Raw genomic sequence first — 144,179 nt, forward strand, 5'->3', positions numbered from 1 at the left:
GTGGCTGACCTCTTCTCCCGCCCAGCAACAGTGGGGTGTCTTGCTAGTCCCCACCGCAACACGTGCTCTCCATGAAGGAGAACATGCTATCTGGAGAGCCACAGGCTCCCCATCCCTGGTATATTCCAAGACTGGCTGTGACACTATGTCCAGGGATGCTTTGCACAAACACCCTCTTCCCCAAAGCAACTTAGGAACAGCCTCACTGGCTTAGGAAGCTAGTCTTCACTGCGATGACTGAAAATATACAATTGCAGTTTGGTTGGCAGCATATGACATTCCAATTTCACTTTCAGAGGTGTCCATTGGCTCAGCCGGAATTAAGCACGGATGTCTATGTGACTCTGCTGGATTGTGGTCTGAGACTTTTATTTAGCATTATTTTCCATTTAATGTATTCACAATTGCTTAGATAACTTACAATGTGATGCCGCATTTCACATTTTTAAAAAGAAACCTACCTGCGTACTAACTTTTTAAACCATACTTCCAATAATTCATAGTGAAAACCAAAGAGAGGTTAAAGCACGTTGGCAGGAAATTAATCTTGTTAACACTCTTGTTTGATAAACTGCCCAATGCTTTTAGGTGATATTATGGTGAGAGCTGGACCATCAAGAAGGCTGATCGCCGAAGAATTGATGCTTTTGAATTCTGGTGCTGGAGGAGACTCTTGAGAGTCCCATGGACTGGAAGAAGATCAAACCTCTCCATTCTGAAGGAAATCAGCCCTGAGTGCTCACTGGAAGGACAGATCATGAAGCTGAGACTCCAATACTTTGGCCACCTCATGAGAAGAGAAGACTCCCTGGAAAAGACCCTGATGTTGGGAAAGATGGAGGGCACAAGGAGAAGGGGACGACAGAGGACAAGATGGTTGGACAGTGTTCTCGAAGCTACCAGCATGAGTTTGACCAAACTGCGGGAGGCAGTGGAAGACAGGAGTGCCTGGTGTGCTCTGGTCCATGGGGTCACGAAGAGTTGGACACGACTAAACGACTAAACAACAACATGGTTACCTTTTTCTTTTTCTGTTCTGTTCTGCCCTTTTCTCCTCCTCTGCTCACCTGCTACTAGTCTTCTCTTCAGATTTCCACCTCTGTTTTACGTTCAGATGCATTGACCATAGTTGCCACCAATCACTGTTTGCTATATCCTCTCTATAGCATCTGCCTTGAGCACCGTGATGTTCCAGAGCTTTCTGGACTCAGCTGTTTGTTCAAGTCATTCCTGTATGATTTGCTTTCTCCATGCCCTCTGTTCCCCAGGTCCTTTCCTAGTGAATCTAAGCCTTGGGGTAGGGTAGCAGCAATTGTCCTTTTTAAGAAGTTCATCTACTAGAGTGGGCTCTGCTTGCATTGTGGTATCAGGTGGAAACTGGCTGGACTTGGATGAACACACTTCTACACTGAGGTTTGGAACCATTAGGCAACTTCATCTGGCTCCTGGGGTGTCTGAACCAGGGGCATCACCTGAAGGGGGCATAATCTTGCTCCCTTTAGCCCCCTGCTAGTCCATGGGGTCTGGCCTGGGTTGCAGATGTGACTTCCCCACCCACCATTTCTTGAGTGTGGTCATCCTTGATATGTGCAGCTTTGGTTGCTGGTTAACAGTGTTGGTATTTCACGTCTCCGATGCTGCAGATGAGATTGGTGTAAATCACAAGCCTGTCTGGGAAGAGCGTGTGAACGGAAGACAGTCTTATCTCTTCCACTGTATGTACTATTTGTACTGTACTTTTGCTTTTACTTGTCGCTGTTCTTCTCTCGGAGCTGGAGAGAGAGGACGCCATGACTCCTTTGTCTGTACTTAAAAAAAGGTAAAGGTAAAGGTGGGACGCGGGTGGCGCTGTGGGTTAAAGCCTCAGCGCCTAGGGCTTGCCGATCGAAAGGTCGGCGGTTCGAATCCCCGCGGCGGGGTGCGCTCCCGTCGTTTGGTCCCAGCGCCTGCCAACCTAGCAGTTCGAAAGCACCCCCGGGTGCAAGTAGATAAATAGGGACCGCTTACCAGCGGGAAGGTAAACGGCGTTCCGTGTGCTGTGCTGGCTCGCCAGATGCAGCTTGTCACGCTGGCCACGTGACCCGGAAGTGTCTCCGGACAGCGCTGGCCCCCGGCCTCTTGAGTGAGATGGGCGCACAACCCTAGAGTCTGTCAAGACTGGTCCGTACGGGCAGGGGTACCTTTACCTTTTACCTAAAGGTAAAGGTAAAGGGACCCCTGACTGTTCAGTCCAGTCGTGAACAACTCTGGGGTTGCACACTCATCTCGCTTTACTGGCCAAGGGAGCTGGCGTTTGTCCGCAGACAGCTTCCAGGTCATGTGGCCAGCATGACTAAGCTGCTTCTGGCGAACCAGAGCAGCGCACAGAAATGCCGTTTACCTCCCCGTCTTACCTATTTATCTACTTGCACTTTGACGTGCTTTCAAACTGCTAGGTTGTTAGGAGCAGGGAGCAACGGGAGCTCACCCCGTTGTGGGGATTCAAACCGCTGGCCTTCTCATTGGTAAGCCCTAGCTTTGTGGTTTAGACTTTGTCGTACATAGTGTGTAAATAAATACGTAGATTAGCTCTACGATGTCTCACCCTTCTTGCTGTGTTATGCTAGAAGATTAGTGTGCATATATCATTTGATATATGCCACTGAAGCTCACCGGAGAAGAAGGGAAATGCCTTTTCCATAGTTGCACGTACCGGAGGATGCTCGGAGTTTGGGGGCTGCAGGGGCATCCCAGGGCGTTTTCCAACAAACAGTACTGAGAAGGAATTTTACCCATGACCATAATTGACTGAAGGGCCAAGAAGATTTTGTGCCTTCCATATTACAAGGGTCTCTGGGTCTGTTCATTTATGGCTATGTCAGTTCTGTCACAGCTTTTCCATTGGAGGGAGAAGGCATCGTAAAGGATCCATACCTTATGCAACTCCTCCTAGTTACCTAGCTGGTGGGTTGGGAGGTGACATTGGTCAGCTGTCAGCCTGACCCTTGGTGATGCCCAACCAAGGATGTGCCATTTAAAATTGTGGTCATGTTCAACTCTAAACTCTTATCTCTGGCCTGTTATTGTTTCCAGACGCTTGTCCTCTGCAGGTATGCACCTGGTGTGGAAACTATAGATGTTGTGTGGTGTGTGGGAGAAAGGATCCAATTTGTCGTGCTTTAAAGTTGGCCTGTTGAAGAGATTCCATTTGGGGTAGAAAGTTCAAAAAAACAAATACAGCATTTTCTGAGATGAGAGGCAGCTTAACTTAAATCTATCATACTGTATTATCTGGACAACTTTATACAGATACATGCTGAGAGGACATTAGAAGAAGGAGAAAAACCTATTGGGCTCAGTGATGTGTGGAATTTCTGTGTATGTTTTCACTCTTTATGTCTGTTCACCTGGAAAAAGCTAATAGGAAAAGACACAAACAATTGCCTCTGGATATTCACCTGTAGCCTAGCTGGCTTGGGATGTTGAATCACAACATCTGCTGAACGGATTTCGAGTGCAGCTCCTTTGCTCAAAGTAATTATTTGTGTTTTGGTCACCAAGCGGGTAAACGTTTGCCGACTCCCTCTGATGGCAATTATTTCAGATCTCTGTGTTTTAAAACCTGAACTTAACGATCCCGAAGAACTTCTTCCCAATGTAATTAACTAATTAAACAATTTTAAAGAAACAAATATAAAGAGTTATTCATGCTGCAAGATATTGCTGAAGGGGCCTTTGGTGGGAGCCATTAGCATTTGAACAGAATCTATAACTATTAGAACTGCTATTACTCTCACATTCTTAATAATCTCTTCTCAAGATGTGCTGCCGTTCTATGTTGGAAGAGTTTTGTGCGCACACCTTTGACTGCCATATGGAACTCCGTCCCTCCTAGGATTTCACAGACTGAGCCTCTGCCGGTAATTTGCAGTGTGTTGGATTCTAATTAAAGCCAAACCAGATAACCAGAAAAGTTCCAATTTATTCATTCGTTTTCTGCTTCAAACAAGGTTTTTTTGCTCGCAGTATTAACAAGGAACATTCTCTGCATAACAGCAGTTTCCCTCAGAAGGTGCTGGATCCCTTGGAAAGCGGGGGACTCTCCTTCTTTGGAGATTTTAAAGCAGAGTTTGGATGGCCATCGTCATGGATGCTCATGACCGCAATACCTTAAGGACCGCCTCTTCCCATATGAACCTACCCGGTCCCTGAGATCATCTTCTGAGGCCCTCCTTCATGTGCCTCCACCTCAAGAGGCCCGGAGGGTGGCAACACGAGAAGGGGCCTTCTCTGCGGTGGCTCCCCATCTGTGGAATGCTCTCCCCAGGGAAGTTTGCCTGGCACCTTCATTATATACCTTTAGGCACCAGGGAAAACCTTCCTTTTTAACCAGGCCTTTGGTTATTCTTATTGACACCCGATACCCTTTTAGAAGGGACGCGGGTGGCGCTGTGGCTTAAACCACAGAGCCTAGGACTTGCTGATGAGAAGGTTGGCGGTTCGAATCCCCGCGACGGGGTGAGCTCCCGTCGCTCGGTCCCTGCTCCTGCCCACCTAGCAGTTCGAAAGCACATCAAGTGCAAGTAGATAAATAGGTACCGCTCCGGCGGGAAGGTAAACGGCGTTTCCGTGCACTGCTCAGGTTCGCCAGAAGCGGCTTAGTCATGCTGGCCACGTGACCCGGAAGCTGTACGACGGCTCCTTTGGCCAGTAAAGCGAGATGAACACCGCAACCCCAGAGTCGGTCATGACTGGGCCTAATATCCTTTTAGAATGTGGTTTTTTTTGGGGGGGGGGAGTTAATGGGTTATTGCTTTTGGTTTGATTTTATATGTTGTAGTCTTGTTGTGAACCACCCTGAGACCTCTGGGTATAGGGCGGTATATAAGTTGGATAAATAATAAAATAAAATAAAATAAAATAAAATAAAATAAATAATTAAATTAAATTAAATTAAAATTAAAAAAATAATATTTATGTCCCGCCCTCCCCAGCCAAAGTCGGGGAGCCGAATGTATAAGTCGAGATTCCTGCATACATAAAGCAGTACAGGACAGAAACTCAAACTGGCTCATGTAAGAAGTGTTCTAACTTTCATGAAATAATAATAATAATAATAATAATAATAATAATAATAATAATAATAATAATAAGAAGTATTTGTATCCTGCCCTCCCTGGCCAAAGCCAGGCTCAGAGCAGCTAACAACATATAACATCATATAAATAAGACGATACGCATAATACAAGCGATCAATTAAGATACATCCCACAATTAATTCAAACAATTAAAATTAAAATTAAAACTGGACAAGTGGCAATCTTCAGGTTAAAATGGGAAGCGGTTAATACTCGCCAAGACCAACTGTTTCCACTGATATTCTAAGAACGTATGAGCGAGCTGCCCCCCACCCTTATACTTATTCTGCGACTGGGGCGTTAACAAAAGAAAAAAGTGCAAAATAGCTACAGGACCACTTTTATCAGGCATGACCACCCTGCTGTGCTGCATAATAGCTCTAAGGCTTCCTAACTGCAACTTTCTTAATGATCAGGATTGCTACTATACAATGTAGAGTAGCTGCAGGGGCAAGAGTGGGACAGGAGAGCCATTTGGCACAAAGCCTTGAGCTCAAAGGGGGCTTCCACATTAGAAAAAAAAGAAAAAATGTACGGTATATGCACATCGAACCAGAATGGGACACAAGAAGCTGCAATTTTTAAGCAAATAAGAGATGTGAACATGCAAAACACATACAAATATAGATTTTGTCATATTAAAGAGCTTTAAAATTGGGAAAGGAGTATGACAAGGCTGTATATTGTTTCCCTGCTTATTTAACTTATATGCAGAATTCATCATGCGAAAGGCTGGGCTGGATGAATCCCAAGCCAGAATTAAGATTGCTGGAAGAAATATCAACAACCTCAGATATGCAGATGACACAACCTTGATGGCAGAATGCGAGGAGGAATTAAAGAACCTTTTAATGAGGGTGAAAGAGGAGAGCGCAAAATATGGCCTGAAGCTCAACATAAAAAAAAACTAAGATCATGGCCACTGGTCCCATTACCTCCTGGCAAATAGAAGGGGAGGAAATGGAGGCAGTGAGAGATTTTACTTTCTTGGGCTCCATGATCACTGTAGATGGTGACAGCAGTCACGAAATTAAAAGACGCCTGCTTCTTGGGAGAAAAGCAATGACAAACCTAGACAGCATCTTAAAAAGCAGAGACATCACCTTGCCAACAAAGGTCCGTATAGTTAAAGCTATGGTTTTCCCAGTAGTGATGTATGGAAGTGAGAGCTGGACCATAAAGAAGGCTGATCGCCAAAGAATTGATGCTTTTGAATTATGGTGCTGGAGGAGACTCTTGAGAGTCCCATGGACTGCAAGAAGATAAAACCTATCCACTCTGAAGGAAATCAGCCCTGAGTACTCACTGGAAGGACAGATCCTGAAGCTGAGGCTCCAATACTTGGGCCACCTCGTGAGAAGAGAAGACTCCCTGGAAAAGACCCTGATGTTGGGAAAGATGGAGGGCACAAGGAGAAGGGGGCAACAGAGGACGAGATGGTGGGACAGTGTTCTTGAAGATACCAGCATGAGTTTGACCAAACTGCAGGAGGCAGTGAAAGACAGGAGTGCCTGGCGTGCTCTGGTCCATGGGGTCACGAAGAGTCGGACACGACTAAACAACAACAACAACAGTTCATAAACTTTAGTGAAGATATATTGGTTCAGATGGGGCAGGATTCGACAGAGGTGAATGTGCCCTCTCAGCTCAACAGACCACTCCCTCTTTTTGATTTGTTTCTTTGTGCCATCATTTTATTTATTTTTCATTACGGCTAGGGCCCTCAAAAGCTGTAGGTGGCCTGGGCCCTCTCTGGATCTCTGAGAGGGTCTGGGTACCTGAATATCTCTCAAATGCTATGCCAGTCCTGCCCCCCCATCAAGTCTGGTGCATTGGTTCCAAACGTAGCACATTTCCCAAGATCGAAGATTTAAACTGCTAATATTAACCGTTGAGCGCTAAATGGTTATCTTATCTTAAGGACCTTCCCATGATATGAAAGGGGGATTGAAGGCTCTGATCCGTGGCCCACAGGGTTTGGAAGAATGCCTGGGCGGCGCTAATATGGATGTCCTCACATTCTTAAGCATACACAACCAGGTTGCATTCCCTCAGTCACCCTAAACACACAAGCTGTGTAAAGCTTAATTCAAACCCATTTGGGTCCAGTTTTTGTTTGCGTAAACAAGCCACCAGCTGAAGCGAGTTCAGAATTGTTATTCCAGGCTCGGAACCATGAAGGGTTGCCAACTCCCTTTTCCTGGCAGGGCTTCTGTGTCTAACAGCTGGAGAAATTTAGCAGGTGAAATATTCCCCGCTGCATTTCCATGCCAGGAAAAGCTTCCTGCGCCGTGTTTCTGCCCGTCAGGCAATTATTAAAGACACATGAGCCCTGCCAGAAAACGTTGGCAACTGCATAACCATGAGGTGGGTGGGGGCAGCGGCGAGGACACAGAAATCATATGTCTTAACAATGAGGTAACAATATGATTATGCTGAGGAGTCAAAGAAGCTTGTCTTCCTTAGGGGGCATGCCCAAGAGGAAGAACTGTAATGTTTTAAGACCAAATTGAAGTTTATATTTTTGTAAGGCTCGAAGTGAAAGTCTGTGGAGAATAATTATATGAAACACCCTGAATGGAGTGTGAAATGTCTCCAGTGCCAACCCAAGCTATGAGCAGCATTATTAGATATTCATGGCTCACATTTCATGAGGGCTTGTGAAGCAGATGTGAGGCTGGTCCCAGCAATAATTTTAAGTGAGCGGGAACACTTCCTGTCATTTTTATCAATGTCGAACTAGACAGGACATATTAAACTGAAAAATAAAATGGGAGGGAGGCATAATTAATAATCAATTTTCCTTTCATGACAATCTGCTAATATTTCCCCTCAGAGGATTTCAGGTTTCTCGCGAGTATTTTTCTTGGAGACAAATATGGCCCTCAAATAACTTAGACCTTCCTCAGATTGTTCCAGGAGGTCTCTCTGGAGTCCAGTTCTTCCCCTCCCCCCCATTAACATAGTTCTTTCCTGCCAGAAAGTATATATTGTTGCAATAAAAAAAACCCTAAATGATCACTGTTTTAGAGTGTAAGGTGCTGAGGGGCTCTGAAAATATTATGGAATGGCCTCCCCTGCTGAAAAGCTTGAACTAAAAATCCCTTGACACTTCAGTCTTCATGAAGGAACTTTCCCCCCCTCTTTTTGGTCGAATCAGTGCAAGTTGATTAAACTTATTGCAGCCTGACTCACTGTGAAATGGAGTGTCTTAATGTGATTTAGCATTGTAAAACATTTGGTTACATACAAATCGCAGCGACTAAAAATGATTACAGGTCAGGTGCAACATAATGGATCTATTCATGGAAATTTCACAGGGGCCCCCTTGCTCACAAATATGGCATTATTTACGTGGAAAAACTGAGGTCACACATTAAGTGCATAAGTATGCGTCGTTTTGGATTTATGAAACTGCTTTTGCCCACACTTAAGTGTTCTTGTCTCAGTTACATTCCCAGTGGAATACATCTCCCCAGTCAGGGTGGTAAAAGGGAATATTTTGAGCTCTAAACCATAAAATAATAATAATAAATCAAGGTGAAGTAAAACAAGATGAAATTTTTGAAAACCGTTGCTCCCTTGCTTTCAGCATAAATATGATCGCAATGTTTAACTGTGGAGTTTTCTATAGGCTTAATTTGAACTGAGGGCTGCTTCCTATATAGGGTACATGAATTACCCAGATAGTCCTCCAGCTCACAAAAAAAGATGTATCTTTTAAAGTACCTGTCAGATAAAGAATGACGCAAAACAGCAACAATATATACATTTGCTTAAAGTGTTTTATTACACACACACACACACATGCATACACCCACTTTTCAGATAAGGGTTTCAGTATATACAATATGCGTGCCTGGATCAGGCCGCTGCCAGTTCTCCCTGAAAGTGAGGGCTGTATCTGTTGATGTAAAGCAGAGTTCTGTGCCCAGCGGAAGGATGAGGAGTACGTACTACATACTCAATATTGCTTTATTTACAGTTCAAAGCAGATATATTACAGAAAGACATCTTGCCTCTGCCGGAGCAGAAAAAGCATCCTCTCTCCTCAACAGCTTGGAGAGAATCACACAGTGAAAAACAGGAAACCAGTGTACGTCACATCCAGTCTCCCTTTCCCGTGAGAAACTCCAACAGTACAGACTGTGGAATGTAAACACCTGTCTCGTGACAAGCCCTTTCGCTGCACAGTGAAGGAAAGCAGAAACCAACATCCTCCCCCTTTCTGTGAACATCACTGGGCAGCGTGTTTGTACAATATTAGTACAAACCCAACTTCTGCACATAGGTACAGTGTTGATCCCTTGACACAATCTTGGACAATACATCAGCAGGAATTTCATTACCTGGCATATAGGACACCGTTACGAGTCCCTTCTGAATACATTCCCTAGCATGCTGCAACTTTAATTGCAAGTGCTTCGTGCTTTGCTTACAACCTTCAGACTTCAGCAAAGCCAAACATGCTTTGTTGTCCTGGTAAACCTGGATTGGACATTTGACAGGAATTCTCATATCTTTGCACAATTGTAACAACCATTCACAATCCTTAAGTGAATAAGACAGTGCATTCAGTTCGGCTTCACAAGTACTTAAGCTAACTGTTGTTTGCTTTTTGCATGACCAATCAAACAGACCTTGATTGTACATGTAGCAAACTCCAGACGTACTTTTCCTGTCTGTAGTGTCACTTCCAAAACTTGCATCTGCAAATATTTCAAGACCACCAGACTTCTGATTGTTAAATCTCAGTCTGTAATGCATAGTGCCTTTCAAATACCGCGCTATGCGTTTCAGAGCTTTCCAATCCTTGACACTAGGATTGTTGACTTGTCTGCTTAGCAAATTACAGCTAACAGCAATGTCTGGTCTTGAACATCTGGCAATGAAGTTTAGCTTGCCTAGCACACTTCTGTATAGTGTAGTGTCAGAAAATGCTTCTTCAGTGTCATCTACCTGATAACCTGTTGTCATCGGTGTGTCTACAGGGTTAGCATCCATCAGGTTTAGTTTGCTTAACACATCAGCAATTTTCCGTGACTGGTGTACTAGAATGTTACCATCTTGATCTCTCTCTATTTCCAGAGATAGGTAGTTGTTTACCTCACCAAGATCTTTCATGTCAAAGTGCTCTTTCAGTTGAGCTAGGGCGTTATTGTACATTGCGACATCTTTCCAAAAGAATAATAAATCATCAACATAAAACAAACAGTACAGTTTCTTTTGCCCCTCCTCTTTGACAAATACACATGGATCAGCTTTCCCTTGCTGAAAACCTAGAGAAAACAATACTTCAGTGAGTTTTGTGTGCCAACACCGTGCACTTTGTTTGAGACCATAAAGGGATTTCTTCAGAGCACAAACAAATCCCTGTTTTACCTGTACGCCATCAGGTGGAAGCATATAAAGTGATTCATCTAGAGATCCGTACAGAAAAGCTGTATTAATATCATGGTGACTAATGTGTAGATTTTGCTCTGCAGCTAGCTTGAGCATAAGCCTAATGCTTTCATACCTCACTGTGGGTGAGTAGGTCTCGTGATAGTCTTCACCTGGTACCTGTGCAAAACCTCTGGCTACCAATCTGGCTTTGTGTCTGACTATCTTGCCATTTTGATCAGTCTTCGCTTTGAAGACCCATTTGCTTCCAAGCAGTTTCATTCCTGGAACTACTGGAACTAGCTCCCATGTTTTGTTCCTTTCCAAGGAATCAAGCTCAGCCTTCATGGCATTTAACCAAGGCTCAGCTTCCTTTGAATCCAAACCCTGGATTTCTTGGAAACTTGAAGGTTCAAATACCTTCTTGGAGCTTTTAACAGCTGTTACTGCTATCGTAGCAAACTCATCAGCAAATCTCTTTGGAGGTCTGCCTTTTGTGGCTCTCTGTGACCTACGAATTAGCCTTAAGTCTTCAACACTCTCCTCTTCCTTCTTAGGAGAAAAACGTCCTATTGTGAACAATGGTCCCTCCAATTCTTGATCAGAGCTTTCAGAGGGTCGCATAGAGGCTTTCGCACTCTTGAAATCCTCTGAATCACCCGATTCAGTTTCAGATTCAGACTCAGAACCTTCATCAGTGGGTGTGGGTTGTTGTGGTTGCTTTTGACTATCCTCAGTCTCATCACCGTCATCAGGATAACATTGGAAAATTCCCACATTCTCCCCCCACTTTGCATTGTACTCAACACTTCTCGTGAGCTTAATTGTCTTTGAGTCAGTCATCATTATTCTGTAAGACCCTTTCTGATAACCTAGAAAGATACCATGCAATCCACGCTTGTCTAACTTGGAGTTTTGTGGTGAATGAACCCACATGTCAGAACCAAAAATTTTCATGTGTTTGATGTATGGCTTCTTGCCAAACATCTTCTCATAGGGGGTACAACCAATCGCTGAAGATAACCTGCGATTGTAACTGTAAACAAAACACGAGAGAGATTCGGCCCAATAACTCTCTGGTAGATTGGCATCATGCAGCAAGGTTTTTAACCCTTGAAGCAATGTCTGATTTGCCCGTTCCGCAAGTCCATTCTGCCATGGCGAGCGAGGACTAGACAAATCGTGTTGAATTCCTTTCTCAGTCAGAAAAGCTTCAAACTGCTGAGAAGTGAATTCTCCCCCGCGATCACTGAAAAGAGTCTTTATCTTCTTACCATGTACATTTTCCAACCAAGCACAGAATTCCTTGAACCTAGGAAAAGCCTCTGATTTCTGCTTGAGATTGTACACAAAAATATATCTAGAAAATGCGTCAATGAGAACCATGAAGTACCTATTTCCACCCAAAGAGGGCGCTAGTGGTCCAACCAAATCAGTATGAACAATTTGGTATGGTTCCGTAGCTTGCCTACTAGACACCTTACCTTTCGCAGCCATTTTCACCTTGTTTGCTGCGCATGCTTTGCACTTCATGTGGTACCTGCAGGGTTTAATAGTCATACCTTCAACCAAGGTAGGCATTTTAGATACTGCCTCAAAATGCAAATGTCCAAATTTTCGATGAAAATCATGAATACATCCTGCATGCAAACTTTTGTTAGAACCTGCAATGCAACAAGTGTCATCCTGCACAACATCATCATAATACAAAACAAACAAACGATCAACATATTCAGCATGCAATACATAATCATTTTTCTTTGTGATGATGCACTTCTTGTTCTTGAAGGACACGTCAATGTTCCGCTCAATCAGCTGTCCAACGCTGAGCAGATTATGTTTGGCGTCTGGCACGTAAAGGACATTCTGTATCGATAAGTCCAAACTGTGAAGAACAACAGTTCCGTAGCCTTTACTGGGAATAGTGTGGTCATCCGCCTGGTGAATCGCACCTTCCTGCGGTGTAAAAGACACAAATAGTCTCTTATCGTTGCACATGTGGTGGGTCGCCGCCGAATCAACAACGAAGAAAGATCTAGACGTCTTCTGGACCTCTGCAACCTTTGGAGTGAAGCGTGAAACCATAGCCTTGTGCTGCGTTGTCCTAGACACCGGACCTTTGCCTTTGCCTCGGCCTTTTCCACGCGATGAGCTTTCGCTGCGCTGCTCTGTCTTGGCCTTGGGATATCTGCATTCCCTCTTCATATGGCCTAGACGTCCACAAGAGTAGCATTTCACTGCCTTCAAAGCTTTGGCGCCATCTGGTGGTTCCACTGCACTATGGGATGACGTCTGTGAAGACTCCCCCTTGCCCATGCAGCTAGCACCCCGGCGATCTGCTTCATTTAAAACCACGGCAGTAACATAGTCCACTGTCAGCTGAGCTGTTGGCTGCACAGCAATCTGGGTTGCAACAGACTCCCAACCTGAACCCAAAGATTGTAGTATCATGAAAGAATACACAGCCTCTGGAAAGTTGAGTCCTCTCTGTTGCAGCTCATGTCTCAAATTTTGCATCTCCATCAGATGTAAACGCACATCTCCACCTTCAGCAAGAGCCATATTATGCAGCTTGTTAAAGTAAAACATAGTAGATCCAGCTTCTGTCCTTAAGTGAGCCTCTCTCAAAGATTCCCAAATTTCTCTGGCTGAGGTCTTATCACGCAATAGACAGAGCTCTTCTGGGGATACTATCAATGTAAGTGTTCCCCGTGCTTTGGAATCCTTAGCTTTCCATGCATCTGTAACTGGAGCTGGGGGGGTTTCTGTAATCACCTCAAACAAACCCTCTTTCCGCAGAATTGCCTCTGCATACTGAACCCAGTCCGCATAATTTTTCTTGTTGAGCTTAGGAATCCCACAAGCATCCTGAAGGGCCATCATGACTCTGGCATTAGCCTTCAGCGTCATATATGCTGCTTTAAATCTTGCTGCGTCACTGCTGCAGCTGCTTCATTCCAAAAGCGCACTTAAAAGTTACTTTCGATTTCCCCAGCATAGTAACTTGTGCCTGGGAGCCTTTTTGCCTGTTCCCGGCGAAAACGGCTTTAAAAGTTCAAAGTCCAGCCATAAAGCCATTAACTAGAAGCTGGCAGGCTGCCCGGAGCAGTAGTACATACCTCATCAATCATGTTTACGCGCAGAGCAGATTCCAATCCGATCTGTCCCTCTGCATTCCGATCCTTTGCCGGCACTCCGATTCGACTTCTGGGCCCATAACCACGTGTTGATGTAAAGCAGAGTTCTGTGCCCAGCGGAAGGATGAGGAGTACGTACTACATACTCAATATTGCTTTATTTACAGTTCAAAGCAGATATATTACAGAAAGACATCTTGCCTCTGCCGGAGCAGAAAAAGCATCCTCTCTCCTCAACAGCTTGGAGAGAATCACACAGTGAAAAACAGGAAACCAGTGTACGTCACATCCAGTCTCCCTTTCCCGTGAGAAACTCCAACAGTACAGACTGTGGAATGTAAACACCTGTCTCGTGACAAGCCCTTTCGCTGCACAGTGAAGGAAAGCAGAAACCAACAGTATCTAGTGACACAACAGAGCTTCCTCTTCCTCTTTGGCCCCCTCCAGTACCCACATGCCCTCAAAACCAGCCCCAGAGGGTTGGGGGGTCCCTTCAGAGCAGATTTGGGGGACACAGGGTGAGGAAACAAATGTCTCATTGGATATAGCCTTTAGTACACAGTAGGCATGTTCATGAGAAATGGAGGCAGTGAGAGATTTTACTTTCTTGGGCTCCATGATCACTGCAGATGGTGACAGCAGTCACGAAATTAAAAGACATCACCTTGCCATCAAAAGTTTGATATAGTTATCAAAGGTCTGCAGATGGTGATAGCAGTTACGAAATTAAAAGATGCCTGCTTCTTGGGAGAAAAGCAATGACAAACCTAGACAGCATCTTAAAAAGCAGAGACATCACCTTGCCAACAAAGGTCCATATCGTTAAAGCCATGGTTTTCCCAGTAGTGATGTATGGAAGTGAGAGCTGGACCATAAAGATGGCTGATCGCCGAAGAATTGATGCTTTTGAATTATGGTGCTGGAGGAGATTCTTGAGAGTCCCATGGACTGCAAGAAGATCAAACCTATCTATTCACATTTCTTTATCTATTGCACCCTTGAAAAGCAAGGTAAAAAAAGGATACTTGGTTGGAGGTTTCCACCCCACCCTCATCATTTATCGCTGTGGCACCACTAAATGCAGCCTGTATCAAACCCAGATATTGCACTGAATTCCTCCATCAACCACTTTCTAACATAAAATGTTTTCTCTTACCAAACTTTAGGTCTAATTCTGCATGATCCAACTGGGGAGAATTGCAGCTCTTCAGTTCCTGATCAATATGTCTGGTTATTCAGATGTAACTGAAAGAGCTGTTTGTCAATTTTACTTGAAAGACTGTGAGGTCCTTTAGAAGTGGGGTTTTGTTTGGATATCTTGGGTGGTTATTATTGTTGCCCACTGACCTACTGTCACCTCGTTTCACACCACCAGCTGCAGGAAAGGTGTGAATGAAAACCATGACAATGATAACTAAATGTTCTTGCTAAGTACAGGCTTACAGAATTATTCTAAAATCTCTGCAGGCACCCTGTCAGCATCTCATACCCCTTTTTGATTCCCAAGGCTGCATGGCTAGCAGTAGACACGGGGGGGGGGGGACAACAGCATCTAGAGCACATGGGCTAATAAAACACAGAACATTTGTGTAAAGTAGTGATATTCTCAAAACAGGACAATGCAAGCATCAATATGTGAGCACTATTTTCAGGGTGTGCATCAGCCATGTGTATGCCCCAGGTAACAAGGTGAATTGGGATGATTTGGGGTAGTCTTTTATGTCACCCGCGGGGTGACTTGCCGATCGCATGGTCGGCGGTTCGAATCCCCGTGGCGGGGTGCGCTCCCGTCGTTCGGTCCCAGCGCCTGCCAACCTAGCAGTTCGAAAGCACCCCCGGGTGCAAGTAGATAAATAGGGACCGCTTACCAGCGGGAAGGTAAACGGCGTTCTGTGTGCTGCGCTGGCTCACCAGATGCAGCTTGTCACGCTGGCCACATGACCTGGAAGTGTCTGCGGACAGCGCTGGCTCCCGGCCTATAGAGTGAGATGAGCGCACAACCCTAGAGTCTGTCAAGACTGGCCCGTACGGGCAGGGGTACCTTTACCTTTACCTTTATGTCACTCAAGTCAGATCACACCATTAAGGAAGGGCTGGATGCTTCCTTCAACAATGGTGAAATATTTGGGTTGGATCTACAGTTGTGCTCAAAGTCGGGGAAGATGGAACATGACGCTTTGTTGAATGTTCCCCATGGTGCCCAGAAATCTCCCCAACAGTTGGGGATGATTCCAAAAGGTATATTATAAGAGAATTTCTCAGAATGTTATTTTCAGCTGTGTTCTTTCATTTTCTTGTAAGATTTTGCTAATTTTCCATTAGTCACCACAGAATCATTGCCTTAGCCTTGGGGATTCCTCACTTGCCTTTGGTGCTTTGTGGGAAAACACTTGTTTCTGTTTCTGGTTCTTCCAGGCTCACTGGATGTTTTTTTTTAAGTGTATAGAAAATGTGCCAGAATGCTAAGCTTGATTTTAAATGACATGACTCTGAACTTTGCCAGGTAGTTTTGGTGGTGATCCTACAGAAATCTACATTATAATGCACACTTAGAGAAAGAATAATTTGTGGCAGGCACAGGCTGAAGTGAAGAAAGAAATATAAATAACCTCCCATAAGTCGGGTCCTCCATCATGGAGGTGAGATCACCAGAAACTGACTCCCTGTTGTGGGGCGGGACCATTTGGATGGCCACAATGCCCCATTGGTTGCCCATCTGTTGCTGGGGCAGAAATTTGGTCAGTTGGGTTGGCTATTGGCTGCTGAGGGGCTACTTAAGCTGCTGCACGTCGCTGGAGAGTTTCACTTTCTAGCGACGTGCAGCAGATCACCAGCCCTCCTCTCCCTATATTTAGGGTTGTTCTTATGGCCTTGCTAGGCCTGTCTAGGGGTCGTCTGTTTTGGAGCAGGGGCCCGGTAGGGATTTTGCCATTTGGCTGATTGGCTGGTGCCACTTGGTTTTTGCCTACTGTGTAGCAAACCTTCACAACTTTGTAAGGCTGGCTGTTTGGCATTTGGTTCAAGGTTTTGGGGAGGGAACATGGTTGGCTGTACCTGCCCCCCCATTGCGGCTGCTAGGGAATTCCGTTAAAGGAATCCAGGAGCTCGCCTTGCTTTTGTCCGAACCCTGTCAAGGGGCTAGGGCCACGCCAGAGCCCCTGGGAGCATCTGGGGTGAGCTGGGAGATCGAAGGAGTTCTCACTCCCCCAGGATACTTTCCCTTACTGACATACGGTGGTGCCCAGTGTCAGTCCCGTTACTGCCACCACGCATGTTCAGGTGGTCTGGAACCAATGTCTAAGCAACCACTCACATGCTGCCATCAATAAAGTTGTGGCCAAAATTTAATGCCGAACTAAAATCTGTGTCTATTGTGTCTTCATTTGGGGTGGTTTTGGGGGTCTTCACACACAACAAATGTAGAGCTGGATTGTGTAAAGACTGGGTTATTTGGTGTGTGTGTGTGTGTGTGTGTGTGTGTGGGTGTGTGCTTTGCCTATGAAGAGTCAGTAAAGAGTAGGAGAAGCAGAAGACATTGCCATGGATACATCAGGAAGCCCCCTTGTGGCCTTTCAAAGACTAAATATATTGGTAGTTCATGTTGGTGTTCATTTTGTTTCTTTGCAGCAAATACAGAATCTATCTTTGCTGATTTTGATGAAAGCTGGCTTTGTTGGCAGACTGTGCTTGGCACAACTACAAAGCTGTTCATGGGAACCTTGGAGGTTTATTTAGATTCCTTAAATGTTTTGGCTTGCTAGTATCTGAGGTGTTTCAACACTCTTGGAACCTATGAAGTTCCAGCTTACCAAAGGTGCCAAGCAGTCAAACAAAATAAAAATAAAAATAAAAATATAGTGCCATTGTTGTTTTGGGTTTTCGTGTTAGTGAGGTTCCTTGGAGGTGTCATCAACAAGAATGAAGAATTTTTATTGTTATTATTACTTGGCATCACTTTCCTTTTCTGCATAAAAGATGACAGGGAGGAACTCAGTTGAAAAGGAGAACCTAATTCCTCCTCACCCTAATCCTCATGGATTTTCAAAAAACAGCAACACCCCACCTATTTCTGACCAGGCAGAGAAAGCAATCTACACTCCTTTTCAGTAAATACACTCACCCTGTCTCTTCCATGCCTCTTTGGGGAAACAGCAGTAAAAGAGATCCCTGGAATTCCCTGTTGTCATTTAGAATTGAACAGGTGTGAATTATACAGCAAAATCATACAGCAAAAAATAAAAATATGGTAATAATTTTACACACTAGAAACATCTAGTATATTCAAAACTCCTTTTATTCTGGCATGTGTCACTTGTGAATGTTGTTAATGCAAAAAGTGGAATGGACGGCTAAGTAGACTGCACAATGTGCAATTAGAAAGGACTGCTTTAGAGATGGCTGTGATTAAGCAATATACAAGTAGTTGGAATAACATGATTCAGAGATGCTGGCAAAAACATGACAGTTAGCCAATGCTGAGGAATTTCACCAGTTAAAGGGAAGGTCAGCCCTTACCAGATGAAACTACTACTACTACTACTACTACTACTACTACTACTACTAATTTATACCCCACCCATCTGGCTGGGTTTCCCCAGCCACTCTGGGCAGCTTCCAACAAAATATTAAAATACAATAGTCTGTTAAACATTAAACGGTTCCCTAAACAGGGCTGACTTCAGATGTCTACTAAAAGTCTGGTAGTTCTTTTTCTCTTTGACATCTGGTGGGAGGGTCTCCACAGGGCGGGTGCCACTACTGAGAAGGCCCTCTGCCAGGTTCCCTGTATCTTGTCTTCTCGCAATGAGGGAACCACCAGAAGGCCCTCGGCGCTGGACCTCAGTGTCAGGGCAGAATGATGGGGGTGGAGATGCTCCTTCAGGTATCCTGGACAGAGGCTGTAACAAATATCTGGGTTGGTGGACATAAAATGCTTGCCATTCTTATGCTTTTGGTTTATCCTTCGTGTTTGTTTTGCTAATATCCAAATCCTAACAACTGTCGGGAAGGAAGGAAACCGTTCAATAAGATCCAGATGCAATGTGATCACAAACCAAGGTATAATAATCAGCAGTCACAGATACATAGACTCATAGGCTCATAGAACTGTAGAGTTGGGAGGGACCACAAGGGTCACCTAGTCGAACTCCCTGCAATGCGGAAAACTTTTGCCCGATGTGGGGCTGGAACCCACAATCCTGGAATTAAGAGTCTCATGCTCTACCCACTGCAGCTGTCACAGAAAGGGCAAATTAAAATGGCCATTGCTGAAATAAAATCTATTTGTAGTCTTTATTTCTGGGTAGGTAGCCACCTTGCCAACAAAGGTCCATATAGTTAAAGCCATGGTCTTCCCAGTAGTGATGTATAGAAGTGAGAGCTGGACCATAAAGAAGGCTGATCACCGAAGAATGGATGCTTTTGAATTATGGTGCTGGAGGAGACCCTTGAGAGTCCCATGGACTGCAAGAAGATCAAACCTCTCCATTCTTAAAGAAATCAGCCCTGAGTGCTCACTGGAAGGACAGATCGTGAAGCTGAGGCTCCAATACTTTGGCCACCTCATGAGAAGAGAAGACTCCCTGGAGAAGACACTGATGCTGGGAAAGATGGAGGGCACAAGGAAAAGGGGGCGACAGAGGACGAGGTGGTTGGATAGTGTTTTCGAGGTTACCAGCATGAGTTTGACCAAACTGCGGGAGGTAGTGGAGGACAGAGGTGCCTGGCATGCTCTGGTCCATGGGGTCACGAAGAGTCGGACACGACTAAACGACTAAACAACAACAACAACAAGGTAGCCAAAGGGCCTTGGAGCACAGGTGCTTTGTTTCATCACTGCTTGATGTTGAAGGTCTTGGCTCAGGAAGAGAGAGGGAGTCAACCATTGGCTGTGCAGGTGGTGTCCAAGATCAGTAGGTTCAGCTGGAGAGCAAGAGACAGTGTTCCTCTTCCACTCATTGCAGTGCTCTATGTGTGGATTTATGTGTGGTGATTGCGTGCGTGTTGTCCGTATTATGTGTGGTCAGTGTATGTGTGTGGTCTCTCTCTCTCTCTCTGTTCTATGTGCATATTTGGTGGGTATCTGTTTGTGTGTTGTATATGTGGTAAGTGTGCATGTGAGCACGTACCAGTAAGTATGCACTGGTCACACTATGGCTACGTTCACTGCTTCCCTACAGCCCTCAAGTTGAAAAATCACTCTGGGCTACAAGAATCCCTGGACATGAGATCATCTTGTTACTTGGCATTTTGATAGGGCTTTAATTAAAAACTCTAAGCATTTTGTATATCTCGGAATTCCTTATAACAACTCTCAGCTTGGAGAGAGACAGGGCTGTCTTAAGCATATCCGCCGCCGTGGTGCAAAGATCCCTCCGGCGCCCCCCCCCATTTCTAAGAGATGTTGACTTTTTCCCAAGCCTCTGCGGGGATTGCTCTCCTCCCACGGAGGCATAGGAAGGAAGCTGCAGCCCGCCAGCCATATTGTTGACGGGGCACAGCTGGCGGGTGTGCAGGGAAAGGGGAGGCTGCTGGCAAAGCCACACAGCTCCCCCACTTGCTGGGGCATTCCTGAGAAGCCAGCGCCCTGGCGCAATGCACCACTAAGCCCAATAGGAAAGACAGCCCACTGAGTCATACTGACAATGATAGGGCTACTGGGACACGAACTGGGGTCTTTTAGGCTGGAGTCCATGCTCTTGACAACTAAACTATACCAGCTCACATCTCCCCTCGCCATGATGCAGTTTCCTGAGAGCATTGCCTACTCTGGGAATTGAATTTGGGTGATCAGGCACACACTAGGATATACCTCCCACAAGAGTAACACAGTGTGACAGTAATAAATCAGTGAGAGAGCCAGTGAAAGCGTGTTGGCCTTTGATTTAAATGCTCCCTCCCCAGTCAAAATTATTCATGAATTTACTGTTAGACTATGTGCAAATTGCTGTTTCGCAGTATCAGTTTCCTGTTTTGGTAGAATTGAAACAGTGATGGTGGACATAGTGTGAGAGCCTGTGTGATTAGTTTTTTGGGCTGGGATTGTCCATGCTCAGTCCTTGAGCTCTCTCCATGATTTGGGGCTAATCAGTCCCAATGTGTGTAACTAGTTGCGGGTTTGTTGTGAGGATGAAATGGTATAACCTCCTCCTTGATCCGAAATGTGGGATACCAATATGGTAAGGTAAAGGTAAAGGGACCCCTGACCATTAGGTCCAGTCGTGACCGACTCTGGGGTTGCGCGCTCATCTCGCTCTATAGGCCAAGGGAGCCGGCGTTTGTCCGCAGACAGCTTCTGGGTCATGTGGCCAGCATGACTAAGCCGCTTCTGGTGAACCAGAGCAGCACAAAGAAACGCTATTTACCTTCCCGCTGGAGTGGTACCTATTTATCTGCTTGCACTTTGATGTGCTTTCGAACTGCTAGGTTGGCAGGAGCAGGGACCGAACAATGGGAACTCACCCCATTAGGGGATTCGAACTGCTGACCTTCTGATCGGCAAGTCCTAGGCTCTGTGGTTTAACCCACAGCGCCACCCGCGTCCCACCAATATGGTAAGTGTTCAACAAATTGTATAAATATAACATGGAAGTTTGCAAGTTGTATACATAGCACATGAAAGCCACCTTAGTCTTCTATAACAAAGAGAAAGAAATGTATTCAGTGGCACCACGGGACTCACTTTTTAGAAATGTTTAATATGATATTACAGAAGCTTTTGTAGGCACTGATCTGCTTCATCAGAAGCTACGTTCCTGCTCACTATCTGATGACGTTTGTTGTTGCCTGCAAAGGCTTATGCCATTGTAGAATTGAAAAGGCTTCCAAAAAGTGAGTTTCAAGTTGTATAAAGGTTGCAAAGCATTTTGCTCATTACAAAGTATTGTGGGGGTTAATAACAAAGCAGAATAAGTAGCAAAAATACCCCCCTCAAAAGCCCAATTTTAGAGAGAGGGGAGGGAGGGAGGGAGAAGGGCACGATTTTGCTTAAATTTATTTCACGTCAGAGGAACAATGTGTGAGAAATGGACTCTGCACCTTTCGCTCCTCCTGATGTGTTTCATACTAAACCACTTGCCATAGCTCTGCAGAAGGGGTAAAGAATCCCAAACAGACCTTGCCCACTTTGAGTTGTGCTCTTTCAGAGGATAATTTCACCTATTTAATAAGATTGGAGAATGAAGTCAGGCATGCCGCATGAGTTGGAGAAAGGTCACGTCATGCGCTCAGAGGTTTATATTAACTACTGCTGAGGGTGGCATCATCAGCCAACCTCTAGGAAGACAAAAATTAAGCAGCTAAACAGTAAATATTTTAAATTCTATTACACAGAGAGCCTTTTACACTGAACAAAGGCAATGAGAGAGCATTCCACAATAAAGCAGAAATGCTTACAAATTAAAAAAAACCGTATCTTGCCTCCTGGACTTAAAATTGATTCCAGTCAAGGTTAATAGGAAAGAGCTAATGAAGGGACACGATCCAAATCTTTGCCTCATGCCTCATTGTGGCTCCCATCACTAATTAATACTACTAGCGACTGCAACCTGAGCACATTTTTTTCTTAACAGGAACTTTCAATTCAACATGCAATATATATATACATCTAGGCGCTTCCTCTTAATGTTTTATGGCTCCCATGAAGGCTACCCTCAGAACCAATTCCTCCAACTCATTTCCAGGATGGTGATTTGCATCTATCACCATCACCAAAAAGCACTCGGGTTTATGGGGTCTGCTGCTATGCAGCCAGCTTTGATAGATGCAGCAGTGGGCATTTTAAAATAAGATGAGCTTTGAGAGGAGGAAGCCACCCAGTGCCTGCAACTAGAAATGTACCATCACTTGAGAGCACTCTGTGCAAAAGAAGCAATACTACTCAAATCACAGTGTTGTCAAAATTCAGTGTAATGTTTCCATACACACAGTGACCACAGGGGAGGTTGTATTGTAGGGTTGCCATATTTCAAAAAGTGAAAATCCGGAAGTTTTTGGCCATAGTTGTTTACTTTTGCAAAATCTAAAACAAACAAACAAACAAACAACAAACAAACAAACAAACAAACAAACAAACAAACAAATTTTAAGGAAATTCGCCGAAATCTACACTTCCGACATGGGTTGCCATAAGTCTGGATTTCCCAGGACATTCCAGAGATAAGATAAGCTTAACTTTATTCGCATTAGCCAACGGCCATAGCCCCCTAAAGATGGGACGTGGGTGGAGCTGTGGGTTAAACCACAGGGCCTAGGACTTGCCGATCAGAACATCGGCGGTTCGAATCCCCGCGACGGGGTGAGCTCCCGTTGCTCGGTCCCTGTTCCTGCCAACCTAGCAGTTCGAAAGCACCTCCGGGTGCAAGTAGATAAATAGGTACCGCTCTGGCGGGAAGGTAAATGGCGTTTCCGTGCGCTGCTCTGGTTCGCCAGAAGCGGCTTAGTCATGCTGGCCACATGACCCGGAAGCTGTACGCCGGCTCCCTTGACCAATAAAGCGAGATGAGCACTGCAACTCCAGAGTCGGCCACGACTGGACCTAAAGGTCAGGGGTCCCTTTACCTTTACTTTACCTAGGTAAAGGTAAAGGTACCCCTGCCCATACGGGCCAGTCTTGCCAGACTCTAGGGTTGTGCGCCCATCTCACTTAAGAGGCCGGGGGCCAGCGCTGTCCGGAGACACTTCCGGGTCACGTGGCCAGCGTGACAAGCTGCATCTGGCGAGCCGTTTACCTTCCCGCTAGTAAGCCGTCCCTATTTATCTACTTGCACCCGGAGGTGCTTTCGAACTGCTAGGTTGGCAGGCGCTGGGACCGAACAACGGGAGCGCACCCCGCCGCGGGGATTCGAACCGCCGACCTTTCGATCGGCAAGCCCTAGTCACTGAGGCTTTTACCCACAGCGTCACCCGCGTCCCTTACTTTACCTATAGCAACATAAAACAAGCAACATATACAAATAAAAAGATAGCAGTGGGTAAAAAGGGCAATCAAATGACCAAGATTATCATTCAGATAGTGGCCCTTAATCTCATTGCACCCTCGATAAACCTAACAGCCTTTGCTATTGTCTGATCATTCGGAAAGGTTTGCGACAAAAGCTCAGAGAAAAGACATACTGCATTGGAACAGGTCAAGTGCTTTATTCAAAGTCAGCTGGACAATTCAATGAAAACCTTGGATCACATTCCAGAGATTTTCTGGCCAGGTACAGTTTCCAACAGTCAAACCTGGGAAATTTCGGACATATGGCAACCCTATTGCCCACTGTTATCCTTCACACTGAGAGTGGAACACTGTTTAAACTAACTGTGCAATTCTAAATGCACTGAAGTTACTCAGAAGTAAGACTCCCTGAGTTCAATGAGCCCTACTCCTTAGCACTTTGTGGCTAAGTACCTTGGGTTGACATCTAGGAATCAGAGAATCACAGAACTGTAGAGTTGGAAGGGACCTACAATGCAGGAAACTCAGCTAAAGCATGTTTGTTTCCCAATTTGATCCTTTTACATGGTTTTGTATGTTTTGTGGCATTTTATGCATTGTGTTTTGCCGTTATATTTCTTGATTATAGTTTAGTAATTCTTTATTGTAATTGATAAGTGTTTAATTATTATTTGCTTCTATTTAATATTACTGTTTACTATTATATTCTAATGGATTATTGATTTATTTGATGTAAGTTGTTTAATTTAGAGTTATTGTGACTATTTTGTATTGGATCAGATTGTTACTACACGTGTGATCTTTGCTGCCTATTTTGTTGTTTCTTCAGTTTGTAAACCGCCTTGTATACAGTAATATAGAAAGGCGGTATGCAAATTAAAAGTGAAATGGAAAAACAATGAAAATGAAGCATTCCATGCAACCTCTGCTTAAAAACCTCCAAGGACAGAGAGCCCATCACCTCTCACAGGAGTCTGTTAGGGAAAAATATTACGATGAGCCAATGGGAACGGCTGTGGAAAAGAGATATCAAATTTACAGCATGCTACAATTTAAGAGAGAATGTAATGAAAATGCAATACAGATGGTACTTGACCCCGGCCAGATTGGCAAAAATGTACAAAAACTGTAGTGATGTCTGTTGGAGATGCAACAATGGGGAAGGAACCTTTCTGCATATGTGGTGGGAGTGCAAAGAGATAGTGGGATTCTAGGAAAATGTCTATAATGAACTGAAAAAGATGTTTAGATTTTCATTTGAAAACCCCCCAGAATCCTTTCTTCTAGGTATCATGTCAGAGGAAATAAAAAGAACGGTCAGACCAATATTTATGTATGCAACTACGGTGGCAAGGTTATTGATTGCCAAAAATTGGAAAAGCAGCAGCGTCCCAGCTAAAACAGACTGGTTATCTAAACTGATGGAATACTTCCATATTGCCGAACTAACAGGGAGGATAAGAGGAGATATGGTACAAAAAGTGAATAAGGAGTGGGCTATCTTTAAGGAATACATCAAAATTTATGTGGAAAAAGTAGAATTTCTGACAGATACTGAGTGAATCCAGAAAATGATTAGAGTGAAAGGAGAGTAAAGTTAAGATAAAAGAAGAGATAAAAGAAATAATGGAATGCGTTTAAGCTAGTTGGAAAAATAAAATAGCGTAACAAGAACGGCTGGAAGTCAAGTGACTTGGTGGGTGTCCGTGTGGGGTAGGTGTGTAGGTATGATGATATGTATAGTATAGGTAGGTATTATATAGAGTAATGTAGGTATGTTTTATGTTATGAAAATAAGGTAGTGTGTTATGTACGTATATTGTGTAAACGTATATGTAAGTGTGACAGTGACAGCAGCCACGAAATTAAAAGACGCCTCCTTCTTGGGAGAAGGACAATGACAGGCCTAGACAGCATCTTGAGAAGTAGAGACGTCACCTTGCCAACAAAGGTCCGTATAGTTAAAGCCATGGTTTTCCCAGTAGTGATGTATGGAAGTGAGAGCTGGACCATAAAGAAGGCTGATCGCCAAAGAATTGATGCTTTTGAATTATGGTGCTGGAGAAGACTCTTGAGAGTCCCATGGACTGCAAGAAGATCAAACCTATCCATTCTGAAGGAAATCAGCCCTGAGTGCTCACTGGAAGGACAGATCGTGAAGTTGAGGCTCCAGTACTTTGGCCACCTCATGAGAAGAGAAGACTCCCTGGAGAAGACACTGATGCTGGGAAAGATGGAGGGCACAAGGAGAAGGGGGCAACAGAGGACGAGATGGTTGGATAGTGTTTTCGAGGTTACCAGCATGAGTCTGACCAAACTGCGGGAAGTAGTGGAGGACAGAGGTGCCTGGCGTGCTCTGGTCCATGGGGTCACGAAGAGTCGGACACGACTAAATGACTAAACAACAACAACATATGTAAGTAAATTTAAAAAAACAAAAAAAGGAGTCTGTTCAAACATGCATTAAGACAGCTCTTACTGCCACAAAGTTTTTCCGTATGTTTAGTCAGATTCTCCTTTCTTGTAACTTGAAGCCACTGGTTCAAGTCCTACCCTCTAGAGCAGGAGAAACAAGCACGCTCCCTCCTCCATGTGATAGCTCTTGAGATATTTGAAGATGGCTATCCTATCTCCTCTCAGTTTCCTCTTTTCCAGGCTGAACATGCACAGCTCCTTCAAGCGCTCCTCATAAGGCTAGGTTTCCAGACCCTTGATCACCTTGGTTGCCCTCCTCCGCACATGTTCCAGCTTGTCAATATCCTCCTTAAATTGTGGCACCCGGAACTGGACACAATATTCCAAGTGTGATCTGGCCAAGGCAGAATAGAGCAGTGCAATTACCTCCCTTGATCTGGATACCAATCTTCTGTTGATGCAGCCTGGGATAGCATTAGCTGCAACACGTTGACTCATGTTAAGCTTGTGGTCCACTAAGACCTCCAGATCCTTTTCACATGTGCAGTTGGTTCTTCCTGCCTAAGCACAGAACCTTACATTTGTCCCTTTTGAAATTCATTTAGTTAATTTTGGTCCAGTCTGTTAAGGTCATTTTGACTCCCAATTCTGTCGTCCGTGGCGTTAGCTACCCCTCCTAAAAGCATTTCATCAACTTCATTCTTTTACAACTCTCTCTCTCTCTCATCCCTAGGCTGAAGTGTGGCATTGTGAATTCTTTTTTGGGTATGGTATTTAATGTCAAAAGATCACCATTCAAACCAAAACAGAAGACCCAAAGCTAGCCCTTTTATCTATTTCTAAAAGGTAAAATTAGGATTTTGCATGAAAAGATCCATTTATGCGTTGGGATGAGAGGAGATGAGCCAGGAGACAGATTTCCTCATCTTATGATTTTGGACATGAGACTTGAAGAAGTTGAAATAAGGCCTATTTCCATGTGACTCTGCCTCAGTTTGGCTGGGCAGGAAGAAAAACCTGCACAAGCCTCTATATGAGAGTTACCCCCCCCCCCCGGCCAGAGCTGGTCCTCTTATTGGAAGCTAGAACAGTATCCCCCCCCCCCTGTCCTGATTAGCCATGGATGCCCCAGTTCTGGAGGTGAACCTTGTAAACAGAGGCTCAGAGAGCAGGGCAGGGACTGCACCACAGATTTTTTTTTGGGGGGGATTCTAGAATGGGAACATCTTTTGACCAAATTTAAAGCTCAAGCACTGGATTTTACTTGAGGCAGACGGGTCAGGCAAGAACGAGGGACAAATAGCAAAATGCATACCCACCCAGTTCAGTTCTTTGGGCTGAGAAGGATAAAATGAGACAGGGCATCTTGTGTTGGACATAACATTATGTTTGCTGACTGGGAACAGTTGTGGACCACAGGTATGAAATTTACGGCATGCAATGCCTTAAGAGAGAATATTATGAAAATGATTTACAGGTGGTACATGACACCAGTCAAGCTTGCAAAAATCTATCATTTGCCCGATAATAAATGTTGGAAATGTAAAGAAACTGAAGGCACATTCTTTCACCTTTGGTGGACGTGCCCAAAGATTAAGGCTTTCTGGGAGATGATCTATAATGAAATGAAAAAGGTATTTAAATATACCTTCCTGAAGAAACCAGAGGCCTTCCTCTTGGGCATAGTCGGCCAATTGGTGCCAAAGAAGGATAGAACTTTTTTTATGTATGCAACAACAGCAGCAAGAATACTGATTGCAAAGTATTGGAAGACACAAGATTTACCCGCACTGGAAGAGTGGCAGACGAAGGTGATAGACTATATGGAATTGGCAGAAATGACTGGCAGAATCTGAGACCAGGGAGAAGAGTCGGTGGAAGAAGATTGGAAGAAATTTAAAGACTACTTGCAGAAATACTGTAAAATTAATGAATGTTAAAATGATGTTGGATTGAAAATAAGTGGTATTGGCTACAAGATTAATAAGAATATGCAAATACGGATGGATAATGGATGAAAATATATAGTTATAATAAGCTAAGATATAGAGTAAAGATAAATGAAAGAGGGTAAGGATTTGCTGAAATGTTTTTGTAAATGGGAATACAAAAAGGGGCGGTGTGAGGAGGTCAAGGAAACAAGTAAAAGAGCCCAAAGATATAAAAAAATGGATATATTTTCTTTTTATATTTCTTCTTTTCAGCTATTTGTTTTTTGTATTTTGTATCTTTTTTATTCTTTTTTTCTATGTGTGTTTTTTAGTTTGTTAATCTTTGTTATAATTTTCTCTATTCTGTAAACCTATGTTTTCTTTTTGTAAAACCTGAATAAATATCTTTAAAAAAATTTTTTTTTTAAAAAAAGACAGGGCATCTTGCTTTCCCACCCCATTATATTAATAATAATTTATTATTTATACCCCGCCCATCTGGCTGAGTTTCCCCAGCCACTCTGGGCGGCTCCCAATCAAGTGTTAAAAACAGTACAGCATTAAATATTTAAAACTTCCCTGAACAGGGCTGCCTTCAGATGTCTTTTAAAGATAGGATAGCTGCTTATTTCCTTCACATCTGAAGGGAGGGTGTTCCACAGGGTGGGCGCCACCACCGAGAAGGCCCTCTGTCTGGTTCCCTGTAACCTCACTTCTCACAATGAGGGAACCGCCAGAAGGCCCTCTGCGCTGGACCTCAGTGTCTGGGCTGAACGATAGGGGTGGAGACGCTCCTTCAGGTATACAGATAAATTAATATGAGTGTAAATACTGAATAAATTGTGGTCACGCTAGTGTCTGAAGCTTTCCTACTGACTGCCTGGCAAGGGAAAGCAGGGACGAGATGTGGCTTTGTAGATGAAGTGTGTGCTAACTCTCTCCAGTGCTAAAAGTCTGTCTCCATGGAAAGTGACAGGGTGGGACTGAGTAGGCTTTTTTGATGGTGTGGGAGATGTGTCCTCTAGCACACAGCTCAGATTCATTGTGCAATTTCCTTTTAGAATCCAAACAGGAGACACATTCAGACACGATTAAAGCCATTTCATTCCTCCAGCAACTAAAGTTTAGGTTTATTGTGCTGGGCTGAGGCATTCAAAATTACATCGACATCCCAGTTGTTACATTTGGCAAAGAGAGAGTGAGGGATGGCAAGCTCAGGCTCCAAAGGGATTGGAAACTGCAATGGGATTTTAGGGTGAGGAGGAGCAAAGGAGCTGAAATTGTATTTTCTGGGTTGGGGGCAGGAACAGATGGAGAGAGGTTACAGATTGCCAAAGGTAATGTGCCTTTCAAAAATGGCTCCCCGTCATATAAAGCACAGCCTGAAATATTTACAGTGCTGTTTATGACAGCATTAAAAGTCCCGCTATCTTAATAAAGCAAAGTCACACAACTGGGTAGGAGTAAAATAAACCGAAACTTCTGCTGTTTGTTATTTTTTTACCCAGAGAACAGGGAAGCAAGCAGATGAAATTCATTCCAAGGCCTTAAAACATACCCCCTTATAGGCTAAACAATTTGTTGAGGTTCAATATCAATATCAAATGTGTTGGGGTTTTATATTTTAAGCAAATAAACCAAATTATGAAGCAGGCGGTAAAAGCTCTATGCACTCCCCTCTCTTTCCTTCTCTGTCTCTCTCTGTGGAGATGGTGGGGGGGTGGGTGCCCTCAAGTTTTTCTTCTTCTTCTTCCTTGTATTTGTGTCCTTTATGGAGGGTTTTTTTGTATGGCTGAATGCTGGTTCCATGCTTGAGTGATTCAAGTGAGAAATACTCAGAATCTCAAAACGTTCGTTTTATTGAAAACGACGTTTTCCTATACAAATAGTTTAGGAACGTCTACCCTTTTGTAACCAAGCAATGTTTTATTAATTTATTGATATTATTAATTTATTTTTTATTACCTGTGCGTTTTTTTCCTGACTGCTGTATGGAAAAGCACATGAATGTGACATTTGAAGAGTTCTGTAAGTAAACCCTGTTGTATGTTACCAAATGTGTGGTCTGTCTTTGTGCTAGGGAAGTGGGATACTTTGCTATTCACTGGAAAGGGTACATTTTAAAGGTTTTACAGCCTATATTTCCATGCTATTATTTGTTGCATGTTTTGCCATGTTATATCTCTGCTGGGGTTCTCTCGCCAAAGAGAACTTGCCCCAAACTTGGGTCTTGTCTTCCAGTATTTCCAACAATCCTGACCTTTCCCAACAACTGGATAACTACCACATTCCTCGTGTGAGGGGAGGGCAGTCCAATAAAAGGTGGGGATACTTTTCCAGTCCAAGGGCCAGATTCCCTTCTGGGCAATGTTCCAGGGGCCACATACAGTGCTGGGCACGGCTGAAAGCAGACAAAGCAATGATTGTGAATTTTGCCTTTGCGTGGTAGGCTAGTTTTTACACCCCCCCCATCTTTCATTCATCCTAGTAAGAAGCCTTATCAGAGTTTGAGAACACATTCCATACAAGCAAAAACACACAAGGAGGCTGCGAAGGAGTGCTAGTGAGGGATGTGGCCTGGATGGACGGGATGTGGCCTGGATGGACGGGCGGCGAACTAGGGAGAGCCCCAAGGGACAGGAACCTGAGGGCTGCGTTTCCCTCAGTCCAGAAAGAAGTCTAGAAAAGGCCCTGAGAGAAGGCAAAAAGAGATGATTGCAGCTGGCCTCTGTTTTCGGTATTAAAAATATTTCCTCTTACCTAGTAGAGCAGAGGGCTTAAAGTAGGGCATTTGTACACACTGTTCTTTCCACCCAGTGCTCATCATATTGACAGAAATTGCTTCAACTGAACAATTTCATCAATGTGCTCAGGCCTGTTTGTAGGTGGCATCCTCAGGGCAGATTCCACTCTCGTCCAAGACCAGGGCCTTATTCCATTATTGTTTTAGAAACATCTCCCAGGTGCACTCAAATTCCACTTTCCTGGCTGTTGTTTTCGTCTCCCTTCCTCCCCCACCCCAGTCGCTCGTGATTACGTCTTTTGCCTCGTCTTTTGTTTGTCTCCAACAGTGTTTGTTAGAAGGAAAGAGGGGAAGAAACATGAAATGCTGAGGCCAAAGCCTCGCTATCACCCTGGATGAGAAACAGCAGTTTTACAGGGTAAGCCTCTGGCTTCCACCTGCCCTTGTTGTAATGTGGGAGTTTGAAGACACACACAGCAGGGCCAGGGGCTCCAGTGTCAAGTCTGTAGTGCAGCACTGACAGCTGTAGAATTGCACCTATTGATTGTGGTGTAAGGGAGAATGTTTCATCAACCTTTAATTGAGCCAATTTCTAAATGGAATAGGGTCAGAGCTGGCTCGGCTGTGAGGAAAACAAAATAGCTTCTTCAATCCAAAAAAGAAGGCGGTTCTCTGTAAACAAGCCATAGCTCTAATCCTGCCAAATAATTTATGGCATATTGGATTTAGGCCCCAGGCCTGCACACACTTACCTGGGAGTAAGTCCCATTGAACTTAATGTGACTTACGTTTGAGTAGACACGGATAATAGGATTGTGCTGCTAGACTTCTTAACAGTTCCTAGATTCTGCAGGACGTTGTGTGGGAGACAAACAAGTAAACAGGGAGACTACTACTGCATGTTTTCAGGACCATGGCATGTTGACAGCTCCTCATCCTCCATTTGTTGCCCCTGTTTCCATATATTATGTTACTGTACTTATCCAGGTTCTGAATGATTCTGAAAGGACCGTGAAAGGGGCTTGTTTTGTTGTTGTTGAGTCATTTAGTCGTGTCCGACTCTTCGTGACCCCATGGACCAGAGCACACCAGGCACTCCTGTCTTCCACTGCCTCCCGCAGTTTGGTCAAACTCATGCTGGTAGCTTCGAGAACACTGTCCAACTATCTCGTCCTCTGTCGTCCCCTTCTCCTTGTGCCCTCCATCTTTCCCAACATCAGGGTCTTTTCCAGGGAGTCTTCTCTTCTCATGAGGGGGCCAAAGTATTGGAGCCTCAGCTTCACGATCTGTCCTTCCAGTGAGCACTCAGTGAAAGGGGCTAAGGATATCTATCTATATCTATCTATTATCTATCTATCATCTATCATCTATCTATCTATCTATCTATCTATCTATCTATCTATCTAATCTATCTATCTATCATCTATCTATCTATCTATATCTATCTATCTATCTATCATCTATCTATCTATCTATCTATCTATCTATCTATCTATCTATCATCATCTATCTATCTATCTCTATCTATCTATCATCTATCTATCTATCTATCTATCATCTATCTATCTATCTATCTAATCTATCATCTATCTATCTATCTATCTATCTATCTATCTATCTATCTACCTATCATCTATCTATCTATCTATCTATCTATCTATCTATCTATCTATCTGAGATGGTGTTTGGAGAGTGCTGTCATTCATGTCCTATCTCTCTGACTTCTCTGTGCAAGGCTAAACAATTGCTCAGTTTCTTCAGACATTCTTCATGCCATTTGCTTTCCACACCGCTGAGCTTCTCTGCTGTCCTCCTCTGAACCAGCTCCAGTTTGCTTTCATCCTCCTCAAAATGTGGTGTCCACAACTAGAAGGCAATACATATTCCAGGTGACGTATGTCCTTTGCAAGGCTGACCTCTCAGTTCCTGCAAGTTTGGAGAGGGTTCTGCCCCTTGGTGATTACATTACTGCCAGGCCACGTGCCCCAAACCAAGCAACACTATTTTCTGTCGTGGCGGCTTTGTTGTCCACTGTCCAGTGCTGTGAAACCAAATTTTTGCTTAACAAAGGACTTATCTGCACTTCCCCTTGTCCTGCTGCTTTCCCCAGGGAAACCGATCTTTAGCACTCAATCAGAGCAAACAGACTCAAACTACATGGCATTGGAGTTTGATCTCCTATCTTTTTTCATTTCTTTTTTTTAATGGAATTGTACTCTTTGTACAATTACAATAGGGACGCGGGTGGCGCTGTGGGTAAAAGCCTCAGTGCCTAGGGCTTGCCGATCGAAAGGTCGGCGGTTCGAATCCCCACGGCGGGGTGCGCTCCCGTTGTTCGGTCCCAGCGCCTGCCAACCTAGCAGTTCGAAAGCACCCCCAGGTGCAAGTAGATAAATAGGGACCGCTTACTAGCGGGAAGGTAAACGGCGTTTCCGTGTGCTGCGCTGGCTCGCCAGATGCAGCTTCGTCATGCTGGCCACGTGACCCGGAAGTGTCTCCGGACAGCACTGGCCCCTGGCCTCTTAAGTGGGATGGGCGCACAACCCTAGAGTCTGTCAAGACTGGCCCGTACGGGCAGGGGTACCTTTACCTTTACCTTTTACTCTTTGTAGGGTTTAAATGTGGTTGCACTGTGTGTGTGTGTGTGTGTGTGTGTGTGTGTGTGTGTGTGTCTGTTGTTGTTTGATCTATTCTTACCTGTGGAGGAAAAATACAGAAACCAGTGCTTGGAATTGCAGCGCTGCATTCCCACTGAAGACCAATAAATGACACAAGGAGATATGTAGAATCATAAAATCATAGCACAGTAGAATTGGAAGGGACCACAAGGGTCATCTAGTCTAACCCCCTGCAATGCAGGAATCTTTTGCTCAACATGGGGCTCAAACCCACAATCTTGAGATTTAGCCCTACTGAAGAGGCTCCTCATGAGGCCGGAGGAACATCGCCGGCTGTGAGTGTGAAGGACGCTCCCTGCAAGGCCCTAGCTGGAACATCGCCCGGCTATTGTTTTATTGTTTTATTGATTTAATAGTCTGTAAACCTCTTTGAGATTTTTTTTATTAAAAATATAAAGGGGTATAGAAATTTAAATAAATAAATAAATGGAATCCCGTGTTTCAGCATCATGCATAGTTTAAACCTTAGTCGCGAGGCTCAAACCACAAAGAAACTGGGTGAATCCAGTCCAACTGGGAGAGATGAATGAGTTTTCTTTTACATGCTATAAGAAGTGGTAGAAAGGGGAAGAGTGAACCAGACTCATGCATTTAGTGTTTGTCTTTTCTTGTGTTTTGTGAAGAGGCCTAACACACCATATCAAAATATTCCTTTATGTACGTAAGCCTCATTGACTGAATGCTATTGCTCTGAAGTAAGATGGGAGAAGCCGCTGTTAGGGGTTGGGGTATATATTGTGTGGATCTGAGGAAGAGCAATGGTAGTTTTATGTTTTGTAAGCCCTGGTTATACAGCAGAAACGCTCCTCGGATCATTCCTATACTAAATGAAAGGAACCTGCATCAACATGTGCAGAATGATAGCATTATACTAGTTTTGGCCTTTGAAGCCGTAATCCTAAACATTTGTGCCAAAGTATCTTATTGAGATGCCAAAACTGAGATGATGAATTATGTAGTTCTGGCAAAGAGAGACGGATGCCGTATCCTAAGCACTCAATACACTTTTGCAGGAGGTTGAAAACAGGGCTGTTGTTTTAAAAATTGCACTCTATCATACAAACTATCAAAGTCATACAAATCTCTTCAATATAGATTGCGTTCTTTTCTTGGCATCCTAAATATGCATATTTTATATATGTATATGAGCTTCTTTTTTCACTTTGATGATTTACTTCCATCATAACAGCATAATCTCTGTCCCATTTCTGGATATCCTCAGTTCCTTCTTTGAATATAAATAGTTACTGGATTCCACCAGTTCAACACATTTTGCCTTATTTTTCAACATGTTAATTTTATCACTTTCAATTGCTCCGACATTTCCCTAATTATATCTAACCTTCGGTTTCGAAAAGCTCTTCTGTGACTTAGCATACATAACCCTTGCTGACATTAAAAATATGCACTTCTTGGGTCCAACAGTCTGACGGAAGTCTATCCTTCGTAGTATTGTGCAAAAAATGTATCCCATGTTTTTTTTCCTGGCTATTCTCCATAATTTAACAAGAAGAGAAAATGCATTCAAAAATCGTCAAAGGGAAGAGAAAACTCATTGAACTTCTCATAAGTGGGGTGTAGGGTTTTTCCTCATGCATCTGGTCTGGACAAATACTGGATCCTGAACCCAATTGAGTTGATGTGGGGGGACATTAAACATGCAGTTAGGTTGCAAGTAGGGGGAGAGAAGGATATGATGCAGGCAGAGAGTCTAGTCTCTCCTCTACTCACTGCCTGACTGCATGTTTAATTAGGATCTAAAACCCTGATTAACCATGCAGTTGAGCAGCAAGGAGATATTGCTTGCAACATCTCCTTCTCCTGTGCCCCTCTCCTTGCTGACTAACTCTAGGGCTGTGCAGGACCCCTGATTCAGTTCATGGATTGGATTGGGCCCAGGTCATGTAGGGCATGGAGTAATCTGTCCCAAATCAGGGCCCAAACTGAATTGGGAATGCTTTGCACACCCTAATGCTTACCTTATTTTTTGAGGTGGACGATGGCTGTTTGTGAGTGTCCTTTCATTTATAGATCATCTCTCTGGTGATCTGTACAACGCAGCCTTCCTGGTGTTAGGATTCTTGCTCCGTGTTTGCAGTCATGAGATTGTTGTCTATCACATGACGGTGTATGTTTTCATTCCACAGTGCGGGAAGTGACGGAGACAGGATGTTTAGTACCACTGTGTTCCGGAATGTAGGACTATTGTCCTTTGTTTCTCTCTCTTTGCTGTCTGATGAGAAAGAGGAAGGAGCTAAGTCAGAATGCTCCGAGTGTATTATATGTAAATAAAGTAGATTAGCCAAAATGCTGTGCTACTGAGTTCTGTTGTGCTGATGCTTCTTGGTATCAGTCGCTGTGATGTTCGGGTTGGAGAAAGCTTTTGAAGCTCCCAAACAATTGACCAGGAGGGAGAGAACATGACAGTCGGGCATGTGTCTCTGCCAGGGTCCTACACGAGAGTAGGACGATCCTAACACCTGGATGTCAGTGTTTCAGTTAAAGCCTAGTGGAGGATGTTGTGAGGCAACTTCTCCAATGAGGCTTGTTTAGACTAGGAGTGTTGACAACCAGGTAGGGCTGCAGAGTGCTGGGGAAAAAAGTTTACTGAAAATAAAAACACACGTGCTACTTCACAATACTATAGTAAGCTTAAAACTCCTGCCCTCGCTGAAATTCTAAAGAATGAAGCAGAACGAGAATGAGGCAGAAAAATGCGACCCTCTTTCTCAGGGGAAGAATACTTTTTAGGAATTGGAGGACATATTACAGCACATCATGAATTGTTAGCTTAATTTAGCAAACACATCAATGATTTTTCAAAAAAAAATTTATCCAGTCCTCTTCTTTTTCTCCTTGATTCATAAACTACATGGGCTGCTAGGCCCATAAATTTTAGCCAGATTATAATTACCCTGAATAATACTGGTGCATTTTCGCTAAAGCCGGTGATGTTACACTATACTATAACTGACGTTATACAGGTGATGGACCTTCCCTTACAAATGGATGAAAATTTGAGGGTAGCACATTTTATGTGAGGATAGCCTAAAGGAGTGTTATGAGTTTGGGTGGGGTGTGTGTGTGTGTGTGTGTGTGTGTACCAAACCCTTCTAATCCCTGTTGAAATCTAATGAAGCATTCTGATTCTGGGAAATTGCCAAGCTGTCTTTCCCAAAGGAAGCACAAACCTTGAGGAAGTGCCAGGAACCCAAGGCATCTTGCACTGCTCAGAGTTTAGGGTGGCGTGCAACATCAGCAAAGGGTTAAGCTGAATGGTGAATACTTTTCTGCTCCTATGCTGGTGTGGGCTCTCGCAGGCCGTCAGGTGGGTCTCATGAGGGCCTTCTTTGGGAATGTGTACGAATGTCTTGGTAGACTGCCTAACTTGAAACCATTTCTAATCCCAGCCATTTCACCTTGCTTACATTCCTTTCCACTTTGAAAGCCCCTCTTATTGGTAGACAGCAAAGCGCTCTAGCATCTGTGCATTTGTTTTCAGCTGCATTCCCCAGGAGTTCATACTTGCCACGGAGACCTGCACTTTGTCTTTTAAGCAGATAAAAAGAGAGGTCAGTCAGATGTAATTCCCCTACTCCTCGTATAAACAATTTAACTGCTGCGGCAACATACTTGCTTGGAATTACTCCCTCAGATTCAATTCCCTTTTCCTGCTCCACTTGTAAAAATGGTTAGTGTCCTCTATAAACCGCAGCTCACCAAGGTCCAGAGCTTGCTGAGCAGTTGTAGAATAAATGTTAATCTAATACAGGTTACTGGGTCAAACGCAATCACAGGCTTGTGGGAAAAGCTTAATACTGTTCTGCTTCTTCTAACACAGTAAACCTGGATATTATATGATAGGTTAAACACCACTGAACCATGGCAAGAATTTTCTTGAAAGTAGGATTTAGTTCAAAGAGAGCTACACTGGAAGAATGACTGAATCCTGACTTTGTTCTCAAAGAGTGCATTTCTAAGAAACTCGAGCATTCTGCGAAAATTGCCTGCTTTAAAATAAGGAAAGTAATTACAAGTATCTCTAAAGCAGTAATGTTGGGCAGTGCAAGGAACGATGGAAATATTTGAGTGGACATTCAGATTACATTGTGCTCTCTGCTGAAAGAAGCATTTTGTCCATCTCCCTTGCAACAAATCGGATGTATCCAGCTTTCCTTCACGACCTGAAATCCCAATGCACTGCTTTATAAATATGTTTCTGCATTATCATAGCTTTATAACAAGTCAGATAACTGGTCCATCAGTTGTTGTTGTTGTTGTTTAGTTGTTTAGTCGTGTCTGACTCTTCGTGACCCCATGGACCAGAGCATGCCAGGCACCTCTGTCCTCCACTACTTCCTGCAGTTTGGTCAAACTCATGCTGGTAACCTCGAAAACACTATCCAACCATCTCGTCCTCTGTCGCCCCCTTCTCCTTGTGCCCTCCATCTTTCCCAGCATCAGTGTCGTCTCCAGGGAGTCTTCTCTTCTCATGAGGTGGCCAAAGTACTGGAGCCTCAGCTTCAGGATCTGTCCTTCCAGTGAGCACTCAGGGCTGATTTCCTTAAGAATGGATGCGTTTGATCTTCTTGCAGTCCATGGGACTCTCAAGAGTCTTCTCCAGCACCATAATTCAAAAGCATCAATTCTTCGGCGATCAGCCTGAATGCCAATACAGACAGCACATTGCCATTACCAATAATGGAGTGCTGCCATTGCCTAGCCTAGTACATTCTGCAGTCCTGTCATTTAGCATCTAATTGTTTTACTCAACAGTTGTCTAGATATTAGAAGAGCATAGTATCTGCTATCTGTAAAACAAATATTGGTGGGGACACCTGGCACTTTTTATTTGATGAACTGCAGGTATTGAATTATTTTAATAATTGTTTCTCTGCTGTTCTTCTAAGCCTTATCAGTGTTTGGAGGGTTCATCTCTTTACCTGCATGCCTGTCCCTCACCATAATTTCCAACTTTCAGGATATTTACTGTAAACTATAAATGTGGTCTAAACCACAGAGCCTAGGGCTTGCCAATCAGAAGGTCGGCGGTTCGAATCCCCACGAAGGGGTGAGCTCCCATTGCTCGGTCCCTGCTCCTGCCCACCTAGCAGTTCGAAAGCATGTCAAAGTGCAAGTAGATAAATAGGTAACGCTCCGGTGGGAAGGTAAACGGCGTTTCCGTGCGCTGCTCTGGTTCGCCAGAAGCGGCTTAGTCATGCTGGCCACATGACCCGGAAGCTGTACGCCGGCTCCCTCGGCCAGTAAAGCAAGATGAGCGCTGCAACCCCAGAGTCGGTCATGACTGGACCTAACGGTCGGGGTCCCTTTACCTTTTTAAAAATCCTCCATTTTCCACAACCCCACCTCCAATCACGTCACCACTTCGTGGCTCAACTGTCCTCAACATTTTGTGGGCACTAGGATGGGGGTGAGGACCCTGATGCCCTCTCAGTTTAGCTGATCTGCAATTCCTCTGATCCTTGACCTTTGGTCGTGCCAGTCCAACTCCATCTGTGCAGTCTACAGGGCTAGCTTCCCAGTGTCAATATGGTGGGTTTTCCCAGTGGAAACTACCAGCCTTCCTTCAGAACCTTTTCTGAGCTTGCATCCATGGGCTGGCCCTCTGGAGGTGTCCCATCAAAGTTTTATCAGATTTGATCTACGCAAGCAGAGGAATGATTGAATATGGCCGTGTTAGCACTTTCAGCACTTCGTACTGAAAACGGAAGTATAACTTATAGGCTGCTCTTTCATGTATCTCTTTCATGTATGCTCATCAGAATTCACGTACATCAAGTTGTGCACACCTGGAGTGGGAAGCAGGGTGTTCTGAATGTTACTTAAAGGTATGAAAAGTGAAAGCAAAATGACCTTAATCACGGGAAAGTGTCATATGCATATCTCTCCTGCTAGGGAAATTATAGAACACAAACATGGGCATTCATTTTGAATTTGCAGCACAGATGTGCCAGGGCCGATGGCCAATCAGAACCTTCCATCTGCGCCCATCAGAATTCAAAACTCCGTATCACTTCTATTTCTGGCATCATGTTTGCTGGGGAGCTTGTGAAGTGAAAGTTAAGACTGAAAGGTAATGACACTGAAAGGTTTGTAATCAGCATATTTAAGCAGAGGGAGAAAGAGAGCTTTATACAACCAGGCTTTCAGACTTTGGCAAACAATAGCGGAACTTTTGAAAAAAGCGTCTTAAAAAAAATATAGTTTCTGTATTGAGGCCCCCTATTGCACTGGCTAATAATATTAATATTAATTATAATAATTCCTCCAAACTCCCAGTAAACAAACGCCTCTGTTCATTTATAGCATGCTTCAGGGGTCCCAATCAAGATTACTGTATTTTTTGCTCTATAAGACTCACTTTTCCCCTCCTAAAAAGTAAGGGGAAATGTGTGTGCGTCTTATGGAGCAAATGCAGGCTGCACAGCTATCCCAGAAGCCAGAACAGCAAGAGGGATTGCTGCTTTCACTGCGCAGCGATCCCTCTTGCTGTTCTGGCTTCTGAGATTCAGAATATTTCTTTTCTTGTTTTCCTCCTCCAAAAACTAGGTGCGTCTTGTGGTCTGGTGCGTCTTATAGAGCGAAAAATACGGTAATTTCAGACCACAGAAGAACTCTGAATGGGCAACCTGTAGCCCTGAACTCAATTTATGTGGTCCTTGACCACCTGAAGCTACTGTGTTCTTACAGTCCAGCACATCCTTCCTGTTCATTATGTATCTGCCTTTTTCAAAAACTTCACCCATCTGTTCAATGTAATTCCAGAACAGGAAGGGGCAGTACTTCATAAAAATATATTCATGTGTGAGGTTTTTGTTTGTTTTTTGTAATTTTGTTTACTTTTCCTAGTTTTACAATATGGCTTGGGGAAAATAGATTTTTCTTCAGCTTTCTCAGAACAAATTGATAGACTACTGTTGTGCATGTGTGGTGCACTAAAGTCAGAAAAGAATTAATAATAATATAATAATATTTTTTATTTATTTATACCCCGCCCTCCCCAGCCAGGGCTGGGCTCAGGGTGGCTCACACTGAATATAAATTACAATAAAACATCATAGAAAAAAGGGAAAAAACCAGTTAATTAAAATAAGGCTTAAAATGCAGCCTCGTTTTAATAGTAGCCCATAAATCAAGACCAGAAAGGGAGGAAACATCAGATTTTCACCTGAGCCAGCTATCCATACTGGTCCTCTATGGGCAGCAAAAAAGCCAAGGGAAAATTTATATACCAAATCCCATATAAGGGGTCAGAGTGAGTCCAAGCTGAAGGCCAGGCGGAACAGCTCCATCTTGCAGGCCCTGTGGAAAGATGTTAAATCCCGCAGGGCCCTGGTCTCTTGTGAAAGAGCATTCCACCAACTCGGGGCCAGTGCTGAAAAGGCCCTGGCCCTAGTTGAGACCATTCTAACCTCCTTGAGGCTTGGGACCTTGGGACCTTAACTCGCTTTCCAGTGGTCTGTTGTACTTTAAAAAACCCTCTGTAATCTTATCAAATTCAATGTGTCTTCCTTCTGGGAAGACCTCTATAGGACTGGGAATTCTAATCTGAGATAGTAATTGGTGAAAAGTGAAGCAGGGAGGTCGTTATCATGAATTAGTAAAGCTTTGGCTCTGACCACCCTTGGCTCTGTCCCTGCTCTCCACCACCATTTAGCGCCAAACGGATTACCTCCAAGAGAATGTGAGCCCTTCAGGGGGAAAATAACAACACACAGTTGCCCACCCCTGCTCTTGATGGTTTGGAAGCTGTTCTGAAATGAATCTGTGTAGGCAGATCTTCAGAACCTGCAAAGAATCAGGACGATTCTATAATTTTCTAGGATATCTACTGGCTACTCCATCACTTGCAGGGTGATCTGTGGGAAGAGAATTGGATTACAGTGGTACCTCGGGTTAAGTACTTAATTCGTTCCGGAGGTCCGTTCTTAACCTGAAACTGTTCTTAACCTGAAGCACCACTTCAGCTAATGGGGCCTCCCACTGCCGCCACGCCGCCGGAGCATGATTTCTGTTCTCATCCTGAAGCAAAGTTCTTAACCTGAGGTTAGCGGAGTCTGTAACCTGAAGCGTATGTAACCTGAAGCGTCTGCAACCTGAAGTACCACTGTACCAGATATCCAGAATCATGGCAGTGAGGGGCAGGGCAGAAATCAGAGGGGAAATGGCCTTTTAGGAGGAAACAGAAAGAAAAATTGATCATATTTTCTTTTTGAGAAATGCAAACACACCAGGACTTCAGTTTATGTAGGAAAATCAGTAAAGCAAGCAAAAGGGATCCAACTTTTAAAAACGACATTTGCCTTTCTTTTCTTTTTTTAAAAAGCAGATTGTTCCTAGCTACATCCAAAAGGATCATTTGCCACGCTTGAAATTTTGTACATATTTTATTGTGCCCAAATAAAGCTATCAAAGGTGATGCATTAGACATTTGACAGCAATACGGAATCTTGAAGTCATTAATCGTTAATGCATGTTTCATTAATCGTTAATGCGAGATCCCAGTTTAAATGCAAGGGAAGCAATTGAAAGATTTCTTGAGACTGCAGCAAAACATTATGCTAGATTGCATATTGCTTTGATTTGCACAGCGATATAGCATACCAAGAGGAAATATTTCCAGTAGTAGCATAGTAATGTCTAATGCTTGCATCTTTGAAGTTTGACAAAGCCAGCACCGGTCCACAGGTATAGGCATAACTTCTGCACATGTCAGAATCCTTGTGGAATCCTTGTGTTCTGTGGAAAGGGTGTGTGTCTGTTTGTAAGCAATATGAAGATAAGGGATATTCATGCACGATGCCGGGAGTTCCAAAGTTTCGCAACCCTGATCATCGACTCACATTTCAAGAGAAAGAATATGGGGCTATTGCCTCAATGTTTTCCCCTTCAGCATTATTTGCCATTGTCACAGATGCCATTTTATGCACAGTTTACATATTTATTAGTCTGTTTTGGCTCAAGGTTAGCAACTGGCAAGCCCCAGCTGTGCCCTCTCCATCCATCGGCCTGTGCTCCAACGTAAACCAGCGACCCAGACTTCAGAAGCCAGGGCACGCTATTAGCAGAGTGTACTGTGCACACAGAATAGGCGTGAGGCATGTGAAGTCATACTATAGCTACAGATTTATTAATCATAAATCAGAACAAAGAAACATGTCATCTCTCTCTCATGTCGTCTCAGAGAGAACAGCAAAAGCAAAAGCTATACACAAACGGAAGTTCCCAGCATACTGTGCTGGAATGTAAACAGACATGTGACATGCAACAATCCACACGTCTGTTCCTTAAGGTGGAATGGAATTCTCAACAGGTTTATGGCTCAAAGGCCTCCTATTTCTAACCCTGGTTTTAGTATAAGGACTCTCCAAACAATTCCATTAAGAACTGACATACCTTTAACAGTACGTGTGAGGATGACAATGTCAATGATTTTAACATTTCAGGCCCTCCTCTAAGAAAATGTTCAGTAAGCTGCAATATAAAACCAAAGGACACGGCAGACAAACAGCATTTAGAAGAGACTGCCTCGTCGAGTCTCCTTTCTTGGATTATTTTTGTCAGCAGAATCTGAATGGCTACAAGTAGAGGTACTGAAAAACCAGTTCACCTTTAAAGGCAAAGTTGCTGAATTTGCACTTCCTGAAACAATAGAAGCACCACAGCACATCCATCCTCTGGAATTCGCAAATTTCTGAATTTTGCATCGCCTTGCAGTTCTTCAGCCAAGCTGTTTGTACAAAAATGTATTGACTAGTGTGAAAATAAATGCATACATCAGTGAAAATAACACACAAAAAGACATATTATTAGGGGAAATTACATGAAAATGTGTAGATTAAGAGAAAATTGCAATAAAATGCTGGTGGGCCCCCCCCCCCATATTTTTTGCAAACCGCTGTGGAAATGTGGTGAACCAAATTGAAGTCTTGAAAAATGAGAAACGGAATTAGGCATTTTCACTCACCCTGAGTCACAAAAACTGTGGATTTCCTACACTGGCAAGTGGTTGGACAAAGGTACCACCTTTGTGGTAACTTCCAATTGCATAAAGTAGGCTTCAGTTCTATAATTCATCACATCCTCTTAGGAGAGGGAGAAAAATTCTCAGGGATGATTCACACCCCGGCCAGCACCTCTTTAATCTTCTACCCTCGGGCAGGAGATATAGAAGTATAATCAGTCGTACCAACAGGCTAAAAAACAGATTCTATCTGTGGGCTGTTAGGCTGCTGAATGGAAAATAATATAGTGCAACTGACTTTAGGGGTTGGTGTGTTGTGCGACAAGCACACAAAGTGCAATGAGATTGAGTGTTTGCAGGGGGGAGGGAAGCTCGGTTAATTTCATTGTACACAGGTTGTACATTGACAACAAAGGTATCATTATTATTATCCTTGTGATTGACAGGTGAACCTCTTCATTCACCTGTCAAATTTGGCCCAGGAGGTTAGATCCCGATAAGAATTTGGCTCCTAGAGCCAGAAGGGTTTCCCACTCCTGATATGCATAAATGCAACCCATTATATAGAAGGCAACACAATAAATAAAAACAGGAGTTAAACCATTACAAAATTGATGAGAAAAGTGATAACTAGAGTATCTAAAACTTAGCTGGAAATCCTTGCTTGGTGGAAGTGCCTTCTCAAGTAGAAAGGTGTCTCTGGAATAAGGGAAGAGAAGGGGTTGGCTGAGCTGATGTCTCTAGGAAAGGGAAAACCATAAAGTGTGTGTGGAAACATTTGCAGAAGATGCTAACTTTGAATTATTTCCCCCCAAACAAAGTAATGCAAGATCCACCCCCGCAATGGAATAATAAAATATTTTAGAAGTGTGTGCTTCATGTTTGTAGACCTAATGTATTTTTTATTATTAGCTATTTCAAACTGATGTTATCTCCACTGTTAATCAAAGGGAAAGGTTGGGTGAGAAATTAAAAGAAGTTACTGGACACCTAAATTTTCCTGATACCAAAGTGAGATATGGAATATTATCTGAGTCTGGAAAATATTTCGAAGATACCATATGGCCAGTGACACAGCTCTGTGTCCATGGCACATACTTCTGTTACCTACTTAAATGTGAAAATACATGCAAAATGTTTCAGTGTCCTTTGGGATTAGATTCTACGCTGCTACAAAGGAAAACACTTTAACGAGTGGATAACGATCAGATGGGAGTTATATTGAGAGAACAAAGCAAAGTACCTAAATCAGGACACACCATGCTACATAATATCACACTAGAATAGACTTAAAATGGGTTAGTAGTTGAGTCTATATGTGAAGAATGCACTAACTAAACTATCCTTGTTTTAAAGTTGGGAACTGCATTTGACTGGGGGGATAAATTCTTATCTTACCCACCCCACTACCACGGGCCAAGTTTGACAGGTGGGCAAGACCAGTCACCTGTCAATCACTGTCACAGTGCCACCCAGTGACTTGCTATGCACACACCCTTTGCCCGGAACAGAAGTGGGGGACATTCGTGTGTGTCCTTATAAGAAATAGATTCTGATAGATCATGCGATGAGCTGACTGTTTGAAATGTCTGTGAGCGAAGCAAGCTTTTCAGGGACTCATCATATTCTCTGCCTGAGACCAAGCTACCATCTACAGACAGTGTATAGTGCTGAGCAGCTTGGCCAGGTCTCCTACTTGACAGAGGACAGTCCTCTGTCTGACCAGCTGTCAGAAGACGGCCCACTGTTTGAAAGAGTCCTTTGTTTGGAGGGCTGTCTACCCCAACCAGAAGGAAGGGGGAGCAGGAGGGGCCTTGAAGTTGCCCATCAATGCGAAGCACCTGGACAGCAGTCTGAGCAGGCACACAGGCCACCAGACTTCCACAGATGCGTTACTGAAATTTTAGTTAATTACATCTAAATTTGCATCTATACATGGAGATTAGCAAATGCAGATTTCAGGCAAATATGTGTTCTCCCTTTTTGGGGAGGTGTAAACAGCTGAAAACTGCTCCATAGAACCCCGAGAGCTTCATTTAAATGGCAGAGATGGCTAAGGAAGAATTAACTCTGTGGTTCTCCAAGTCACCAGGCATAGAGGGAACTGGCTGACACAAAGAGGGCCCATTCTGAGGACCTAAGTCAGGTCAAGTACCAAAAAAATGTGCATTGTTCTAAAAGAAAGGACAAAGAAAACAGAAATGATAATGTCTGTCTTATACCCTATTTCCACCTTTTAAACCAATTATGTAAAACCTGAAATTCTGTTGTTGTTGTTTAGTTGTTAACTAAACAACTAAACTCTTCGTGTCCGACTCTTCATGACCCCATGGACCAGAGCACGCCAGGCACTCCTGTCTTCCACTGCCTCCCTCAGTTTGGTCAAATGCATGTTGGTAGCTTTGAGAACACTGTCCAACCATCTCATCCTCTGTCATCCCCTTCTCCTTAGAGAATCTTTCCCATCATCAGGGTCTTTTCCAGGGAGTCTTCTCTTCTCATGAGGGGGCCAAAATACTGGAGCCTCAGCTTCAGGATCTGTCCTTCCAGTGAGCACTTAGGGCTGATTTCCTTCAGAATGGAGAGGTTGGATCTTCTTGCAGTCCATGGGACTCTCAAGGGTCTCCTCCAGCACCATAATTCAAAAGCATCCATTCTTTGGCAATCAGCCTTCTTTATGGTCCAGCTCTCACTTCCATACATCACTACTGGGAAAACCATAGCTTTAACTATACGGACTTTTGTTGGCAAGGTGATGTCTCTGCTTTTTAAGATGCTGTCTAGGTTTGTCATCGCTTTCCCCCAAAGCAGGCGTCTTTTAATTTCATGACTGCTTTCACCATCTGCAGTGATCATGGAGCCCAAGAAAGTAAAATCTCTCACTGCCTCCATTTCTTCCCCTTCTATTTGCCAGGAGGTGATGGGACCAGTGGCCATGATCTTTGTCTTCATGGATCACTGCCTTGTCATGGCGAAGGGGCTTGAATAACTAAGAGAAGCTATGAGCTATGCCGTGCAGGGCCACCCAAGACGGACAGGTAATAGTGGAGAGTTCTGACTAAACGTGATCCACCTGGAGCAGGAACCGGCAAGCCACTACAGTATCCCTGCCCAAGAAAACTCCATGGACCTGAAATTTAGTAAATTTTATTTTCTATTTAGAGTCCCCTCATAATCAGAAACCCTTGTTTGATTTTTGTGTAAATCTGGCACTGCTCATAGGTGTGTGTACCAAAACATACTTGGGCCATAATTTTTTCTGGGATTACTCCGACTCCATGTTGGAGCTCCATAACAGTTCCCTTAATTTAGGCAAGAGCATCTAGGCATACCTACAACCTACCAAGCAACATCTGGGAAGGAGGTGGAAGATATTCACACTAACTGGAGCTCAATACATCATTTCATTCATTGATGCTTCTATTGGCTCATGTTGGCTTTTGGAAACAACATAGGGGGCAACTGACAAATCGGCAGTGCTTAATCTTGTGTAAGGAAAATAATAATAATAAATTTTATTTATATCCCACCCTCCCCAGCTGAAGCTGGGCTCAGGGCGGCTAACAACACTAAAACAATGCAACATTATAAAAACATTATAAAAATTAATTAAAATACAAATTGATGGCAACCATAAACTAAAGTTTTGTGAAGATTGCCAAAGGAGGGAGTCAGGCTGTGCCCTGACCAAAGGCCTGGTGGAACAGCTCTGTCTTGCAGGCCCTGCGTAAAGATGTCAAGTCCTGCAGGGCCCTTGTCTCTTGCGACAGAGCGTTCCACCAGGTTGGAGCCGCAACCGAAAAAGCTCTGGCTCTAGCTGAGGCCAGCCTAACCTCTCTGTGGCCTGGGACCTTCAAGATGTTTTTATTTGAAGACCGTAAGTTCCTCTGTGGGGCATACCAGGAGAGGCGGTCCCGTAGGTACGAGGGTCCTAGGCCGTATAGGGCTTTGAAGGTTAAAACCAGCACCTTAAACCAGCACCTTAAACCAAAAAATATTTGTTTAACCTTTTATTGAGTGAAAATGGTGTCTCATATTTTTAATGTCTGCAGATGAGCCTGCCTGCTAGGGCAGTCTCCCTTTTCTTAAGAGAAATGTTGGGATTTCTTCTTACTTCCAGAACATCTACGAGCTTGTCGTAATGTTGTCCATCTTTCCCTGGCTTATGTGACGGTAGGTTCTATCAGATGGGGTGACATAACTATCTGAAGCAAAGAGTTTATAGGAACACTGAAAGACACTGATGTTATCTTTTTAATATTGGAAGGAATAATCCTATTAGAGAAGAAACAAGGGAAACTGTTCTGCCCACAAGGCAGAATTATCTGAAGCCAATTGGTAGAGGTCAGGTTACCCTACAAAGACCAAGCTGTATGCTGGCCTATCGCTCCATCAGGGCTTGGTGAATGAGCATTAATTTGTGGCTCTGCTCATCTCTGTGCTAACTTTGTTCAGTGGAACTAGATACAACTTTGACAAATTAGAGCGGCCTTTTGTTTTTGCCTCACTGTCCCCCCGCCCTTCCAGCACAGCTCTCCAATTGTATCCCTTTCTTTCTGAAGTTTCTGCCATGTCAAGGCCATCAATGGCAGTCCTTCCACAAGACTACACTTTTTAATAAGCCCATCTATCAGCACCACATTCTCCAGGTCTCCCTGCCTCCTCTTAATCCCCCGGACGCAAGCGACCTTCCCTACATTGCAAAGGAGTCGTGCTCTGAAATAAATATCCCCTTTGTTTACAATGTATGCACCGTTAAAATTAACCTTCAGGATTAAGTGCAAAAAAAGATAGCTCACATTTTGTTGTTCTGTAGGAGATCACTAAAGAGAAAACAGCAGGAGAGAGTCTAACAATCCTAGTCCAATCTTCATCATTGCAACACATCAGATACTTTCAGTAAAACCATTTCTGAAAGAAAACCAAGCCCTATTCTTTTCTCAGAGTCTTCATATGACATCAGCATAACGAAAAATTATTCATTGGTAACAATTTCCAGATGAAGCTTTTTTTTTAAGAGAGAGAGAGAGAGAGAGAGAGAGAGAGAGAGAGAGAGAGAGAGGATAGTTCTGCAATAAGGTATAAAATAAAGAAATAATGCTGAAAAACTACTATCAGTACTAGTAGTATTGGCACCGGTAGCAGAAGTATTTTACTCTTAACCACTTCCATCTACCCATTATGGATCGACGTTTATTCATTCAGCTTCACCAATGATAAAACACAAGCTTTATATTTTGCTCACGTTACATGGCCCACACGGTGAGACTTTTCTTCTCCATTCCTTGCTTAGTTCTTCAAGAATTCTTTTATTTCTTTTCAAATTTTATTTATGCTTTTCAGATTTATATATTTCACTGATTTTACCATCATTTCAACATTTCAAAACTTGACTTCCTTCCCCCACTTTCTGCAGTTCCTTAAATTTATTTTTAATATCTTCTGTATATCCAGATTAACTTAATTTGCTCATTTATTCATCTACTTTAAATATATACCCTTATAAAACTGCAGGTTATTACAATAATCCTGCTAGTTTTTCAAGAATTGACCACGGGCTTCACATTTCATCTGCTCAAGCAAACAAATGCTCACAGCAAGGAAAGCTCATCATATAAATGACACATCACATCAGCATTTCATGGACTGCATAGGAACAAAAATTAGCTCAGAAAGCCCCAAAAGTTACCCTCTGAAGTTATTTGGAGAAAAATGCTAAAGGTGGCAAGCAATGGGTTTTACGATAGGTTGGAGATGGTCACAAAGGCTGCGTGGAAATTCAAGTGTTCAAGGCAACGCCAGCGGACAGAAGGGAAGGGGAAATTTCTTTTGTAGGGGATTTCTCTGGGTCTATACCTTGAGGCTCATTCATTTTAAGACAAAGTTCATCACATCTAAGTGAAGCAAATGGTTTTAAAGAATAAAAAGTGGGGGCATCAGTTCCTGTGGTAACTCCTCAAGGCCTAACACATCACCTCTTGTACACTTCAAAGAAGTTTCTCAGACCTTGGACTGGCGGCGTCAAGATTTTTCTTCAATATTCTTCTTTCCAAACTCTCCTATTAAATGCATAATCCTAGATTTCAGTTTCTCCTTCATGTGCTTCCGTGCCTATTTCTCTTGCATTTGTGTTTCTACAAAATGTTTGGCTGTATCATTTTCTATTTATTAAACCCAGCTGATATTAGTCTGAAGAGAAAGCGTCAGTCTATATTGATAATTCCCCATAGAACCATCACAAAATAATGACCACTTCTGACAGCTTAAGAATCTACTTTATATTTTGGAAAGGTGTCTGTCTGTTCACTAAGCATTTCGACACTTCTTATGATATCTTGACCAGATTTTGCATAATGACTTCTGAGATCAAGGAGCAGGTGTTTGTCTAGGCTTGAACACAATCGGCTGCCATTTTGAATCAAGATGGTGGACTGAACCTTTCAAAACCAGTGAATTCCAAACCTTTCAAAGCAGGGTTTCTAACTACTGGTTTAAAAACTGCAGTGATTTTCTTAGAATTCCTGAGCAATGGCAGGTATGAGGTTGCTAGAATTTTTAAAGTTCCATTATCGCTTCTTTTCTGAGCTATTCTGCAGTTAGAACCGCATACTTAAGTTACTAAGGGTGACAGCGTCACATTTTGACGTACTTTATTTAATCAAACAAAGCTCTTTTGACCAAATTGCATATTTTCGTCTGTGTGAAATGTGCAGGATTTGGCTTTTGGCTTTGCAAAATGTTTGTGCTTTGTGCTTAGTAAATGATGCCTCACACACCATAGCAACCCTTTACAAGTACCGAATGTGTAAGGGGATGACAACTCAACTGGGCTATTTCACACACTGAAAAGATAGTGTGAAAGAGAAGCAGCAGATAGAGTCAGGTGTGTGCATTGCTGTCATTTTCAAATGCAATTTCTTCTGCAATACATTCTGCCTGCTCCTTCTAATTAGCTGCCTATTTTGATTTATAATGTGCTGGCCACCCCAGATTTAAAATCCAGTTAGCGAACGTGGAAGAGAGCAGGTACTTAATATGCTCAGAGCCCCTCCTTTCTTGGAGTATTGAACATAAACCAACAACTGCTTTTTTTGCAACGAGAAATTCTTCTAGAAAATAAATAAATAAAAGGAAAGAAATCCAGGACTGCTCGGATTTGTTTAAATTAAAAATTATCCTCAAGGTTGAACTTGCATCCATAACAGATGGCGAGTGAAGAAACAGGAACAAATTTTTCCTGGTGGCGTAAATTGCTGACGTATCTGGAACGGTGCTTGTTTACTCCAGTGAAGGATCTGGCCCACAGTGTTTATATTTGCAAACACAGCCTTACCGTCAGGGCTGTTAATGTTACCGTACTTGGAAGAAATAACCATTACAAACTGCTGATTGTGGGATACACAAAAAAGGCTATTATATATCTCTGATTGCTTTTATACTGTGTAAGCTGAATCGGACGGCTGATGATATGAGTATTGTAATTGTGACAGTGTGTTTGGTGGAAGGTTGTGTGTTGTACCGAAATGACAGGGTAAATATGAATAATTATGGCAAGACCACAGGCTTATGAATGCTTTAAATTAATCATCAAACAAAAATCATTTAAACTCTCCTACCATGCTCTGACTTCCAGTCTCTGACTTTCTGACTCTGTATGGAAGTGAGATCTGAACCATAAAGAAGGCTGATTACCGAAGAATTGATGCTTTTGAATTCTGGTGCTGGAGGAGACTCTTGAGAGTCCCATGGACTGCAAGAAGATCAAACCTATCCATTCTGAAGGAAATCAGCCCTGAGTGCTCACTGGAAGGACAGATTCTGAAGCTGAGGCTCCAGTGCTTTGACCACCTCATGAGAAGAGAAGACTCCCTGGAAAAGACCCTGATGCTGGGAAAGATGGAGGGCACAAGGAGAAGGGGACGACAGAGGACAAGATGGTTGGATAGTGTTCTCGAAGGTACCAGCATGAGTTTGACCAAACTGCGGGAGGCAGTGGAAGACAGAAGTGCCTGGCGTGCTCTGGTCCAGGGGGTCACGAAGAGTCAGAAACGACTAAACGACTAAACAACAACAACAACCATGCTCTGATCCATCTCTTTCCCACTTCTTTCCCATCAATTCCTCCTCACATGTCCAATGAAAACAGCACCAGTCTTTTGTGTTTGTGCTTGAAGCACAAGAGAGGGACGTCATTTGGGGGCAGGGAGATGCATGGCACACCCTCCAGAAACCTGCTCTTCAAACCTGCTCCATGTGGCTTTAGTGTAAGGCTCAGCCTACCTGCAGTGCACACTCACCCCACAAAAAAAATCTTGCTGGCTTGCTTCTTTGGGGTTTTTTCTTCCCTTTTGCATGTTCTCGGGAGAACTACTTTTGATTCATATCTCTCCCTTGCCCTTGATAAGTGCTAGAACTCATGCTTACAGCTTAGTTTAAGGTTGCCCACAACATAACCACGGCAATAAATAACGCAGTTAATCACAGCAATACTATCATTGCATTACAGATCACTTCTCAAGCTCACTCCATATTAATTGTTAGGAGGCATCAGTCTGTTCATGGTTTTGTTCAGAGTCATCACTAGCACAGAACAATAGGTAGACATCCCCAGATCCCAATATTTCCTTCATTGTAAAGCTTTTCTTGGCAGAGAAACATGTGTCACACAAGTTATGTACACTGTAAGTGGAATAATTTCATAACAACTGACAGCTTTTTGCCAGGTGTGGTCCAGTCTGGAAGAAATTATGGAATAAATCAGACACATGCAGCAGATATTTATTGATTCCCTTAATGGGGAGGACTATGATACATTTAGAGTCTTGGCAAATCTAATGTTAAGTGGAATATATACCAGGATTCAAGAGGGGAGTGGGCTGGATTCCATCTGCCACAAATGTCCCAGCTGATGTGTTGTGTTGTGACAAGTCATCTCAGATAGTGTCAATCATATTGCATTATGTTACATTAAGTGACATCTGTAATATGATTGATACAACACGGAATGACACATCATAATGCAAAATATCATCTGGAAAATTGTTTGGAGAAACCACTGAAGGATGGAACCTGAAGATGCTATGTATGCGTTTCCTGTTTTCCAGAGGGAGGTGGCACAAATAATTCAGGGTACGTTGATGCTACCTGGAACAAGACTGTCAGGTGAGTTGTATGACCTGAATTGTTTTCATGGACAATTGGAAGTTATACACCAAAATGCTCAATCCTTTGGAGCTGTTGTGTATCTGTGGGTTTGAACTGAATGCCCCTGACCCATTTGGCACATCATTAATCATTAGTGTATCTCTGCCATCCAAACAGAGCTGCTAGCTATGCACGGCCAGTTTCAGCCCAGAAAAAGCTATTACTTCCCTTTTCTAAAAAATAGACAATTCATTTCCTCGGTTTTGATCCTTCTCTCTCCAACTGTCAGCAAAAAAGGCTGTGGTGTAGTGTGTTGTGGCTCTGATCCTGCACTAACAGTTCTACTGTGTTCTGAGTTACTGGTCACAGTATCCTTTCTACTGGTATATTGTTCTTTACTGGGACTGAATCTTTAGGTCAGTCCTCTGTAATGCAAATCATTGCATTGGAATACTGTTTGTCTCATGTTCTGCGCAGATGATGAGGGATCGTGTCCATTGCAGGAGAATTTCTGTTTTTGGCATGCTGGAATCTTAGAAGCAGTTCAGCAGCCCTCCTGCCCAGATTATGAACAATTTAGAGCTCTGTACAGAAATACCAAGAGATGCAAAGCATGCCTGGAGAAAGAGGAATGGCAGCAAAGTCCACCTCTTGGGTACACCAAGATATAGATGCATCTAGATGGCAACTTTGTTCAGATTGTGGCGTTGGCACCTGTGCACGCAGATAACACCCTCCAAAGTGTGGAGGATGAGCAGGCAGAAAACACAAATTCTCCAGATTTTAGAAACTCCTTCCTTTGCCTGGCCAGGTGAGTTCTTTTTATCTCACTTGATAAAGTTGATAAAAGGGTTGGGGCACAATTCTGCTCTCTTCTGGGTCTTCTCTTTTTTGGAACTGAGATTGGTGGGAATAATGGCACCAACTCTTTAGGACTTCCAATGTAATTATGGACTTTTGACCATATAATTCAAACCTGACTGTTTGAGGGAATTTTCCTTGAGGTCAGTTAGCGAGGTTCATTTTTATATAACTGCTGCTATTCAGCTATGATGTATTTTTCTTGCCTTTTAATTGTTGGGTGTATTTTAAAAGAGGTTTTATTTGAGTTTATTGTACAGCGCTTTGTGCATTTTTAATAGGAAAGCATTTCAGAGAAAACTTTATTACTATTATCTTCCATCAGCAAGTGGATGGCTTCTTCCTCCTTCCATTGAACAATGGCCCTGAAACCAATGTATGTGTATATTTATTTATTTGTTTTGCTTTGCTTGGTCCCCCCAAAGTCTCATGCTCTTCCATGGCCTACTCTAATCTCTGTGTCATTGCTCACTGTGTCACATGGCCTTGAGCGAGCACTGTCAGCTAAGCTATCTGTCACCATTTACAGAACAGAGGAGCCAATTCTTCCTTCCCTTCTTGTCACAGGGAATTATCACTGTGACAGAACTGGGGGATCCCAGCTATAAACACGAAGAGCTTGTCTGCTCTTAATTTAGGCAGGGCATCGAAAGCGTTGGAACAGCTCTTTCCTCTTTGTTGATAGCAAGCAGAACCATATAAACAAAAATCAATATTGCCATGAAATTCTCACTCTTTCCTTAGCAATATCTCCCCCTTCCAGGTATAAAGTTTGATTTATTCTGTTGTGTGTTACTCTGCATCGTTCTACTGCTCAATCAATACACATCTTCATAATAAATATTGATGTTGCTTTAATGTTCTGTAGAACAGTGTCCTCCACGTGAGAATTATTTTAGTTGGGTGGAGCAGTCTGCTATTATGGCCTGTTCTTTGATGATAAAAGGCACGGTTTTTAACCCAGATGGTCTGGAAAAGGTAAACTTATTGACACTATGACTTCACTTGGAGGAACAGTAAATTTGTATGTTGATGGAGGTGCAGTTAGGTAGTTTTGGGCTGTGGTCTTAATGGCATTATAAGGGCTCCCCTTCTTCAGATGGTAGTGTGAGTGACTTCACTTACTTCAAATTTAGGGGACTTCTTGTTCACTCTGCTGAGTGGACTTCTGCCCTGCAGTCCTGCCCTGACTGTGGATCATCTGCAAGGTCATTTCAGCTACGTACTTAGTTATCCCATGGCAGAATTAAAAGCTCTCTGTATTTGAGAAATATGAAATTCACTGCTGTTGAATTTGCACTAGTGATTTCTAAGTGTTTTTTTTAAAGTAGGGGAAGGAACAGAACTAGATTTAAAGTGACTCAGTGCAAACTGAATCTGCTTTCAAGCACATTTCACTGCTGTGGCTTCTCTTGGGAATCTCAGGTTTTTGTAGGTGGACTAGGAGTTTATAACAAAGAACTTTGCAGTCCTCTTGAAGTTGGCAGCAAGGAAGGGGCAAAGGACAAAAGGTATACCCATTCCTGTGTCCCAATCTGGACTGCTATTTACCTTTTAAACAACCATTCATGTAAATGCAAATTGCATGAATGGTATCATGTCAAGTTTGTCTCTGAGGATGAGCAAATTATTCTCTGTTTACCTTAAAAACATTGTGATTGCAAACACATCACACAGAAGTAAGACCTACATAATGTGTTCAGGATGGGCAACATTAGTGTGCACCCTGTTTTTCATTTTTTACTAACAATAGAATTTTACAGTATTAAGGATTTTATTAAGGCATACAGTATTTGCTGGGTTTTGTGCATTTGTGCCGGCATTGCAATAGCATTTTCAAACACTCCTTTTTATATGGTCAGATTCATTGATTAAACAAAATGAGTTTAGACTTTGTCTAGTACAAATGGGAATGTATTTCCATAATGTTTATCCTGATCCTTTTTGATCCTGTACTGTTTTTTTATGTTTTTATTTACCTGAACTATGAATGTATTAGTCTCGTCTAAAAGCAAAGACGAGACTTCTAATTTCATCATGCGTAATACATACAATAACCTCTAATAGACAGACTAGCCTCTAGAGGACAGCTTCCCGGAACACTTCCAATTAAAAGTGATGGAGTTTAAAAGAGCATCCATTATTTTGTAGCATATGCTCACTCCCCTTTAAAACCCTCCATCCTGCTCTTTTTCTAATGCAGCCTGGATAAAAGACTGCAAAACGTTGCTGGAAATTATTGAGTGAACCAGGGAAGTATGTTCTAATCCTTCTATCTGACATTTTGGATATTAGCAGCTGACTCTGTGCCTTTACTCTGATGCTTCGTTAATTTTGTCCAGGACTTAACTGTCCTCAAGTTCTGCTGTTGATATCCTTTTAAAAATACTGATATTTTCCTGAAAATTTTCAGTGAGAAAATACAGTGAAAGAAAAGGAAAAAGACGCAGAAGGAAAAAGAAATATTTGAAATGGTGATGCAATACGAAATATGGGTACAGTGGTACCTCGGGTTAAGTACATTACATAATTTGTTCCGCAGGCCCGTACTTAACCTGAAGCACCACTCTAGCTAATGGGGCCTCCTGCTGCTGATGCGCCGCTGGAGCATGATTTCTGTTCTTATCCTGAAGCAAAGTTCTTAACCTGAAGCACTATTTCTGGGTTAGCGGAGTCTGTAACCTGAAGCGTCTGTAACCTGAAGCGTATGTAACCCAAGGTACCACTGTATATAAATAGTACAATTATTCCAACTAATATAAAAGTATTAACAAAACATCTTATTTTTTATAAATGCATTCCAAATATCATTGTACTTATCCATACACAATTTGTGTGTGAAAGGAGTCCGTTTGTCTGTTGCAAGAGTTGTCATATCTTCTATCTATTGCTCAAAGGGGGCCATTATATTATCTTTCCAATGAATCAGTTTCAGTCTCTTGGCAGAAGTTATGGCATAGGACAGGGGTCTGCAACGTTTAAGACAAAAAGAGCCACTTGGACCCATTTCCGAAGGAGAAAAAAACTGGGAGCCGCAAAACCATTGCGACATTTAAAACAAATATATCTCCGGAGCCGCGATCTGACAGTGGGAAGGTGACGTCGGGACGGTGCGTGACGAACGCACACACCGCCCCCATGCGACGTCACAGCCAGTACAGCGCCCGCCACAGTGGGGAGTGTCGGGGCGCACAATGCGCCTCCTCCCCTCGCTAGTATCCACCCCAGAGCCGCAGCAAAGGTGTAAAAGAGCCACATGCAGCTCCGGAGCCGCGGGTTGCAGACCCCTGGCATAGGGAGTCCCTCTACGTTGACCTGCTGTCAAACCCCATACAGTTGGTATATTGTTTAAAGTAATATTATCATCTGGGAATTTTAATTCCCGCCCAAGTAGTATTTATACATCCTAATATTTCCTCCCCAAAATTCCTAAGCTTCGGACATTGCATAAACATATGCTTCACAGAGGCATTATCCTTGAACAATTTTGTGCCATTCATCCCTTTGGGCTGGTATGATTGCCTTCTACAGGTTGTAAACATAACAAAAGGAAACCATTTTGATTCCATCACCTTCTGACTCCTCCAGAGGTCAGATGCCAGTAGTGGGTGTGCTCCTTAAAGTAGGTACATGCATGCACACAACACACATAAATACCAGAGTGCTCAACAGATGCAACCCATTGATGCCAGCCTCCCCATTCTTCCACCAAATGTGTGGGTGAGCAAGAGAGCCAGTGTGTGATGGCCTGGGATTCCGAGTCTGAGAGCGATCCGGAGGAATCCCAGCCGGCACAGGAGTCCCCGCCTCCAGGGCCGGCTGAACTGGGGCAAGGCCTAGATGCTGAGGAACCTCAAGAGCAGGCACCAGGTGAAACCATTCTGGCCCCAGAGGTGCTGGAAGACTCAGTGGCTACAGGTGAGCCTCCCCCGGGGCCCAGTAACCCTTCGGCCTCTCCTGATCTGCAGAGGCTTAGGGCAGAGAGGCGAAGGGAACTGGTGTCTCCCAGGAGGAGTGCTCGCCTTAAGGCCAAGAGAGGCGGGGCTTCTGGGGGCCGGGACCGCCCCCGGCCTTAGAAGAAGATAAAGGTCAGGCAGCCCGGTCCCAGGTTGCGGGAGCAACGTCGTTGTGGAGTACCTGCTTTACCCAGTCCTAGATCTGCACTCCCAGTGTGCCTGTTCCTCGCCCAGCTTCCTGTTCCTGACTATCCGGTGTTCCTGTTCCTCGCCTGGATTCCTGCTTCTGCCCTACCAGTGTTCCTGTTCCTCGCCTGGACTCCTGCTTCTGCCCTACCAGTGTTCCTGTTCCTCGCCTGGCTTCCTGCTTCTGCCCTACCAGCGTTCCTGTTACCCCGCCCGGCTCCCTGTCTCGGACCTCGCGTCTCATCTAGTGATCGTCTACCCTGCTAGAGACTCTGGACTGATCTTGGGCTACGGTAATAGTACCTTATCCCCCCTGGGACCAGCACACAGTGGAGGGTTCCCTGCCAGCTACTGCCAGTGGAAGGTCCTGGAACAAGGGTCTGCAACCCGCGGCTCCGGAGCCGCATGTGGCTCTTTAACACCTTTGCTGCGGCTCCGGGGCGGATACTAGCGAGGGGAGGAGGCGCATTGTGCGCCCCGACACTCCCCACTGTAGCGGGCGCTGTACTGGCTGTGACGTCGCATGGGGGCGGTGTGTGCGCTAGTCACGCACCATCCCGACGTCACCTTCCCGGTTTTGCGGCTCCCAGTTTTTTCCCCTTCGGAAATGGGTCCAAGTGGCTCTTTTTGTCTTAAAGGTTGCAGACCCCTGTCCTGGAACATGGCATACTGGAGGTGGGAGGAGCTAGGGCTGACTGAGAATGGCATTCATTGGATCTGCAGCCAGTCTCACTGCCGTTACATGACAGCATCAGACCCAATCTAGGCTTGCTAGTGCACCAGATCCAGTTCTAGGCTGGTGCAGCAATATTCCTGCTCCCCACACCTTCCACCCACCACAGCGATGCATCACACCTTGTGGACATGGCAGTGACCCTTGTTCCCCATGGATTTCACCCTCAAAGATCACACCAGTACAGTCATACCTTGGGATAAATACACTTCAGGATAAGTATTTTCGGGTTGCGCTCCACGGCGACCCAGAAGTAACAAAGCGTGTTACTTCTGGGTTTCGCCACTCGCGCGTGCGCAGATGGTCAAAATGACGAAACGTGCATGCTTGGAAGCAGCGAAATGCGACCTGCGCACGCGCAGACGCATCTTAGGTTCTATTCATGATGTGGACGGGGCTCCGGAATGGATCTCGTTCGCATCCCGAGGTACCACTGTACTTAAAATTGGCTCTGGAAAAGTACTAGCAGCCAGTTCATCTGGAACAGACAGAGGCTGTGTAAACATTATCTCCAGCCATTGCACATGTGCAGATGGCTGTTTCAGTGAAAGAGAATTTGCCGAAATCCTTCTCTTTGTTGTGAACAGCAACATCACAAAAAAACTTGAAATCAGCAGGCGGTAGAAACCGTGGTGTGTGTGTGTGTGTGTGTGTGTGTGTGTGTGTGAGAGAGAGAGAGAGAGAGAAAGTGTTTTACATAACCAAAGTTTTACATAACATCAACACCGTCATTTAGGATTCCTTGAATCCCTGACTCTCCTCCGCCCTTCCATCGTTACCATTATCAATATTTTTTCCAACTGCCTCCCTTATTTTCTTAAAAACAACAACAACAAATAACCCATTTTTCCATAGTTCTTTGTATATCACAAGCATTACTCAAATCTTGCCTAAGTTTTTAGTTGTTTACAGTGTTCTCTTAAATACATTGTATCACCCCCCCCCCCATTCCTTCTTAAACTTCTTCTCTTCCTGGTTTCTGATTTTCCCGGTCAATTTTGCCATTTTGGCATATTCTATCATCTTCATCAGCCATACATCTCTGGTTGGAACTTTATCGTCTTTCCAGAAACCGTGTTGTGTTTCAAGCTGCCAATGTGTTCATAACCTTAAGTGTTATATGCTCTAAACGCTTTGCTCCCACAAGCAACTGAGGTGATGCTTCCAAACCATCTTTAAAGGCAGCCCCACATATTGCTTAATCGTAGTCTTGACGTTACCAGAACACGCATAACTGAGAAAAACCTCTGTCTTCTCTAGACAGGATTACCCCTGGAAAATCAGCCCAAAGCTGATAGAAGTTACTCCTGGCAACCCAGACCACATGTGCTTCACTATGGAAGTTCACATATGTTCCAATTTCAGCATTGTGTGTCCACATAGAATACATAGAATTAACAAATTTATCTCTGGGTAATGGGCAATTTTGTCCCGTCCACACAAAGATTTGCTGTAATTAGTGCTTCACGCCCCTAAAAAAATGTTTAGGGGTACTCTCATTTCCCCTCTCATATTGAAATACTATGGGACGCGGGTGGCGCTGTGGGTTAAACCACAGAGCCTACGACTTGCCGATCAGAAGGTCGGCGGTTTGAATCCCCACGACGGGGTGAGCTCCCGTTGCTCGGTCCCTGCTCCTGCCAACCTAGCAGTTCGAAAGCACGTCAAAGTGCAAGTAGATAAATAGGTACCACTCTGGCGGGAAGGTAAACGGTGTTTCCGTGTGCTGCTCTGGTTTGCCAGAAGCCGCTTAGTCATGCTGGCCACATGACCTGGAAGCTGTACGCCGGCTCCCTCGGCCAGTAAAGTGAGATGAGCGCCGCAACCCCAGAGTCAGCCACGAGTGGACTAATAGTCAGGGTTCCCTTTACCTTTACTTTATTGAAATACTGCCCCTCACTGAGGCCAAACTCAGCTTCACAAAATGTTTAGTGGTATGTGTACCCTGCGCACCGCCCAAAAAAAAGCACTGGCTGTAATCATACTTGCAAATAAAGACATTGTGATTCCAGCTGATGGACTGTTCATGCCCTCCTTTGCTCAGTTTCTGCTACAAAGCTCTGCACATTTGTCAAGATATGGAGGAATTCCACCCCCCCTCCAAGAGAAATGAAACTTCATGCATCATTTCTTCTTCCCAACCATCAAAGACCAAGAGCAGTTTAAAAAGAAAAAGAAAAGTTTAGAAAGTCACTTCTCAGCATCAGAAAAGTGCTGACCCAGCTAGGGGCCCTGGGATTCAGAGCTGGGTACCCAAGAGCAGATGGCTTCACATGCTAGTCCATTAATCAAGTAAGCTTCCTGAGTACAATGATTTCTGGTGATCAAGTGCTCTGGATATGAGAAATGCGGCTACCTTCCTTTTCCCTCCCTAAATGCAGCCCTTTTCACATAAAGCTTGCAGATGCTGCTGTATTTCTGTTATTTATGAACTTACTGAACTGAAATGCAACAGATGTTGCAGGTGATTTCAAACTCAATTCTTTAGCAAATAGGCCGAATAAATCGTATATACCTTTGGATACTTGGAAGGAACATTTTCTGAGTGGAAAGAAAGTCGGTTTCAGGTAGCGAAGACAGAACATTTCTCATAGAAGCATAGAATGGTAAAGTTGGAAGGGACCCAAGGATCATCAGGGGACTGAAGCTGCCTTGGTTGCGCTGGTTGATGATCTCCGGCGGGCTAGGGACAAAGGTGAGAGCTGTTTCCTAGTTCTGCTGGGTCTCTCAGTGGCCTTTGATACCATCAACCATCACATCCTTCTGGACCTTCTAGAGGGGCTGGGAGCTGTGGGCACTGTCATACAGTAGTTCTGCTTCTGCCCCCTGGGCCATGTCCAGAAAGTGGTGGTGGAGGAGGATGAGTGTTCAGACCCCTGGGCCCTCACTTGTGGGGTGCCTCAGGGTTCCGTCCTCTCCCCCATGCTTTTTAACATCTACATGAAGCCGCTGGGAGAGATCATCAGGGGGTTTGGGCTGCGTGTTCATTAGTATGCGGATGATAGCCAGCTCTGTTGTTGTTTAGTTGTTTAGTCGTGTCCGACTCTTCGTGACCCCATGGACCAGAGCACGCCACACTCCTGTCTTCCACCGCCTCCCGCAGTTTCGTCAAACTCATGCTGGTAGCTTCGAGAACACTGTCCAACCATCTCGTCCTCTGTCATCCCCTTCTCCTTGTGCCCTCCATCTTTCCCAACATCAGGGTCTTTTCCAGGGAGTCTTCTCTTCTCGTGAGGTGGCCCAAAGTCTTGGAGCCTCATCTTCACGATCTGTCCTTCCAGTGAGCACTCAGCGCTGATTTCCTTAAGAATGGATACGTTTGATCTTCTTGCAGTCCATGGGACTCTCAAGAGTCTCCTCCAGCACCATAATTCAAAAGCATCAATTCTTCGGCGATCTGCCTTCTTGATGGTCCAGCTCTCACTTCCATACATCACTACTGGGAAAACCATGGCTTTAACTATATGGATCTTTGTTGGCAAGGTGATGTCTCTGCTTTTTAAGATGCTGTCTAGGTTTGCCATCGCCTTTCTGCCAAGGAGCAGGCGTCTTTTAATTTCGTGGCTGCTGTCACCATCTGCAGTGATCATGGAGCCCAAAAAAGGAAAATCTCTCACTGCTCCATTTCTTCCCCTTCTATTTGCCAGGAGGTGATGGGTCCAGTGGCCATGATCTTCGTTTTTTTGATGTTGAGCTTCAGACCATATTTTGCGCTCTCCTCTTTCACCCTCATTAAAAGGTTCTTTAATTCCTCCTCACTTTCTGCCATCAAAGTTGTGTCATCTGCATATCTGAGATTGTTGATATTTCTTCCGGCGATCTTAATTCCAGCTTGGGATTCATCCATTCCAGCCTTTCACATGATGAATTCTGCATATAAGTTGAATAACCAGGGAGACAATATACAGCCTTGCCGTACTCCTTTCCCAATTTTGAACCAATCGGTTGTTCCATATCCAGTTCTAACTGTAGCTTCTTGTCCCACATAGAGATTTCTTAGGAGACAGATGAGGTGATCAGGCACTCCCATTTCTTTAAGAACTTGCCATAGTTTGCTATGGTCGACACAGTCAAAGGCTTTTGCATAGTCAATGAAGCAGAAGTAGATGTCTTTCTGGAACTCTCAAGCTTTCTCCATAATCCAGTGCATGTTTGCAATTTGGTCTCTGGTTCCTCTGCCCCTTCGAAATCCAGCTTGCACTTCTGGGAGTTCTTGGTCCACATACTGCTTAAGCCTGCCTTGTAGAATTTTAAGCATAACCTTGCTAGCGTGTGAAATGAGTGCAATTGTGCGGTAGTTGGAGCATTCTTTGGCACTGCCCTTCTTTGGGATTGGGATGTAGACTGATCTTCTCCAATCCTCTGGCCACTGCTGAGTTTTCCAAATTTGCTGGCATATTGAGTGTAGCACCTTGACAGCATCAGCGTTTAAAATTTTAAATAGTTCAGCTGGAATATCATCACTTCCACTGGCCTTGTTATTAGCAATGGTTTCTAAGGCCCATTTGACTTCACTCTCCAGGATGTCTGGCTCAAGGTCAGCAACCACACTACCTGGGGTGTACGAGACATCCATTTCTTTCTGGTATAATTCCTCTGTGTATTCTTGCCACCTCTTCTTGATGTCCTTTCAAGGTCCTTTCCACTTTTGTCTTTTATTATGGTAATCTTTGTACGAAATGTTCCTTTCATATATCCAATTTTCTTGAACAGATCTCTGGTTTTTCCCATTCTGTTGTTTTCCTCTATTTCTTTGCATTGCTCGTTTAAGAAGGCCTTCTTATCTCTCCTTGCTATTTTTTTGGAAATCTGCATTCAATTTCCTGTATCTTTCACTATGTCCCTCACATTTTGCTTGCCTTCTCTCCCCTGCTATTTGTAAGGCCTCGTTGGACAGCTCTACCTCTCTTTTAAATCAGAACCAGTGAAGGCGGTGAAGGTCCTGTGTGATGGCGGCTAACAGATTGAGGTTGAATCCTGACAAGACAGAAGTACTGTTTCTGGGGGACAGAGGGTGGGCAGGTGTGGAGGACTCCCTGGTCCTGAATGGGGTAACTGTGCCCCTGAAGGACCAGGAGTCATTTTGGACTCACAGCTGTCCATGGAGGCGCAGGTCAATTCTGTGTCCAGGGCAGCTGTCTACCAGCTCCATCTGATACGCAGGTTGAGACCCTACTGCCCGTGGACTGTCTTGCCAGAGTGGTGCATGCTCTGGTTATCTCCTGCTTGGACTTCTGCAATGCGCTCTACATGGGGCTACCTTTGAAGGTGACCCAGAAACTACAACTAATACAGAATGCAGCAACTAGATTGGTGACTGGGAATGGCTGCTGAGACCATATAACACCGGTCTTGAAAGACCTACATTGGCTCCCAGTACCTTTCCGGGCACAGTTCAAAGTGTTGGTGCTGACCTTTAAAGCCCTAAACGACCTCGGCTCAGTATACCTGAAAAAGCGTCTCCACCCCCATCGTTCAGCCCGGACACTAAGGTCCAGCGCCGAGGGCCTTCTGGCGGTTGTCTCACTGTGAGAAGCCAAGTTACAGGGAACCAGGCAGAGGGCCTTCTCGGTAGTGGCACCCGCCCTGTGGAATGCCCTCCCATCAGATGTCAAAGAGAAGAACAATTACCATACTTTTAGAAGACATCTGAAGGGAAGCTTTTAATGTTTAACAGACAACTGTATTTTAATATTGTGTTGGAAGCTGCCCAGAGTGGCTGGGGAAACCCAGCCAGATGCGCGGGTACAAATAAATTATTATTATTATTATTATTATTATTATTACCCAACCCTCTGCTATGCAAGAATCTCAACTAAAGCATCCATGACAGATTGCCAGCCAACCTCTGCTTAGAAACCTTCAATAGTTCACAACCTCCCAAGAGAGTGTGTTCCACGGTCGAACAGCTCTTACTGTGAGAAAGTTCTTCTTTATGTTTAGTCAGAATCTCCTTTCTTGTAATTTGAAGCCATTGGTTTGGGTGCTACTGTTTGGAGCAAGCTTTCTCCATCCTCCATGTGACAGCCTTTTGGATATTTGAAGATGGCTATCATATCTTTCAGTCTCTTCTTTTCCAGGCTAAACAGATTTGCTTGTGTTGCCTTTACAAAAAAAGAAAACACCTTTTCACTGCTGCTAGAGACGTAATGGAGTCCCAGAGTCTCTTACTACATGTAAACTAAAATGAATTTCTTTCATTTCTGGTTAAGCTTCTGAATACTTGTATAAATAGTTCAAAAGGGATGAAAGGGGTATAGTAGATGGATCACATTTCTGTTATTCCCTGGGAAAGTCCGTTATAAGGAGTGGGGAAACCCATTCATTCTCACTGGCACGTAGAAAGACGATAAAATAATATCACTCAGAATAAAGAGAATTTCACTGAGTCCTTTATATCTTAAGTCTGCTCACAAGAATGAGTAGACTTAAGATCCATGGGACTCAACAATATTTTTTAAAGCAATCTCACTTTGTACAGTCTAACTTCCCTTTACTACTACCCACGAAAATACTCTGAAAATAAATATTTTATAGAAGAATTTGAGAACAAGCAATGTATCTGAAATATTCACAAATAATAAGAAAGCGTGGGACGCATTCGGTCCTCACACCCAAATGATTTGGCTCCATGGGCACATCCCTAGCTATGTGGCCTGTTAAGGGGGAAATGGCCCATAATAATAATACCAATTCTTTTTATATTGATGGAACATGTATCCCTAAAGTTGACATGTAACAGAAACACACTTTGTGTATATTTTTCTTCCTTTTTTCTGCTTTACTATTTCTTTCCCTATTGTAATTCCTCTTTCTGATTTTGTTTATAAAGCCCGAGTTTAAGAGGAGGGACAGGGAATGGTGGATCCTTTGTTATTTTAAATGGTTTGAGTTTTATCTTTTCCAGTCATTCCTTTTGTACTTACATGTATAGTTGACTATGATAATATATTTCCAACATAAAATAACACAAAACAGAGAACTCATTTTGGCTATTGAATGCCCCAGGTAATAGTTTAGAGTTCAAGGTTGACTAATTTTTATGCTGCGTTATTATTATACAAAATAACATACCGTAGGTGGGTATTTTTATGGACCGATATTGGTAAGCCACCTTAGGGGAAACAGTTTTTCAGGGGTTGGGTATACCATTTATAACAAACAAACAAACAAACAAACAAACAAACAAACAGAGTTCTGCTATCGAACTAAACTAATATGGTCCTAAACTTTCTGAGAAGCCCCACCCTCAGTGGTTTCTTCCTTCCACTTCTTAAACCAATTCCCATTCTGGTAGGCATTCGAGAAATGAGAGAGTTGGTTGTGATGCGCCCCCTTGCAGTCAAAATAAACCGGTTTCAAATTGTTTATTATTTCATGATTTTTAGTATTAAAATGTTTGAGCTGTACACCCTGCACCTGCCTTTTCAGAACAGTTCTTTTTTGAAGGAACTGAATGCACTGTTTGGGTAAGGGAGTGGTGCTGTGTTTTCATTGCCGCTAGGTGTTTTAGGTTCAGAACAACCCTGCATGAGAAGAAGTGTACCTGGCCGTTCTTCACACAAAAGGGAGAGTCAGGGACTGGTTAACAATGAGCTGCAGGCTAAAGGTAAAGGTAAAGGGACCCCTGACCATTAGGTCAAGTCATGGCCGACTCTGGGGTTGCGGCGCTCATCTCGCTTTATTGGTCGAGGGAGCCGGCGTACAGCTTCCTGGTCATGTGGCCAGCATGACAAAGCTGCTTCTGGTGAACCAGAGCAGCGCATGGAAAAGCTGTTTACCTTCCTGCTGGAGTGATAACTATTTATCTATCTACTTGCACTTTGACATGCTTTTGAACTGCTAGGTTGGCAGGAGCAGGGACCGAGCAACGGGAGCTCACTCCTTTGCGGGAATTCGAAACGCCAACCTTCTGATCGGCAAGTCCTAGGCTCTGTGGTTTAACCTACAGCGCCACCCGCGTCCCTTCGAGCTGCAGCCTAGGGTGCAGTTAAATTCAGCATAGAATGGCCTGAACCTTTGGGTTCTGGTATGGCTTCAATTTACCTTTTTAAACTATACTTAATCCATACTTAGGGACGCTGGTGGCGCTGTGGTCTAAACCACAGAGCCTAGGGCTTGCCGATCGGAAGGTCGGCGGTTTGAATCCCTGTGATGGTGTGAGCTCCTGTTGCTCGGTCCCTGCTCCTGCCAACCTAGCAGTTTGAAAGCATGTCAAAGTGCAAGTAGATAAATAGGTACCGCTCCAGTGGGAAGGTAAACGGCGTTTCTGAGCGCTGCTCTGGTTCGCCAGAAGTGGCTTAGTCCTGCTGGCCACATGACCTGGAAAGCTGTCTGTTGACAAATGCCAGCTCCCATGGCCTGTAAAGTGAGATGAGCGCTGCAACCCCAGAGTCGTCCGCGACTGGACTTAACTGTCAGGAGTCCTTTACCTTTTTTTAATCCATACTTGCGATTAAAAAAGGCTGTCCTCATTGAGCACCCTTCCCTTCCTCTGGTTGCCACCATTTCCACAACCTGAGAGGAAGGATTGTTATTGTTGCATCCTGTGATGATGAGCTCTCTGTGTCATATTGGTACTTAAATATTTGAGCATTCATCACGCCGCAAAGGCTTCAGGGTGTCAGGCTGCGCTAGTGATAATTATAGGCAATAAGGCCCATACCAAAGGGGTTAAAAGGAGATGTTGTAAACTCTGACATCCTTGCTTCTGTTTCTGTGGCTTAGATTTATCCTCTGGACTGCTTTACTCTTCCTCCAGAGAGTTCATCGTGTAAGTCAGTATGACAGATTTATCCGTGCTTACAGAGATGGTGGCTGTTTTCTCACTAGGCAGGTGGAAGGGGAACGCAGGCTAAGACAGCTTCCAGCTGAGAGGTCACAACTGAACTCAAGCCATGGAAAGTATATAAATTATACACATTTTTCAAAGAGAAGCAACTTTTGCTCTTACTTTTGTCTTTTATTATCCCCCCAACAGCTCTCTATTTCAGGCATGTCACTATTGCCAAGGCACTACTAGGATTAGGGACGCGGGTGGTGCTGTGGGTTAAACCACAGAGCCTAGGACTTGCTGATCAGAAGGTCGGCGGTTCGAATCCCCACGATGGGGTGAGCTCCCGTTGCTCGGTCCCTGCTCCTGCCAACCTAGCAGTTCGAAAGCATGTCAAAGTGCAAGTAGATAAATAGGTACCGCTCCGGTGGGAAGGTAAACGGTGTTTCCGTGCGCTGCTCTGGTTCTCCAGAAGTGGCTTAGTCATGCTGGCCACATGACCCGGAAGCTGTACGCCGCTCCCTCGGCCGATAAAGCGAGATGAGTGCCGCAACCCCAGAGTCGGCCACGACTGGACCTAATGGTCAGGGGTCCCTTTACCTTTACTACTAGGATTAGTGCCCTTCTTGCTCTTGAGATCTGGTAGAACTGGCAAATAACTTGCAAGTCCTCACAGGAATTAATGTAGCGTTATTAATGCCAGCTGTTATATGCTTGGTGGTGTCATAGCCATTTGTTCCAAGCCCTGTTTTTAGAAAAAAAATGAAATATGGCACTATTTCTTTTGGGTCATCATGACCCGAGCTTTTTGCTCAGTGACTATAACGGGTGCTTCAAACTCAAATGTCTCCCTGGCAGCCCAGTGCTTTCTGTACCCCCAGATACAGGACTTTCTGCTGAAATCCTCTCCGCTGTTCCCCTTCACGTCATAAATTTGTCTGCTTTATATTTATCGTTGAGTGTCTCAGTGAAAGCCCCATCTGCCGATGCTGCAGTCCTCAACACACTAATGTGGAAGTGAGTCTCCTTTGCATCAAAAGGACTTATTTCTATCATATGGCTGCAAATATTATTGGGGGACGGGGGATGGACAGACTGTTTCCTGTTTCCAATCAAAAGCTCCCTGCTTCCCATCGCACTGAAAGCTCCTTTTAAACATGAGATGAAGCTCCACTCTTGACATGACCAATCTGGAATGTATGGGTGGATGGGGGTTCATTGGCTTCGTGTGTGGGTCAAATAATAAGGTGAATCTTGGTGATTCAGGATACTCCCTCATCCCAAGTTGAAGGGTGATACCAATGGCTCTCCTACTTTGTGCTGAATATGCTCTATATCTCTGTAACTCCAGACCCTCCAAGTGTCCCTATTTTCCAGGGACAGTCCTGGATTTACAGAAGCCATTCCAGTATCTAATTTGATACTGGAATGTCCTGCTTTTCTTTAAAGGTAAAGGTACCCCTGACCGTTAGGTCCAGTCATGACCAACTCTGGGTTTGCCGCGCTCATCTTGCTTTATTGGCTGAGGTCATGTGGCCAGCATGACTAAGCCGCTTCTGGCGAACCAGAGCAGCGCACGGAAACGCCGTTTACTTTCCTGCCAGAGCGGTACCTATTTATCTACTTGGACTTTGACATGCTTTTGAACTGCTAGATTGGCAGGAGCAGGGACCAAGCAACGGGAGCTCACCCCATCGCAGGGATTTGAACCACCGACCTGATTGGCAAGCCCTAGGCTCAGTGGTTTAGACCACAGCGCCACCCGCGTCCCATTGCCAATGATACCCTATAGCTAATAGTGCAATCCTTTTACACGAAGCAAGCACCGCTGAGTTAAGAACTTTGCTTCAGGATGAGAACGGAAATTGTGCGGCGGCAGTGGGAGGCCCCATTAGCTAAAGTGGTGCTTCAGGTTAAGAACAGTTTGAGGGTAAGAACGGACCTCCAGACATAGCTGTCAACTTTCACATTTGAAAATAAGGGATCAGCAGCCTCACCTGTCCCGGGGACAGTCTACGGGATATCTAACAATCCGGGATAGCAGCGGGAAGCAGCGGGAAACGGCATGGAATAAGGGAATTTCCCACAAAAAAAGGGAAGGTTGACAGCTATGCCTCCAGAACGAATTAAGTTCTTAACCTGAGGTACCACTGTACACAGTCCAACAGGACTGCCAGCAGAATTTTATTTCAGCAAAGGTGATGGGACAGTATCTGGCACTGTATTTGGGGACAGCAGGTCAGCTTTGAGGTCTCAGGGGGATATGGGTGGCTGCCCTGCCCCATCCCCAACACATGAGGCCTGAGGTCAGTGCTTTCTTTTCTAAAAATAAAATAAAATGTTTAGGGGTACTCTCATTTTCCTACTCATATTGAAATGCTGCACCTCAATGCGGCCAAACTTATATTCACAAAATGTTTAGGGGTATGCGTACCCCTGCGTACACCCAGAAAAAACTGTCTGAGGTGAATGCCTCACCCTTCTTAAAGGAATTCCTGTGCCTTTTCAAGGCACAGACACACTTTCTAAAATACATCTATATGAGGGCACTATGAAAACGGTGAACGGAACTATCGTCTGATAGCAAAGACATACAAGTGAAATTCGAAAAATTTGAATACCGTGGAAAAGTTGATTTATTTCAGTAATTCAACTTAAAAGGTGAAACTAATATATGTGATAGACTCATGACGTGCAGAGGTCCAGTATTGCTCTATTTGCAATCCTTGTTTTGCTGATTTCATTTAGTATTCTAATTTTCTGAGATTGGTAATTTAGGGTTTTCATCAGCTGTACGCCATAATCACCACAATTATAACAAATAAAGGCTTGACATATCTCGCTTTGCATGTCATGAGTCTATCTCATATATTAGTTTCACCTCTTAAGCTGAATTACAGTGGTACCTCGGGTTAAGTACTTAATTCGTTCTGGAGGTCCGTTCTTAACCTGAAACTGTTCTTAACCTGAGGTACCACTTCAGCTAATGGGGCCTCTTGCTGCTGCCGTGCCGCCAGAGCACGATTTCTGTTCTCATCCTGAAGCAAAGTTCTTAACCCGAGGTAATATTTCTGGGTTAGCGGAGTCTGTAACCAGAAGCGTCTCTAACCTGAGGTACCACTGTACTGAAATAAATGAACTTTTCCACGATATTCTAATTTTTCGAGTTTCACCTGTATGCGTTACCGTAGCTAGAAGGAAGGTATTTTCCTCATCTAGGGGAAAACATGACAGTTGATTTCTCAACTTAATGGTATTCGGATGCCGTGCATTTCCTGCTCTTTCAGTGGCCTCTGTGCTGCAGCTGCATTGCTATTGCATCACTTGTGTTAAGAAACCAGGCAAAATGCAGGTCACTACATGCCGCTGAAAAGCTACAGGTAATTCAGGCCTTGCAAGTGTCTGATCCAGGCAAGGCTCTTCACAGTTCTTTACTGAGCAGGTGGACCCAGAGTATATGCTGCAGGTTGAAACAAGAGCTGTAATGAAACATTGCACTTAGCTAAGTGGAAAAAAACCCAACAGTTTGAAGTGTACTTGCAGCCAATACCAAGAGGCCATTTTGCTGAAATAATATCAGATTTCCGCTTGTGCTATGCATAGCTGTCACCCGGTGATACGATAGGCCCATGATTTATTAACCTACTAAAAGCACTGTCACCGACTTGTTATAATAAACTTGGCTTAAAATATTAAAACATAAAACACAGAGCGGGCAGCTCTAGCAGAATCCCCTACAAATGCTTTCTAATTTTGTTATGCTGCATTTCACAAGGAGGAAGAAGATAAACAGTGTAATCTTCTTGGGTTTGTTATGTTAAGAGTATTGTTGGTAACCAGTGAGTGTCCTTTACCAGCTTTGACTGGTATACCGGCTGCATCTGGAGAAGTTGGACGGTGGCTCTGTCGTCCTGGCACTTGTCACATCCAGAATGGCTACAGTCATGGGCTCTACAAAGGGCTGCCTTTGAAAAAGGTTCAGAAACGGCAATTGGCACAAAATATGACCACCCTGTTACTGGTGGGGACCAGGTAGACAGAACATGTTACATCAATTTTATATCAGTAGCACTGATTGCCACTGCTGTATTCTGGGCTATTTATCCTTACCCTTTAAAACAGGGGTAGGCAACCTAAGGCCCAGTGGCCGGATCTGGCCCAATCGCCTTCTCAATCCGGCCCGCGGATGGTCTGGGGATCAGCGTGTTTTTATATGAGTAGAATGTGTCCTTTTATTTAAAATGCATCTCTGGGTTATTTGCAGGGCATAGGAATTCATTCATAATTTTGTCAAAATATAGTCCGGCCAGCCCACGGCTGAAAAAGGTTGCTGACCCCTGTTTTAAGCAGTGGCATAGCATGGATTGCCGGTGCCCAGAGCAGAGCAAGTGTTGTGCCCCCCTGTTGGACTGGGCAGCTGGGGTGGGGACACACGCCAGGGGGCATGAATGGAGCCCGCATCAAAAATGAATTGAACCCGCCTCCAACAAGCTCCTTGCCCACTGTCTCTATCCACTTGCCCACTAGACCAACGCACCTGCCACCACGCCTCAGCTGCCAGGGCTCTGTGCCTGATGTGGGGGTGCCTAATTTTAGCCCCTCAAAAATATGCACCCAGGGCCACGGCCCCCTGCCCCCCATGCTATGCCTCTGCCCCTAAGCACCCCAAAGGCCCCACAGTTACAGCAAAAAATAAAAATACACAGTGTGCTGGGCTGGGTAGAAGGATTTGTGTTTGTGTCGAGTGTGAGAGTGCACATATGACAATGTAACGTGGTGACACCCATCCTTGCACTAGCCTAGCAGCCTTTGTGATGCCTGCCAGAGAACTTTTGTGTCCACTCATTGTATGAATGAAGGGGCAACCATCGTATTCTGAGCTCCGTCCAATTTCAATGGAGCTCAGCACAAGGATCAAGGGGTGGCCTTATTCTGCATAGGAGGAAGACGACAATGACACACAACAAGAGTCCCGATTTGCTGAGGTCTATGGCGTTGTAGGTTAAACCACAGAGCCTAGGACTTGCTGATCAGAAGGTCAGCGGTTCGAATCCCCGTGATGGGGTGAACTCCCGTTTCTCGGTCCCTGCTTCTGCCAACCTAGCAGTTCAAAAGTGCGTCAAAGTGCAAGTAGATACATAGGTACCGCTCCGGCAGGAAGGTAAACAGCATTTCTGTGTGCTGCTCTGGTTCACCAGAAGCGGCTTAGTCATGCTGGCCACATGACCTGGAAGTTGTATGCCAGCTCCCTCGGCCAATAAAGCGAGATGAGCGCCGCAATCCCAGAGTCGGTCATGACTGGATCTCATGGTCAGGGGTCCCTTTACCTTTACCTTTATTCTATAGCCAGCTTTGTTCAACAAGGATCCACTCCTAAACAGAATGCAACAATTGTAGAGATAGTAGTGGGACTGACTTGCATATGCTACTGAGCGAAACCAGATTTGGGAGGAAACAACATACAATTTGGAGAGGAAAAGTGAGCATTTACTTCTCTTGTTTTTCTCTCTTTCCCCAGTATCTTTGGTTTTCTGTGGAGCTGCATGATTTTGTCTTAAAACTCCCCCTGATTTGTAACGCAGCATCTCTTCTATTGATTAGAAAAAGCATTTTGATTCTAGTTTTCAAAGTCATGCAGAAGCAGGCATTACTAGAGCTCCTTCATCCCGGAGAAATGTTATGCTGCTAAGAGCTTGTTTTAGAAACAAGAGTATAACTGCTTCGTGAAATGTAGCCAGATATCAAATTAGGGATTCCCATATGGTGCACTTGTATTATTGCTTGGCTTGAGGAACAAATGCAAATGCTGGTGATAAAAAGGGCCGTGATGGGATGTGGAACAGGAAATGCAATGGAAATACTGACTTCAGAATTTAACTTTCCTGCTGGGCAGGCATTGCAAACTAATACATCCTCGAGGACGCGAATGATGTGGCTTTGCATTTTGCACTGGATGTGTTCTGGGTCTGGGGGAGGTGGCGAAGCCTTAATGTTTCTTTTTTATTTTAATTTTTATTAAATTTGCTTAGCAACATAACATTATTATATATATTCTATGAAACAAAGGATACAGAACAAAATTCATTCATACTACAATGCCTAACTATATAACATTAATATATATGTGAAATATACTCAGAGTCGCAAAGTGATTTCATGCTCTTTATTCAGCTCATAGTGGTGAGGAGGAATGAATGAATGTCCCCTCAGAGTATCTGCTTTATATACATTATTTACACAATGGGCTGCACGTGATTGGCTAATTCTGGAATTCTACTGTAAGCCAATCAGGTTGTGGATTCACTTCTATCTGGAGCATGATTGGGTGGTTCATGCCAACCAATCATACTGCTGCATTGTTCTAGGACCAATCAGACTGCTGCATTCTGAATCCTATTGTTCTAGGACCAATCAGACGGCTGCATTTTGGATCCTATTGTTCTAGGACCAAACAGACTGCTGCAGTTTGGATCCTATTCAACTCAGTACATAACAATATGGTTTCTGAAAAAAAGGCTTACATAACAAAATCAATTCAAAATACCATCCGGTTTACTCCCCCCCCCTTCCCCGCCCCCGGTCAGGCCTTCCTTCTTCATATCTTTATCCATATACACAGTCTGTTCATTCGAGCTTGTATGTTAGGGTTGGCTTCCCCTCTTTCTATCCAGTTCCTGTAAAATGCCCATAAGCTTTAATGTTTCAAAAGGAAATGTGTACCCAACACTAAAATGAACTGCATATTTGGTATTTAATTTTTAAGTGGATTTGTTCAGGCCCCCTTTCCACCTTCTTTAATAAAACATCTGTAAGAATTACCAGAACATTTCATGCAGGCTGAATTTCACAGTGTTACATGGAAATGGTTATGCTAGAAGGGTCTCTGTGTTAAACCCATGGGAGGGAAAGAGTGCATCCTCTCCCCTTTTGTGTTGAATTACCATTACCTGGTGGGTATGAAGTTCTTTTGTGTTTTTTTAAATGAGTATTGAAATGCTCCATTCGATTCAGCAAATCTCTGATGCGCATTCCGCAAATCTCTGAGGATCCATTCTAACACCCACCAGGAAAAGACGTGACCATGACAGCAAAGTATACGAACCCTTCCAGACTAACCATCTCCTCAACTCAGTTGTTGTTGTTTAGTCATTTAGTCGTGTCTGACTCTTCGTGACCCCCTGGACCAGAGCACGCCAGGCACTCCTGTCTTCCACTGCCTCCCGCAGTTTGGTCAAACTCATGCTGGTAGCTTCAAGAACACTGTCCCACCATCTCGTCCTCTGTTGTCCCCTTCTCCTTGTGCCCTCAATCTTTCCCAGCATCCGGGTCTTTTCCAGGGAGTCTTCTCTTCTCATGAGGTGGCCAAAGTCTTGGAGCCTCAGCTTCAGGATCTGTCCTTCCAGTGAGCACTAAGGGCTGATTTCCTTCAGAATGGAGAGGTTTGATCTTCTTGCAGTCCATGGGACTCTCAAGAGTCTCCTCCAGCACCATAATTCAAAAGCACCAATTCTTTGGCGATCAGCCTTCTTGATGGTCCAGCTCTCACTTCCATACATCACTACTGGGAAAACAAATGCCCAATCAGGGCCCACTTTATACAGGCCAGCGATGTATTGAGACAGCCCTATGGCTTTAATGGTGGTTGATAAGTGCCAAGCTAGTCCTTGGCGTGGCTGTGCCCTGAGGTTCTCAGATAGCACCCTTGGACCACCTCCACCAGATGTGCTGCTGTCAGGTGGGTTGATGTGGTATCAGCTGATTGACAGTGATAAGACCCAAACACCGGCCAAAGTCGCTTGAGAGGGGCAGCCACTCCTGCTCTAAATCATGATATCCTGTTTCATAAGAAGGTCTGTATCATCAAAGTTACCAGCCACTCTTAAAGGATTAGGCCACTTCTGGCTTCTGAGGCACCTAGTTGTAATAAATACAGCCATTGAAAAAATGGCGACACATGAAAAGAAAATAAGGGACCCAAAAAAGCAAAAGGGTGAAACATAATTTGATTTAAAAATAAAATAAAATTAACAAATGTTTTTCTGGTCTTTTTCGGTGCAAATGCACTAATAACTGAGGAAAAAACTTGCCTTCATGCAATGTCACTCTTGATGTTAAGCATATGAAAAATCTGTATCGGTTAACAAAAAAAGTTATCAAACATATCTGTTAATGACCTAAATTTGCAGCTGTGAGCTGAGTGTGTGTGCCACAGTTTGATCCAATGCACATAAAATAATGATGATGATGATGATGATGATGATGATAATAATAATAATAATAATAATAATAATAATAATAATTTATTATTTATATCCCACTCATCTGGCTGGGTTTCCCCAGCCACTCTGGGCGGCTTCCAACAGAACATTAAAATACAATAACCTATTAAACATTAAAAACTTCCCTAAACATGGCTGCCTTCAGATGTCTGAAGTCTGGTTGTTGTTTTTCTTTTTGACATCCAGTGGGAGGGCGTTCCACAGGGCGGGTGCCACTACCAAGAAGGCCCTCTGCCTGGTTCCCTGTAACTTGGCTTCTCGCAGCGAGGGAACCACTAGAAGGCCCTCGGCGCTGGACCTCAGTGTCCGGGCAGAATGATGGGGGTGGAGAAGCTCCTTCAGGTATAGAAGAAGAAGAAGAGTTTGGATTTGATATCCCGCCTTTCACTCCCCTTAAGGAGTCTCAAAGCGGCTAACAATCTCCTTTCCCTTCCTCCCCCACAACAAACACTCTGTGAGGTGAGTGGGGCTGAGAGACTTCAGAGAAGTGTGACTGGCCCAAGGTCACCCAGCAGCTGCAAGTGGAGGAGCAGAGATGCGAACCCGGTTACCCAGATTACGAGACTACCGCTCTTAACCACTACACCACACTGGCCGTTTAGGGCTTTAAAGGTCAGCACTAACACTTTGAATTGTGCTCGGAAACGTACTGGGAGCCAGTGTAGGTCTTTCAAGACCGGTGTTATAAGCTGTGAAACTTTTTGAATGCCCCCAAATTGACAAGTGTCTAAATTAGAGGGCCCTTTGAGCTTGAGCTCCTGGGCTAGATGGCCTGTCCAGCCCTCGCCCCCACTTTGATCCTTCTTCCATCAGAATTATTGCCTAAATTGAGCCTCTAGAGAGAGGTTTCAGCATTTTCCAGGAGCTTTGAGGTTTACAAAGCACAAAAAAAATCCCCAAACCAAGGAACATGATCAGTAACTGTGGAATATACATTACATACTTCCCAAGTGCCCCGGAAAAGATGGGACATAAAAAATGGGACATTGTAGCTACCATTTTGGGTGCTCTCACATGGTGCTCTCACCCTGAAAAAGCACTTTTGTGAGTCATGATCTTGTGCAGTGCCCAAAATGTGTGTTTTGGGGCATGGCATGAGATCTCCCCCTCCCCAAAATCTGTTTTTTTCAGGTTGAGAGTGTGGCGTGGGTTATGTGACTCATCCAGGAACGCGTCCCTAATTTGCATTCCGGTTTTGGTGCTTGAAAAGTTGGACAGCATGCCATTGACAGTCAGAAAAGCATATAGTCAGGAAAACATGAAGTATCAAATGTTTCTAGCTCCTAAACAACAAGCACCATGCTTTTCACTTGCTCTACTTAGCATTTAGCAGCCTTTGGTGGAAGCATAATTGTAACCGTCTGACTCCGAGAGGGAAATTGTCTATTGCCCTTCCTTGCCTAACAAAAGGATGCATTGATCATATAAAATGTAATTGCATTGGCAACTGCTGTTACCACAATTGATTATATTGACTGGTTTGCCTGTCTATTTTCTCACTTTGTTGTACTTTCGTTGCCGATTTCTTTTCCTATATTTTTAAGGATTCTTTTCTTTTTTTCAAAAGTAGCTGGGTCATTTGTCCAGTATTTAATGCCTGGAATGCTTGGGTCCATTCTTGCAACTGTTAATTCAGTTTACAAAACTTTGATTGGTTCTATGTTGTGTTGGCTTCTTACCAGAACAGATTGATTTGTTTAAAAGATGTTGCAATTGTGCCTGCCATTCTGTATGGCAGTACCCTTCAGTAATATTAACTAAACCCCCACTTTTTCATCATGGAATATCATGCTTGATTCAATATCATATCGCACACAGTACCCTAAATTCGTATTTAATCTTATGTCGTATTTAATCAGAACTCCATTCTGGCACCTCTCAGGTAAGCACTATGCTATTGCCATTCTAAGAGAAAGAGGAAGGTCTTTGTGGTAAAGGTAAAGGTAAAGGAACCCCTGACCATTAGGTCCAGTCGTGGCCGACTCTGGGGTTGCGGCTCTCATCTCGCTTTACTGGCCGAGGGAGCCGGCGTACAGCTTCCGGGTCATGTGGCCAGCATGACTAAGCCGCTTCTGGCGAACCATAGCAGCGCACGGAAACGCCGTTTACCTTCCCGCCAGAGCGGTACCTATTTATCTACTTGCACTTTGACGTGCTTTCGAACTGCTAGGTGGGCAGGAGCTGGGACTCAACAACAGGGGCTCACCCCGTCGCGGGGATTCAAACCGCTGACCTTCTGATCGGCAAGTCCTAGGCTCTGTGGTTTAACCCACAGCGCCACCCACGTCCCTAGTCCCAGCAATTCTTTTTTCTAGAAAAATAGCACTGCCTATGATTATTTATTTCATAAAATAAACACAGTTATATATTTATTTCATACACCACTTGATTGTAACCCCGCCCACCAGAGCATACTTTTAAAAGGATGTTTTTATTTTAATAAATTCTAGCACCTTGAGTTGAATGGATAAGCATGTGTGGAGTTTATGTTGTCCTAGAGAAGCAAAGCTTCCTTTGTTTTGTTTTTTAAGGAGGACCTAAGGATAAAGTGCTGGGACGCAGGTGGTGCTGTGGTCTAAACCACAGAGCCTAGGGCTTGCCGATCAGAAGGTCAGCGGTTCGAATCCCCGCGACGGGGTGAGCCCCTGTTGTTGAGTCCCAGCTCCTGCCCACCTAGCAGTTCGAAAGCACCCGTGTCCCTTCCCAGTAGCACCTTAGAGACCAACTAAGTTTGTTCTGGGTATAAGTTTTCGTGTGCATGCACACTTCTTCAGATCTGAAGGAAAGAAAGAAAGAAAGAAAGAAAGAAAGAAAGAAAGAAAGAAAGAAAGAAAGAAAGAAAGAATCACCATTAAAAACAGGGATCTGGCCAGCAAAAAGAGGGGGGGGGGGCAGCGGGCAAAAGCAAGCACTTACATTTTTAAAAATGTATCTTATACCTCAGTGACTCTGCTCCTGTGAGGCTATTGCTTCAGCTCCCCTCCCCCCCTATATAGCCTCTTTCTTTAATGTAAAATATAAGCTGTTAATTTCTCCTTTGAGAATTTCCCAAGTAGGACATGGTGCAAGGGGCCAAAGATGTCTTGGATGTAAGAATCCTCTTCCGCTTGTTTGTTTGTTTTTGAAACAAAACAGAGCCCCGAAGTGCCCGCTCTCAGTCTTTGCTGATCACTTGCTAATAATGGCTGGGCTCTATCCTAATGTCATTACACTTCCAAGCAATGATTGATTGTGCCATAGCATGTTTTTGAAACCTAATTACTGTCTCTGTTGTCTCTGAACTCATTAATCTTCTGGCCTGTAAATAAGTAAAATTGACAAAATAACTGAATTTCTTTAATGATGAGCTCCGGTTATCTCTGTACCTGCTGCTCTAGGTTAACCTTTTTTACTGCTTGGGAAGCAACAGTCCTCTACCCTGTACAGTAAATGATTCCCTGCCACTAGGTTCATTTAAATGAGCATCTCTACGCATGGCATTGCTACCTGTAATTTTTCTCTCCAGGCGTTATCTCTGCTGGACCAATTTAACCAGCACCTTCCAGAGAAATTCCAGGTAATTTTTACGTGTGGCCATTGTTCCAGAGGGTTGTGTGGGGAAATTATGAAGAGCTATACAGACAGGATGCAGGTGGCACTGTGGTCTAAACCACAGAGCCTAGGACTTGCCGATCAGAAGGTCGGTGGTTCGAATCCCCGTGACGGGGTGAGCTCCCGTTGCTCAGACCCAGCTCCTGCCAACCTAGCAGTTCGAAAGCACACCAGTGCAAGTAGATAAATAGGTACTGCTCCGGCGGGAAGGTAAACGGCATTTCCGTGCGCTGCTTCGGTTTGCCAGAAGCGGCTTAGTCATGCTGGCCACATGAACTGGAAGCTGTACGCCGGCTCCCTCGGCCAATAAAGCGAGATGAGCACTGCAACCCCAGAGTCGGTGACGACTGGACCTAATGGTCAGGGGTCCCTTTACCTTTATACAGCCAGACAAATTTTGCCATACCTCTTGGTGCTGCTAGAAGGCGATCAGTTTTCAGAGTCTGGCTAAGACAGTGACAATCCAATTTGTGAAGTTGGGTAAAAACGCATGGACGCAGGTATATCAAGCAAGCTTTTAGAGGGATCTCTAAATTTTAAAACAAAACATTCTGCATTTTTATTTTATTTTTAATCAAGCATTTAAAGTGCACCCCCTGTAGACATACCTGTATGTTTAACCTACGTTAGTTTCCCATTCAGACATTTTTTCAGGTCTTCTCTCCTGCCATATGTAGCCATTCTGAACTACCTTTCAGGGGTTGCTCTGAGGATCACACCTAGAAGTGTCGTACAGATGTTAAGTATAATTATTATTTATCTCTTTAGGTTTATCTGTTTACAATCTGCTGTTTTTATTGTCGTCTTGTAGGCCTTCTGCAGGTAAGGCATAAAAATTCAAAAACAAATAATCTTATATACAAGAAGGATAGAAAATTGGAGCACACGGTTTGATAGGGTTTGTTCCAACACATGTTGGGTGCTTCTTGCATAAACCATGATGCAAATGTGTCGTCCAATATGCAGACACATATTGTGAGTGCACCCAACATGAGTCTTAACACAGCATTGCATAGTTTCATTAAAAGGTTAATTTCTCCTATTATATGCTGCTTTTTTTTGCAAAAATATAATGCATTTCTGTACATTCCCTTCATATACGGTTTATGGTAAACATATTTTCATCACAAAGACTGAACGAAGTGCGAATGTGAGGAACTAGCCGGGTTTCAGTTTGTGAATTGGTTCAGGAAGGCCAATTTGGGTAGAATCACATGAATATTTCTTGAAATAAAAAGCAGCGTACAAGTTAAATAAATGTAAAAAAAGAGAAAAAAAGCCAACTGAATGAATTTCTCCCCCTTGTTGGAAGCTGCCCAGAATATTATTATTATTATTATTATTATTATTATTATTATTATTATTATTATTATTCTGCTCTGGGCTCACCAACTATCTAGATAGGATGGGAGCTATGAACTCTGTTGCTGGGAGGAATCTATGGATAACAATATGGCTGGGCTGACCAGAAGTTGGAGGCGTTTGAGTCAGAACAGCTTCACATGTATATGTGCCAAATGACCTCAGCCCTCACAGCAAGTCAGCCAATCCTTTCACTAATAGTTGGCTGGTTACCATCCATTTGTCTCAGGAGACAATGGAAGAGTGTGCCATAAGAGGCAAAGTTCAACCTTTGGAGAGTTACAGCACCTGCTATGGCCATAGAGACCCTTACAGGAGAGACATGTTTTGTTGCAGCTGGGGCAGATGAAGGCATCTGCAAATGCGCCATGGTGTTTCTTCTCTCTGTACTCCTCCCAGTGGTCATTCCTCCTCTGCTGGCGATACCTGACCTGACTGTCTGTCTCCAGCCACTGCAGTCGTCTGCAAGGGATTCCCACACGGCTGGTGTGGGCAGCCTTCCTGCCACGCTTGCAGACTGCTGGTTAAAACAGACTGGGAATCACAGGAAGTCCGGCGACCAAACACCCCTGGGAATGAATATCTGCAGAAGATTTCCTGTGTCATTGAATGTTTAGGTGTCGCTTCTGCTAGAGATCCTGCCACTGATGCGTTGCATCTGCCTCCCTCAGAGACAGTGGATGAGGGAACAAAAACCACCGAGTGCTTAAAATGCTGAAAGTCTGCTGCAGTATATAGTGGCCGGTGTTACCTAATGATCTGGCTGCTAGCAGGAGGTTATTCCAGTCAGTGCTGCACATTTATTAAAAAAAAATTGAAATTATGAATTACATTGTGTTTTTTCTTTCTGTTTTTAAAAACGAAACATACAAAACTTGTCTCTTTCATATGCTGTGAGGCCAGGTGTGATGTGGCAGGTGAGCCACCCTCCCAGGTAGAACATGATCCCTGGGAATGATATGCGGCTGTTGCTCTGCTGATTCCAATGGGGACTTTGCAGCAGCGCCTCAGATCTGGCAGCATGGCAGAAATGGCTGCACCAAGCAATGGCACGTAGAGGAGATGGGCTGACTTTCTGCTTGTTTGTTTTTGGAAGGATGATGAACTTGGCTGGGTCTTGAACCCCACAACTGAAGCATTTGAGACAATGCAAAGAGCAAAATAAGGACCCCCTCCTTCATTCCCTTGCCCCTTCCTTTTAAGTGATCTTCTAAAATACAAGCATTTGTGCTTGGAGACAATTACACTCTACTTCATTTCCTACTTTGCAAAGCAGGGCTATGAACTCAAAAAGGCTAATTGCACATTGTTTTTAAGAATTAGTCTGATAATTCATCATACTGTAATTAAACTAATTAGGACACTATTCTTTTTTCCAGCCGCCTTAATTAGGCCTTCAACTTGGCAGGGTGCCTGTGGGACCCAAATGTTGCAATTTGTAATATGATTCAACGTCTTTGATAACAAATGACTATATTGGGCTGCTTTTGAGTTAATAAGATTTATATATTAATCTAGTTATACTTTGTTCCTTTGGCGTTCCCAGAGTCCTCCAGGGTTGGGGGTAGGGCTTGTGTGTGGTTTTCATGAACCGTCTGCAAAATTCCTTCAGTATGAGCTAAAATTGCTGGAAAATTTTCAGCATCCAGTTGAGGCTCTCATCTTCCCTTCGGAGCCCCGCCTGCTCTTCGGCAGCCTGTAATGCATCTTTTAATCTGGCAAGTGGCTCTTAAAATAGCTCCTTCGCATATGAAAGGCAGCCTGGAACTTTGTGCAGTCCAAGATTTGCTCCGAGGGTGTTCTGTTTCAAGGTTTTACGGATTGCTTGCTTTTGGGGGCACTGTTGTACCAGGCAGAGACTTCTTGACAGTGTGAACTATGACTGATGGATTTCAGTTGCGTAATTTTTGATCTCCACTCCCCATCAAATCGTCATTTTACAAAAACCTTGGCAGAGAAATATCAAGGAGGAGACAAATCCTTTGCAGCAGAGAAGTGGTGGACTTTTCCTGGTGTTGGGTTTGTCAGTGCTGAAGTCTCCCCTGCCCTTTGACAGCCTAATTAAGTGATAATTACCTAAATGAATAAACGTTGATGGTTGTGATAAACATCCACATTTCCTTAATCTATTCCCCTCCCCCTAAATTGCTAAAGGAAATTTGGCTTTAATGAGAATATGTGTCAGTTTTTACAAAGCATCATGAATCTCATGTTTTGAGAGTTTAGATGAGCCCTCTCCTTTTCTTTCTCTATTCCTCTCCCACAACACTCTCTCTCTCTCTCTCTCTCTCTCTCTCTCTCTCTCTCTCTCTCTCTCTCTGTCTCTCGGCGGTTGGAGTAACCAACATATAAAGGCAGATGATGGACAAAAAATCTGTTTCTTTTAGTGTCGCTACCTTCTGCAACATCTGGTTTGTTTCTTTGCTTTTCACATCCTGCAGATGTTGCTGAGCATATGAAAAATACTGACGGGAAAATGTTTTAGCCAAGAAGCAATGCCAGCAAAAGAGTATTCCTTTAACTCACCAGAAGCCTAATAAACAGAGACTTCTAGTTTCATTGCAACTAAAGATTAGACCAATTAAGTGAAAGGGGTCAGGGGCCCTCTAAAAATGTCAGGATTAATCGGCTGAGAATGAAATGAAAACGTGAAGCTTTCTTGGAAAACTGTAGGATAAAAGCATACAATGGATATGATCCATTCAATGCGAAGTACTGCAAAATTCCTTTGATTTCAATTGCAGAGGTAATCAAGTCTCTAAATTTGACTGGTTGGTGAACAAGACGTGGTTCACACATGCATGTAAGTAATTTGATTTCGCTACACTGGATGAATGGAAGCTGAAGGTGTAAAACATGAGGAGATAATGAAAGCCCGATCCAATGTTTGATCTGAGGTGGCCTATTCAACGTTGCTGTTGCTGTTGGAATTGTTGTTGTTGTTGTTCAATCTCACACTGTGGCGAATGTCCTAGTGCAGGGCTTCCACAGATGTGGCTAATTAGGTGAATCTTTCTTCTTCTTCTTCTTCTTCTTCTTCTTCTTCTTCTTCTTCTTCTTCTTCTTCTTCTTCTTCTTCTTCTTGTTAATGGAACAACAGAACAGCAAAAACAAAATAAAGGTGGTTAAAACCACCAAATATCCTCATAGCAAACTAATTTGAAAGTTGCCAGAAACAATATATTTCAGCCACCGAATGCCTAGCTAGACAGGAATGTTTAAAAATTCCACCTAAATGCTAAAAATGAGGGATAGGTATGAGGGGATCAGTAGGGGGCCATTACTGAGAAGGCCCTGTTGTGGGTCAGCACCAGCAGGCCAGCACCGAGCAGCAGAACCTCTCCTATGAAACACAGAGCATTTATCACTCCTTGGAACTCATCCAGCCCTTTGTCTCCTCCTAAATTTCACTAACCTCGATGGGTAGAGACTGAGAGGGCACATAGTTTGCCTCATCGTGTCCTGTCCATGTCATCAGGCTTCAAGAGCCGAAACTGATCCAGCTGTAAGTAGCTGATGCTCCAGGAACCTCTATATATCTGACCTAATTGGGGCATCAATTTCAGCAGGGATCTGCAGGATTTTGCCCTCAAAATGCTATGGAAATCTCTCGTGGTAGACCATAGATTGGTCTGGTGTCAATTGATACCACACTGGTGTGAACCAGTTAATTTACGACTTACGTGCAAGTCATCCCTTGATTTTGCACTCAGCACCGCATGATAAGCACTGCTAAGCATCAGCACTACTAAGACACTGGCAGTCTACATCCCTTTCGGTGTGCTTCTTATGACATTATCTGCTTTGTGCACAGCTGGGGATCAGCGTAACCTCACTGTGCTAAAAGCTGAAACTTGAAAAGCAGGTTTTCCGAGAGTTACATTCCCAGGGAGATGATATACAACACAACAACAACGATAGCAACTCCAAGCAAAGGCTTAAGAAGAAGAAAACACTGGCATATTTGTGCTAGTTGTTTGTCACGGATCCACTCCTCCTGACGTTCCGCTGGACCACTTTGCCCAGCAAGCCGTGCCGTCCTTGCAAGTGCTAAGGGGCTGTTAAAATATATCTTGGCATGGAAGATGAAAACAGAGTTGGGGAACCTGCAGACCACCAGATGTTTCTAGATTCCAACTCCCTGTCCGTTGGCCATGCCAGCTAGTAATTTATGGGAGTTGGAGTTCAACAACATTTGGTTCCCCACTCCTGGAACATAAGAAGTTGGTTCTAACGTAAACCACAGAGCCTAGGACTTGCCGATCAGAAGGTCGGTGGTTTGAATCCCCACGACAGGGTGAGCTCCTGTTGCTCAGTCCCTGCTCCTGCCAACCTAGCAGTTCAAAAGCATGTCAAAGTGCAAGTAGATAAATAGGTACCGCTCCGGCGGGAAGGTAAACTGCGTTTCTGTGCGCTGCTCTGGTTGGCCAGAAGCGGCTTAGTCATGCTGGCCACATCACCCGGGAGCTGTACACATGACCCAGAAGCTGTATGCCGGCTCCCTCAGCCAATAAAGCGAGATGAGAGCCGCAACCCCAGAGTCGGTCACGACTGGACCTAATGGTCAGGGGTCCCCTTTACCCTTTACCTAGCATATATTTTATTGAATGACATTGTATACATTGCAGCAGCCTTTGGCTATAAGCAATAAATTTGACTGACTGACAGTAGTCCAAGCGGGGCATTTGGGAATTAGTGGCCAGGACTGGGAGAGGGAATTTAGGCTGCTACTATGCCTGTTCTGCTTGGTCCTGTGACCTGGCATCCTAACATAAGTTAAACTAGTAAAATGGTTGGTGTAACTCAAACACTATTTTAGAGGCTTGTTTTTTTCTTTGCCACGATTAGGCCAGCTCAGCCATCAGTAGCCCCACTCCTGTATGGAGTTTGGATCTGGTGTATTTATGTTGGTTTAATTTACTCCAGGCTTGCTTAATGGCAGCTTCTTCTGTCATGGGATGTGACCAAAGTTAGTTCTGTCCTACTTCTATGCCATTTTTTAAAGGGGGCAATTCTTGTCCATTTTATTGTCCATTGCCCTGAGATGACTGTGCAGAAGGAGATGAATACATTGTTGTTGTTGTTTCCTTAAAAATCTGCACAGATTTTTAAATAAAGTACAGTGGTACCTCGGGTTACATACACTTCAGGTTACAGACTCCGCTAACCCAGAAATAGTGCTTCCGGTTAAGAACTTTGCTTCAGGATGAGAACAGAAATTGTGCTCCGGTGGCGCAGCAGCAGCAGGAGGCCCCATTAGCTAAAGTGGTGCTTCAGGTTAAGAACAGTTTCAGGTTAAGTACGGACCTCCGGAACCAATTAAGTACAGTGGTGCCTCACAAGACGAAATTAATTCATTCCGTGAGTTTTTTCGTCTTGCGATTTTTTCGTCTTGCGAAGCACGGTGTCGGAAAAGTTTTGGAAAAGCTTCAAAAATACCAAAGTCTTCAAAAACCTCAAAAAAGGCTACCACACCGCGTGCTATGAGTTGCTCCTCGAAGTCAAGTCGCAACTGTATTAACGGTTTTAAGAAAAAGGAAACAAACTTGCAAGACGTTTCCGTCTTGCGAAGCAAGCCCATAGGGAAAATCGTCGTGCGAAGCAACTCAAAAAACCAAAAACCCTTTCATCTTGCGAGTTTTCCGTCTTGCGAGGCATTCGTCTTCCGAGGTACCACTGTACTTAACCTGAGGTACCACTGTATGTCTGAGGTGATCCAAGGGCTGTCTGTTGCACTTTTAAATAAAGTAATTTCAGCTGCTGGTGTTTGGGGTCTCCTGCTGACACGCACCTTGGAATCAATGCAGCACATCCCTCTGCAAGTGATAGGTCATGATGATGTGTCATCATTCTCAGGGGGAAATGTATTTATTTTATGTACACTTTCCATATTTTACATTCAATTTACCCTGCTACTCTAAGGGGAAATTGAACGTAAAATACATAAAATGTACATAAAATACATAGAATTCCCTTTGAGAGTGACAGCATAAAGACCTTTCACTTGCAGGAGTATTTGCTATATTGAAATTGCTTTTTAAAAATCAGCAAGTGTAGTCGGGCAGGCAGCCCTCAGACCACCTCTCATGCAAATCCGCAAGAGAGTGAGTCTCCGGCAATTATCTGGATTTTGGAGCAGACCCTTTTCCCAATCTGTGCACCAGGCTGAGCAGATTGCACCAGGTGTTTCTGCTCTGGATCAATGGCTCACCAGATTCCTCACCCATCCCTCCTACCTCAAGACGAGAAAATGGGTCCTAAGTTGTTTAGAAGCTTAGGTCAACACCAAAACCTGGCCCAGTGGCAAATTGGCAGGTAGTGCTGTTCTTTTAGAAGCAGTGTTACATACTCATGGGAGTCATAGCTCCAATAAGACGCTTAACTGCTGCAGATTCTTGGCCAGTTTTAAGGGCAACTCCACATAGGGTAAAGGTAAAGGGGACCCCTGGACCATTAGGTCCAGTCGTGGCCGACTCTGGGGTTGCGGCGCTCATCTTGCTTTATTGGCCGAGGGAGCTGGCATACAGCTTCCGGGTCATGTGGCCAGCATGACTAAGCTGCTTCTGGCAAACCAGAGCAGCGCAAGGAAACGCCGTTTACCTTTCTGCAGGAGTGGTACCTATTTATCTACTTGCACTTTGAGGTGCTTTCGAACTGCTAGGTTGGCAGGAGCTGGGACTGAGCAACGGGAGCTCACCCTGTCACAGGGATTTGAACCGCCGACCTTCTGATTGGCAAGCCCTAGGCTCTGTGGTTTAGACCACAGCGCCACTACAGTAAACCAATCCTGAGGGTAATAGTGCATGGATAATTGTGGCTAGGGCATCCCTGTCCAGGATTGGGTGAAGCTGATAAATCGTGCTGCTAGTCACCCTGGTCACCCATCTATGTGGGATGAAGAAGCACCCCTAGAACACATGCTTGTTCCTTCAGGGGAGTGCATCCCCAACCAGAACAGGAAACCAACCCAGTTCCCAGACCTGCGAGTCACCCATCCACAGGGCCTCTGTACGATCAGGATTCAGCTAATTGGCCCTCATCCAGTCCACCACTGTTTCCAGGCACCGTTCCAGGGCTTGAATGGCCAAACCTGATTCAGATTTAACAGAGAAACAGAGCTGTGTGTCATCAGCATGTTGATAGCACTACACTCCAAATCCCCTAATGACAGCTCCCAATGGATTTTGGCATGGAAATTACCTTGGTTCCCCTGTGGGACAACCTTGACTGGGAGAGAGACAGTGTGGGAGTGTGAGATCTTGTTGATTCTTCCAGACTTCTCTGCAGCGTTCAGTACTGTTGACCATGGCATTCTTTAGCTGTCAGTATGGGCGGCTGGGAGTTTAGCTTTTCAGTAGTTCCACTCATACTTGGGGGTTTCCGCTTGACTCTTTGACATTCATGCTTCAGGGTCCTGCAGTGCTCTCTCCCCCATGCTTCTAAAATGTGCATGAAATTGCTCAGTGAGGTAATCCAAAGATTTGGAGTAAGATGTTACCAATTGGCGGGTGACACCCAACTCTACTTCTCTTGTAGATCAACTTTAAAAGAGGCCTTGGGAGTGCTAAACTATGGCTGAAAGTGTTGATGGACTGGATGAAGGACAACCAACTGAAGCTAAATCCAGTCAAGACAGAGGTGAAGTTAGTAGGTAGTTCATCTGCCCAGCAGAGTGGTGTTAAATTTGTGCTCCCACTAAAGCAGTCAACCTTCTTTTCCTATTGAGGGCAGCATTCTTCTGAAGGTATTCTGTTGGGCGGACCTGTTGCCGGTGGGTGTAGCCAGTACCATTGATGGATAGATCCAGAGATCAAAGTGCTCTAGATTCACTAGTTACTTTCAGTGGATGAGGATTCAACCAAGCTACTTTTCTGGAAAGCAAATGAAAGCAATTCCTATGCACACACAAACTACCTATTTGTTCTTGGACAGCTGAAGGAAAGACCTTTTTCTCAAGCATTGCAAAGAGGCAAAAGTAAAAACAAACATTAAAAAAACCCTAAAGAGGGGCAAACCGTGCTTAAAAGCCGGGGGGGGGGGATGAAGAAGCAAACAGGAAAGAAGGAAGTGATGGGATGGCCTAATCAGGCAGCTTCAAGATCCATGGGGAGGAAAGGATAATATAACGTTTGTTGTTGTTGTTGTTTAGTCGTTTAGTCGTGTCCGACTCTTTGTGACCCCATGGACCAGAGCACGCCAGGCACTCCTGTCTTCCACTGCCTCCCGCAGTTTGGTCAGACTCATGTTTGTAGCTTCGAGAACACTGTCCAACCATCTCGTCCTCTGTCGTCCCCTTCTCCTTGTGCCCTCCATCTTTCCCAGCATCAGGGTCTTTACCAGGGAGTCTTCTCTTCTCATGAGGTGGCCAAAGTATTGGAACCTCAGCTTAACGAGCTGTCCTTCCAGTGAGCACTCAGGGCTGATTTCCTTAAGAATGGATAGGTTTGATCTTCTTGCAGTCCATGGGACTCTCAAGACTCTCCTCCAGCACCAGAATTCAAAAGCATCAGTTCTTCGGCGATCAGCCTTCTTTATGGTCCAGCTCTCATAAGGTTAGATTCACATAGAGTCTCTGAGCCACAGGTTATCTACCTGTGCCCTAAAGTATTGATCTTGAACCACCTTTGACACTAGAACCACAAGTGGCCTCTGTGGATGAGAGCTCCACAACCAGTAGAGGTTGGCTGTGCGGTACCAGTGTTGCTGCGTTGCTCTCCTGGCTTCCCAATGCTAAGTTCTGCTGCCAGTTACCAGGAGGAGGGCAGCCAAGGCATCAGGGAGCTTGTCACAGTGTGAGTGCAGCATCGAGAGCTTTAGAGTGGCTCCGCTGCTACGCTTGTATCCACACTGAGTCTCTATCACCTTGCCACTCCCCTTCTCCCACTTGGTAACGTTGAGAAGCCAGCCACTGTAGCTGGACAGTGGTAGTGTTGCTTCAGTTGTCCACAGGCAAACCCCAGTCTTTACTGGAATGAGAAGGGAAGAGAAGAGAAGAGAAGAGAAGAGAAGAGAAGAGAAGAGAAGAAAAGAAAAGAAAAGAAAAGAAAAGAAAAGAAAAGAAAAGAAAAGAAAAGAAAAGAAAAGAAAAGAAAAGAAAAGAAAAGAAAAGAAAAGAAAAGAAAAGAAAAGAAAAGAAAAGAAAAGAAAAGAAAAGAAAACACTGTAAGGTAACAAAAATTTCCTTCGGTTTTTGCAATGAATCTGGGTAATACCCTAGGACAGGGGTCAGCAGACTTTTTCAGCAGGGGGCCGGTCCACTGTCCCTTAGACCTTGTGGGGGGCCGGACTATATTTTGGGGAAAAAAAATATGAACGAATTCCTATGCCCCACAAATAACCCAGAGATGCATTTTAAGAAAAGCACACATTCTACTCATGTAAAAACACCAGGCACCACAAATAACCCAGAGGTGCATTTTAAATAAAAGGACAAATAAAATAAAAGGACACATTCTACTCATGTAAAAACACGGGATTCCCAGACCGTCTGTGGGCCGGATTTAGAAGGCGATTGGGCCTGATCCGGCCCCCGGGCCTTAGTGTGCCTACCCATGACCTAGGTGGATCTCATTTCAGTAAGCACTGGAGTTTTGTCTCCTCTCTGTTTTTTCAACCTACTATAAGCTGGTAACTCCCAGTGTGGATTCCAGGTGCCTCCCCACTTGTGTACAATCAACATGCGCACTCTCACTCACATGTGTGCTGTTTTTGGCACTGAAAATGACACGTGCGTAGGCCGGGAACAGAACCCCCATGTAAGTGGGGATTCTCTTGTACAGTCATACTTTAATTCTCGAACGTAATTTATTCCGGAAGTCCGTTTGACTTCTGAAAACGTTCGAAAACGAAGGCATGGCTTCCGATTGGCTGCAGGAGCTTCCTGCACTCAAAAAACGTTTGCAAACTGGAACACTTCCGGGTTTGCGGCGTTCGGGAGCCAAACCATACAAGTACCAAGGCGTTCGAGAACCAAGGTACGGCTGTACTGTAATACGTAGAACATGAGGTTACCTTTGAAAATTGTCTGGAACCGTTGATGAGTCCAGAATGTGGGTGCAAGGTTAGTGATTGGTACTGGTAGGTATTTTATTCCCCCCCCCCCCCATAAATTTTCCACAATTGTAACAAATATTGCAACAAACATTACACAGCCGAAGGACAGACCAGAACAAAAACAAAAAAAAAATCAAAGAAAAAAGACAAACAAACAATAAAAATGAACTTAATTGTTTTAAAAATCCAACCTTATGAACATATTAATTGACTTCCTCTAGTCCCTCCCTTCTGAATTTCCTTGTATCTGAATGTAACAGCTTTCCAATATCATTATTAAACAACAATATTCCAATTATAATCAAATTTATTCACTTTTCTTACTGCTCTAAATCCCATTTATTTAATTAAATCCTAATTTAGTCCTAGGCCTATTTGGAACTTTCAAGTAATTTCTAATTTTTTATATTGGCCCTGGTTGGTATTGATACATTACACCAGGGTTTCATCCTTTTCCAGGCCCAATTCAAGATGCTGCTTTTGACCTTCATCACCCTTCATGGCTTGGGACCTCATCCTGCAGGATTGGTTCCTTCTACATGTATTACCCAAGCCTTAAGACACATTTCAGGTGAGGTGTGGCTTCCTGGTTGCTGAATGCGCTCCTCAGCAAGGCTCATTTCGTGCTACTTTGTCATCATTTCAGTGCTACACGAAGACCTTTTCATTTCCCCAGGCCTTTTAAAATCCGCGTTTGCTTTTTAGAAGCCATTTCCAGTCCTTGTTGTTTTTGTTCGCCGTTCTCGACTTTTACGTTGCATCATCTTTCTTTATTTCATTTATGAATGACTTCCCCTAAAACACCACGAAGCGATTTAACAGTAAAAACATCAACCTCTCCGCCTTTTGGCTAACATCAAGTGCAATAAAGGCATAAGCTCCCCCCCCCTTTTTTTTCTTTTAAAAATGCATTTATTGCATCTGGTTTCTATTTGTAATATTTTATTGTACTTACCGTATTTTGGTTTTGATTTATAATGCTTTACGAAGTCTGTAAACCACTTAAGAGATGTTGCTAAAAATGTTAAGGAGCGTATAAATTACTTAAATAAATAAATATCTAAAAACTAGTTCAAATTGAATACAGATATAGACTGAGGTTTTCCTTTTTAATCTGTTTAAAAAACTTGTATGGTTTCTCGCTGTATTTCCATTTGTTTTTGAGTTTATGTTAGGCTCCCTTAGAACTTTTTGTTAAAGTCCTAAGGAAGCAAACAAATAACACCCCCCCCCCCCCAAATAATCTCACCTGCAATTCAGTGCGGTGAGAGAATGTACCACCACAATCATATGTTCTTCAATCTGAGCATATAGTCTGGGGAAAAAATGAGAAATACTGCACTTTTGCCCCTGCCTCCCCAATAATCTACCTGAATGAAGTTGTTGATAGTTCACTATGTATATAAGAAGCTACACAATCTTATCCCCGTGAAACAAATTAAGTTTCACGAGAAAGGGGGGGGGGGATATCAGGAAATTAAAACATGATTAACTGAACTTCATGCTAATATTAATAATAAACAAGAGGCGGCACCTTTGGTCAAACACTTTTTGAAATTCATGGCATAAATTTAATGACTTTTCTGGGCAATTAATATGCTGCCTTCTGAGACCAATAGTTTTAATAGCTTATTTATGAGCTCCTAAGCTTACCTCCCTCTTTAAAAACAACAGCCACAACCATTTTGTATGGCTTTAAAGAAGAAGAAGGAGAAAACAGGTGGAAAATCATTGTCTGGACAATCACAACTGATTATAAAAATTGTGGCGAGGCAAACAGTGAACTGTTTTTGGCAAAGGAAATAATCCATATGACTCCAATGATATATTATTGCAGGTAGGCAGCAAGTCCAAGAGAAAGAAGAGTTGGGGGGGGGGGGACTTTGAATCTGAAATACAGAATGGAATTGTAAAGACATATCCGAAAGGCACTGACGTAAGTGTTAAAACGACAGATTTAGATCAACTTGAACCTATATATCTAGCAAAAAGGACAGTGCCTCAAACCATTCTTACAATGCAATCCTATGCCTGTTTACTCAGAAGTACATTCCATTAACAGCAGATAATAATAATAATAATAATAAATTTTATTTATATCCCGCCCTCCCCAGCCGAAGATAAAATGTAAATTTCAATGTATTGGGGGAGAAAGAATCCCTCCTTGTCAGAATGGTACTTTTGAATCTGGGATAAAGCAATAATTTATAAGTTAACTTACCATGTTAATTTAACTTACTATGAGAACATACTGCATGAAAACTGATTTATCAAAAGATGGACAATTTTTATTTGCTTCCAAAATGAGAAATGTGGTGATGCTAGGACCCCATACTCATTATTCTCCTTTGTTAAATATATATTTTTTGTTTTCTATTAATGACTTTTTCTTTTTTATGTATTTTTTTTTATATATACAGTCAAACCTCGGGTTACAGACGCTTCAGATTGAGTTTTTTCAGGTTGTGGACCACCGAAACCTGGAAGTACCGGAACAGGTTACTTCTGGGTTTTGGCGGCCACGCATGCGCAGAGGTGCTAAATTGCGCTTTGCGCATGTACAGACGCACCGAATCACAACCCACGTGTGTGCAGACGCACCGCTGCGGGTTGTGAACGTGCATCCTGCATGGATCACATTCACAACCTGAGCGTCCACTGTGCAATGAAAGGAAAAGAGAAAATATAAGTACATTCCCTTGAGTTCAGTGGAGCTTAAAAGGTAAAGGTAAAAGGACCCCTGACCATTAGGTCCAGTCGTGACCAACTCTGGGGTTGCGGTGCTCATCTCGCTTTATTGGCTGAGGGAGCCGGCGTACAGCTTCTGGGTCATGTGGCCAGCATGACTAAGCCGCTTCTGGCGAACCAGAGTAGCACATGGAAATGCCATTTACCTTCCCGCCGGAGCGGTACCTATTTATCTACTTGCACTTTGACGTGCTTTCGAACTGCTAGGTTGGCAGGAGCAGGGACCGAGCAACGGGAGCTCACCCCGTCGCGGGGATTCGAACCGCCAACCTTCTGATCGGCAAGTCCTAGGCTCTGTGGTTTAACCCACAGCGCCACCCGCATCCCTTTCAGTGGAGCTTACTTCTAGGTAAAGGGGTAAAGGATAGAAAGAGTTACATGATTACATAGGGTGTGATGCAATGTAAGGCATTTGAGAGTTTACACGGTTGCACAAGTGGTTGTGCAAGCTTGTGCTGTGGCTGCTCACATTGTGTGTGTATGAACTGAGACATTAACACTCCAACCGCCTTCAGCTGTGTAATAATTTTGAGTTCAATATCTTAAGAAAAGAGTAAGCATGTTGGTTTTATTAAGTAGCAGTTACAACAAACACTGGGTTTCTGCTGGACCCCTTTGAGGCAGCCATGCTCCACTCCCTCCAGGGATCACCTCCAGATTTCCACATCAGTTTCTCTTGTAAGGAAATGTCTCCAAATTACTATGATCATTACTCACTTTAAAAAAAGTTGCAAGCCTTAAACCAGGGGTCAGCAAACTTTTTCAGCAGGGGGCCGGTCCACTGCCCCTTAGACCTTGTGGGGGGCTGGACTATATTTTGAAGGGGGGGGAAATGAGCAAATTCCTATGCCCCACAAATAACCCAGAGATGCATTTTAAATAAAATGACACATTCTACTCATGTAAAAACATGCTGATTCCCGGACCGTCCGTGGGCCGGATTTAGAAGGCGATTGGGCCGGATCCGGCCCCCAGGCCTTAGTTTGCCTACCCATGCCTTAAACAAAAGGATGGAAAGCTTTCAGAGTTCAAGTCTTTAGAAAAGCCGTGTGCTTTTCCTGAAACCAAATCAAATTCAAGGTATATTTTAAATGTATATTCAGAAATCAGAGTGACTTGCTCCTTTAACTTTGCTGACTTCATTGGTTTGGTTTTCCTTCTAGTTCACATGCAGAATATAATTGGGGGTTGTAGAAGAGGAAATAATCATACTGTTCAACAAGGATCGTTTAAACATTTACTAAGATTAATGAAAACCTTGAACTGAAATAGCACTTGCCATAGAGTCTTTTGGGGGCTATCATGTTTCTTTGTATGATGTAAGAACAGAGATTTGAGTAATCAAAATGTAACTACAATCCTTACCTGTCTATCCTAGATAGATAACTGGCTTTCCTGTTTCACTAGAGTACGATCACAAGTTGTGTATCCAGTATATGAGTTACTGGTTTCTGCCTCAGGATTTAGAATGTTATTGGGCTCATATTACACATGTAGATAAAACGTATTGCAGCAATGTAGCTGTTGCAGTCCATCTGTTCTACTGTTTGGGGTCCCATAGTTTGCACTTTGAAGGAAATAATTAGCCAAAATAGATGGATGGAGCTGGATGAAGACCAAGCCAGGGGAACTCTCCTACCACTGTGAATAGTATGCGGGGGTCCAACTGCGCTTGCACGAAGGATTATGGATTAAGTCCCTCTAATCCACACACTGCAGCTCCCTCCCCCACTCCAGCCTTTTTTTTTTTTAAAAAAAGAAGCAAACCCACTTTCACCTTTTAGTCAGACATAACTTCCCTTTTTATAATTTTTTGATTATTTTTCACAATCAAACACTATCTTCACATACCTTAATAGCCAAATGCAATTAAAATAAAAACAAAAAGCAAGACATTTACATACCACATTAAATCCATATTTTGGGATTCCTTTGATCCCTTGACTTCCCTCCATTCCCTCCCCCCGGTTGTTTTGTGTTATTTTATGTTATACATGTCTATAATTTTCTTATCTTTAAATATTTCCAAATTCAAACATAGTGCTTAATATTATAAGTGTTTTTTTTTTTTAAAATCCTGCTATTGTGTTACGTAACTTCTTTACAATGCTTTTGTAAATATACAATAAACATTTTCCATTCTTTTTTATATTTGCTGTCCTCTTGATCTATAAGTCTTCCAGTTAATTTGGCCATTTCAGCATATTCCATTAATTTACGTTGCCAATCTTCTTTAGCTGGGGCTTAGTCATACATAACTTCCTTTTTTTTTTTGTATATAATTTTTTATTAGTTTTTTTAACATATCATTTCCAACAGTAATTAAACATACTTTTACATCTTATTCAAATTTTTGACTTCCATCAATCCTGTCTGGAAATTTTCCAATCTAATCTCTCAGTATGCATTTCTTATCTTCCCTATTGCATTTCAAACTCATAACCAATATCTCTATCTTTTTCTACTTTGCAACACTTCGTATATGTCTCCTTACAAAACTTCTTGTAGTCCTACTAGCGTAATTTGTTGATTACAGTTGCTCTTCAGATAATTCATATACTTCTTCCAATCTTCTGTAAATCTCTGGTCCCGCAGGTTTCGAATCCTTCCTATGCAATTCTGCATAGTCCATTAATTTCGTCTGCCATTCTTCTTTCGTCGGAATTTCTTCTTGTTTCCATTTCTGGGCTTAGTCATACATAACTTCCTAAAAACAGAGGAGTGAGCAAAGCCATAACTACTGAGCACAGCGGTGGAGGAAGCCACTCAGGCGCCATGGGGCCTCTGGGGTCTGCCTGCCTCCTCCCACACAGCTTCCCTACAGCTGGGGGCGGGGGGGGAGGCAGTGGGCGGACCATTTGAGCAGCGTGGAGGCTGTGGGCTGGCTGAGCATTCCTCAGATATGGAAGGAATGCAACATACATAATATCAATCAATAATAGCATCATGCCAAACTCTCATACAACTCATAGAATCAAAGAGTTGGAAGGGACCTTGAAGATCATTGTTCAACCCCTTGCAATGTAGAAATATGCAGCTGTCCTTTATGGGGATCAAACCTGCAACCTTCAGGCTATCAGCACCGCACTCTAACCAACTGAGCTATGCAGGATCCCAATGCAAGATTTCCTGGGGAATACTTGTTTGTGTGTTTTACTTATTTTAGAAGAAACAACAACAACTGTCAATGAACTTTTTAAGCTCTTCTCCACCTTTGCCTCTCGCGCTGCACACCAATGGCCTGTGAACCCCAGAACATTGTCCAGAAGGGAAGGTGGCCCTTAAGCTGCCCTAGCCTTATACTGGAGAGGAGATTGAGCTTGTGGGCACATCTTCTGGTAGTGATCTTCATATTCATGAAATAATAATAATAATAATAATAATAATAATAATAATAATAATAATATATTATTTATACCCCGCCCATCTGGCTGAGTTTCCCCAGCCACTCTGGGTGGCTCCCAATTGAGTGTTAAAAACAATACAGCATTAAATATTTAAAACTTCCCTAAACAGGGCTGCCACTACCGAGAAGGCCCTCTGCCTGGTTCCCTGTAGCTTTGCTTCTCACAGTGAGGGAACCACCAGAAGGCCCTCGGTGCTGGACCTCAGTGTCCGGGCTGAACGATGGGGGTGGAGATGCTCCTTCAGGTATGCAGGCCGTTTAGGGCTTTAAAGGTCAGCACCAACACTTTGAATTGTGCTCGGAAACGTACTGGGAGCCAATGCAGATCTCTCTGGACTGGTGTTATGTGGTCCCGGCGGACACTCCCAATCACCAGTCTAGCTGCCGCATTCTGGATTAATTGGAGTTTCCGGGTCACCTTCAAAGGTAGCCCCAAGTAGAGCGCATTGCAGTAGTCCAAGCGGGAGATAACTAGAGCATGCACCACTCTGGCGAGACAGTCTGCAGGCAGGTAGGGTCTCATCCTGCTTCTGGTATTAGCTGTGCTTAATTTCTAAAATGAGAAATGCTGGTGAAGTCTTGACAGAGCCACACCTTTTAGTCCAGCATTCAACGGTGGCCAACCAGATACTGCTGGAATCTCTTAAGGAGACCATGATCATAGAATCATAGAATCATAGAGTTGGAAGAGACCACAAGGGCCATCGAGTCCAACCCCCTGCCAAGCAGGAAACACCATCAGAGCACTCCTGACATATGGTTGTCAAGCCTCTGCTTAAAGACCTCCAAAGATGGAGACTCCACCACACTCCTTGGCAGCAAATTTCACTGCCGAACAGCTCTTACGGGATCCTTTGCTCCGTGTCTGCTTCTCTGGAGCAGCAGAAAACAACCTTTCTCCCTCCTCTATATGACATCCTTTTATATATTTGAACATGGCTATCATATCACCCCTTAACCTCCTCTTCTCCAGGCTAAACATGCCCAGCTCCCTTAGCCGTTCCTCATAAGGCATCGTTTCCAGGCCTTTGACCATTTTGGTTGCCCTCCTCTGGACACGTTCCAGTTTGTCAGTGTCCTTCTTGAACTGTGGTGCCCAGAACTGGACACAGTACTCCAGGTGAGGTCTGACCAGAGCAGAATACAGTGGCACTATTACTTCCCTTGATCTAGATGCTATACTCCTATTGATGCAGCCCAGAATTGCATTGGCTTTTTTAGCTGCCGCATCACACTGTTGGCTCATGTCAAGTTTGTGGTCAACCAAGACTCCTAGATCCTTTTCACATGTACTGCTCTCAAGCCAGGTGTCACCCATCTTGTATTTGTGCCTCTCATTTTTTTGCCCAAGTGCAATACTTTACATTTCTCTCCATGATGGTGATGACCATTCCCTGCCATGTCTCTGCTGGAGGTTAGAGGTAGAGGTAGAGGTAGAGACAGAGGTAACAGCCATGATAGGTGAGTTTTAATTCATCTATCATGGCTGTTATCCAGCTGAGGTTAGCCTGGATGCCCCGCCTAATGGCCAGGATGTTTCTTCTTCCTCTCATCCCAGAATTTTGTGTGGCATATTTGTGGTTATTCAGTAGGCAGAAAACAGAGTTGCTTTATATGCCCCAATGCTAAGTCCTGGCATGATTTCATCCTGACAAGTTCCAGTGCTAAGCCCTAGCAGCTAGGCTAGCAGCAGCACAGTGTAAAATGACAACTCCAGAGAAGCTGAGAATTCACAATTTGTGTGCATGCCATTTTCAGTATTGGATCTGACTTCAGTTCAGTTCCAAAACACCAGCAGTTGAAATCTGAAAGTCCATTTCCTTTCGAAATCTGCTTTCCTTCCTTCCTTCCTTCCTTCCTTCCTTCCTTCCTTCCTTCCTTCCTTCCTTCCTTCCTTTTTTTTAAAAAAACATCTGTTTATCTTGCATCACCTTAAATCTCCATAATTTCACACCTTCATATCAATGTTCTGTGGTAAAGGCAACTTGTCTGCAGAGAAATGGTGTTGGGGAGAAACTGTTTCTTGCTTTCCGTGAGGCTTGTCTAGGCAAATACTTGTTATGATTCTAAATACTTCTGCAAATATTAAAGATTAATCCCGTCCCCGTGATCAGAGTGCAAGCCTTCAGCTGACCCACAAAGCCCAAAGGATTAGCTGGCTTTTTGAAACAGATGCCGATATAATTACACAGGAAGAAACATGACTCGCTGGTTTGAAAAGACACCTTCAGGTAACATATCAGTGTTCAAGGAGGCATGTTGTAATGCTGGAAACTGACAAGGTGGCTTAGAGTCTCAGTTGACTGTTCGCCTTTGTTTAGCTTCTCATATCAGCGAGGTACCTACCGCTTTGACATAGGAGGAAACCCCACCCCCAATGAAAATTATAACAGTTGAGAGGAGAAGGTTGGGCAACTGGAACTTCCCTAATCTGATCAGACTTGCTTTCCACTCTCTCAGGCATAAATATCCAGCACGATTACACCTTTGATTTACGGCCATGCATGGATCAGCATAGCACAGGTGCTTTTGAATTATACATTCTCTTAACAGAACATTAAACCTGATGGTGAAACAGAATGGGCCAACATGTAACTATTATCTTTGATAGAGTGGACTGGAGGAAGCAGAGCATCATGTTCCCTTGTCATGGAAACTTTTTTCTTTTCTCCTCCCCCTTTGGTTGCACTGCCTGAATGAGTGTTATAAATAACGCTTTGTTCCTTCTTGTGAATAAATAGTGTTTGTATTACTCGGCAGAAGCATGATAGATTGCTGATCACTGTTAAGAAGGGGAGATTAAGGTCTGACACATGAAAATAGCTGTGGTGCCTGCCGGCAAGTCAGATCCTGCACAGAACTGTTAAAAGAACCTGGCAGCCCTTTTGGCTCCTTGACTTCTGAGGGAGGGAGAGGGAATGGCGGAGAGAAACGCATCTTTGAATAACTTGACAACCCATCTGTTCTTGGTTCATCATATTAGGTTATGACCCAAAGTTACTGCAATATGTAGGAAATCAGGTTTGATTTTGTAATATAGTCAAATGAGTGCTTTGGAGTGCCATGCCTGCGATCAATAAGAAAGCGGTAACTACATTTGCTTGTCATATGATGATATTGATGTAAAAACATAATGGTCAGAATTATAAAATCAATGCCATAATTTAATCAGGAATGTTTATTGATACTGTTAAAGTTGAATTCAATAGCTCATGGTACGCAGTTAATTTCCTACCTGTCAGCAGAGATGGGGGGGAGTAAGGAAGGAGATGTTCTTCCTTCAGCAGACTGGAGTTAATTTGGGTGGGGGAGGGAGAATTAGCAGAGGCACATGATTTTAATAGACACTCATTTGTTGTAATAGAGCACTGACAAAACGGAACCTTTGGATATTGAGAAGAATGTGTCTCTCTCTGATGAAACAGACAAGGCCTTTTGTTTCAGACGATCAGTTCTAGCTTTCAAGTTTCATGGGCAGACATTTTCTGATCTTTTGCATATATTAATCTAACCAAAGCATTATAGTCACGCCAACCTGTTGTAAAAAGAAAGGCCTCTTTTTATGCTTTGATCGGGCAGAAATGGGCCATTACGCCATTCTTTTGCTAAACCAGCCTTCCTCAACCTAGTGCCCATCAGATGTGTTGTGCAACACGCATCAGCCCCAGTCCCCAATAGCTTCCACAGCGCTGATGGACTCATCTGTTCAGGCTGTCAGGAGTGTGTGCAGGAGCCAGGCCCTGTGACCGGTAGGGCTTCGCAGGACTGGGGCTTTCCTAAGTTTGTTCTGAAGAGGCAAGGTGCGACAGCACAGGTGAGGCCGATTGGTAACTCACAGCACCTGGTGGCAAGAGCCGAGAAGGGACGTAAGGATCTCATTTCCCTTTGGCTCTTTGCCACAACAACACACTTCCTGCCTTGCTGTGTTTGGCTTCTTGACTCCTTGCTTCCTGATCCTCGGACCCTTGGCTTCTGGACTCCTGTTTCTGCTCCCATCCTGCTGTCTCGCCCCTGGTCCTGACGTCCTCAGCCGGGACTTCGACCGCCCGTAAACTGGACCGTGACACAGGCCTTCTAACTCTTTCCCACTTCTAACCTATTGGAAGAATTAAGAAGCTGGGGAAAGTCAGTTATGGGCGATTTCAACTCTGTCCACATTTGAAGACGCACACTTTCCATAGCCATGGAATAATAGCAAGGCAAAACAATTTAGTGCTTCTCATGCCCAGTAAGTGTGAAATCAGGAAGCTATGCTGAATATTCTGAGGGTGGGATTGATTGTGCTGGAGGTACTTAAATGCCGAGTTTTAAAGTGCCTTTGAGAAGCAAACATAGGATGCAGTAACCGTCAGCAAGAGGAGGGTGTGGCTGAAGCACTCAGAATTCCTTGTCCAGTTGCTCTTAAAGCTGGGAGAAGGAAGGATGCTATTGGCTGAGTCCCTGTACACTAGCCCAACCCCATGGACACCCATGTGTTGGTGCACACACAGAGATGGCCATACAGTGGTTTCCAGGTGCCTGCAATCTTTGCGTGAACAGGTATTCCAATGACACTGAGCTGTCTAGGCTTTCACAGTGCCGATGGATGTTCAGGGGGTGGGGGCAGTGCAATGAATGATGTCAGGACTTGGACATCAGTGCTGCTCTGCTTCCCACATGTCGCTTTTGTGATTCAAGAAGGACTGAAGAGGCCAGCATTGTTGGTTACAAGTTTCCTAAGATGGCAGCCTCTGGTTGTGTAACATAGACTTGATTCCACTGCTGCTGTATTTTCTAATTCTACAGACGTTGTTCCCCCATTTAAAAACAAATAAATGTCAACTGCTGTGAGTGAGAAAGCCATTGAAGTGCTTCCCTGAGGCCCTGACAGAAAAGTAACTGTCCCCATGAATTGGCCACCAAAGCCTGTATGGAGACTCCTGAGGGGCCAGGAAAGGCAGAGTAGCTGCACACGACTGCCATTTACCTGATAACTTACTATTGCCATCTAAACTAATGGAGACCACCTGCCCTATGGGAAGGAAGAAGAAAGTGAGGCAGCCAGCCTGCTCCAGCCAGCTTGTGGCCTCCCTACCAAGAGGGCCAATGGGACGCCATCTGCCTAGTGGGAAGGAACATCTGATTCTGGGTCCTGCATCTGTGGGGCTGGCTGCTTTTTTCTGGTGACCATGCATTTTTTGTTACCAGCTTTGAGGACACTAGTCAACAAAAGGAATATTCAACTACTAAATTAATAATAATAATAATAATAATAATAATAATAATAATAATAATATACTACGGTTGTAGCAGGAAGGAGAAAAGAATCCTGCATCTGATGTTACAAATGGACCTAATGAGTGTGCTTGGAAGAGTTCTTAGTCTACCTGGGTTTGGTCTACAGATGGAAGACTTTCCTGGAACAGCGCTGTATTCTTCTGGGTCATATTGGAGAAGCAGTCAAAGGATCAAAGAAAGGCCAGTGCAGTCGACCTGAAAGCAAAATGGAAGTCTGCAGAGGAGATGATAGATTATCTGGGGTTTTATTACGAACCTTCTGCTATTCTCTTTTGTGGTTATCACAGTTTTCCAGAGGAAGTGGTAGTCGCTGTGAGAGGACAGAGAAGGGCAATGAAGGAAACCAGGATATAGAAAGTATGAGCTATGAAGATTGACTTAAAAACCTTAATCTTTCAAAAGGCATTTTCCATGTGGCTTCCCTGTGCCATATAAATTTTTAAAGTGCGTAGATAAAGCTGCACATACATCATGGTGTCATAAACTTCACGGAAAACATTTGGTTCTTTGTCTGCTGTGGAAATATTGCCCTGCTGTAATTTTCTGTGAAATGTGGTATACTAAGGTTAAAGAATGGTATATTTCTCATCTTTCATCGCCACACACCCAGACAGATGAAATGTACAAATCCATTGCGCCTGGGGGTTGGGGTCCAGACCTCTCTGAATGTCATGAAATCTTCCAGTAGTTTAAAAGGGCAATTGCAGATCTTATTCATTGGTATGCTTTTATGCTGTGCTTTAGCCTTTGTTTGATGGCAACCAGAGGACCATTCATAACAATCAGGATGACTTCATTTGTGTTTGTTTTTGCTTGCAATTAATCCATGACCAACTGTGAAATTTGCTAGTTTACCATAACCAGTCCATTTCATTTGTCATCTCCTTCTGGAATCCACAGAGGACTGGAGACAGGGAAACTCTCAACCTAGCCCAACGACACGCACTGAAACAAAGGAAGATGTGACATGACAAAAAATAAATAAAAATAAGGAAATATGAATACAGATCAGGCATTCGGAAATGTGTCTCATGCCAAAAAAAGAGAAGATATTCTACGTGTAATACGAGTCCCACCATGAAAGGATGCTTAGGGAAAATGACTCTTCTGGGTACAAAAAGAGCAATTATATGGCACCCTGGGGGAAAGTAAACTATGTAAACGTATATGAGATGCCAGACAAGCTGAGCTGGCAAAGGGTACTTGATATCTCATCATAATTGGCATGGCACTGCAGTCTAAAAAGGGCCAAGAGTCTGCCCTAAATCTACTTGCTCCCTGAGCAGGAATTAGAATCTACAAAAGAAGGGTTGTAGCACAGTGGTAGAAGATCCCAGTGGTAGCAGATCCCAATGCACTCAGAAGATCCCAGATTTTGTCCCCGGGATCTCCACACAAGGCTGGGAAAGACTCATTTAAAGTTTTGTTATCAGTTGTGGTCATTATTATTGTCTCACTTCTGGCAACGGATTAATGGTTCAGCTCTTAGGTTGTTGTTGTTGTTTAGTCGTTTAGTCGTGTCCGACTCTTCGTGACCCCATGGACCAGAGCATGCCAGGCACCTCTGTCCTCCACTACCTCCCGCAGTTTGGTCAGGCTCATGTTTGTAGCTTCGAGAACACTATCCAACCATCTCGTCCTCTGTCGCCCCCTTCTCCTTGTGCCCTCCATCTTTCCCAGCATCAGTGTCTTCTCCAGGGAGTCTTCTCTTCTCATGAGGTGGCCAAAGTACTGGAGCCTCAGCTTCACGATCTGTCCTTCCAGTGAGCACTCAGGGCTGATTTCCTTCAGAATGGATAGGTTTGATCTTCTTGCAGTCCATGGGACTCTCAAGAGTCTCCTCCAGCACCATAATTCAAAAGCATCAATCCTTTGGTGATCAGCCTTCTTTATGGTCCAGCTCTCACTTCCATACATCACTACTGGGAAAACCATGGCTTTAACTATACAGACCTTTGTTGGCAAGGTGACGTCTCTACTTCTCAAGATGCTGTCTAGGCCTGTCATTGCCCTTCTCCCTTAAGCACAGCATTGGGGGGAACTGAAATTGCAGCTGTACTCGGCTGTCTGATGCTGCTTGAGGACCAGACTGGGACAAAGACAGGAAAAGGTGGGCTTAGGGCAGATGTCAGCCATGGCATCTGCTTAAAGATGAAAGGCATGTTGATGCTGGGCATCCGGCCACCAGGAGCAGCCTGCTTCACCCTGCTGGGTTGTAGGGCTGGCCCTGCCTTGCATGTGTAGCTCAAGCCTTAAAGAAGGGCTAGCCAAAGGGGATGCCTCCAGATGTTGTGGACTACCATCAGCCCCAGGCACCAAAGACAATGATCAGGGATTGTTAGGGTTGCAGTCCAAAACAATGGGAGGTCACCATGTTGGCTATCCCTTCCTTAGAGAAACAGAGATCTATTCCTGTGATAATCTTCTGGCAATGAACTCTGCCAGAGGATATTATTTAGTTTTCTTGCTTTTGTAATAAAAGCCATTTAACATTTTCAACCCGGTCTATGTTACGAAAAAGGAGCAATGCAGCGAGCTCCTCCAGATGGCTGGAATGCCAGACAGGATGTTGATGTTTGGGACTGTACCGTGGGAACAAAGGGACAGTCTATTCACTGTGCTGAGCACCGGATGTTAGCTCAGAGTGTCATCTGACCTGTACTGGAAATACAGGAAATACAGGGGAGGAGTTTCTCTCTCTGCTGTTGGTGTTAAGAGAGTGCAGACACGTTTCTCTGTACTGCTGAAAAGGACAGAAATAAAGGCATGTAAATACATTTCTGTCTGTCTCTTTCCCCTCCCTGGGGAAAGCAGGGAGGAGGGAGGAGTAGCGTGTTTTTCTCACGTTGAGGAGGATCGCTGATAGAAGATCTCGCCTGATCTTGCCGGGAGTTGCAGACGGGGAGGTCAACAAGGAATCATAGCCGGGTGCCTGGAGAGTGGCCAATTCCTCTGACAAGGCTTAAGATTCCAACAATCTACACATATGTTGTTCTCCCATATGACAATGTTTTAACTGTTTCTATATATGATATTGTTTTATATATGTTTTTACTAGTGTTGTTTTCCATTGTTGAAGTCATTTTGAGATGCTTCACAGGAAGCAATTCCTAAATGAAAGAATAACTAATTAACTTTTACACTAGCTTTTTATTTAAATGAAATCATTTTGCATTGTATGAATTGATGCTGGTTGGTGCTGAATTCTTCTGTATTTTGTTTAAAATCGCGTTGCATTCTGCTGATTTACTGATTTTAGTCCACGGAGGCTAACTGCTCTTCCCTGAAAAGTTAGCAGCACATCTTCATTAGCTTCAGATTCTCTGATATGGGGAATGGTTGAGTGAATTCCACTGAAGAGGTAAGACCACTGTCTGGCAAGTTTGGTCTTATAGGACCAGGTCATCCCTGAGTGGGTAGGTGGTGGCCGTTGGGATGGGTCGCTGCTGGAGACTGGTGGAATCCAAGGGATTCCTGAACCTTGTGGGGAATTTTCAAGTTGCTAGATCCTGTTAAGGCAAGATACAAAAGGAACATGGGTTGGGCTGTTAACATCACTCCTGAGGGTCCTCTCTGACCCTCTGAGGAGCATGATTAGCTCCACAACCCTCCAGAGACCTCAGACTATTAAACAGGTAAGACGACAGAATGCAAATAGTGTAAGAGTCAGTATGAAGCTGACAGGACACGTTGGGTGGCAATGAAGGTGACAAAGAAGGCTTAGTTTGCTGCCTCCCTCACACCCATGAGGAGCTCTATAGCAGAGCTATTCTGGGTGGTGAGAGGACTGTTGACATCTGTCCTGGCCAGTGGAGTGTTGGAATTCTCAGACACCTGCTGTGACAAGTTTGCCAGATGCTTTGAGGATAAAGTCACTCATCTCCATGCCAGGTGAGGTGTCCGATGAAACAGCTTGCCTGAACTTGAGGGATCAGTTTCAGTTGATGAGACCTGAGGATATGGATGAGGTGCTCCTAAAAAAATAGAAACATATTTTTATGCAAGCTTGTCCTCACCCATAAGATGGGACCCAGTACCTTCTCTCTCTCTCTCTCTCTCTCTCTCTCTCTCTCTCTCTCTCTCTCTCTCTCTCTCTCCTTTCTGTATGACTGGCAGGAATCCATTAGACAATTCAGTTTTGCTTTGTTTGTTGTTTTACAGAACACATGCGCACAAACACAAGCTGTCCAACAGATGTTTGCATAAAACAGCATGAACACATGATGGCGAGGAGGAGAGTTATATTTGTTAACTCTGTATTCTCTATTCATAGTCCCTTCTGCCTCCCCCCCTCCCATAAATTTTTGAGGGGGCTGCCCCTCTCAGGTCGGTAGCCATTGCCACTTATATGATGTATGTGCGCACTGCATCTTGTGATCAGTTATGACCCCAATATTTTATTCACGTTGGCATACTTGTCTCTTTTTGTGTCTTTATTGTTTGTCCAACCTGGAATGAAAACTTTGTCACTGTGGAACATGATGTTTACCTACAAGCAGAAGATGGGTTTCCCTGCTAATAGGTTGTGGCCGTTCGTGGCTCTTGTGTTTAGCAAAACTGCCACCCTCTGTTTCTTATTTCATCTGCCTCTCCTTAAATGTACAGGAGGGGGAAAAGGTTTTAATTAAAAAGAATTAAAATATGCTGGCAGTTAAAATGTGCTAGCATTGTACCTCCCCTGGTTCAGACCAAACTGATATTTTAAGATCTCCTGAGGAGACCCTACTGGTTGATCCATGACCGGCAGATTGTCGCTTGTTGACAACATGGAAACAGGATAGCACCCAATCGCTAGAAGGCCCTCCCTTGTGTACATTGTAGGCAGAGACAACAATGAACTTTAAATTCCTTTTAAAAACTTATGTGTTTATGCAAGCTTTTCTGGGCATTCTCTCTCTCTCTCTCTCTCTCTCTCTCTCTCTCTCTCTTACATTGCCCAGTTTTATTGGTAACACGCAATTGTGTTTCGTTGTATCTCATATTTATCTAGTTGTGTCTAGTTATGCAGAAACTGCTGCACTTTCATTCTTTTATGCAAACTGCTTAGAGTTGTTTATTAGATGAAGTGGTATAAAGATTTTATAAATAAATAATGGAATTAGAGTAAAACCTTTTTTTAAAAAAAAATTTACAGTATTCTTAGCACTGGAGATGCTAGAAATCCACTCTTCTGGAATGTGCTGAGTCCACCGAGCAGACAGTCATTGCTCACGACAGCCATTCTCTGAGCTGCATACTGCTGCTTTTCACCTCCGTCCCGGAAAAGAAAAGTCCTTGTGCAGTCGGCGCTAAATCAAAATTTCCCAGACCACTATGAATGCTTTGATGTGCACCTGGGCAGCAATGCTTACGATACTTTAAAGACTGGATTAAGCTGACTGCTTCAAGAGAGAGATGACTGACAGTGGCTATGGACACCGTGCAGAAGCAGGGGAGAGGTGGTGCAAACACACTTCCAGTGCAATTCGTATGTGGAAACTCACATGCTTCTGCTATGAGGGTGTCTAGAGGTATCTCTACCTGGAACCTGTGCATCTTGCCATGCCCTGGCCTCCGATGTTACACCAGAAGTTGAAAAGAGGAGGTCTGAGTCACTCGTGTTTCCCTGTCCTGTCCCTCTTCCTCCCCACACTCAGTCAGTAGAGCATGAGACTCTTCATCTCAGGGTCGTGGGTTTGAGCCAAAAGATTGGACAAAAGATTCTTACATTGCAGGGGATTGGACTAGATGGCTCTTTTGGTCCTTTCCAACTCTACAGTTCTATCCCAGCGCCTGCCAACCTAGCAGTTCGAAAGCATGTGCAAGTAGATAAATAGGTACCACTCCGGCGGGAAGGTAAATGGCGTTACTGTGCGCTGCTCTGGTTTCGCCAGAAGCGGCTTAGTCATGCTGGCCACATGACCTGGAAAAACTGTCTGTGGGCAAACGCCGGCTCCCTCGGCCAGTAAAGCAAGATGAGTGCTGCAACCCCAGAGTCGTTCGCGACTGGACTTAAAGGTCAGGGGTCCTTTACCTTTTTAGTTATATATGATGATGAAGAGGCACTTCAAGGCTGCCGCCAGGACACAGCATCTTGGGGCAGTGGCCAGGGCCTCAGAATATTTGCAGGGACCATTCCTGATTATTATTACTCTAATTATTAGCTGTTTAGGAAATTGAGGTCTTTTTAACCTGTCTTAGTATTTTAACTTTTGTATGTGTGATGGCCTGGGATTCCGAGTCTGAGAGTGAACCGGAGGAATCCCAGCCGGCACAGGAGTCCCCGCCTCCAGGGCCGGCTGAACTGGGGCAGGGCCTTGATTCTGAGGAGCCTGCACCTGTGCCAGATCCTCAGGAGCAGGCACCAGGTGAAACCATTATGGCCCCAGAGGTGCTTGAGGACTCAGTGTCTACAGGTGAGCCTCCCCCGGGGCCCAGTAACCCTTCGGCCTCTCCTGAACTGCAGAGGCTTAGGGCAGAGAGGCGAAGGGAACTGGTTTCTCCCAGGAGGAGTGCTCACCTTAAGGCCAGGAGAGGGGGGGGCTCCTGGGGGCCGGGACCGCCCCTGGCCTTAGAAGAAGATAAAGGTCAGTCAGCCCGGTCCCAGGTTGCGGGAGCAACGTCGTTGTGGAGTACCTGCTCTTACCCAGACCTAGATCTGCACTTCCAGTGTTCCTGTTCCTCGCCCGGCTTCCTGCTTCTGACCTTCCAGCGTTCCTGTTCCTGCCCGGCTCCCTGTTTCGGACCTTCCAGTGTTCCTGTTTCCTGCCCAGCTTCCTGCCTCTGATCTTCAAGTGTTCCTGACCCCGCCCGGCTCCCTGTTTCGGACCTCGCGTCTCATCTTGTGAACTTCTACCCGGCTAGTGACTCAGGACTGAACTTTGGCTACGGTAATAGTATCTTCCCCCCCGGGACCAGCACAGTATGTTTTAAAATACTGTTGTGTTTCTCTCTCTCTTGATTTTCTTGTTTTATCTTTTTGTAAACCACTTGGAGTGTTGTTCCTTTTTACAATCAAGCGGTGTATAAATGTTATTAAATGACAACAATATATAATAATTACAGTGGTGCCTCGCAAGACGAAATTAATTCGTTCCGCGAGTTTTGTCATCTTGCGATTTTTTTCGTCTTGCGAAGCACGTTGTCGGGAAAGTTTCGGAAAAGCTTCAAAAATCACCAAAGTCTTCAAAGACCTCAAAAAAGGCTACCACACCGCGTGCTATGAGTTGCTCCTCAAAGTCAAGTCGCAACTGTATTAACGGTGTTAAGAAAAAGGAAACAAACTTGCAAGACGTTTCCGTCTTGCAAAGCAAGCCCATAGGGAAAATCGTCTTGCGAAGCAACTCAAAAAACCAAAAACCCTTTCGTCTTGCGAGTTTTCCGTCTTGCGAGGCATTCGTCTTGCGAGGTACCACTGTAATCATTATTACTTTAATCAGCACCAGAAGGCTAGGTCTGAGAGCTGCTATTTCAGTTTCCCACAATGCTCCGGAGTGATGCTTTGTTAGAGACACTGTTGGAAATTAAAAGGGATAAGCCCAGCCAATCAGAAGGTCCTGCTTTAAAGCTGCTATGGTTTGCAGCCAGCCTCCATATCCAGACATTGCGAGCCAGAGAACGGCACATGATCCAGGGAAGGGAAAAGACATGGTTCTTCATGAAAATCTGCATTGGTGCAGCTTTGTGCAACCTAACATGAGTGTGAGTAACATTACACAAGCCTCCTTCTACACAGTGGCAGGAAGCACTGGATTATACAAACAGAAGAGTTTGAGGTTTGCAGCTGTTGCAAATCTCAAATCTATGTGCCAGGGGTGCCAACTTGAATAAAATATTGTGGGGGCTCAGGTAAGGACTGCCCCCACATAATCGATCACATGACGCAGTGCACACACACCATTTGAATGGAAATGCCCACCAACTTTGTGGGGACCTGGCCCCCTCAAATATTTTATTGTGGGGGTCGAAGCCCCCATGGCCTCTTGGAGTTGGCTCCTATGCTATGTGCAATAGTAACCCAGTTTCATTTGAGCTGGATTCAGTTTAACGGGATTTACTCCATGCAAATGGTTGTATTATAAAAGGATTAATTAACAGTGCGTGTCTACTCAGAAGTAAGAGCCACTAAATTCAATGGAACTTACTCCCAGGCAAGCTGGCATGAGATTTCTGCCTTTAATGAATTTCATGAAACGTAAGGTGTTTGAACATGTTAGATGGCATATCAGTACATTTAAAGCACTCATACCACTGTCATGGGCTTTGAAGACACTCAAACTCAGGACGCAAGGGAGAAACGTGCTAGGAGGAAGGCACGCTTGGCAAACCCTCACCGTGATTAGCTCCCACCTGGAAACCAATGTCTCCACTGTGGGAGGACATGTGGATCCAGAACTGGCCTCCACAGTCACCTACGGACTCATTGTTAAAACCGTGTTTATGGAAGACAATCTTACTCGGCTATGAGTGATCGTCAAAGAAGAAGAAGAAGAAGAAGCATAATTAGTTTAATTCACATTGAAATGGTAAATGCCTATGTCTACTGCTGAAGGTTTAATGTTGGGAAAAATCCACAGGTGCAAATTGTGGGACTCTAAGCTCCTAAATGAGTTAATGGTTAACTATTGATTGTTCTTTACTCTATGCTGAGAGTGAACCTTGGACCATGTGACAAAGGTATTGAGTTGCATATTGGCCATCTTGGAAGGGTGGTCGGCTGTTTTCTTTGTTCTCCCAAGACCCTATGGACTAAAGAGGTATAAAGGAATCTCCTGAAGGGAAATGGAAGGGAAACAGCTCCAGGCTAATGGAGGCTGGAATGGGGAAGAGACAAAGTTATGATCTCAATCCTGTTATTTCTAAGAAGATTCCGAGCCTGTGTGGGATATGCACAAGATATGGAACTGTTTGGATGTACAGTGGTAACTTGGGTTAAGTACTTAATTTGTTCTGGAGGTCCGTTCTTAACCTGAAACTGTTCTTAACCTGAAGCACCACTTTAGCTAATGGGGCCTCCCGCTGCTGCCGTGCCACCGGAGCACAATTTCTGTTCTCATCCTGAAGCAAAGTTCTTAACCTGAAGCACTATTTCTGGGTTAGCGGAGTCTCTAACCTGAAGCGTATGTAACCTGAAGCGTATGTAACCCGAGGTACCACTGTAACACTTACTGTTTTTTGTTATATTTTAAAGAAAGTTCCACAAGTAAAAGTTTGAAAAATATCTAATGGGTCTGGACAATGCTTCATTCCAAAAGGACTCAGTTTTCATGCATTTAGTCACTTCAAATATTAATATCTGCAGTAACTACTTCATGGCTCTACCCAAGAATCTTGGAAACTGTAGTTTGTTAAGGTTGCTGACCTCACAATCGTACAGTTCCCAGGATCCCCCAAGTGGTCCAAGGATCTGTTACATATATGGTGTGTGGGTGTGACCTAGTTGCTCACCCAGCTTAGCATATTCTACTCTGATTGGCAGAAGATTTCCTGCCTCTCAAGGAGGGAGTCTTCTGCATCACGACCCTTTTAATAGGGATGGCTGGACTTTAACCTGGGACTTCCTGCATGTAAATCATGTTCTCTACCACTAAGCTACGGCCCCAACGCATGGATCTTGGCCCAAGATATTTCCTTAATTAAAGGGTTTGCTTCATTGGCCAAAACAAGAAGAAATTACTCAAATTAACCAATTCTGAGTTAATTTGACTATTACTCTGAGTATTCAAATTACCTCTTGGTATTCAAATGATCTGTCCTTTCCAATCATTTTGAAAGAAGTAGCAGCACTAAATGGCTTTTTCAAACTGATTTTTCTAATATCTAAAGGTCTCAGCCAATTTTTGAGATTAACTACATCCTAAATGTCAGTTTAATAAAGCGGGTTCATTGCTGGAACTCGGGGAAATAGTAGGCTTGAAACTAAGTTTTAAAAAAACTTTTAAAAAATGAAATTTAGTATTCCTTGAAGCACAGTTGAGTGGGCTGCTGTGTACCAGTTCATTTCATCAAGGTTTTTCTTTCTCTTCTCAACCCTGGTAATAAAATTCTTTATTGGGTGTACTTTTCCTAAAATGAAGCTCTGGGGTTTTTGGTTTTTTAATGGTCCTAAGTCAGGGGTAAACAAAGCAGAGTTATTCATATATTTGTTTAAGTGTTTTGTATAGGGTCCCTCACTAATAGGTCCTTAAGCAGTTTACATGAATAAAATCTAAAACAATACAAAAGTAATAAAACTCAGATATAACAAAACAATGCCATAATGCCAACAAACACAGGGAAGAAAAAGAAGCAGCTTTAAATTATTCAACTCCAAACAAATCTAACAGTAAAAGCTGGCAATTCTTCACACCCACACGCTCACAAAAGCTGGATGAAAGGAATGCATCTGGACGACCTGTTTTCTAAAACTGTGTAATGAAGTGACCAGGCACACCTCAGCAGGGAGGGAATTCTACAGACCTGGAGCCACCACCCAAAAGACTCTTAGAATCATAGAATCATAGAATCATAGAGTTGGAAGAGACCACAAGGGCCATCGAGTCCAACCCCCTGCCAAGCAGGAAACACCATCAGAGCACTCCTGACATATGGTTGTCAAGCCTCTGCTTAAAGACCTCCAAAGAAGGAGACTCCACCACACTCCTTGGCAGCAAATTCCACTGTCGAACAGCTCTTACTGTCAGGAAGTTCTTCCTAATGTTTAGGTGGAATCTTCTTTCTTGTAGTTTGGATCCATTGCTCCGTGTCCGCTTCTCTGGAGCAGCAGAAAACAACCTTTCTCCCTCCTCTATGTGACATCCTTTTATATATTTGAACATGGCTATCATATCACCCCTTAACCTCCTCTTCTCCAGGCTAAACATGCCCAGCTCCCTTAGCTGTTCCTCATAAGGCATCATTTCCAGGCCTTTGACCATTTTGGTTGCCCTCCTCTGGACACGTTCCAGTTTGTCAGTGTCCTTCTTGAACTGTGGTGCCCAGAACTGGACACAGTACTCCAGGTGAGGTCTGACCAGAGCAGAATACAGTGGCACTATTACTTCCCTTGATCTAGATGCTATACTCCTATTGATGAGGCCCAGAATTGCATTGGCTTTTTTAGCTGCCGCGTCACACTGTTGGCTCATGTCAAGTTTGTGGTCAACCAAGACTCCTAGATCCTTTTCACATGTACTGCTCTCAAGCCAGGTGTCACCCATCTTGTATTTGTGCCTCTCATTTTTTTTGCCCAAGTGCAATACTTTACATTTCTCCCTGTTAAAATTCATCTTGTTTGTTTTGGCCCAGTTCTCTAATCTGTCAAGGTCGTTTTGAAGTGTGATCCTGTCCTCTGGGGTGTTAGCCACCCCTCCCAGTTTGGTGTCATCTGCAAATTTGATCAGGATGCCCTTGAGTCCATCATCCAAGTCGTTGATAAAGATGTTGAATAAGACCGGGCCCAAGACAGAACCCTGTGGCACCCCACTGAGGCATCAGGCATAAGCCTGCATTTTATTAATGTTTGATCAGGGCTTGTATATTAAAGAGGGCTTAGATTTTTAAAAGTTTCACGCCAGGCAAGAAGGCTAGCTGCTTAAGAAAACACTGACAGTGTTTTCTTCCTAGACAAGGGGCCCCTTGATTGATAGCAGAAAACAATTCTCAAAGTCGTAAAAGCTGAAATTACAGACTGAGAGCAGGACATTGACCTACATGTTACAGAAGATAACAAAGGCAGAGATAAACATAATTAGGAATGAGTAAAAATGATACCATGAGCCTCTCTTAAACCTTGAGCTGTATTTTCTAAGGCCAAGAGCAATGGAGAAGCATCTAGCTGGCAGAAAAAGAGCATTTCTGGGAAGTCTTTTTTTAAAGGCAGTTTCTTTCTTAAACTGAGAGAGTTAAGAGAGCAATAAATATTGGGAACAGCTAAAGAGGAGAGCAGATGGCTGAAGGGGGGGTAAACTGAAGGGGTTCCTTTTAAAAGCTGTTTTTTTACTGAGTTCCCTTTTCTACTTCTACTTTGAGAAGCTTTATTCTTTTAAAAGGTTACCTATGATAATGTATGAAATATATTAGCTTAAATATATTGGCTTAAATGTAACTATGCAAAGGATTTAGAAAGTAACAAATTTAGATGTTAGATTCTTATTTCATAGAGTCCTAGAGTTGGAATAGACCACAGGGGCCATTGAGCCCAGCCCCCTGTCAGACAAGAAGACGCCATCCAAGCAGCCATCCAAGCAGTCCTGATATATGGCTGTCAGACATTTGTTTAGAAACTCTCAAATGAAGGAGATCTTTCAATGTTGATGTGAAACTCAAGATCCTTGACATATGTTTAAGATAAAAATTTAAGATTAACCATTTGTTTTAGAAGGCAATAGGGCGAAGAGGGCAAGAGGTGAGCTGGTAATTAATATTCCTTGTTGAGACACATGTAAGATATATTACTACTTATTTGTCATTTATAGATGTAACAATATATAGCTCTTTGTGCTCCATATAAGGACAGGAGGATGTGGGTGTATCTTTTGTGATTGGATATAGCAGGCAGCCAATAGGAAATCCAACCAGGCTGATTGGACAGATGCAGCCAAGGAGGAGCAAAGGGGGCTGGATTAAGGGAATATAAGTGCTGGCCATAATGGCAGGAGGCCAGGCCAGAGCTTGGTAACCATATACCACTGTGCCTCTCATTTATTTGTCTGACAAATAAATAATTATTTTAATTTCTCTATTGCTGCGTTGAATATTTCATTCCAGCTAAGCGTTAACCACAAGCAGGGTGCTACATTTTATGGTGCTCCTGTGACTCGGATAAGTGGTCTGCTGGAACGCAGCCCCTTCGCTCTACTGAGCAGGGTACAAGAGAGAGGATCTCTAAACTGCCTACCCAGCGCGCATGGAAAAATTTTTTCCAGGGGAACGCAGCAGTCTCGTCTGTCTGATACCCTGCTCACTGGCAGCGACGGACCGGGGGGAAACGGAACCAACCAAGGGGTAAGTGCACAAAGGGATTTTTGGCCCTCCAATTAATTGGGAGGAAGAGAAGTCTTGATCAAACTTCTGCGTCTCAGTAAGTGGGAACTGAGTACGCTAGGTGGTTGGGTATATCAGATGGTGGTCTGGTGGGGGGAAAGGGAAGAATGGGAGGTAGAGTGTGGTGAAGTATCTTGCGCATTGTATGTGTGAGAAAGTACAGAGCAATCTGTAGCTGACCTGAGTGTGGAGTGGGTAGTACTTCGGTTCCCAGTGAGGCGACTCCATCTGGGCAAGGAAACCCACGAAGCGTGTGTGTGAGTGACTGAGTGGATACTTCACAGGGCCATACAATGGGAGTTGGGGGTTCAAAGGGGGGAAATACACCTCTTGAATGTATGTTAAATAATTTTAAGAAAGCCTTCTCAGGGGCATATGGAGTCAAAATGACGCCAGAGCGCTTGAGAACGTTATGTGAACTAGAATGGCCAAAACAAAATACTGGATGGCCATCTCAGGGAACCTTTGATATAAATTTAGTAAGCAAACTTTGGTCTAACATCACCAAAGAAACTGGAGGGTGCCCAGAACAATTTTCATATATAGATTCCTGGCTGAGCACATTAAATAAAAATCCTCCATGGATAAGGGAATGCAAAGTCCAACGATGCAAATTATTGGCTGTAAAAGCCGAAGCTAGGAAAGGAATCTTGCCAAATAAACTCAAACCCATTTTTGAGGGACCAGAGGAAGAGGTGCTTCCACCTCCACCCTATGCTCCACATCGAAGGGAGCATAATCCAAACCCTCCACCAGTTGTAACCCCAAGGCAAGAAAGTGGAACGAATAATGGGGGTAGAGACACAGAACTTGACTCCTTGATAGATTATGATAAATATCTTCAGGAGGCATTGGAGTCCTATAATGAAGCCCAAGCAGAAGTGGTTATTCCATCTGTGAGTCCCAGTAGAACTCCATCTACAGTCTCTTTTAGTGGAACAACTGATTGCCTACCCCAAACCCCTGTACATCCAAGTCCTAGAGAATTATTACAGAAGTTACAGGGAGATCTTAATCGGTCAGCAAGCAATACAGCCAGGCGTATTAAGCTGCTAAAAGAACGCCTTGGGACAAATACCATCCCCTATGATTTGAGGCCCCTAGAGCAAAGCGAAGAGAAAGATCACGTAGTAGCCCCTCTCAGAAGAGTATTTGATGCACTTGAGGAGCCTGTGCTGGTTAACGGGCAACTCGGACCAAGGCCACCTCGAACTTCGACTCTTCAGTACATTCCATTCACAACTACGGATCTGATGAATTGGAAAACACACACCCCATCTTTTGCAGAAAAACCTCAGGCTATGATGGACTTGGTGACTTCAATAGTAAATACTCATAGTCCTACTTGGACAGATTGTCGCCAGCTTCTGAATACTCTGTTCACCACTGAGGAAAGAAGAGACATAATTGAAAAGGCACAGATATATTTGCGTGAGCAGGCCAGAGTGGGAAATATTTTTAATATTGACCGTCATCTCCAAGACAACTTTCCCTTGGAAGATCCTAATTGGGATCCAAACAATGCAATTCACCTGGCCAGGCTTACCACCTATCGCCAGACACTTGTGCAAGGTATCCGCAGGGCATGCCAGAAGCCAACTAATATGTCTAAAGTCTCAGAAGTAGAACAGAAACCAAATGAGAGTCCAGGAGACTTTTTAGAGAGGCTGCAAGAAGCCTATCGTATATGGACTCCTTTTGACCCTGAAGCCCCTGAAAACAGCAGAATGATTACTGCTACATTTGTGGCCCAGTGCGCTTCTGACATTCGTAAGAAAATTCAGAAGTCAGAAGGATGGGAAGGGATGCTGATGAGCCAAATTATGGCCATTGCACGCCGAGTTTATCGGAATAGGGATGAGGCTGAGAAGCAAGAGAAGAAGAAGTGGCAGAAGGAAAAGATGGTAATGCTAGCCACAGCAGTGAAGCAAGACTACCGCCCCTTAAATGGAGGAAGAGGGCGGGGAAGGAATCCACCACTGGGAAGGAATCAATGTGCGAATTGCAAGAAGGAGGGTCATTGGAAGCGGGAGTGTCCTGAACCCCTGAGGTTGGAAGAAGTACGCCCAGGCCCAGGCCCAGGCCCAGGCTCCGGCCCAAGAAACCAGGGACGGGGACGGGGAATGATCCGAAATGGAAGATATCAGAGACCTGGACAAGGACAGAGTAGAGACAATTTCATTGGACTGGCAGAGGAGGATTTTACCCAAGACTAGGAACGACCGGACTCCATAAAGTTAGGCTTCCAGGAGCCCACGGTCACGATTCAATTAGGGAGCCATTTAATAGACTTTATGATTGATACTGGGGCTGAATACTCAGTACTCCCAGAACTATTGCAGAAAAAGGCATCCAAAAGTGTAGTCATTAAAAGTGCCACTGGTCAGTCAGCTAAGAGGTCTTTCCTCCAACCTTTGGAATGCCAGATTGGGGGACATCGTTTAACCCATCAGTTTTTGTATATACCTGAGTGTCCAATACCTCTCTTAGGTAGAGATATGCTGTCCAAACTGCAGGCCCAAATCACCTTCACTCCTCGAGGTCCAGAAATGAAACTGCCATCAAAGGCAGCAGGAATAATTACCCTTTCAGTACCTAAGGAACAATCATGGCGCCTAATGTCAGCCTTGCAAGTCCAACCCACATTGGATACAGAATTAAACAAGCTCCTCCGAACCCTACAGGTGCCACCAGGAGTATGGGCCGAAAATAGCCCACCAGGAATGGCCAAGAATATAGCTCCAATTGTAGTAACCTTAAAACCTATGGCTACCCCTGTATCTGTAAAGCAATATCCTTTACCCCGGCGAGCAGCAGAGGGCATCCAGAAACATTTGGACCGCCTATTAAAATATGGTCTGCTTAAGCCCTGCCAATCAGAATGGAACACACCCCTTTTGCCTGTTCGGAAACCTGGGACAGATGAATACAGGCCAGTGCAGGACTTGAGGCTCGTAAACCAGGCTATCGAGACCTTGCACCCAAATGTACCAAACCCATATACCCTGCTGAGTTTGATCCCACCAGAAGCAACATTTTTTACTGTATTGGACTTGAAAGATGCATTCTTCTGTTGCCGGCTGGCACCACAGAGCCAACCTATATTTGCCTTCCAGTGGGAAGACCCTTTGACAGGAACAAAAGGCCAGCTAACCTGGACAAGATTGCCCCAGGGATTCAAAAATTCCCCAACTTTGTTTGGCACTGCCTTGGCGAAGGATCTAACAAGTTACCCCTCAATACCTGGAGAAAAGGTGGTTCTGCAATATGTAGATGACCTTATACTAGCAGCAAAGGATTTTGATACCTGTAAAAAAGGGACAGAGGAACTGCTCCACTTGCTCTGGCAAGCTGGCTACCGAGTTTCCCAGAAAAAGGCACAGTTATGTTTAGAAAAGGTCAAATATTTGGGCTTTGACATCTCACACCAACAACGAGCATTGAGACCAGAGAGGAAAGAAGCTATTTGCCTTATCAAGGAACCTACCACAAGGAAACAACTTAGAGGATTCCTGGGAACAGCAGGGTTTTGTAGACTATGGATACCTGATTTCAGCAGTCTGGCCAAGCCCTTACATGAAAGCACTCGAGGTGCAGAGAAGGACCCATTCGTATGGGGACCTGAGCAGCAACAAGCCTTTTTAGTTATCAAACAACGACTTATGGAGGCCCCAGCCCTTGGACTGCCTAATTCGGAAAAACCCTTTCAGCTGTATGTACATGAACAGAATGGGATTGCAGCGGCAGTCCTGACCCAGAGATTAGGAAGTTGGAACCGTCCAGTAGCTTATTTGTCAAAACAATTGGACTCAGTAGCAAAAGGATGGCCTCCATGCCTAAGGGCAGTAGCGGCCACTGCAAGCCTTGTCAAAGAAGCTGATAAATTTACCTTCGGCCAGACGATGTATGTGAATGTACCTCATGCTGTTCTGACACTCATGGAATATAAGGGTAGTTATTGGCTAACGAACCCAAGGATGGCTAGGTACCAAGGCCTATTGTGTGAAAATCCCAGGATTCATCTACGAGTAGTGAATATGCTCAATCCAGCGACTTTGCTGCCCCTACCAGAGGTAGATGATGAGGAATCACATGATTGTCTCCAAGTAATGGATGAAGTTTATTCCAGTAGACCCGATCTGAAAGATGAACCATTGAAAAATCCAGATGTTGTATATTACACTGATGGTAGCAGTTACCTGCATGAAGGTGCCAGACGAGCAGGATATGCTGTGGTCACCAATGAGGAAGTTGTGGAAGCTGAAGCTTTGCCTGCCGGCACCTCAGCACAAAAAGCTGAACTTATAGGTTTAACTAGAGCTCTGCAATTGGCAGCCGGATGTAAGGCAAACATCTATACTGATTCTAAATATGCCTTCTTAACCCTGCATGCACATGGAGCTCTATGGAAAGAAAGAGGTCTAATAGGAGCCCACGGGAAGGCCTTGAAATATGGACCTGAAGTAGAAATCCTGTTAGAAGCAGTATGGGCTCCAGAACAGATTGCTGTAATGCATTGCAAAGGTCATGGACGAGGAAGGGATCCAATAACCAGAGGAAATCATGCGGCTGACAAAGCAGCCCGAGAGGCAGCCCAAAAGCCTGTGGGAGGATTTATAGCAGCCCTCATACCAGAGGTAGTTCCAGAAGAAGTTAAACCTCACTATACCCCAGAAGAGAGGAAGTGGGCTGAACAGGAAGGAGCAGTTGTGAAGGACGGTTGGATGATCCTGCCGGACAATAGGATTTATGTACCTCATCATCTAGCAGGCACAATTGTAAGAAATTATCATGAATCTACTCACCTTGGCGGTACTGCAACCAGAGAGAGTCTCAGTCGGAAGTTGTATATTATTAACCTATCACAATTAGCAACTTGCATTTCACAGAAATGTGTTCTTTGTGCTAAAAACAATCCCAGGCAGGGACCGGTACAACCTCCTGGAATCCAACATGTGGGATATGTCCCCATGGAAAGTCTAATTGTGGACTTCACAGAGCTGGTCCCTTCTAAGGGATTCAAGTATCTCCTTGTGTTTGTAGACACTCTTACCGGATGGGTTGAAGCCTTTCCCACCCGAACTGAAAAGGCACGAGAGGTAACTAAGAGACTCCTCACTGAATTGATCCCGAGGTTTGGATTACCTAGATGCATTGGAAGTGATAATGGGCCAGCGTTCATTGATCAAGTAGTACAAGAAGTATGTCGAGTCCTACAAGTGAAATGGAGACTGCATGCAGCCTATAGGCCTCAGAGTTCAGGGAAAACTGAAAGAATGAATCGGACTCTGAAAACCCAATTGGCAAAATTAACCCAGGAAACGGGATTGGGATGGGTAGATGTGTTACCCATAACACTGTTTCGTGTTCGGTGTGCACCCACAAAAAGACTTAAGTTGTCACCTTTTGAGCTCCTGTATGGGAGACCGCCCTCCTTTGTTCAGGATATTCCAGCTGATCTTAAACAAATAGGAGACTATGTGACACAGGGACAAGTGCAATCTCTCTCCCGTGTTTTTGTTTCTCTTAACAGGTGGGTCCTCGAGCGCACGCCGTGCAGCATTGCCGAGCCGATTCATCAGTTCCAGGCTGGCGATAGCGTATGGGTGAAAGAGTGGAAACGTGATCCACTCGCACCTAAGTGGCGTGGACCTTACACCGTCTTGCTCTCTACTCCAACAGCGGTGAAGGTAGCTGAGGTGACCCCCTGGATTCATCACTCTCGTTTGAAGAAGTCCGAAGGCAGTTGGACGTGCAAAGGTGACCCCTCTAATCCTTTAAAACTGACTCTCTCCAAAAACCCCTGTATCTAGCCCTACCGGGAACGGGCTAGGTCACGGGCAACATTAGACGACCGGCCTGCTGCAGCCACAACCTGGAAGCTGGCTGACCTGCGCACGCCTGAAGCTTGAGGAGCGTCTGAACCAGCGACTGTGAACGGGAAGATTCTCTTATACAATTAATTGACTGGCCCCCCCTTGTGGAACAATTATCAGAGATATTACTCATTCGGGATCCTCGGGATATATGTTTTGGTCTTGGTGGTTCCCCATTCCTGTCACTGGGGGAATTATATTGGGACTAATATTTATTTGCTATCACAATAAGGTACTCTTCTGTGGAAGGAATGCATATGCTAGACATCAACATGATTCTATTATTAATCCTGATCCCTTGGGAAGGGGAAGGGTCCTTGAATCTGACCAAATTGACTAAATATGGATTCCGCCATGACCACAATATGTGGGTAGGTTTAGCTGAAATGGTAGCCAATGTTGCAAATAGGACCAATTGCCTTGTTTGCTCTCTTGGGCCAGATGATTCAGAGGGAGGTATGCCCTTATTACCGATACCATTAGATGCCATTGGTATGGTAAGCGAAATGCCACACCAAACAGAATTACAGAATTTCCACGGATGGAACTCAACTAAACCATTACGAGTTATACCTGTACAAGGGGAATTCTGTGTACATAAATCATCAGATGCAGCTGATTCTATCATGATAGGCTCTTCTCATTGTCACTATACTTGGGATTATTTTAAGAATAGTCATACCTGGGCACACGGTACTACCTATCGAACTCGGAATACCTTGCCCTGTGCACCTCCTTTTATTCATGCATGGAAAGTGGTATGGAACATAACTGTGACAGAAAAAGGCAATCTAACATACTGCACTGTGAACTCTCTACCTCTTTTGATATTTCGCCTTCTGTACTCCACGTACCAAAAACCTCAGACCCGATGGTTGTGGTGGATATGTGGAGAATGGGCATACAAGAAACTCCCTTCCAAATGGAGTGGGACTTGTTTCCTGGGATGGGTATTACCACCAATGTGGATTATGCCTACTAATTTGGCCAAGCGTACACGAAGGAATGCTGATATTTCTCATATAGCAGGAGGAAGTACCCAAAGTTGGAGCGGTACTGATGATTGGCCACCAGAGCGCATTATAGCCTATTATGATCCTGCCTCCTGGAATCCTGGTGAGCTCATACAAGGGGCACGGGATCCTATATATAATCTAAACAGAATAATTCGATTGCAAGCGGTAGTGGAATTGGTAACCAATGCAACGGCCCAGAGTTTGAGACTTATTGCACAACAGTTGGATGAAAGTAGAGCCGCCATTTTGCAGCTGAAAATGGGAATGGATTATGTACTTGCCAAGCAGGGAGGCCTATGTGGAGTCTTGAACTTGACAGGGAATGCCTGTTGCTTTAACATTTCTGATAATGGTGAGGCAATCCGTGTGTTGGCTACAAAGATGGAGAATATAGCACATGTCCCAGTACAAACATGGGAAGGATGGGATATGGGATGGCTCACCAATTGGTTACCTAATGTCACAGGACTCAAAGGGATACTATTGTCTTGCTTGTTTTTCTTGACAGTAGTGGTAATGGTTTTATGTATGATGCCATGTATCATTTCATGTTTTAGAAGTACAATTAGCAAGATGGTTTCAAATGAAACTCTACCTCATATCATGGCCCTATACAGAGCTTTACCTCAGGAATATGATGAAGGTCAAGCTATCAAGGACACTTGGGACGAAGGTCCTTGAGCTTGAAAGGGGGGAATGAGGCATCAGGCATAAGCCTGCATTTTATTAATGTTTGATCAGGGCTTGTATATTAAAGAGGGCTTAGATTTTTAAAAGTTTCACGCCAGGCAAGAAGGCTAGCTGCTTAAGAAAACACTGACAGTGTTTTCTTCCTAGACAAGGGGCCCCTTGATTGATAGCAGAAAACAATTCTCAAAGTCGTAAAAGCTGAAATTACAGACTGAGAGCAGGACATTGACCTACATGTTACAGAAGATAACAAAGGCAGAGATAAACATAATTAGGAATGAGTAAAAATGATACCATGAGCCTCTCTTAAACCTTGAGCTGTATTTTCTAAGGCCAAGAGCAATGGAGAAGCATCTAGCTGGCAGAAAAAGAGCATTTCTGGGAAGTCTTTTTTTAAAGGCAGTTTCTTTCTTAAACTGAGAGAGTTAAGAGAGCAATAAATATTGGGAACAGCTAAAGAGGAGAGCAGATGGCTGAAGGGGGGGTAAACTGAAGGGGTTCCTTTTAAAAGCTGTTTTTTTACTGAGTTCCCTTTTCTACTTCTACTTTGAGAAGCTTTATTCTTTTAAAAGGTTACCTATGATAATGTATGAAATATATTAGCTTAAATATATTGGCTTAAATGTAACTATGCAAAGGATTTAGAAAGTAACAAATTTAGATGTTAGATTCTTATTTCATAGAGTCCTAGAGTTGGAATAGACCACAGGGGCCATTGAGCCCAGCCCCCTGTCAGACAAGAAGACGCCATCCAAGCAGCCATCCAAGCAGTCCTGATATATGGCTGTCAGACATTTGTTTAGAAACTCTCAAATGAAGGAGATCTTTCAATGTTGATGTGAAACTCAAGATCCTTGACATATGTTTAAGATAAAAATTTAAGATTAACCATTTGTTTTAGAAGGCAATAGGGCGAAGAGGGCAAGAGGTGAGCTGGTAATTAATATTCCTTGTTGAGACACATGTAAGATATATTACTACTTATTTGTCATTTATAGATGTAACAATATATAGCTCTTTGTGCTCCATATAAGGACAGGAGGATGTGGGTGTATCTTTTGTGATTGGATATAGCAGGCAGCCAATAGGAAATCCAACCAGGCTGATTGGACAGATGCAGCCAAGGAGGAGCAAAGGGGGCTGGATTAAGGGAATATAAGTGCTGGCCATAATGGCAGGAGGCCAGGCCAGAGCTTGGTAACCATATACCACTGTGCCTCTCATTTATTTGTCTGACAAATAAATAATTATTTTAATTTCTCTATTGCTGCGTTGAATATTTCATTCCAGCTAAGCGTTAACCACAAGCAGGGTGCTACACCACTAGTCACTCTTCTTCTCTGAGCCAATATCCTGCGTACGTTGCCCTGCAGTGAGACCACCAGGAGGGCCTTACAGGTCATTCTCAAGGTGCAGGCAAGTCTGTATGGAGCAGGTGTTTTCTCTGATATTTAGGCCCCGGGTCATTCAGGGATTAAAACATAAGCAAAAGTGCCTTGAATTGAGCCTAGAATATGATCAGGAGCAAGGGTGATGTTGGAAAAATGGGATGTCTGTGTGCTTGACCCACTGCCTTCATGCAAAGGTGGATCAAGAGGAGTGTGACCGGCATTCGCACCACACGTACCTTTGGGGGTGCTGCAGCAGGCGCTGTTGCAACTATGACATACAATGGAAGGCAAGAGGCAAGTGGGTGCAGCTGCCAGGTTTTGGCATCACACAGGGTGCCACTGAAATTTGAGATGCCATGGCAAACACAGTTTCTAGACCATGTTTAAGGACAACCCCATGTTCGACTCCATCTCCCAGCAGCCCAAATAATAATAATAGTAATAATAAATTAATATATTTATACCCCGCCCATCTACTTGGGTTTCCCCAGACACTCTGGACGGCTCCCAAGAGAATATTAAAAACACGCTAAAAAACCAAACATTAAAGACTTTCCTAAACAGGGCTGCCTTCAGATGTCTTCTAAAAGTCAGATAGTTGTTTATTTCCTTGACATCTGATGGGAGGGCGTTCCACAGGGCAGGTGCTACTACCGAGAAGACCCTCTGCCTGGTTCCCTGTAGCTTCACTTCTTGCAGAGGGAACCACCAGAAGACTCTCAGAGCTTGACCTCAGTGTCTGGACTGAACGATGGGGGTGGAGGTATACTGGGCCGAGGCCATTTAGGGCTTTAAAGGCTAACACTTTGAATTGTGCTCGGAAACGTACTGGGAGCCAATGTAGGTCTTTCAGGACCAGTGTTATGTGGTCTTGGCGGCCGCTTCCAGTCACCAGTCTAGCTGCCGCATTCTGGATTAGTTGCAGTTTCCAGCTCACCTTCAAAGGCCAATGGTCAGAGATGGTGGAAGTTTGATTCCAAAACATCTGAAGGGTGCAATGTTGGCTACCCCATTCTACGGTACACAGTAGGCGAGCAGGCTTGCAGAGTGCTCCATCCCTCCTCTGCATCCAGCAAAGGAACCAAATAGGTTGTGAGAGGAGGGAGATCCCCTCCTCTGTGCCAAGTGTAGAAATGCAGTGGGTTTGCTATAGGAGGGAGAGAGCTCTCCCTCAGCCCTTTGCCTGTGAAGTGTGGTAAATGGGATCATCTTAATAGATGGTCCTGGTTGTGGGCAGGCTCTCAACCTGGTTGCCCCCACCCTGGGGTGGGTGGAGCTATTGCACTCATGCCAGGGTGGCACCACAATTATCCAGGGCTATTGCCCAATCATGTCAAAGGGTGATAGTGGGGGGAAGTATAAAAGCAACAGCAAGACATGTGCCAGTCTCCTGCTTCGTGTTGCCGAACACCTGCCCACCCTCCCTTTAATTTACAGTGGTGCCCCACAAGACGAACGCCTCGCAAGACGGAAAACCCGCTAGACGAAAGGGTTTTCCGTTTTGGAGGCGCTTTGCAAAACGAATTTCCCTATGGGCTTCCTTCGCAAGACGAAAGCCCATAGGGAAATCTCCAGGACAGCAGGGAAGCGCATTTTTTAAATGCTGCGGGCGGCAGCGGAGGCTTCGCTGCTGCCCGCCAGCATTTTAAGATTGCCCCAGACAGCGGAGAAGTCCTCCGCTGTCCGGGAGTTTTTTTTAATGCTGGCGGGCGGCAGCGGAGGCTTCGCTGCCACCCACCAGCATTTTAAGATCGCCCCGGGACAGCGGAGAAGCCCTCCGCTGTCCCGGGGTTTTTTAAAATGCTGGGGGTGGGAAGAAAAGCCCTTGTCTCCCCCCAGCCTTCAGAAGAGGTCGGGGGACACACTGTCCCCGGACCTGGTCTGAAGTCGGTTTCCATAGGAACGCATTGATTGATTTTCAATGCATTCCTATGGGAAACCGTGCTTCGCAAGACGAAAAACTCGCAAGAAGAAAAAACTTGTGGAACGAATTAATTTCGTCTTGCGAGGCACCACTGTAGATCCTTTGACCTTGCTTTGGCCTTTTGGTTGGTTGCCCGGCTTGAGTCGGGGGCTGGGTAGGAATTTTTCCATTTGGCAAATTGGCACGGGCCACTTGCCTACCTCTTGGCAATCGTCACAACTCTGTAAGGTTTGGAGGTTAGGCATTGACTTATGGTGAATGTGGGAGGGGAGGTCGGCCATTGCTTGCCCCTCCAGTTTCAAGGGTATTCAGTTAAAGGAAGCCAGGGCCCGGTTCCTGTCCGAAGTCCGCTTGAAGGGTGAGGGCCATGCCAGGCCTCTGGGAACACCAGGGGAGATGCAGGTGGGTTGCCCCAAAGCAATTTCCCTTTGGGTGGTTTACCCTTACAGACTTCATGCAAAGGGAGCAGGACTCAGATATAGTCTTACCAATGCCTAAGCCAATACCGCTCTCATTCCTGTAATCAATAAAGTTGTGGCCAAATTTTTGCCCAGAAACCTTAAACAAAATTTATTTATCCTAATGGGGGTTCGGCTTGAGGGTCTTGCCATGCAAAAGCATTTACAGGCTAGTAACTTTTATATCAACAACCTCAGATATGCAGATGACATAACCTTGATGGCAGAAAGTGAGGAGGAATTAAAGAACCTTTTAATGAGGGTGAAAGAGGAGAGCGCAAAATATGGTCTGAAGCTCAGCATCAAAAAAACGAAGATCATGGCCACTGGGCCCATCACCTCCTGGCAATTAGAAGGGGAAGAAATGGAGGCAGTGAGATATTTTACTTTCTTGGGCTCCAGGATCACTGCAGATGGTGACAGCAGTCACAAAATTAAAAGACGCCTGCTTCTTGGGAGAAGGGCAATGACAGGCCTAGACAGCATCTTGAGAAGTAGAGACGTCACCTTGCCAACAAAGGTCCGTATAGCTATGGTTTTCCCAGTAGTGATGTACGGAAGTGAGAGCTGAACCATAAAGAAGGCTGATCGTCAAAGAACTGATGCTTTTGAATTCTGGTGCTGGAGGAGACTCTGGAGAGTCCCCTGGACTGCAAGAAGATCAAACTGATCCATTCTTAAGGAAATCAGCCCTGAGTGCTCACTGGAAGGACAGATCCTGAAGCTGAGGCTCCAGTACTTTGGCCACCTCATGAGAATAGAAGACTCCCTGGAAAAGACCCTGATGTTTGGAAAGATGGAGGGCACAAGGAGAAGGGGACGACAGAGGACGAGATGGTTGGACAGTGTTCTTGAAGCTACCAGCATGAGTTTGACCAAAGTGCGGGAGCCAGTGGAAGACAGGAGTGCCTGGCTTGCTCTGGTCCATGGGGTCACAAAGAGTCAGACACGACTAAATGACTAAACAACAACAACAACACATTCAAAACCAGCAAGTCAGGAAGATGGCTCTCAATGTGATCCTATACATATCTACTCAGAAATAGATCCCACTGTGGAGAAAGGGGTGTGTGGAAAAGTAAGTGTTTAAGGGGCTGTATCCATAGCTAGGCTAGAACATCACCCCTCAAATGCTAGTTCAGCAGGTGGCGGAACTGAGTTTTGTTCTCTAATGGGGTGACTTGAGTATTTAACTTCCCAACATGGGTTTGATACAATGATGGGTTTTGAAAAAAAGAAAGGCAATGGGTATACAAGTTTTACGAAAACCATCATCTTCAGAAATGGCCACCAGCTAATTCCCAGCTAGTATTACAATGTCAATGAGAGGTCTTTAGTACGAAGAATGGTTGTGAGGAGGGATCCACGCCAGGATGTTCAAACATGAAGCTTGGTGAAATTTGATAGCAAGTGCATTATCTCAGCAGCTTATTACAAAGTACCAATATCACTTTTAATCATTCCTGTAAAAGGAGTGTGAGGAAATCACTCAGAGTATTTAGTTTTTATTTAGTAGTGCATCCACCAGATCTTTTACAGTAGTTTAAATAATATAGAATAGTATTTTTTTCTCTCTCTCCCAGGCACTTACACACATGGTGGGTTTAACTGAGGAATTCAGTAATAAATTTCAGTTGGGTGGTCTTTCCATTCTCTCATTGTGAACTCACAGTAATCTCCGTGGAATTTCTTTGACGTTACTTGATGATTCTTCAACCACTGGAAATAATGGATGCTCAGAGCACATTTACGCAGAATGTAGACGACCTTCTATACTGCTAGGGTAAGGTGGAAGTTGTATATCACTACAGGTAATGCATCTTTCGCCAATGTGGTTGCTGCATCTTTATTTATTTATTAAATTCATATTAATGCTTTGCTATGGAGGACACAGAAATGGCATCAATAAAACTTCAAGAATCAATTACACCACAATATTTGATGCTTTTAGGATCACCTTGCCCAGTGCTCCTATCATTGCATTCTGGGGGTGAACATCCACAGGATATTATATCTGTCTATGGACTGACACAAACACATACTTGTGCATATTCTGAGTGCTTCTGAGCAGGCCACCTATGGCTTCAGTATCAATATATCAATATATCAATATTATTCTCCAAGGCTTTTGTTTCTACAGTCGTACCTTGGAAGTTGAACAGCTTAGTTTTGGCTCCCGAACGTTGCAAATGTGACTGTTCCAGTTTGTGGACTATTTTTGGAAGCCAAAAGTCTGACAGGGCTTCCGGTTGGCTGCAGGAGCTTCCTGCAGCCAATCAGAAGCCATGCTTTGTTTTGTGAACGTTTTGGAAGTCAAATGGACTTTCACAACGGATTCTGTTCGACTTCCGAGGTGCGACTGTGTAAGCTAATTCCTTTCGCTTTTTGCCCTAACCTGTCCCACTCACAAATCCTCCCATACACCTTTGCTAAATGACTTCCATGATATTTGAAAACATCTGAATCTACCCATAGATTGACTTGTTTGACCTACTGCCAGCTAAGGAGTAAATAATAGAACGAAATCAATATTGGGCTTTTTCACTGTAGGGAGGCATGACATTATTCAGTCTAACATATATTTTAGTTATCTCATTGCACCATTAAAGGTCAAGGGCTATGAAGATGTATCTGTGGTTTCCATGAGTGCCCAGGATCTGTTACCTGTTAAAAGTATGATCTAATGTTGCCAAAATTAATAGAATGGTTGTCATTTCAAAGGGAGCTGATTCAAAGACTTATAGGAATAAAAGCTTTCTGCAAATCCCCAGGCCAGGCAAGATCCCATCGAACTTGTCCCTTTTGTACTTATAGGTAGCAGAACTGAAACGAACCAAGAGAAAACACTTCCTTAACAAAGCCTATATTTAGCTCAACCCTCTGCAGAAGATTTTGGGGTGCCACATAGCACACATAGGAGGAGGAGAAGGGGAAATCCCATTGCAGTTTTTAAATCATTGCAACAGAACAAGAATTGAGATGAATACCACCCTCTGGTAGTTAGGGAAGCAAAGGACATATTTCGGAATTGGTGAACAAACCACAGTGCCACACTGGTACCAACACCCTAGGTGTCCCTGCTCCTGCCAACCTAGCAGTTCAAAAGCATGTCAAAGTGCAAGTAGATAAATAGGTACCGCTCTGGCGGGAAGGTAAACGGCGTTTCTGTGCGCTGCTCTGGTTTCGCCCAAAGCGGCTTAGTCATGCTGGCCACATGACCCGGAAGCTGTACGCCGGCTCCCTCGGCCAATAAAGCGAGATGAGCGCTGCAACCCCAGAGTCCTCCGCGACTGGACTTAATGGTCAGGGGTCCCTTAACCTTTAATGGAGATGGTTAGAGTCCTCCCAGGCCCACTGACTTTAATTGGACTTTAATTAAGGAAAGGTGGGGACGCGGGTGGCGCTGTGGTCTAAACCACTGAGCCTCTTGGGTTTGCCGATCAGAAGGTTTGCGGTTTGAATCCCCATGACGGGGTGAGCTCCCATTGCTCGCTCCCTGCTCCTGCCAACCTAGCAGTTCGGAAGCACATCAAAGCACATCAAAGTACCGCTCCAGCGGGATAGATAAATAGGTACCGCTCCAGCGGGAAGGTAAACGGTATTTCTGGTTTTGATGTTCCGTTGCGCTAGAAGCGGCTTAGTCATGCTGGCCATATGACCCGGAATCTGTACGCTGGCTCCCTCGGCCAATAAAGCGAGATGAGCACTGCAACCCCAGAGTCCTCTGCGACTGGACTTAACGGTCAGGGGTTTACCTTTACCTCTTCAGTACTTATATTGCAACAGAGCCGAAAAACACAATCAGAACATGCACAGAGAAGGGAGATCAACATGATAAAGGGTCTGGAAAGCAAGCCTTATGAAGAACGGCTGAGGGAGTTGTGTACATTTACAGTGGTACCTCGCAAGACGAATGCCTCGCAAGACAAAAAACTCGCTAGACGAAAGGGTTTTTTGTTTTTTGAGCTGCTTCGCAAGACGACTTTCCCTATGGGCTTGCTTTGCAAGACGGAAACGTCTTGCAAGTTTGTTTCCTTTTTCTTAACACCGTTAATACAGTTGTGACTTGACTTCGAAGAGCAACTCATAGAACGCAGTGTGGTAGCCTTTTTTGAGGTTTTTAAAGACTTTGGTGATTTTTGAAGCTTTTCCAAAACTTTTCCAACACCGTGCTTCGCAAGACGAAAAAAATCGCAAGACGACAAAACTCGCGGAACGAATTAATTTCGTCTTGCGAGGCACCACTGTAGTCAGGTAAAGAGGAGATTGAGAGGAGATAGGATAGCCAACTTCAGATATCTAAAGCGCTTCACATGGAAGATGAAGCAACCTTGTTTTCTGCTGCTTCAGAGGCTAGGACTAGCAATGGCTTCAAGTTACAAGAAAGGAGATTACGAATAAATATCAGGAAGATCTTTCTGACAGAGCTGTTCAACAGTGGAACGGACTCCTCGGAAAGTGGGGGACTCTCCTTCCTTGTAGGTTTTAAAGCAGAGATTGGATGGCCATCTGTCAGGGATGCTTAGTTGAGATTCTTGCATTGCAAGGGGTTTGGACTAGATTGCTCTTAAATTCAGTAGGATGGTCTTCTGAGTAAGCTTGTATAGGATGTTTATGCTGAGTGTGGTTAACAACGAGTGAAAATGTTTCCTATATAACAGTACAGTCCTACAGTTTGAATGGGAGGAAGTTCCGCTGAGATAAATGGCTAAGATAAGTAGGTCTAGTACAGTGGTACCTCAGGTTAAGAACTTAATTCATTCTGGAGGTCCGTTCTTAACCTGAAACTGTTCTTAACCTGAGGTACCACTTCAGCTAATGGGGCCTCCCGCTGCCGCCACTCCGCCAGAGCACGATTTCTGTTCTCATCCTGAAGCAAAGTTCTTAACCCGAGGTACTATTTCTGGGTTAGCGGAGTCTGTAACCTGAAGTGTCTGTAGCCTGAAGCGTCTGTAACCCGAGGTACAGTGGTACGGCGGTGCTGCAGCAGCGGGAGGCCCCATTAGCTGTAGTGGTACCTCAGGTTAAGAACAGTTTCAGGTTAAGAATGGACCTCCAGAACGAATTAAGTACTTAACCCGAGGTACCACTGTACTGCAGGAAAAGTTAGTTCTCAGAATATGCAAGACAATCCTCATTTTACTTTGATGGGTAGCTTCGCAAAACCACAGTGGTAATCTGTTAAATGTCTATTTCTTTCATGATTTTGCTGATTTTTAAACAATACCAGTATATCTATCTATCATCTATCATCTATCTATCTATCTATCATCTATCTATCTATCATCTATCTCAATATCTATCATCTATCTATCATCTATCTATCTATCATCTATCTATATCTATCTATCTATCTATCTATCTATCTATCTATCTATCTATCATCTATCTATATCTATCTATATCTATCTATCTATCTATCTATCTATCTATCTATCTATCATCTATCTATCTATCTATCTATCTATCTATCTATCTATCTATCATCTATCTATATCTATCTATCATCTATCTATCTATCTATCTATCTATCTATCTATCTATCTATCTATCATCTATCTATCATCATCTATCTATCTATCTATCTATCTATCTATCATCTATCTATATCTATCTATCTATCTATCATCTATCATCTATCTATCATCTATCTATATCTATCTATCTATCTATCTATCTATCTATCTATCTATCTATCTATCATCTATCTATATCTATCTATCTATCTATCTATCTATCATCTATCTATCTATCTATCTATCTATCTATCATCTATCTATATCTATCTATCTATCTATCATCTATCTATCTATCATCTATCTATATCTATCTATCTATCTATCTATATCTATCTATCTATCTATCTATCTATATCTATCTATCATCTATCTATCATCTATCTATCTATCTATCTATCTATCAATCATCTATCTATCTATCTATCATCTATCTATATCTATCTATCTATCTATCTATCTATCTATCTATCTATCTATCTATCTATCTATCATCTATCTATCTATCTATATCTATCTATCTATCATCTATCTATCTAATCTATCTCTATCTATCTATCATCATCTATCTATATCTATCATCTATCTATCTATCTATCTATCTATCATCATCATCATCTATCATCTATCTATCATCTATCTATCATCTATCTATCTATATCTATATCTATATCTATATCTATCATCTATCTATCATCTATCTATCTATCTATCTATCTATCTATCTATCTATCTATCTATCATCTATCTATCTATCATCATCTATCTATCTATCTATCTATCTATCTATCTATCTATCATCTATCTATCTAATCTATCATCTATCTATCTATCATCTATCTATCTATCTATCTATCATCTATCTATCTATCATCTATCTATCTCTATCTATCTATCTATCTATCTATCTATCTATCTATCTATCTATCTATCATCTATCTATCTATCTATCTATCTATCATCTATTTATCTATCTATCTATCATCTATCATCATCTATCTATCATCTATCACACTCTGCACACATCTGAGCTAAATAGTCAATTGTATATCAAAGAAGAATATAGGGTTAAAAAGAAAATGACTGATGATGTATGAAAAGCTTGTTACCAAATGATGACACACCTTACCGTCCTTTAAAGAATGATAGCTCATCCGACAGCATACAAGAGGATTCCATAATAGATAAAATTTCTATTTTCTCAGGGGATGCTTTGGGTTTTTCTCTTAATTAATAACTCCATCTAGTAACTTGTACAATGGGAGTATTCACTGAATTCCTCTGGAAGCTACCAACATTTTAGCTGAAACTAATGTGTTCTCAATTAGTTGGGGGTCAAATGCAGCATAAATGTGAGCATCTGCTCAAGAACACTCCAAGCGGTAAATAAATACTCTAAATTGTAAGCCCTATTTTGCTTTGTTGGTCAGTAGTGATCTATGAACTGCCTACCTCTCTAATTAGCGCACACTAACTTAATTGAAAACTTTATTGCTACCTTCCAAACTGTGATTTATTTTTGAATTTTTCTTTTGCCCCTGGTTCATGTTTAGAATCCATTGTGGAAATTACCCACCACCATTGATTTATATTTACATTTTTCACCTCTGCTATTTACTATTTTCACTGCCTTGCACATTTTCTCATTTGGAGTCTGGCTGGTAAAATGTTTGACCTTGCAATATTTACTTTGCTGATTCAGTTAGGAGAAATGTGTGTGTGTGTGTGTGTGTGTGTGTGAGAGAGAGAGAGAGAGAGAGAGCATGCGCACGCGCGCGCACACACACTCCTCTAAACCTTGCTTATTTCTCCTCTGCACTTATTTTGCATTCCATTGCCACTTGTTGTCATTGCCTCCATTTGATGTTTTATCTGCCATGACTCTCTTTTTTTATGAGATCTGATTTATTTGGAGGAACCAGCCGTCCTGCCAACAAAAACCACGATATAAATCGATAAATAATGATAACAATAATAAATGAAGTGAAGTTTATATTTTACTTTATGCTTCTTCGAAGCATCACAACATGACGGCTTTGAGGTCTCTGTGGAGTGTCAGACATTAAACGAGGCTCTATAAAACAGGGGCCATCACACATCTCTTGTTACCTGCTCAGTGAAATTAAACTCCTTCTTTAAGGGTGGCCTCGCAGGACTTTGCAGCTTGGATGTCTCCTGCCTTGCCCGTCTTTTACTTTTAAACCAGGCCTTATAAATCAATTTCTATTAGAATCCACATAAAACAATATTTTGCTCAATAAAGTTTATGCTTTGAAGATATCAAATAGACGCTGGTCTGGTTAACACTTTGTAGGAGCTCTTCGGGGTATGCGTCTGAATCGTAAATTGCTCTCCGGGATGGCACAGTCATTGCTATTTCTTGGAAACTTTATATATTTTTTGTTAGGTCAAGAAGCCTGTAATTCTGAAAGTGATCCCTGAACCTTCTTTAATGCAGCAAAACGCAACTGGAAAAGGGGCTTGAACTTTAGTGTCTGGAAGTGGGAATGTAATAACTTTCCCCCATCTCCTCTGTAAAGTGACTTGGGCCATGTGATGAATGCAGAACCTTCGCTCACAAGGTTTTCCTGATATTATACACTTGTAGCAAATAAGGTTAGAACCTTTAAAATATAGCATTTAGTAATGTGCTGGAAATAGCTTCTTCTCGACTCCTTTAAAGGTCACCGCGTTTGCTTTCAAGCCGTAATTTTAGTTCAGGCCTCCACAGAGTGGAACTAAGAACACACTAGCCAATGCTCCTTCAATTTCTACAGGACTGAAATGAAATAGCCTAGGAAGTTCATATATTGTATGTGTGCTTCTGTCTTGCAAACATACAAGCTTTCATTAAAGGTCTACAAAACAGAACGAAAATGGTGGAAAATAACACCCAATTCAGATCTTTTAGAATTGTAGTTATATGATGCCATCTGGCTATACCATTTAAGATTCTGGCAAACACAATTCTTGGTAGCAGCTAGGAGGGGCATAAGATCAACTTTTCAAATTATTTACGAGAGGGGGAGTCTCTCTTAAGTAAAGGTAAAGGTACACCTGCCCGTACGGGCCAGTCTTGACAGACTCTAGGGTTGTGCGCTCATCTCACTCTATAGGCCGGGAGCCAGCGCTGTCCGCAGACACTTCCGGGTCACGTGGCCAGCGTGACAAGCTGCATCTGGCGAGCCAGCGCAGCACACGGAACGCCGTTTACCTTCCCGCTGGTAAGCGGTCCCTATTTATCTACTTGCACCCGAAGGTGCTTTCGAACTGCTAGGTTAACAGGCGCTGGGACCGAACAACGGGAGCGCACCCCGCCGCGGGGATTCGAACCGCCGACCTTTCGATTGGCAAGTCCTAGGCGCTGAGGCTTTAACCCACAGCGCCACCCATGTCCCTTCCTCTCTTAAGTATAATTGTTTAATTGACACTGAAATGGAAAATGCCTGAATGTGTATTGCTAACAATGGGGATTTTCCATGGCATCACACTGAGAGCTTTCTGAGCTCTAACCTAGTTTGTAATTAGCTGTGTTGTTCTCTGCTCTTAAACTGAGTGTTTAACATGAGATCATGTGATGAAGGTGTTCAATTGCAAATTTGCCATCTTGGAACGGCGGTGGCTATTTTTGGTTTTCCCAGGCTCAGTAGGAGAAGGATGTGATAAGATGTCTCTCCAAGGAGCTCAACAGTCTTGGGCTGGAATTTAGGCTAATGGAGCCCATGTGTGTGTATGTGTGAGAGAGAGCTATGTTTGTTAGCTCTGATTATAAGGTACAATGGTACCTTGGGTTAAGAACTTAATTCGTTCCTGAGGTCTGTTCTTAACCTGAAACTGTTCTTAACCTGAGGTACCACTTTAGCTAATGGGGCCTCCCGCTGCTGCCGCGCCGCCAGAGCATGATTTCTGTTCTCATCCTGAAGCAAAGTTCTTAACCCGAGGTACTATTTCTGGGTTAGCGGAGTCTGTAACCTGAAGCGTCTGTAACCTGAAGCGTCTGTAACCCGAGGTACCACTGTATTTATTTCTAAGTAGATGAACCTATGCCTTGGACAGGCATATGTCTGATGGAATTATTTAGATGTATCCTTGATTGCTTTTGTACCTGTTTTTAAGGAAGTTCTGGTTAGTAAAGTTTTGAACAATACTTATGGGCCTGGTTAATGTTTTATTCAAAAAGGTGTCAGTTTTTATGCATCTAGTTGCTTCAAGTGGCACAATATTAATACAGTGGTACCTCGGGTTACAAACTTAATTCATTCCGGAGGTCCGTTCTTAACCCAAAACCGTTCTTAACCTGAGGCGTACTTTCGCTAATGGGGCCTCCCGCTGCCGCTGCACCATCGGCCCGCGATTTCCGTTCTCATCCTGGGGCAACCCGGGTAGTGGAGTTTGTAACCCGAAGTGTTTGTAACCCGAAGCGTTTGTAACTGCTATACAGCCTTAAATATGGTGGAAGTGTTCTTAGTCTAATGTTTAGGTTACAAAGTCACAGCTTTTCATTTTTCAGAGGTTAGCATCCAAGACATACTAAAAGGTAAATAACAGCGCATCATAGGCATGTCTACTCAGATGTAACTCTAGCAAATTCAATGAACTTTCTCCCAGGAATGTGTGAATAGGGTTGCAGGCTGTAATAGTTTGTGCAAGGAGTTCCTTCTCTGCTCTCCTCCAGATTGGTATTCCTTCTTCCTAAATTTTCTTAAAAAAACAACAGCCAATTTGGATCACCATGAATAAAAGAGGCATTAAAGCGAAAGATCGCAAACAAATATAAAACTGCTAAGGAGAGTGATTATATGGATCTGAGCAGACTGTTGACTGTGTGGAATTGCAATTATCTTTTGAGGCTCCTGGGATGTTGCACAGGGAATCATTATTTTGCACTACAAAACTAAGGAGATTGTTCTCGGGTGCAGAATGTATTGATTTTGCCATTCTCTAGCATCCTGCAAAAGCACCTGACCAGGTCGTTTAAGTGTGTGTTAACCAAACACATCAATAAACATAAAACATTTTTTAAAACCCTAAAATCACCTCATAAATAATAATAAAGGAGTGAATTATTACCATACCATAAGTGTAATTGATGTCATTATGAATCAACCACACAATTTATCCATCTTCGAGTTTCAAAATGTATGAAAGCATCAGTCAACCTTAAAAAAAAATAAAATCCTGTAGTTTATCTTGCTTAAAAGGACATTTTTCACAGCCATTTCATTGGCAGGCATACCTGCAATAGGCAGATTGCATTTTCAATACTTTATTTTGCTATAGCATTTCTGCCTATTTAAGAATTATTAGAATTACAAGGCTGTGAGATATGTGGGGAAGGGAGGGACAGCGTTTTCTATGTGAGCCCTTATCTTAGAGCACAGGTGAGGAATCTGTGCTCTCCAGAAGTTGCTGAAGTAAAACTCCCATAATCCTGATGGAAATTGGAGCCCAATAATATCTGTAGGGCTACAGGTTCCCCATGCCCATCTTAGAACATGGCCCATCAGCACTTACATGTCCATGCTTAGCGAAATAAGCACGATGGATGGTAATATGTTTTTTGGCACCTTTAATCTTTTAAAATGCTTTTAGATATTTTTCATTGTTTCAATTATGTTTTCGTTTTACTTGCAATTGTATTTCTCCATAGCCTTTTGTAAGTAAAAGGTAAAGGTACCCCTGCCCATACGGGCCAGTCTTGACAGACTCTAGGGTTGTGCGCCCATCTCACTTAAGAGGCCGGGGGGCAGCGCTGTCCGCAGACACTTCCGGGTCACGTGGCCAGTGTGACAAAGCTGCATCTGGTGAGCCAGCGCAGCACATGGAACGCCGTTTACCTTCCCGCTAGTAAGCGGTCCCTATTTATCTACTTGCACCCGGGGGTGCTTTCGAACTGCTAGGTTGGCAGGCGCTGGGACCGAGCAACGGGAGCGCACCCCGCCGCGGGGATTCGAACCGCCGACCTTTCGATCGGCAAGCCCTAGGCGCTGAGGATTTACCCACAGCGCCACCCGCGTCCCAGGAATAGCCTTTTGTATCACTGTGGAATTTGCTACCATGGAGGAAGGGTGCAATAAAAAATGTAAATCATCATCATCCTAGTTGTAGTAAACATTTGCTGAAGTATCGTTGACTGAACATTTTCCTTTCAGTTGATTAATTGGTTTATTTCTTCTTCTTGTTGTTGTTTAGTTGTGCCCGACTCTTCGTGACCCCATGGACCAGAGCACGCCAGGCACTTCGGTCTTCCACTGCCTCCCGCAGTTTGGTCAAACTCATGCTGGTAGCTTCAACGACACTGTCCAACCATCTCATCCTCTGTTGTCCCCTTCTCCTTGTGCCCTCCATCTTTCCCAACATCAGGGTCTTTTCCAGTCTTCTCATGAGGTGGCCAAAGTATTGGAGCCTCAGCTTCACGATCTGTCCTTCCAGTCAGCACTCAGGACTGATTTCCTTCAGAATGGATACGTTTGATCTTCTTGCAGTCCATGGGACGCAACCTGAAAAGATTTAACCCGAAGCGACTTTAACCCGAGGTATGACTGTATTGTCATTTTCACGCAGTTTGTCCATTGACTTTGCTAACTCTGCATAGTTCATCAACTTTTCTTGCCATTGTTCTTTTGATGGTACTTTTCCGGTCTTCCAGTTTTGTGCTATTAAAATTCTTGCAGCTGTTGTAGCATACATAAATAATGTCTGTTTTTCTTTCAGCAACTCTTGTCCTAAAATACCTAACAAAAAAGCTTCTGGTTTTTTAACAAATGTTATTTTTTTAATTCATTGTATATCATTTACCATTTTTAAAATAATAATTCCACCACGTGGTAAAATGTACCTTCCCTCTGCTACTCTTTCTAGGAGGTCCGGGGTGGAGGAAGGTGGGGGCAGGCTGCCCCGGGTGTCACCACTGAGGGGGGTGACAAAATGCCGGGTGGCACTCACCCTGGGGCCTGCAGCGCACCCGAGCCACACATCTCTCCCGGGAGAGATGTGGTGGCTTGGGCGTATGCAGGCTCTGTGCTGCCCAAATGGTCCGCCCGCTGTCTCTCCCTGCCAGCTGTAGGGCGGCTGAGTGGAAGGAGGCAGGCAGACTCCAGAGGCCCTGCAGTGCACCCTGCCCTCACCTTGCCCCGCCCCGCCCCTGGGCACGGTGCCCCAGGCGCCCGAGCGGCTTCTTCTGCCGCTGAGGAGGTCTAGCCCCATTGAAGCAGTTGTGAGGACTGAAGGTCCTCTTCAGGGTCCCCCTCTCCAGGGTCTTTCCCACCCAGTCTCAGGCTATGTCTGCGCACAACCCCCCTTTGCTCTGCTCTTTTTCTTTCTCTGCATGTTCTAGGAGACCAGTGGGGATGGGAGCTGGTTGCAACAGGAGGGGAACTTCTGCTACGACCGAGCTACTCCTCCGGTCGAGCCTTCGGAATCTCCTCCGACGATGATTAACGACCTGAGCCTTTGATAAGGCTTCAGGCACTTTCCCCATTCAGCAGAGTATCAAAGCAGCAGAAGAGACGAGAAATATGAGCTACATTGCTAGGTTTTATTTCTAACTACGCAGACAGAAAATACATCCTCTCTCTGTGAAAGCAGAGAGCAACTGGAAAACAAAGGAACAAGAAACCAGTAACATCACATCCATATTTGTGGTATGATAAGGTTAAAGCACATAAAGCGTTCAAAAACCATATTGTTAGAAAAGCACTGTTTAATGTTTGGGTAAGATATAAGGATTTGCTCGAGAATAAACCCCAAGATGGCTGTCACCAATGGAAGCAAAGGCTCAGAAAAAACTCAATATGGAGGCCAAATGGCCGAAGTATTGTGAAATTTTGGAACAAGAGGGAGACAGATTAAAATTGCAGAGTTTTGAAAAACTAAAAAATAGAGTGCGAGACTGGCTCCACTATTATCAAATAATGGAGGCATATAATTTGGACAAAAAAATAGGCTTCCAAGTGGAAAAATCAAAATTGGAAACAGAATTGCTAGACCCTAAAGTTAAGAATTTGTCAAGAATGTATAACTTGCTGTTGAAATGGAACACTCAAGATGAAACGGTGAAATCTGCTATGATTAAATGGGCACAAGATGTTGGACATAATATTATGATGGCTGACTGGGAACAGTTATGGACCACTGGTATGAAATTTACGGCATGTAATGCCTTAAAAGAGAATTTAATGAAAATGATCTATAGGTGGTACATAACACCAGTCAAGCTTGCAAAAATTTACCATTTGCCTGACAATAAATGCTGGAAATGTAAAGAGATTGAAGGTACATTCTTTCACCTTTGGTGGACATGCCCAAGGATTAAGGCTTTCTGGGAAATGATATATAATGAAATGAAAAAGGTACTTAAATATACCTTCTTGAAGAAACCAGAGGCCTTTCTCCTGGGCATGGTCAGCCAATTGGTGCCAAAGAAGGATAGAATTTTCTTTATGTATGCTACAACAGCAGCAAGAATACTCATTGCAAAGTACTGGAAGACACAAGATCTACCCACCCGGGAAGAATGGCAGATGAAGCTGATGGACTACATGGAGTTGGCGGAAATGACTGGCAGAATCCGAGACCAGGGAGAAGAGTCGGTGGAAGAAGATTGGACAAAATTTAAAGTATATTTACAGAAATATTGTAAAATTAATGAATGTTAGAAGGATGCTGGAAAGAAGTTATATGGCTTTAGCAGAAATGTTATAAAGAATTAAGTAAGAATAGATTGTTAATGGGTCAAGGTGTAAAATCTAAGGTTAAACTGCGTCAAGATAAATTATGGAACAAAATTTGAGAAAGAGGGAAAGGACTTGCTGAAACAACTAATTGAATTAGAATACAAAAAAGGGAGGTGTGAGGAAGTCAAGGAAATAAGCAAATAAAAGATAAAGATTTGAAAATACTGGATGGGTTTCTTTTTTCTTCTTCTTTAAATGTTTTTGTTTTTAAATGTTTTTGTTTTTTCTTTTTTATTGTCTTGTTGTATTGCTGTTTTTTTCTTATTTTATTCTTGAAGTATTGTAATTTTTTTATTGTTTGCTTTTCTTTTTTCTGTAACTGTTAAACTTTAATAAATATCATTTTTTTTAAAAAGAATATTTTTCTCTCATGATGGGAGGCATAATGGGAAAGTATTAAAGAATGACTTCATGACTCATGCAAGAGATCCAACACAAATGAACATCTATTGTGTCACGTACCAGAAAAAATTCCAACCATCAGCTCTCACAGTTAACATAATATTAATTAACTCTTGTCTATTGTGTTTGCTCAGTCACACCTACTGTACGTGATTCCTTCCCAAAACAAAAATCATATTGCCCAGGAGATTAGAACTGTGAATACTCATTTTATTCTGTTGCCTGAACTTGCCTTAACAGAAGAATCTGAGTGCCAACTGGCCCTAGATTTGTTTTATTTTTTCAAAGTCAATGGAATCATTAACAACTCTTTATCACGTCAGGTTATCCCCCCCACCCCCCCGGGCCAAATATTTTGAAATGAAGTTTGCGTTGCATTTCATAACCCCAAAAGAAACATTTCAATTTGTCAGAGCCCAGTCTTTTCATTTGTAGGCATTAGGAGAAATTCATTACAAACTGTGTAAAATCCAGTCTGTGTCATTGGATACTCTTTCCACTGCTGCAGAAATGGGCTATATTCTGAATGGAAATGAGCCTCAGTCAGTTCCCACATTCCTAACAATGAAGACGTGCAGGAAACAGTTTAACACATAAGCTGTTGATTTGTCAATAACTTAATTCTCCATGACAACCTCCTCAGAGGAGTGAGAAAAGTCAATAGCAGGAAGTTCACATCACCTTGGACTGCTGTCGGGAGGCAGAACACAATAAAGATGAAAAAAGAGGCCATAAGCCTTGATCAGCAATCATTTAGCCATCAAACACAAGAATGCTAAAGTATAATTAAAATGACACATATACAATGAATCATTCCAATATAAACCAGGGTTTCATAATCCATGAAATGAGCATGAGATTCCCCCAGTGGTCAATTGCAAGATATATGTTCCTTCTTACTACACCCCCCCCATCTGCTTGTACTCCTGGAATACTAGCTGTTGACCTCTTACTTTTGTTCATTACAGGTGCTATCCAAGATCTCAAAACTAAATTTAAAAATTCTATTGATTCTAAATCACTTTCCAGATCCAAAGGCCTTGCCACACTAGTTGTTGATTTAACATTAAAGCTGAAGATTGGCTGCCCCCCCCCATTATAAATATAGTAGTACACAGCAGAAGATGCCCCAAAACAAATGTATTACACAGTCCTTTTTTAAAAAAGATATTTATTAAAGTTTTCAAATTTAATACAGTAAAAAAGAATCAAAAATAAAAAAGCAAAAAAGTTTAAAAACACATAAGGTTCACAATACCTATTTTTCAATAACATATTTCACTGACTTCCTCATACCTCCCCTTCTTGTATTCCAGTTCAAATTGTTATTTCAGCAAATCCTTATCCATAGATTTAACCTGTTTCCATACCCTATTCCCCCCCATATCACATTACAGCTATGAACCCCTTAATTTCTATCCAACATATTTCATAAATGTATTACACAGTCCTGACAAGATGGAAATACTAATGGTAGGTGGTTACTGGGTCCAGGAACTGGTGAGCAGGGGGCAACTACTGCGGTATGGCATTACAATCTCCCTGATATCAGGTGCAAAGCCTGGGGAATGCTCTACTACAACATGGAAGACCCAAATGGCCTCGGTGGCTCAAAACACCTGAAGGATCATCAGTTGCAGCCCTTCCAAGATAGGAAGGATTACTCTGATATGCTGTACATGAGTATTCCTTTGAAGGCAATCCCGAAGTGGAAGCGCAGAATGATGTTGCTAGAGTTCTAATGGGTTTCTCTAAGTGGAGCCATATTACGCCTCTTGTGAATCAATTCCATTGGCTGCTTATTTCCTTCTGGGCTCAGCGGCCTTTCAAGCCCGAAATGGCCTGAAAACCCAATGCCTGACGCAGTGCTTCCTCTCATACCAAACCTGTCGATACATTAAGATCTTCACGTGAGGCCTTTATCCAAGTTCCATCTATAAGAGAAGTGCATTGTGTATTCACAAAGGAGAGGGCGCCTCCCAAAATAAGACGGACAGCAACATGGCATTACTTTTGGCACTGGGTTAATTTTCTTTATTTGCACAGGCTTTTTATGTTGGCTGTATTTTCTTACTTGCTGAATAGTTTCTGGTTGGTTGGTTGGTTCTTTGTTATTGTCCAGGTTTTATCATGTTGTTTTAATTTTTTAATGGCTTGTTTTAATGTGATATTGAGATTTGAGGGTTTTTCTTCTTTACACCAGCCTGAAATCTATGTTTAGGATTCTTGTTAATATTAATTTAATTAGTTACCTACCCTTCCTTCTTAGGTCCCAGGGTGTGTTGCAACAATTAAAACACAATGTTAAAAAAGTAAAGGTACCCCTGCCCGAAGGGGCCAGTCTTGCCAGACTCTAGGGTTGTGCGCTCATCTCACTCTATAGGCCGGGAGCCAGCGCTGTCCGCAGACACTTCCGGGTCACGTGGCCAGCGTGACAAGCTGCATCTGGCGAGCCAGCGCAGCACACGGAACGCCGTTTACCTTCCCGCTGGTAAGCGGTCCCTATTTATCTACTTGCACCCGGAGGTGCTTTCGAACTGCTAGGTTGGCAGGCGCTGGGACCGAATGATGGGAGCGCACCCCGCTGCGGGGATTCGAACCGCCGACCATGCGATCGGCAAGTCCTAGGCGCTGAGGTTTTACCCACAGCGCCACCCGCATCCCTAAAAAACACAATGTTAGAAATGGTTTAAAACAACTTTCAGTGACAATAATTAAAAATTAGGTGGGTCCTTATTGAAGTACACAAAGAGGCTGACAGCTATCCCCTGCAAGCTTACTCAGAAGTAAGTTCTGTTGAGTCGCCAAAAGTGGCTTAGTCATGCTGGCCACATGACCCAGAAGCTGTAGGCTGGCTCCCTCGGTCAATAAAGCGAGATGAGCTCACAACCCCAGAGTCTTCCGTGACTGGACCTAATGGTCAGGGGTACCTTTACCTTTAATGGAGATGGTTAGAGTCCTCCCAGGCCCACTGACTTTAACTGGTTGCATCCGGAATGAGACTGAGGAGAGGAATAGACCAATCACTACATTCTTGTTTTGATTTCATTCTCTCTCTCTCTCTCTCTCTCTCTCTCTCTCTCTCTCTCTCTCTCTCACACACACACACACACACACATATGAAAGCAGAAAAAAAACCAAAGCCCCACAACCCTGCTTTAATGGGATTTGCCATATTGTTCACAGTCTGAGGTACAGTTCTTTGTGATTTTATGTCATGAAGTTGTTCTTGCTAATTTATTATTCATCTGCCACAGTTAAATATTTATAGTGACCAAGGCCTGTTTCTTCCCTCGCACCTGTGGTGTTTATGCTCAACAGTAACTTGGGCATCTGTCAGCATGGACATGCTTGGTGGAGTTTGTTGCTGCTGCGCCAGCTTTATTACTGCTGTCTGGATCATGTCTTCTGGACATGATGCTTCCTGCCATCATTTTAATTCTGCTATTTTGTCTGTAAATTTTCTGTTGGC

This window comes from Podarcis muralis, chromosome 3, assembly GCF_964188315.1.
Source record: "Podarcis muralis chromosome 3, rPodMur119.hap1.1, whole genome shotgun sequence".
NCBI lineage: Eukaryota > Metazoa > Chordata > Lepidosauria > Squamata > Lacertidae > Podarcis > Podarcis muralis.